The 106,743-nt window shown below is 32.9% G+C and overlaps 11 protein-coding genes and 1 long non-coding RNA gene across 30 annotated transcripts; 5 read left to right on the top strand and 7 right to left on the bottom strand.

Moving 5' to 3' along the window:
• The first annotated feature begins 1,508 nt into the window (after positions 1-1,508).
• On the top strand, positions 1,509-33,345 carry LOC105193714 (guanine nucleotide exchange factor for Rab-3A). 3 transcript variants are annotated; one of them, XM_026134236.2, is made up of 9 exons: positions 1,509-1,740; positions 27,241-27,613; positions 28,005-28,299; positions 28,506-28,754; positions 29,366-29,604; positions 29,890-30,273; positions 30,802-30,904; positions 31,021-31,087; positions 31,360-33,345. In XM_026134236.2, exons 2-9 carry the CDS (start codon positions 27,279-27,281, stop codon positions 31,437-31,439), a joined length of 1,752 nt encoding a protein of 583 aa, XP_025990021.2. In that variant the 5' UTR covers positions 1,509-1,740; positions 27,241-27,278; the 3' UTR covers positions 31,440-33,345. The 3 variants fall into 3 exon arrangements, with proteins under 3 accessions (XP_025990021.2, XP_025990020.2, XP_039308279.1); XM_026134235.2 differs by lacking the exon at positions 1,509-1,740 and adding an exon at positions 18,490-18,701; XM_039452345.1 differs by lacking the exon at positions 1,509-1,740 and adding an exon at positions 25,873-26,531.
• A 32-nt stretch (positions 33,346-33,377) lies between these two features.
• LOC105193715 (methyl farnesoate epoxidase) lies at positions 33,378-37,003 on the bottom strand. The gene is made up of 8 exons (XM_011158275.3): positions 36,863-37,003; positions 36,165-36,462; positions 35,356-35,544; positions 35,097-35,277; positions 34,918-35,029; positions 34,120-34,300; positions 33,769-34,028; positions 33,378-33,700 (listed from the first exon to the last, which is right to left on the bottom strand). The coding sequence occupies exons 1-8, from the start codon at positions 36,945-36,947 to the stop codon at positions 33,519-33,521; spliced, it is 1,488 nt and encodes a 495-aa protein (XP_011156577.1). The 5' UTR covers positions 36,948-37,003; the 3' UTR covers positions 33,378-33,518.
• Positions 37,004-43,485: 6,482 nt separating this feature from the next.
• Positions 43,486-47,376, top strand: LOC105193723 (mucin-4). Its single transcript, XM_026134237.2, has one exon. It carries the CDS (start codon positions 43,579-43,581, stop codon positions 47,065-47,067), a length of 3,489 nt encoding a protein of 1,162 aa, XP_025990022.2. The 5' UTR covers positions 43,486-43,578; the 3' UTR covers positions 47,068-47,376.
• LOC105193716 lies at positions 47,268-48,657 on the bottom strand. Its single transcript, XM_011158276.3, has one exon. The coding sequence runs from the start codon at positions 48,618-48,620 to the stop codon at positions 48,048-48,050; it is 573 nt and encodes a 190-aa protein (XP_011156578.1). The 5' UTR covers positions 48,621-48,657; the 3' UTR covers positions 47,268-48,047.
• A 1,483-nt stretch (positions 48,658-50,140) lies between these two features.
• Positions 50,141-62,054, top strand: LOC105193724. The gene is made up of 8 exons (XM_039452473.1): positions 50,141-50,553; positions 58,451-59,219; positions 59,289-59,749; positions 59,824-59,898; positions 59,984-60,271; positions 60,457-60,684; positions 60,767-61,219; positions 61,589-62,054. The coding sequence occupies exons 1-8, from the start codon at positions 50,539-50,541 to the stop codon at positions 61,607-61,609; spliced, it is 2,310 nt and encodes a 769-aa protein (XP_039308407.1). The 5' UTR covers positions 50,141-50,538; the 3' UTR covers positions 61,610-62,054.
• Positions 62,055-62,294: 240 nt separating this feature from the next.
• Positions 62,295-68,994, bottom strand: LOC105193725. Of its 7 annotated transcripts, none has more exons than XM_039452461.1 (12): positions 68,472-68,994; positions 67,934-68,392; positions 67,528-67,798; positions 67,157-67,320; positions 66,446-66,599; positions 65,960-66,151; positions 65,765-65,872; positions 65,474-65,663; positions 64,529-64,854; positions 64,235-64,426; positions 63,941-64,104; positions 62,295-62,562 (listed from the first exon to the last, which is right to left on the bottom strand). In XM_039452461.1, exons 2-11 carry the CDS (start codon positions 68,000-68,002, stop codon positions 63,956-63,958), a joined length of 1,815 nt encoding a protein of 604 aa, XP_039308395.1. In that variant the 5' UTR covers positions 68,003-68,392; positions 68,472-68,994; the 3' UTR covers positions 62,295-62,562; positions 63,941-63,955. The 7 variants fall into 7 exon arrangements, 6 of the variants coding, with proteins under 6 accessions (XP_039308395.1, XP_039308397.1, XP_039308396.1 ...); XM_039452463.1 differs by having other exon boundaries at positions 62,298-62,449; XR_005575332.1 differs by lacking the exon at positions 62,295-62,562 and adding an exon at positions 63,269-63,644 and having other exon boundaries at positions 63,900-64,104; positions 68,472-68,993.
• Positions 68,995-69,464: 470 nt separating this feature from the next.
• LOC120358378 (monocarboxylate transporter 9-like) lies at positions 69,465-77,052 on the bottom strand. Of its 8 annotated transcripts, none has more exons than XM_039452465.1 (8): positions 76,063-77,051; positions 75,054-75,319; positions 73,857-74,127; positions 72,334-72,581; positions 71,905-72,178; positions 71,582-71,809; positions 70,512-70,706; positions 69,465-70,378 (listed from the first exon to the last, which is right to left on the bottom strand). In XM_039452465.1, exons 2-8 carry the CDS (start codon positions 75,117-75,119, stop codon positions 70,197-70,199), a joined length of 1,464 nt encoding a protein of 487 aa, XP_039308399.1. In that variant the 5' UTR covers positions 75,120-75,319; positions 76,063-77,051; the 3' UTR covers positions 69,465-70,196. The 8 variants fall into 8 exon arrangements, with proteins under 8 accessions (XP_039308399.1, XP_039308398.1, XP_039308402.1 ...); XM_039452464.1 differs by having other exon boundaries at positions 76,085-77,051; XM_039452468.1 differs by having other exon boundaries at positions 75,054-75,217; positions 76,085-77,051.
• A 222-nt stretch (positions 77,053-77,274) lies between these two features.
• LOC105193717 (monocarboxylate transporter 1) lies at positions 77,275-82,029 on the bottom strand. The gene is made up of 10 exons (XM_011158277.3): positions 81,809-82,029; positions 80,898-81,291; positions 80,216-80,342; positions 79,973-80,116; positions 79,744-79,871; positions 79,542-79,682; positions 79,134-79,419; positions 78,704-78,859; positions 78,241-78,432; positions 77,275-78,142 (listed from the first exon to the last, which is right to left on the bottom strand). The coding sequence occupies exons 2-10, from the start codon at positions 80,985-80,987 to the stop codon at positions 77,982-77,984; spliced, it is 1,425 nt and encodes a 474-aa protein (XP_011156579.1). The 5' UTR covers positions 80,988-81,291; positions 81,809-82,029; the 3' UTR covers positions 77,275-77,981.
• Positions 82,030-83,790: 1,761 nt separating this feature from the next.
• Positions 83,791-89,273, top strand: LOC105193726 (monocarboxylate transporter 9). 4 transcript variants are annotated; one of them, XM_011158285.3, is made up of 10 exons: positions 83,791-83,931; positions 84,482-84,705; positions 84,896-85,022; positions 86,318-86,532; positions 86,618-86,708; positions 86,773-87,044; positions 87,167-87,597; positions 87,850-88,148; positions 88,237-88,431; positions 88,496-89,273. In XM_011158285.3, the coding sequence occupies exons 2-10, from the start codon at positions 84,517-84,519 to the stop codon at positions 88,672-88,674; spliced, it is 1,998 nt and encodes a 665-aa protein (XP_011156587.2). In that variant the 5' UTR covers positions 83,791-83,931; positions 84,482-84,516; the 3' UTR covers positions 88,675-89,273. The 4 variants fall into 4 exon arrangements, with proteins under 4 accessions (XP_011156587.2, XP_039308526.1, XP_039308524.1 ...); XM_039452592.1 differs by having other exon boundaries at positions 83,829-83,931; positions 84,516-84,705; positions 88,496-88,674; XM_039452590.1 differs by having other exon boundaries at positions 83,829-83,931; positions 84,463-84,705; positions 88,496-88,674.
• A 1,110-nt stretch (positions 89,274-90,383) lies between these two features.
• Positions 90,384-95,265, bottom strand: LOC105193720 (cytochrome P450 4g15). The gene is made up of 8 exons (XM_011158278.3): positions 94,921-95,265; positions 94,571-94,790; positions 94,117-94,413; positions 93,605-94,028; positions 93,071-93,139; positions 92,108-92,276; positions 90,986-91,160; positions 90,384-90,779 (listed from the first exon to the last, which is right to left on the bottom strand). Exons 1-8 carry the CDS (start codon positions 95,057-95,059, stop codon positions 90,593-90,595), a joined length of 1,680 nt encoding a protein of 559 aa, XP_011156580.1. The 5' UTR covers positions 95,060-95,265; the 3' UTR covers positions 90,384-90,592.
• On the top strand, positions 92,481-93,141 carry LOC105193719 (cytochrome c). Its single transcript, XM_026134246.2, has 2 exons — positions 92,481-92,607; positions 92,787-93,141. The coding sequence occupies exons 1-2, from the start codon at positions 92,481-92,483 to the stop codon at positions 92,969-92,971; spliced, it is 312 nt and encodes a 103-aa protein (XP_025990031.1). The 3' UTR covers positions 92,972-93,141.
• Positions 95,266-99,624: 4,359 nt separating the features above from the next.
• Positions 99,625-100,660, bottom strand: LOC113006139. The gene is made up of 4 exons (XR_003269684.2): positions 100,567-100,660; positions 100,288-100,454; positions 100,029-100,216; positions 99,625-99,919 (listed from the first exon to the last, which is right to left on the bottom strand). It is a non-coding gene; the product is annotated as an uncharacterized LOC113006139 (long non-coding RNA).
• Positions 100,661-106,743: the final 6,083 nt, after the last annotated feature.

Here is a 106,743-nt window from a genome sequence, read left to right as displayed (position 1 = left end):
CTTCGGAACTTCGCAACGCTGTTGATAAAGTCGTCTATGATGAGTTCTATTGAAGTAAGTCTTAAAACACTGATATTGTTATGAAAATGACTGCTAAAATGTAGATAATTATTGTTCAGATACTTACGTCGGCGGTTTAAAATTTTGCATCGCTAGTTGACAATATTAATATCTTTAATAAATTATCTCCGGGATTTTATTGATACCCTAATCTTAAGCCTGAAGAAACGGCTTTTCCCGTGTACAGTGACGTCCTCTCTACGAATATGAGGCAAGTAAGAAGCTATGAGCCAAACATGAATGATAACAACTAAAAGATGATTGTGTAAAAATATATGACATACCGTAGAAAAAAATGTGTATAAATGGCTAGAAAATAAGAAGATTAATTACAAATTTATTTAAACATTGAATGGTTGATAATTTCGTCAATTTTAAGTCGAACTTGGACGAACGTTGTTGATCATTGAAGAATCTATGTGAGCACCGACGGATGATATAGAGACCGCTAATTTTACGAGAGTTGCATAACTTTGAAAAATATCGCGATAAAAGCAGAATAAAAGTGAGCATTTCAATTTAAGTGTTGATACGATTTTGAGTTTATGAAAAAAAAATTTCAAGATTTTTATAAATATTAAGACTTGCTTTGGAATTCCTGTTTTATCCTGATTGGAAATTATATTCACAATTCAATAATTTCAGTTACATCATCCTAAAGATATCTGATATCTTTAAGGATTTTTGCATAATTTGAGTTACATTAAATAAATAACTTAAAAATAAAAAATGCGAATATCTTCTTATTCTGTAATCAGAATATGCAAAAATTTATTATAACATAAGCAATAATAACTACTTTCGTTTATTTTATAATGTTGTTCTTTGGTAATAATAATTTTTTCAATATCTCGTAAATATATTCCGATAGATATTGAAATAAAAAGTTTCTTTTAAAGAAATAAATTATATAAAAATCAAATATTTTTATTTGAAAAATCGTGTGTTAGATCATTTACTCAAAATCTCTTTTTTAAAGCTTTTTGTCGAGAGAAGACGTTATCTTCTTTTCCTGTTATTCTTTTATATTCTTTGTTTGAAAAAATATTTTGAACACTCTGTATCAATCAAAAGATTTTTATTTTAAAATATCTAGACAAATGAAATAAATAACATTTAACAATAAACAACGTAAAGAAAAAAAAGATATATTTTCTAAATGCTCGTAAATTTCTCTCGACATAAGAAGCGAATAGTTTGCTACAAACATCGTTGTTTGAGCACAAATAACAGTTTAGTTCGCGATCTTAGAAAATAAACAAGAATTCCCAATATACTTTGAACGTTTCATGAATTATTGAACTGAATGAAAACGTGCAATCTCGAAGACCTGCAGTTACAGAAGAATCGAATGCCCGTCGTCGGGCTCTGCAACCGCGCCCGAGTCCCTTTAGTTGAGGACATTTCCAACAGGTGGATCACGAAGCTACGACGCCGACCCTTGCGTCCCGAGAGGCTTCAGTAGCGGTCTATGCCGCGGCGTGCGAATGTTTAGATTGGGTAGATTCGCGTCGCCCTGTATACCGTCGGTGTGACAGTCGCGAGTGCACCGAGGAACGAGGACCGGAAGCGCACCCGCAGTCGCCTCGCGTCGCTTCGCGGGGTCTCCCGATTTTTCGTTTCTTCCCTCCTTTCTCTTCACGTGCGAATGGCAGAGAGGTGCGAGCGGCTAACACGCGGGTAAGTACTACGTCTGGTCGCTCCCATTATTAGAATCGGACCGTGCTCCGGATCGATACTGATTCTCTCTGTCGTCTCTCTTGGCGACGGATACCGCGCGCGACGGATGCTGCGGCGAGAGATGATTTTCCGTCTAACGTGCGGAGAGAGATCGCGGAATAATTTTGCATCTCGATGCAAATGACGCGTCGCGTCGGCTCGTGTTCTTGGCAGCATTAAATCCCGATGGAGACGCGCTCTTTCGATGAGCGTGTGGATTCGGATGAAGCGGAGAAGTAAGAAATGGCACTTGTCATTTATCACTTGCAAATTATTTTCGTGATATTGCATAATATTGCTCCTTTACATTTATAAACTCGGAAGAGATCGAATACGAAAATAACTTAATGTTGAACTTTTTGGAATTATCGTGAATTAAAATACAAATCTCAATTTATTGGCAAATCAGAGAATCTTTTCTTTTTTTTTTATTAATTTGCTAAATAAATGAGTAATGGAAAAAAAATTTTAAGATATTAACAATTTTTAATATATTTTCAAAAATTTAAACATTAAATATCTTTAATAAATATTTTTAATAAATATAATATGAATTACTTTACAAGAAAGGAAGTTATAAAAAAAAAAGACAAGAAACCAGTCACGCATTAAAGTTTTTCTCGTTTTTTAAAAATTTGAGATTTTGGCACTGTATGAAGTTCTTCAAACTTCAATAAATTATTCATTTTATATTTCCGACAAGGATTAAAATGAAATGCAACGTAGGCTACCTGGAAATGTGTTAAAATTTATGTATCTACGTGTTGCGGGTAAACGACAGGAATTATTTATCTGGAAAGTCTCGGAAACGGAGGAGATGCAATATCCTCTTTCTGTCCGTGGCGACCAGCGAGTTCACGTGTGAAACCAGCAATTTAATCGTCCGGTTCCGCGTCGCGTCTCGCGCGCGAAGTTGAATTTCGGGTTTTGCGAAGCGTTTCGCAAAGATATATGTGGGAGAGAAAATATCACGTGTGGCCATTGAAAAAGTAGGCCTTCGCCGAGCGATGGTATGCCGCCTTGAGTAATGCACTGTCCCGCGAATTTCAATGAGGATTCAGCGTGTTTTTTTTTTCGCTTTCCTCAGCACCTTACATAAGACTCAATATGCCGTTTTTCCCGTTGCATCCGGTCCCGCGTCTATCGTCGCGGTGCAACGCGTGCAAAATTATGCTAATGTACGCGCGGGCTATCGGTTATTGGCAATCGCGAAATCGCCTGCGATTGGTGGGTCCCGGTATGAAGAAATTTATTACTAACCGATAAGAGCACTCGTTTGCGGGCTCATCGTATTGATTCGAGTTAACTCGCAACTACTACTGAATTTATTTAATTATATATTAAGAAAAATTATGTACGAGCCATGTTCCCCTTAATTATTAATTTCTTAGCAATTAGAGTCATCTTAACACGACTTTAATTTGAATATCTTTCTTTATTTAACTTAACTTTATTTATCGGGCAATATATTTTAATGGCGCTCTTTAAATTTATTTGAAATCATTAAAACGTACTGAAACAAATATAGGCCTCTTGAACGAGCATATAAATTTAAATCGACTAAGCGGTGGTATCTATGAAACTTTCCTTCGATATTTGCGATCGAGGGGAAATAAAAGAGGGAAAGGGAATAATAAGGAAAAGCTTACATTACTCTACGGTTTCGTGTAACGTAGAAATGTTATGCATCCCTGGTCACCGTAGCAGCAAATTAACGTCTGCCGTGGATTTCTCACGTGTCACTGGAGTATCCTACTTTCTAAATGGCAAGAAAGAAGCGGGAAATTACGTGCCGAATACCCGTTTATGCGTGTGCGTTGTGCTCGAGGAGTCCGGACGGTAATCACTGTCAGCGTGATTCGCGTAACAAACGCGCAGCCAGCTAATCGTAAAATCCCTACGCGTATTTTTTAAATAAAAAAAAAAGTACTTTTACGATATTCATCAGCGTGGAATAAAATTGCGATTTATCGTGCGTAGGCGTGACTAGAGGCGTGTAGATCGTGGAAAAATGGATACACACGGCGGAGCCTGTTAGGTTCGCCGAGGCAGGGTCCTTGCACCGATGCGCAACACGCTTGTGCTTACGCACGATTTTTCTGAATATCTTTTTCGCAGGCGAGAAACCTTTAAATGTAACACCGTTCGCGCAAGCATCGCGCAAGTTTCTCTGCGCTTTCTAATTGCGCGAAAAAAAAGCAATAGTATTTTGCATCATTTAAATTTACCTTTCTATATGTGAGGTGTTATCGCGTCTGGCACGAAGGAGAGCTAATAATTGAATTGGCGTACAACGGTTTTAATATCGTCCGTCCGATAATTTTAGGAGCGTTAATATTTACATCGCGTGTGCATTAGCACACAAAATTGTCGATTTGTTTCCACAAAATATATTCCTGTCACGATGTCGTGCGTACAACCGCATTGTTTCCAGTTATGCTTTTCATTGTTTATCAACGACGCATGCGGAAAGTCATATAGACGATTGATGGAATATTTTTATAAAAGTATAATCGAGATGTGGAAATGTTAATATTATAGTTTTACAAGTTCTCCCGGCTTATCGGAGGATAATCTGAGTGGAATTTTACGAGCGTTCGATTTCTCCGGCGTATGTTTCGTGAATCGTATCGACGTTCTTTGATGTCGAGCAAGAATAACGAGTGCGGTTCATCGAACTTTAAATGTAATCTGATGAAGTACACGCATCCGTGGTTCCCAATGCTGCGGCATCAATATGCGACGACGTGTATTTACGCGGGCGACACGAGAACCGCATGAACTCGCATATGCATTGATCGCATACATATTTTGTGCACGACACGAATGTTTCCTACATTTTTCACGTAAAATATGCGCGATCTTTGTGGATTCAATTTTAAATGTATTTCTATATAAAATAAATAAAAGTCAGTAATATTCTGCAATTTAACTGGATAACTTGTAGAGCGGAATGAATTTCTTAAACCAGAAAACCATTAGTAAAGAAACGTATTTATTTGTCACTTTATTTCCGTCTTCGGGCAAATTGAAAGCAAATTTAATTGCGCGTTTACGGATGACGGTAGCCGCGAGTGTGTCTGAAGGTGTCGCGAAGAGATTCTTCGCGCGGGAGTTCCGGTTTTTCTATTTAGCCAGGGAACAAGAGAGAAAGTGCGATGTTCGGCGCATGAGAAATGAAATCTGGCAGGCTAATAGTATCAATTATAAGGAACCTCACCGGGAAATAATTGGCAATTCTTGGCAATAATTTAACATCATTGGTGACATTTTAATTACATCGAACGAATGTTGGATCATGAGAGCACCATTTGATTGATGGCACCTACGAAAGAACTCGGAAATGCGCTTTTTGCGAAACGAACCGTTGCATGATGGCATATGACATTTAAAGTGGTCCGTTATTGATGGCACCAACCGGGAAGCTGATGATTTTACATAAAAAAAGAGTGAAATAAAATTTTTCTACACAATTTCTACGAAAATAAAGAGAGAAATTTAATAAAGATACGGTGGACTGACCAGTCTTTACTTTTGTCCAGGTATCGAAAGAACGGATTTCTTAACACAAAAACGTTTTCGTAATTATGATTAGCATAAACTGCCTGCTTTTTGCTATTACGTAATAACCAAATCGGAGAGAACTGGATGAGATCAGTCGTTTTAATTTTATTTGCGAGCTACGTTTAGTGTGTTTTGTATGTGTGAATAAGACCCGTCACACCTGCGCTATCAAATGTTCAATATATTAACCCTTTTAACGATCACGCTTCAGTAAAGCTTCACAACGGTCACATGAGGTCAAAACGACCTCAACGACTTTGAATGATTGTCGTGCCAAAACAATTGATTGATTAACAAAAAAAAAAAAAAAATTATTAAAAAAGTTACTAAACATTCTTCAAATAATGTAAAATACGAATCACGTGTTAATTCCAACATAGCAAAAAAAAAATTATTGAACCAAAAGAAATGACGTAGAGAAAATTCAGCCCGAAACGTACAGTGCGTCGCATTGATGCCTGGGATATCGATTTTAGGAACCACGTTTTTTTCTTGATTATTTTTATGTTCATGACTGAATGCTGCAGTGATCGTTGACCGCAGCATTTGGTCATGAACGTAAAAATAACTAAGAACGAAACGTGGTCCTTAAAATCGGTACCCCAGGCATCAATGCAACGCACTGTACATCCCACAGTGACTGTTAAGGGTTAATATTTTTTTGTCACGCGAAGGGGCGATCATCTGCGCTTGAAATTTTACGCGAAGCGAAACAAAGGCAGGGCCCAAGTTCGACATAAAGCGCGATCTCGTTATATCTGTAGATTTCTCTCTTTTAACGCGAAAGCATTCGCTCTACTCGAGGTGAAAGTTGACTTATTGTGCAGCGAGCGTGCAAAGTGTCTCGATCGCAAGTATTTGGCGTGGCGTGTATCTGTCTTATCGCTGAAAATTGTTGGCTGCTCTCTACCCAGTATGTCATTAATCACCCTTGCCGGATAAGCTGCAGAACAGATGTTTAGCAAGAAACAGTTGCGATGTGAAAATCGAGACTCGAAGAAAAACATTGTAGTAAGAAATCTCGATAAGAAATCAAGTTAACGCCGAATTCCAAAACATTATTGGAATGCAATGCGTATCTTTTGGATCTCCATCTTGATATGGAATGCCTACCGGAGCATGCAACTGGAAACAAGTAGATTAACGAATAACACGTAAAGCGAACTAATACGGTTCTCGCAGCGAGTTTAATTACATTCCGCTCAATCTTTCTAAGTAAGGAATCTTTTAATTGTCAAGAAGAAAGTATATTTACAATGCTGCTTAATGGTTTAAAAATTATTCTTGAACTATGTGCACATTTTACAAATATTGATAATCAAATTGTAATAATCTAGAAATTCCGAAAATGCCAAAGATTGATAAGCTAATTGGACAGTTGTGGAAGTCGGCGCTGCAATAAGTCTGCAATTCAAATTAATTTGAGAAATATGATCCTTGATGATATTTATATGTGATTCATAATTCATATTGTAGGCAATTATGAATTAAAGGATCATATTTCTCAAATTAATTTGAATTGAGCATTTATTACAAAGTTCCTCAACTGCCTATTTATTTTCTCAAATTTATTTACATATTAAATATATTACTATATTTTTTACAATACTTTTCACGGAGGAGGAATGTAAATTTGATAGGATAAATAACAGTTTATTTTAAATTAAAATGAGACGGTGTTCGTCGTAAATCAGTTTGTGTCGCACGGTGCAATGTTATTGGAACATTTTTTAAAATTTAATTAAAATATTATTAAATTTAATTAAAATCCAAAATCTCTCATTAACTATTTGTTTCTTACTTAACTGTTGTTTTGAAACAGTGTCAGCGCTTAGGTAAGCTAATACGTAAGAAGCAATTAATATCCGTGTAATGTCATCGAAGAAATACAAAGGTCTGTTCGCAGAAGTCATTGCACTCGTTTGTCTTTAATAGGCGACATAATTGCTGTAATTTCGCGAGTAATGGTCACTACAAATTAATACCTCCGAGGCATTTATTATCGTACGTGCGACGCACAATAAAGATGCGTAATAGCTGATGAGCAGGTGCTCAAAAAAAGAAAAAAAATTCGAAGAAAATGAGATCGTTTATTTGTAATTTGAAATACATCTTTGTTATAAGCGGTTATCGTAGCGAGGCGAAATGTGATTGTGAGTTGAATCGCAATTACCGTGAAAGCCCAAAGGAATCTGTTTTATTGCGTCGGAAGCAGAACAAATAAGATTTTGTTCCTTTGTTTATTTATTATCGCACGTATTCATCTAAGAAAATGTTACATGCGCGAGGCGTTTATAATCAAATAAAAATGTCGCAAGTTCATCTCTTTCGCACGCGTGACTTTCATACCTGCTGAAAATGATATCGTCCGCTTAGCCAATTAGAGCTGATTTAATTCAATGCCGCTGTAATATAAACCGCGAAAGCGCTGAAACGATTGCGAAGGCAGCTCGCAAGGAATATGCCGCGATTCAAACGCGGCAATGGAAAATTACGAAAGACGGGCGCTTCTTCTTTTCCTCCGTCGTCGGATGCGGCAATCTCATTTGGCGGAAGGGCAGCCAGCTCTATGATTGCGCTCGTCGCGACGTTGCTCGCCCGAATGAAAAAGATAACGCAGGTGCTTCCAACCGCGGAGGATCATTTTTTTTTTTTTATCAATGTGTACGGCCCTGAATTCCCGGATGCCGTTATTCGAGCAGGCCGTTCTACTTGCCCTCGCGCCGAGCGAGACTTTGTCAGCCTTTCTAAAGCGCCGCTCGAGAGTCCCGGGTGAAATATTCTCGAGGCATCCGCAAATCATCTTGGCAGTATACGATAGAGTCTGCCTCTAAGGCCATTGGACTACGAAACATCTTTGATTATCAATTCTCTTTGAAAGCGCATCTGAATTAAACTTGCGTTATAAATTGTGTTTAATATAATTGCGCTTCAATGTTGTTTACCAAATATTATTATATAATTGTATCAGCAAATACAATTATTTTATTATTTAGTTAATATTATTATATTTTTCAATTAGATTATTGTATTATATTCTTTAGTTATTTAGTTACGTCTAGTCGGTTTGAAGAGCGCAAATTCTGAAGAATTCATTGATCGAAACGTTACAACCGCTATGCATTTTGCAATGTAAATTATTTTTTTTTACTTTTTATCACTTTTGCAAAGAACATGTCTATAAATATGAAGAAACTGAAAAAATAAATAACAAAAATTTTTGAGACGAGAGACTTGAGAAACTTGATAAAACTTCGCTTCGTCTACGTGATGACGAGAGAAATCACAGGGAAAATCACGGCATGCGGATGCGTTAATTCTTCTAAAATGTCACGGATCTTTCGTATCGCGATGCAGGAGGAGAATAGAAGAGTCAGGTGATTGTTGTAATCACAAAATGTGGCACATATTAGTGGCTGCATAATGGATAAAAAGCGGGATAAGAATACAATGGAGAAGCGCGTGCACACAGCGATGCCCAATTAACTTGCAATGTACACTTATTCCGGAAAAGAGAGAGAGGGGGTGGGGTGGGGGACAGACAGAGAAGGCTAATTGCATCTCGTGCCGACACTTGCGGTAATTAAGCAATTACAGTTATCAATCCGTGCTCCAAAGTTTGCACGAACGTAGATCGAGCGATTCGCTAACGCAGAGTTTTGCCAGCGATTTGGGGAAAAATCCCCCAAATTTGAATTTTGTTATTTGTTATTATCACAAGGGATTTTTCGAAAGATTATGGATTAAAAATATTATGGATTTTTAGTTTCTTTTCCTAAAAATTTTCCTAAATTTTTTATTCATCCAAAAAATTCCGCGTTATAATAACAAAACCTACATTTGGGGTTGGGGGGGGGGAGAGGAAATTTCAACAGCTGGCAACTCTACCGGGGCGTTGCGGATTTCTCGCGGGCTTCCTCCGGACGCGCTGTTCATTCACTTTTCATCGAGGGCAAAAAAGTGATTACGATTCGCGATTGTGTTGTGTTCCGTCAACCGGTTTCGCATGCACGTCGCTATTTTCAATAACCGGTCGTGTGAGAAAACCGGTCTCGCGCGGGGCTCTCCCGCCGTGGATTGTTGACGATAACGGAATCGCATCGACGACGGAATCGATGATGAAGTACATACACGTAATTATCATACGTATCATACGTTGCCGCGTAACGAAGACTCGGTCCTCTGTCCCTGTGCTCGAGATTCTTTGCTTCAATAAGGCCAGCGTGCACTTACGAAACGATCGGACGGGACGCGCCCGCCAATTTATTGGGACGACGATTATAATGTTGTGCTATGTACGCAGCGTCCCTGCTTTTCGAAGGCACGAACGAGGCTCGTGACGTGACGGGAATTTCTGCAATGCGCGTGCATTCCTTTACCGCAGTTAATTATATACGTGTATAACTTTTTTAATATACCCCGCCGTGTACAATACGTGCAATGCGCTTTAATTAGAAATATCCGAATGCATCATCCGAACGCAAGCCGGTCATTAGTCAGATAAGCGGAACTAATCGCTTTTTCCACCGCGTTGTATTATAGATATGTTTTATTCTACTTCCACGTGACTTGTAACCCCGTTATGAGCTTTTCCTTGACATTACTGCGCTCTGTATCGACGCATCTTCTTCATCACATTTTTTTTTGCTTTAAAAGAAGAGTAACCGTGATTGGTTTATTGGCGCAATAACAAACGCGTGAATTTATATGATTCAGCTTCGGAGATCAGCTTCTTGCATTAAAATTAATTGATCAATCTTCGCTTATGATTAATATTAGAACGCTTTCTTTATTAACATATTTTAATTGGTTAAAATGAACAGATAAGGCTATAATCCCCATCACGCGTTGTTTTATATTTATTAAATCAATTAGATCAATTTTAACTTGTGCTATTATTTCTAGCTTCCGTTTATGACTTCGTTTCAAGACCGACTGTGTTCGGCGCGCAGTCCATAACACTGCGATTGTATTTAAGATTTACATATAAAAGTTTATTAGGCACTAAACTATCCAGCCTCGACGGTAATTGGCGCTTATTTTTACTCATTCGTAGAGATTGTTACTAACGTATGAGCCACATTGTCGAACTTTTGACCGACATTTCGATAACGCTCCCACAATTCTGTTGCACGGCACTAATTACGAGGCTTCTCTCGCATTCACGCAAATTTTTTATGTTGCACTTTGTTCATATTTTATTCATCAATTAAAAAAAAAAAAAAAAAAAAAGAAAGAAAGAATATCCTACTTCCTACATTCACGCGGAGGGAAAGTTCATAACCTGTTCATAACGTAGCAGCACGGATCCCATGGGTTAATAAGCGAGATCGCTTCGGATGAAGTAGCCAGGCTGAGTGAAGAACCACGCACGTGCACATGCACTCACGCACGTGTACTCGCGTTAGCGCACTCGACGAGAAGCGCCCACGATTGCCGTAGAGAATTTTTACGAGCGAGTACACAAGAGGGAGAGAGGGAGAGAGAGAAAGCTATTTCGTTTATGAGTTAGAAGTACGGGAAGTCGTGCACCACGCTCCGGGTACCCGTCGACCGTGGAACCCGTCGTACCGGTTTCCTTCGGATTCCGGTTCGACGGCACCGGGAAGATGTGGACGGGGGCTATCTCTGCCCTCGAGGCAGCCCTGAAGCACCCGTCCGCCAATTTCACGTCGGTGCACCGTCATTTGTTTAACCGGGTCGCGTACGTATAAATTTAGATAATCTTACACTTGGACCTGAACATTCTCTGTTGATCAACATGTTCGAAAAGCTGAAAATCTTTGAATGCAGTATGTTATTTCCTTTCACTAAAAGAAAAATGATCAGAAAAGGAAATTGGTAAACAGGAATGTGTTTCTGATTAACTTGAAATTTATTTTTTTTGAACGAAATTTGATTAGATATTATTTTTTAGATATTACCACATTGCTAATATTATTTTTAACAATTTTTTAATTTTGCGCAGCAGAGGAAAAACAGGAAAACCGTTAAAATTTGCTAGTCAATTTAAATATCGCAGGATGATTACTGGTCATTAGTATTCACTGCGTTTTTGTAAAAGCTGAATTTCAGTTTTGCAGGTAGCAGAGATTTTTTATAGATGTATGAACTTTATGTAATTTTGAGAATATGCTTGATATTAATTTTTTAACTTTAGTCCAGCTTGAATGTGACTACGTGGCAAATAATGTGAATTTAATTTGTGCCATAATGTCCGTAATGAATTCGGCATATCAAGTTATATCATGTAGTGAGAAAGGTCGCGAGATGGTCGTGAGCTATTTGCATTACGAGCATGAGATCGCTTTTGAAACTTTACAACCTTGTAGCGGACGTTGCATAATGTTTACTAGCAGCAAAAAATTTATTTTAAAGTTATTTTTATAAGCAGGAAAGAAATCATTAAAAAAAAAATTTTTTTTCAAATAAAATGTATTTTATTAAATGTTCATAAAACTTGCTATCTCACAACCTCGTTTTTTTTCCTCTCTTCAGTAAATTGTAAATTACGTTCGTTTTATATATGAACTTCTACCTATAAAGTGCCTGGTAGAATTCTGTGGCTAACAAACTGGTATTGATAAGAATTGTGTCGCGTTAATATTTACCAAGTTATTTAAAAAAAAGGAAACAAAATGATATTCCACTATCTCCTTCCTTTCTCTAATCAATTTATTATACGACGGAGTATATTACAGAAATTCTTGTAGAGAAATTTGATTTTAAATTAACCAACAAATTGCATTTTAGAATACTGCTGTGTGTTAAAACTAAAAAACTTGAGTAATACGAAATCAAAGTGTCGTAAATACAATATATAAAAATCTTTTTTGAAAGAAAAAAAGCCTTGCGATGGATACGTCTGATGACACTTTTCATTCCGAAGCATCTTACGTTGCTTTTATTATGCTATAGTTTACGGTCTTCATCGTCATTAGATTGCTACGGTTGTAGATTCCATTTCAATTTCAGTATGGCTTTACGGGATTCCTTTGCAAGGTGCACGATAGCAGCATCCTTATCCCGTTTGAGATAAAGTGAATGCCTGCTACACATACATGTGCAACATCATGCGTTTACGTCGTGTAACCGGCGGAGATAACTAAAAACCGCGACTGCAACATTGGAGGATGCAGGGATGTTGTTGGCTGCATAAATCTCGTAGGTTTTATCGCATTCAGCCGGAAGCGACGAGTGTTCGTAATATATCTCTGAATCTTTTAGATATTTGTCTAGTTACCACTATAAATCGCGAAACATTGTGTCGCTGAAACGAAGCTATACCATATATTGTGAGTTAATAAATCGATTCTTGACATTTAGTGCCATTGTTGTTCTATCGACATTTTCTTCGATCATTGTAAAGTATTATTTAACAGAAGAACAAAATTTGTGTATAATAAGAAAAATACTTTCTCATTTTCATATATTTCGAAAAATATCAAACACTGCGGAACCGTAATTATTCATTCAATCCAACGTTTGACAACTTTGCGTTTGATAATATCAAAATTTAAGCTATTATCAAACATATATATTAAAAATTATGTAATCCAAAAATTTTTGTAATTTATTTGTCTACGCGAGATAATATTACGACGAGTTAATAAAGAATAATTAATTATTGCAATTATGATATATGTAAATGTTATTATTTAAACTATATAATTAAAAGTATAGTCTATGTTTTATTCTACTTCTTCTAATAGTTATGTTCAGTTAAAGTCTTACAGACAGTTCCGGTTAATACTGCATAAATCAAAGGCAATTACGCGATTTCAAGAACTATCTTACGAGGACGTGTTACGATCCCACGGTTGCGCGTGTGGAATCTCGTGCGCCGTATGGCGTTTACGCTCTTTGAAGCGGAATAGATTCGCTTGAGTGCACTTTCTCAGAGGAATTTATTCCAAGCGATCTATATGATCTTTAAACCAGTATATCATATGTGCAGTGTAATGCACAGTACTTGAGTCGATACGTCTCAACGAGATTTTCTGCTATTTTTCATAACTTTACGTTGTGTGTACGTCGAAATCGGATGTGTGTACAGAATTAGTCTTTTTTTCTTCCCAAAAAAACTCAGGGTTTCCAAGTTATTGGAAATAAAATAAGTTTTTACGAATTATATTAAAAAAACACAGAGAAATGATGATATATTATTCTGGTTTACACAATTTGAAATGTAATTTAATGAAATTGTTATAAAGATTAGTTTCTGAAATATTGAAATTTAAGGGGGTGCGAATACTGGAGGGGTATTTTGTCTCCCGAGAGCAGTCCCAATAAAAGTTTATTTTAATATGTTAAAACTAATTAAAATAATATTTTTTATACATTAATAGTCAATTAAACATTAATACATTTTTTAAACATTAATAATCAATTAATTGTGCTTTTTGTAGACATCAAATTTATGATTAAAAAAAAAGAATTCCCAAAAATTGATAATTTTTTCAGTACCATATCAAGAAGATATGTAGTCCGTTTAAAGAATCATGATCAAAATATAAAATGGTCTTTCACAATAAATAAATAGTCTTTCCATAATACAGGTATTTCTGAGAAAAATTTAACAATCTGCAACAAATAACTTATTTCCCGTCAATTTTATATAATATCCCGTAATTTTATCTGTCATTTTTAATTTTCTTTGGCGTTACAAACTACAACACAAATTGTAACTGTGTAATAATTTGTAATTTGATCAAAGAGTCGATTATATGTTTCTCTCAATAAGAGTTCCACATTTTTTTCCTCTTAAAACGTGTTGCGTGCGCGAAGTCGTTAATTGAATCGCGTACGATACTTTTGCGGGCCGTTGTATACAGGTTGTATGAGGTGCGTGAGTTCGTTGACGCCGATAGACGCGACGTCGCTATAATAAAATAACGAACCCATTATAACGCCGGACCATTGTCTGGGCAGTTGCTCTTTGTGACCCATCTAACACGACCCTGCGTCACACGTGCATCGTGCTTCTACGTGGGGCCCTTTGCACGATGGAATTCACCATGGCTCGTGCGCAGTCGGGTCACGGCTCGAGGGGGAACGTGAGAGCACGTATCTACACATGATCTGCGCGATACTGTCGCGGGAGTATAGGCATATAGGTATGCCTATATGCGACGTATGTAATATCGTGTATGCGTATGGGATTCCTGCGCCGGCACTAGCAGGCCTAGGTGCATCGACTGTGCACGTTTAAAAATAAACTTGGGAAATTGCACGAGAGAGGGATCGTACTCCGTCCTGTTTCCTTTCAGGCCCCTTGTTTACGCGTAATTATGCCGGCTCGTAAGCTGCAACAAAGTGGAAGTTGGGGAAAAATTGGGGTTAAAAACGTTCACGAGATCGATAACAGCTCGATTTGCTGATTTAATACAGATAATTAAAAAAAATTGTAAAATTATTATTTCCCTTCAGCAACATTACGTGACATTTACAAGAATTCGATGATATAATTAATTTTTGTTTTGTGTTGCAGAATAAATCAAATTCTAGCAACATGATATTTTTCAATGAAATCTCTCCATATTACATTTAACTCGAAAATTTCATTGAAAACTCGCTTGTTTATAAAGGAAACTTTTATCTGACACGGAAAATGAGATAATCAATCGACACAGGAAGCTCTCGTAAAACGTTAGTCTGTTATCATCATTTACCTAATAATCATTCATTCGTAACGTTCTGTCACGCAAGAGAAATTCAAATATTTCTTTTTACGTAACTTATGCGCGGCGTTTTTCAATTGATAACATTGATACGCGTAAAATATAGAGATGTATAAAAAACATTTATTCATACATCTGTAAACGCTTGAAAGTAGACTCTTGCAATTTTTATTATTTGGAAGTTTTTTACAACGTTTCTATTTCCATTTAGAATATATAAAACTATTTGCTTCGAAGCAAATGGAAGATACAAAGTTTATTGAACTATTTTATTGTTACGAGTATTGATTTTAAACTTATTAAAAAAAAAAGAAGAGACGCGACGAACAAAACTTTATTAAAATTGTATTTTCCTTCGTCTAGAATTCTGACGTTCTGACACAGCGTAGTGAATATTGAAAGATGTAATTTAATAGGTGGCAGCCGCAGTTGAAATATTAATGGTAACTCAGACGCCGCGTAGTTTACCTCAAAATATGAATTTTTCAAGCTTTATTGCGAGCGCTCGTCGCGCTGGAAATATCCCCTAGAGCTTTAGGAAATTTGAAAACGTCTCGTCCATAAGAATTTTATTTGCGAATTCCATCACGTTGCAATCTATAAGCCATCATCTATTTCTCGCATATGCGTCGACATGTTCGCATGTTCGTTTGACGAGGTGAAATCGGCGCCGAAAGTGACGAAATCACACGCAAATAGCCGAGGATAACGTCTCGCGCGCGCGCAATACATTCATGCGTGGCGTATACACGTGTGTATGCATCGCAAAGAATAGAGACTTTCACGGTTCCTTCGAATTTCTCGTACGTCTCGAAGAATTTCTCGACATTAGCTCTTGTTTGCGGTAACTGACATTTAAAAGGCGAACCTCGAAAACCTTGGATTGTTTTGCAACAAATTGCGATGTGAAAAGAATTTTCTTCCTGCGCGAGCTTCCGCTGTTTCCTCTGTAAAAACATTTTATTTAATTCTTTGAAAGCATACTTTCGCATAAGTAACTCGTTAAGAGACACAGCGTTGAATGCTCCTTGCTTTCTTGTTCGTCTGAAATTATAATTCTTAAAAACTTTCCACAAGTGTTTAGCGATTTTATCTTCAAATATTAATAGCAAAATTTCTCTCTTGAAAAAAATTTACTAAATTCTATGCACAAAAAATAGAAACAAATGTTTTTACAATTTTTGTCCCAACCGACACCTTTTTTCCAGAATTATTCCGTATATTTTTGCACGAGTTTTCACGTAGCAACAAACAAGTTGAGCTATTTTTGTAAACCGCGGTTTGTAAACAACAAATTAAAAACGCTACGATGGATTTTAATTTAGGGGGAAGGGGGAGTAAAGTTTTATTTATCGGCCTCGGCAGGATGCAACTGAGATTTCACGAAGCTAAAGTTTGTTCTGCAGCGGGATTGCAGTGCAAGGCGACGTAGCGAACAATGCATCGCAATTGCGCTGTAAGAAGAATTTTCAGGTGTATTCACGTTGCGAGCGGAAGGTACGAAAGAAGCTTTTAGCGTTGCTTCCAGCGCTAATTGAGCTGCAAAGTAAAGGAATAAGTATTGTGCCCGTTCCGCACAGAAATAAGAGATCTAATAAAATCCTTCTATTATTTACAAGTGTCAACGAAGCCAATTGCCCTGGCGGGGGATGATTGATTACGACATAGATTTATAAGAGGAATAACTATTTTTGTTCCTCCTGGAAAAAGAGGAAATTACGTTGGACTTTAATAGCCGACATACGCGTAGGAAGAAACCAGTGGATGGTTAACGTTAATGTTCCCAGCCGCGGTACGTAGGGGCCGCCGCGCATCAAGGGTCACACTTATCTCATTGAGCCCTATCAAACTCAATTACGGACGCTATAATTAACGTTCCAGCTAGCTGGCCTACTCGAGCACCAATAGATACCCAGGAGAGGGATGTTATTATCGAAAACTGCGCGTGGGAGGGAGAGCTATCAGGCGTGCGAGTGGCAGGGGTGAAGTGGGATCCCTGCAAGGAGAATCAAGTTAAATTAAATGCAAATGTACAGGCAAAAATGTGTAGCTAACTGACGACCAGACAACTGACCATCAGACAAAAATCCGACCAGTCAATGGCGCGTTTGTCGCCCCGCTGGTAGAAGCAGACGGCTGGCGGAGTCTCTCTCGACCAAGTAGAAAAAGAGCTATGACGATTCATGGTGTAAATTGTACTAGTATTGTCTAAATGTGGTTCTTCATTCCTGTCGCATTGAGGATTTATTTTAACGTATACGCATGAAAGTGCAACAACACTTTCTCAATCTTTTCTCTAACTTTTTGTGTAGGCATTATAATGCCTTACTTTTTGAGTATCCGCATACATATATAAAAAATAATGTCAAATGAACAATTTATTGTTTCATATACAAGCATAAGTATATAAAATCTTCTTGAAGAAATTTTCTTTATGTAAGCAAATTGTGTCTAAGATTATGTTTAAGATTTTTACAAGATTTTATATTCTTGTTTATATATGAAACAATAAATTGCTGATTTGATACTAATTTTTTTTCTGTGTACACAGTAAAAAATAAAATGCTAGTTTAACACTTGTATGTCCCAAAAAGTCCACTCTAAATTTTAAGTTAAAATAACTCAAAAGCTAAGTTAAAAAGCACTCTTATTTTAATTTAATAATTTAAAATAAGAGTTAAACTTGAAGAGTTTAACTCAACGAGTTAATTTAACTTAAAATTTAGAGTGAACTTTCTGGGACATTTTATTTTTTTACTGATGTACACATACTTTTTACATTTCTGCATTGTATTGAATTGTAATTTCTAAAATATACAATATATTAAACTTAATAGAAATAGAAACAAATAGCCGTGAGTAATTTCCTTCGATACTTTTTTTTAATACTTTGTCTATGACGCAAACGATTTTTTTTCAGAAATACGAATAATCAGCGGTACGTGCCTGCGCAAATAGAGAAAGACACAGTTTCTTGTCAGTCGCGATAAATAAATTATTCTTTAAAAATCGCCTTTTTTTACTACATCTTTCTCTTGTGTAAAATAATCCAATCAAGCTTAAAGACTCAAAAAACTCAATGAGATAAATATATACCATTTTTAAGGCCCTGACGTCGTGTCTAAAATTGCAAATTGCGGACTTCCTCATTCTTGTGTTCGACTCTTCAACTCGCTCTACGATTCTATTTGAAACGCTCTATTATATACGACACCACCACCACTTGCGTCGCAGTTGCACAACGTAATTCCTCTCGGATCGCCACAGCAGGTTGATGATGTACGGCGAGGATGATGATGATGATGATGATGATGATGGTCGAGGCGATGTTAGGTCTCTTAGAGAGGGGGAGAGATCATTGGCAGACTCCGAGGAGAGAGAGAGAGAGAGAGAGAGAGAGAGAGAGAGAGAGAGAGAGAGAGAGAGAGAGAGAGAGAGAAAGAGAGAGAGAAAGAGAGTGGGAGAGTATAACAGGTTCAGTTCGCGCCGAACCGCTGCGAAGCGCGGATTCAGTGACTCACGACTCGACCAGTTCTGCCTTTGTCTATTGCAGTTTATCGTTGACTTTGCAGTCCCAACGTCCCGGTCGTGATCGATCGTTGTCCATTTTCTATCGCTCGAATCGACGTGACGAATGTCGCCGATTTCGGAGCGCGCCGAGAAGATTTCACCTGACAGGTAGGTCTCGCTGCCGGAAACCCGAATATCACCTCTATCTGCTTTTAGCTGGTATCGGTTTGACATTTACGAGATTTCGCGCGCCCGCGCGCCTGACATTTCTTTTTAGCATAAAATTGCTCGGGGACACGATTGTCATCCTGCACTTGTCGTACCTTTGCGACACAAGCCTCCCCGATTCTAGTTTTACGAGATAAATCAAGTGATGGTGCGAGCGTGGTACGCAAGGATAGAACCTCCCGTTGCATCGCGAATTGTTTGACCTTTGGGTCGATCGTGCATCAGTGCGGAGCGTAAATTGGATTTGCCGAGTGGATTGGATAGGCACAGCTGACATAAAGGCGACTGCAATGACAACAAGTTTGGCATTCAATCTAGGTCTTCAGGCTAGGTCGATCATATAATTTTATTTATCGCGATCAATGCGGAGGAGAGTCGGTGTAGGCATGTATATCTCTTGGCCGTACACGGTGCGCGCGTATTAATTTCATTATTCGCCTCTATTTTACGTTAAACGTCGATTCTGACGAAACCTCGACCTTCGACTCTCGATAGCAGTACGCTCCAAGATTGGCCGGGCGGTTTGATTGACGAAGCGTATCGTAGAAAATTATCCGAGCGCACTTTCCCGGAATATTTTTTTCCATTTGCTTTTGCCACGGATTGAAATTGCATCGAACAAGTGAGAAATACGCAACGCCAGCGTTCTCTCGTTTTGCCAGAAGATGATTTAGTAGAGTATTTGGAAAGTGTCGAGCGAAAGAGAGAGAGAGAGAGAGAGAGAGAGAGAGAGAGAGAGAGATGGAAAGAGAGACTGGGATGAGTCGTCGCGATACGTTTTTTTAAATGTACGCATGGCGCTACTGGACATTTTAATCGCTAGATACGATGCGTGATTTATTCAGTTCTCGTTTTACCAGTTCCTGGGCTCGTCCTATTTCGAGGTATATTCCTGTTTGGGATTGCATTGTGTTGATCGCAGATGCTTCGTTATCAAATGGAAACCAGAGATTGGTTGCGCGATAACGCACTTCCGATTTATCCCTCTCTCTCTCTCTCTCTCTTTCTCTCTCTCTTTCTCTCTCTCTCTCTCTCTGTCTCTGTCTCTCTCTCTCTCTCTCTCTCTCTCTCTCTCTCTCTCTCATCTGTTCAGTATGTAAGCCTGGGAATCGTTGAATAACCGATTGTGGTAAACGCCACCGTTGCGGCGAGCTAAATTGTGGGCGTTTTACTGTAAATAATTATTACTCGATCGAAACATACGTATGACAGTTACGGTACAGTTATGCTTTTGAACATATCAAATAAATATTTGTTCTGATAATATTAAAGCAGTAGGGTTGAAAAATGGCCAATAATGATCAAAGCGGATCTTAATACTCAAATAATAATTTCTCAGGTGATTTTCCATTTTCAAAATGAGGGAATTTATATAGATAGTTGTTAGTAGCAATATTATTAAATTAATTAACAATTTAATATTGTGATATTATTTTACTGGTTCAATCTAAAAGCTACGTTTTAAGACCGATGAATATGCAGCACACAGTTCAGGGAAATAAAAAATGTATATAAAATCAACTAGAAAATTATTATTTGAGCGCAAAGGTTTAATTTGACCAGTCGGTCATTTCTAGAATTAAATGCGTTATACATTTCATGGTCTTGTAGGTACGTTAATCATTGGTTAAAACAGCAGTTTCAACTGTTACTAAAATTAATAAATAATTTTTAATTATGTTTCTTATATAAAAGAAGTTGTTTGTGTTTAACTTAAATAAAATTGCGATTTAATGTAATAATATAAATAATGCAATAATACAAAAATCAAACGATACAAAGCGAAATAAATAAAATTAAAAAATGACTAAATTAGAAAGTTAAAAAAACCGAGTGTTATTTTGGATCGTTTTTTGTTACTTTAATTCGCGAGGAGTTCATATATCACAAATTAGCTCGTCTGATAAGGACTAATGCATTCGCAGATCTACAATTCGTATATCCAAATAGAACATTACGACCTTCGAGATGTTTTGCAGGTTCTAATACGAGGCATCGTTAATGTTGATTTAGTGGAGGATGCATTGTACCAGTCCTGACGTACGTGGGAAACAACTTCCACATTTCTTTTCATTCCCGTCTCCTCGTAATTCCCCTGCTATAGTTACGTTGTTAGTCGTATCATCATGGCCTTTATATATTGCACAAACATTCTGTCTTTTATTCTACCTTTGGTAGCCTCTTTTACAAAGGTCACGTGTCAGAAAAGTTATGCATGATTCTTTTACGTTGATACGAAACCCTTTCTTTTCTATCTCGAGTTTCAATAAAATATGCGATATATATCTTTTGTATCTATATTTAAAATTTTATACATATATATATATATATATATATATATATATATATGTATGTATATTGTTTTTAATCTGTAAATATGCTCTAAATTGTATAATGATAGAACTTTTATTAGAATACACTTTTATTTTATATTTTATATAGAAATTTACATCTCAGCAATTGTCTCGTATCATTCCCGTTATCTTTGCCGCTTTCGTTGAATTATGCATCATTGCTCATCTCGAGGGTATGAATGTCGTATGCATTACTCGGTGAAACGATATACGCTGTTAGCCAGCCGCATAGCTGGTAGGGTACGAAATGAAACACTGCTGGCTTAACCCGCGCCATTGTCTCTATCATTCATGACACGGGTCTCTATCATTCATGACACGGTGTGCCAATCCTACAATAGGAAACTACACAATAGTTCTATATTGCAGCTTCCGTGCGCTGCGGCGATCTATGTCTCGCGAAGTAACAAAAAGAATATACACACACGCGGCGCTGTGTGCGTATATTCTTTTGTGAAAACGCGTTTTGTCAGCTGTAACGTGCGAAAAAAGAAACGGCAAATTAATAGCATTGCGTACGGCGTGCGTCATGCGGTAAATGCTGCGCGAATTGTGCAGATCGGTCTCGAACTCCGTACGTGTTATCGATAAAGAAAGGTGCAGCTAAACACCGAGCGCCGAAGGTTACGCGTAATATCAGCGTGGAATCGTACGCTGTCTCTCGCAATCAATGGACGATAATTATTCGGCACGAAAGAAGGAAAACGTATGACGAGATTAAGACGCACCTGTCTCAGCTGTCAAATCGTGCAGCGGCGTGTAAAATGACACGCTTCGATTTCATCTCTAAATTTTTTTGCGCTCTTGCACACATACTACAACTGCAATCTTGGCGGCGTCATGTTATATCAGAGAGTGCCATCGCAACAAGCAAAATGCATTTATGTTCCACGTATTCTTACGCACACGCTTCTCTTTGCGAAGGAATTTTAATTATTTTTTTCTCGTGATGATAACAAAGATTTGAAATAATATCTCGTGCACTAAAAGAAAATGGTCTTGCAAGTACAGTCACAATTGTTTTGGCTGCAAAAAATTAATTAAGATACATAAATGATTAGCAAATCTTATGACATTGCATATGCTTGGTACTTGATCAATTTAAATAACAGAGATAGAATTTGTTTATAAAATTTAGAAAGAAAATTTGTTTGTAGCGCCTATTCAGTCATATTATATTTAATTATAAAATTTGACTATATAATTGACAATGAGACATAAATTTTCTAGAAGGTACACTGTAAAAAATAAAATATCGCAGAAAGTTTATTATAAATTTTAAGTTAAAGTAACTCAAAAGTTAAGTTAAAATAACTCTTAATTTAAGTTATTAAGTTAAAATAAGAGTTATTTTAACTTAACTCTTGAGTTATTTTAACTTAAAATTTACAGTGGACTTTCTGGAACATTTTAGTATTAAAAGTGTTAAATTAGCATTTTATTTCTTACTGTGTATTGTTAAATGTTACTGCTATACATTTTATATGTGACCAACAATTCTTTTTAGCAGTTGCAAAAAATAGCGAGATGTCTAGCTACATTAGTAAAATGTTTTTTTCTTTTTTTAAGTGTATCAGATTTTGCGTTCGCAAAGTTACATTATAATAGTAATTATTAAGGTAAAACAGTAATGGATGATAATTAGGTAAATAATCGTAAATTCGTACTGCGAAGTTTCGTTAATGGACTACTTAACTGCAGACGTGACTATACTGAGCGAGAAATTAAATTACGTCCCTCTCACTTACATGCATCTAGGTCACGTGAATTGAGGTCTATTCGCTACAATTCTCAAGGCAGAAGTGTCTTTGGTACTATACCATTACTCGAAACCTTGATTCATTGATTGACAAGCTTGCAAGATCGATTATTTAGCTATTAGTTTTTCGGATTACCGCTTCATCTTGCACTTTGTTGTACTGTGGAATTGAATTTTGCCGCACCTTGTTTTTCGATACACGCCACGTATATTTAGATCGCAGTCTGGTGTTCTGGCTAGTTTCAACAAAGAATCATAATTTATTCATGTAAAAATTATACCGTTTTCTTTTTTCTTTTCGTCGATTGTGGGGAGAGAAATGGAGCGACTGCACTTATTCAATGAATAGGATTTATCTTATGAATAAAATATTACTTGTTGGTAGAAGAACGGAAAGAAAAGTCTCGATAAGAATTTATCCGCGCTAGAAATCAGGTGAGAACGGACTGTGCGGCACGACGAGAATTTCAGTTTAATTATAGCCGGTACTTTTTTTTTTTGGTAACGCCAAGTTTATTTAAAATTTTTAAAGTTTGCTATTTCCGAGGATCTCTCGTATAAGCTTTTACAAAAATATATATCCCCAGAAAGTTTTTTAAGTGAAAAAGGGCTTTAAATCGTCGCGGATTTTATCGCGGGTAGAAATCTGAATTCAGCGAAGCTCCAACCCCCGCTTCACATTCTCATCTCCGGCTTTCGAAAGTGTCGATGATCTCACGTCAAAATAGAAGGTCTCCCCTCGCTCAGCACATTCGGCAGACGAATATGAAAGCGTGGTAGACACAGTTCCTATTTCCCGCTGTCGTCTGTCGTGGTGTCGAGCTGTTCGTAGAGCGTGTCTGCGACTGGTACGCGGTCGCACGCGGCTTACACGCGCTCGCACACGCACCCACACCAGTCGAGATGCCGTCAACTCAAAACCCAAGTGTATGTATGGTGTACGGTAACTAGCACACGTAAGATAGATAGATAGATAGAGATAGAGAGAGAGAGAGAGAGCGCAAAGCCAGGACTATATATTCAGGGAGTATCGTGACGTTCCGCGATGCTTCCTCTCTAAATGTTAATCGCACCCTCTAATTCCCTTCGCCGCGTTGACTGATAATTAACTGCGGGTTTACCAGCTTTTGCTAACGCGATACTAATCAGATGCTGGCTTCCGCACCTTTTTGTGTGCCCGCTGCTTCGTCATTAAATTATACGTACGTACAAACGTATGACGTTGATTCGCATGTATTCCCTTATAGTTTTGTAATTTTCGAATTGCTAACTTGTAGATGTAGAGAAAGGACGACGGTCGTGGAATATATCTGGGATGGCGGAATATCACGATGTCTCGTATAATTTGTATTGAATTTTAAGAGCAACCGTTAAAATTACTTCGCAGTTTATTTAGACATTGTAGGATAGTTACTGGTCGTTAGTGTTCGCTGTGTTTTTATAAAAGCTGAATTTTCAGTTTTCCACAAATACATCCTTTTTCCGTCTTTATTAAATTGTAAATTATAGGTTGATTAGTAGAATTTCTATGACTAACAAATTGGCGTTGAATAAATTAGAATTGTGTCACATTAATATTTACTGAATTATTGTAATAGAACGAAATGACATTCCACAACTCCCTCCTTTACACTATCTATGTATATGGATAATAAAAAGATTGATAAAATTGGCAAATTAAAGACGGAACGCAGCTCGAATAATTTCCATTTGAATATATCGGTACGTAATGCTTCTTCAATTTCAAGAATGTCAAGTGATTTGAAATCTCGTCGGTGGTAAAAATAAAAATATTACGTCTCTGATTCGTGCTTATCGTTTGGTTGTGACCTGCAACGATACACAATACATATATATATATATATATATATACATGGAAGAAGGAAAGAGAGAGAGAAAACGTAGCGTGTGCCCGGCTGTACCACTCGCCGCCTTCTCGCACGATCACGACTTAACCGTGACGCAATCCCCCGCGCGTCCCTTATATAGCCCCCAAGGAAATCATCTTCGTGAATCCCGCGGCACCGCCTGTTACATTGTTAACAGTCTGCCTCGTGAGAATACGTAGAAACAATTCTCGCGATATCCTCGAATGTCGAACAAGTCATTAGCGTCGTCGTTCCGCGACTTTGATCGCAGACATTATAATCTATCAGCGTTTATCGTTCTAGCCTTGGTGAACATTTTTCTCAGAATTTTTTATGTAATTTTTCAGAATTTTTTTTTAATTTCCGTACAATTTTATAACTTTTTTAGCTTTTTTATACGAATTGGTACACTTTTCAGAAATATTTGGAAAGTTTATATATTTTCTTTGAATTTTTCATATATGTTAATTAGAAATATCTTGAGATTTCTAAGATTCTTTTATAATTTCTGACAAAATGTTATATAATCTAAAAAAAGTTCGAAGTATTTTTTAGACGTTATGGATGAGAAATCTCAGAATATTTCAGAATTCACATGTATGAAAAATGTCAAGAGAAAATGTGGATTTTCCGAGTATTTCTGAAAAATGTTTCAATTCGTATAAAAATTATGAGAAAAATTTTTCCCAGGGAGTGGCGTAGAAAACAAGCAAGCGAGATACAATGGGATCATATACGATACTTTACTGGGCGTTTCCTGAAGACTTTTAGCAAAAGACATTGCAATAAATTAATTATCCGAATCTCACCATTTCGTTGATTTCAATGAATAATTTCAAAACTTCCAGACTCGGAAAGTAATGAACTTCTAGCAACAGTGCAATTGAATGAGTGTATGCAAATTGAATTGTAACGCGTTCTTCCGCATACTTTACACCCCAATTAGCGCGATTCCACGGAATTAAGCCGGAAATTTACTCATATTCCGACTTAACGGGTGAAAAATACGGTTACCTTTTAAAACTGGGTGTATTATAAATTATTAATATAGTTTCAACTGTAACATTGTATTCATCAGAAATTCAATAATAGAAATAATAATATATTCGAGTGTAATTAAAACGATATTATCGCGTTTTCAGTGTCATCTGAGACAAGTAGTGTTAACGATCTGTAGCGCGGGAACAAAAACTCGTTGAGTTCTTAATTGTTCTTGATTTACAGGAGAATGTGTGAGTAAATATATTCCCCTTCAAAGCATCACGTGCACGATACGGCAGGATGACGTAAGGATATGCGTGCTACACGATAGCGCGCGTGTTTATTCCTTTTCATTATCTCAAGTTGTATTGTATCTGCAAGCATTGGAGTGGTTGGAATTAGAGTAGTCAGGAAGGTATTAGAGTAGTTAGACGAAATTGTGTCAAAAGTGATAATTTGGTAGAAACAGGATTTTATACGCCAGCCTCGTGTCCGAATGCGTAACGCGCAGTACTCGTAGTCAGTATTTATTTAATTTAGTCTAAAAATGTAATTGAAGCAATCTGCATGGCAATCTTTAATACAGAGCGACACGCCAAATTCGGCGGCCGTGGCCAGTTAAATTTTCACACGTAAGTTTCGCACGGTGATTGCGTAACGATCGTGACGGGTAATAGGCTTATTTGACGTGGCCAAAGTGTTAATAAGCTTAAATTTCCCGTTGTTTGCATAATAAGAAGAGGCATGAGTGCGTGCAACACGCATGTCTATGTCGATGTTCACATGCGAGGAACGCTTGGAATGCGAGTTATTTATAAAACAAAGATTTTTGTGGGGTTCCTCTAGTATGAGAAAGATCTCCGCCAATTTTTCATCAATATCGCACAATCACAGTATATACAGAATTTAATAAACACCACTTTCCAAATATAATAAATTGTATATTAAATAAAAATATAATTATGACGCACTGAGAAAAATATTTGGTGAGAACAAACGTTTCGTTAAACAGTGATGTAATGAACTTTGTGATACCCAAAACTTAGTTACATTTAACGAACTATTTGGTTGTAAGTTGTTTAAAAACAATTGTTTGATTAAGGTTTAATTACAGATTGTTTGATTAAAACAATTATATACTTAGTAATTGTAATTATAAAATACATTTGATCATTACTTAACTGAACGTTTGATCTATCTTATGTTAGTAAATATTTCCCTGAGTGTGAAAGAAAATTACTTAGCTGTATACTTTTACAATTTCACTTTTATTAATTTGGAGTTAGTTTCTTTATAATTATTTATCTCAGTGGAATTTTTTAATTTCTTAACTTTAGATTACAAAATTGATTATATTTACCGTTTAAGATTGACTTATAACACTAATAATTGTAAACTTTTATTGGATTATCCCTAAAAGAGATGTATAAAAAAGAAATAGCGCATTCTATGATAAAACAAAGTTTAAAAACTTCTACGTATCACTCCTGGAGTAACCGAGACATCAAACATTACAGCAAACTTGAAGACTACGTCCGACTACAGTGAGGCGACCATGAAGGAAGTCCAGGAGCAGCAGCAGCCCGAGTCAATGGAATCCAACGAGTCGGTTTCCGGCTCGAACGAATACGCCTACCGACCGCTCACGACGAAACACAGAAGGGCTGGTAGTACCGGAACAACCGGTGATGAGGAATACACCACGGACGAGGATGAGCTCTACACGGATGAAGCTGATTGCGGCACGTTACATCCACCGCATCCTATTCTCAAATCGGACCTCGCGAGAGCAGCTACGGATCTCTTTGGATATGCCACGAAGCGCGAGGACGAGGAGGATGAGCCCACTAGTCTATTCGACGAGGATGACAACAAGTTCCTAGATGATAGGTGAGTCCAAGTATTGATATTTTCTACTTTTCTGTCGAAATCGCTTACGAAGTAGATGAACATGATTTAATTGATTTAATTTTATTTTTAATTTGAAAGAATTACTTAACGAAAATTTTCTACTTTTAAATAAAATAAGTATTACTATATAATATTCAGTATTAATTACAAAATTTAGTCTTTTTTCGTTTTCTTAATTTTTATTTTTTTAATTAAATATATAGCAATAGCAACGACTTTTTGCAAAATTACAAAATTCTTTTTGTTTGCATACACTAGGGCTTATTTCAAATTCTTCGTCGATGCTTGAAACTGAAGGATAGTAACTGCACTATTGTTGTAAAAATATTTGTATGTTATTGATGATAATAAGGAAATTTGCATATTTTAGTTCCAACTCAACCAAAACCACTTCACTATTCGCGTACAACGAAAAACTACAAGGTGTCCTGTCGCGACATCGAAATTCATCGGAAGAGAAGAATTCCGTGATGCCCTGCGAAAAGCTGAAATCTCACGAACTGGAAGTCTCGGAATCTCAAGCTCAGCATACGAAACCTTTGGATTTTCGATTGAACAAAACTGAGTCTGCGGGAGAAGCTAGCGATGAGAAAGCCAATGCGAATTTGAAAAAAGACAATTCTCTCGAATCATCCAAGGGACTCCCTCTTCCTAAAGATACGCAGGTAATTTCAGTCTTCGCCTTATCAGACTTCGATAGTCAATTTCTCACAGAAATAAGAAATTAATATAAAAATAATAACTAAAAACATATATGTATATTAAATAAATATATATTAATAATAATAAATATAATAATAAATGCAATATTTGCTACATTAGAAGTAAATACTTATTAATATTTATGTAATGTTTATGAAAATCACTTTAGTCGGAAGAATCATCGAAGCAAGAATTACTGTGCGATCCTAAAAAGTCCAATGGCCCGCCATCGCCTACCACTCTTCAATGGGAAAGAGCAGTGGCTGAAGTAAAGGAGCACGCGGTGGCGAAGTTGCAGGAAGAGCTTAAAAGGGCTCATGAAGAATTGAAATTGAAGGACGAGGAGGTGGCTAGACTTTCGCGGATTAGGCAGGATGTAGAGACTGAACTCGAGGAACTCACTGCCAGTCTTTTTCAAGTTAGTCATCAATTTCGTATTTGATAGAGAATTTAACAATACATATATTTAAAAAAAAAGTAAAAAAATTAAATTACAAAATTAAGAATAAATAAATGTAAATTTTATAGCGCGATTGTAGCAATGACAAACATGCGTGAGAGAAAGGTAAAAAACGAGCAATATAAATGTTTTTAATGTTAACAAAATTAATAATTTATTTAATAAATTTAGTGGAACATTTCGACTATAGACTTATTGTTAGTCATTTTCAGCCTTGTAATAGTTTATCGTTGTTTGAAAGAAAGAATAAAATTTGTTACATTTAAAAGAATAAAAATAATAGTAATATGTAACAAGCCAACATACATACAATTTACAAATTAATTTTACAATAATTAAAATGTAAAAAAACAAAACTATATATTGCCAAATTATTGTATATATTGTGTACGTAAAACTTTGTGTTACCAAAGGTTTAACAAAGAAAAATATAATTATTTTTGGTGTCTCGGATATTTAAATTAATTCTTTAATAATTCTTTAAAGAAATTAAAATTTTCGAAATATTTTAAGAAATATTTTTATTTTGTAAAGAATATAGATCACATTTTGACAAAATGTATGCTTAGGAGGCACATAATATGGTTCGGGAAGCTAACGTACGTCAGGCGACGGCGGAGCGACTCCTGGAAGAGAGCCGTATGAAAGCGGAAGTACTCGCGGCCGAAGTAGCAGCTTTAAAAACTTTGGTGCTTACGTCTACACCGTCAAGGCCCAATCCACATTTGCATCCTCAAATCGACACCAAGGGACGCATTAGTAACGGGGAAGAGGGTCAGCAGGGACTCTTTACAAAGAAACATCGAAGGTAATAGTTTTCTTTTATATTTAAAGGTTTTTTACAACTATTGAACGCTTTGAGCTTTGCATATGGAAATAAATTTATTATACTTGTGTTTTATTTGTTGATAATGTTGAAAAAGTACTCTTAAAAAGTTTCGATTTTAAAATTAAATATATTCTAAAATACAAAGTAAGACTAGAAATAATTATAAATTATAAGAGATATAAAAAAAAATTCATTAATTTTTTTGTATTTATTTTTCCAAGTAAAATTTATAATACGTTTAAAAGTAATATAATTTTGGTACAGGTCGCCGTCGCATTTCAATTTAAAGTATGGACGAGAGAATTCGCCGCCTGAGTCTCCTGTAAAGGAACAAAAACCGCCTTTGCCGACCGACAAGGAGACCCTCGAGAGGGATTGGAAACGTGATCGTGAGAAGGATAAGGAAAGAGAATGCAAGGACTTTGGTCTGGAAGTCGATCCGAGAGTTCATACGGAATTTTTGAGGTGGAAGGCGAATCCTTGCGTCGACAAGAGCGATCCCTTCGTTGCGAGGGTATTCAGGGAGGATATCGATCTCTGCTTGGACTTTCCGAATAAAGAATTGGGAGCCAAGGTCAGGCAAGCCGTTTTGGATGGCATCATATTTATCGAGGCGGTTAGCGACAAAACGAAACTCGCTTTTCCCAAGTATGTGTTATTAAGTTTCTCATTATTATTAAAAATATTCATTATTCTTTATATTATAAAAGAAAAAAACCTGTAAGATTTTATCTGTTATTTAGTGAACAATGAAATATTATATTTCATAATTAATAAATAATAAATAATAATGTAACAAAGCCAAGTTTTTAATATACTTAAAATTTTCAAAATTTAATCCAAGACAAATAGAAAGAAAGGAACAAAGTTAAGTTACAGTTACTGAAAAAGAGTAACTCTAGCTGTACATTCGTTACAAGTAATGCTACAATACAATTCCAACTCTATTATTATTATTATATTTTTGTAATATTGTTGATGCGTTAACATTGTTACAATATTTCTGAAATTTTGTAATTTTATGTTTCTGTAATGTATACTGTATTGTAAGATCGCGAAGTTGCTGCAACAATAGTTAGAAAATTACGTAAATAATATTTATGATTAGGTTATTATTTATGAAGCGTAAGACACTGTTATAAAATGTTTGTATATGAAATATGTATTTGATTTCAGAAAATGTGCGTTGTTGGAGGCACCACGACAGTGTCACTATCGTATGCGACTTGGTGATCAAGAAAACCAGTGGCATTGCATTTCTCAGATCTGTCGCAATCGAGTAAGTTTTATATATAATCACTATTTGTTTTAATGTACTACTTATTTCATAATTTAAAAGGTTTCTCTGAAAACCTTAAAAAATTTTGTTTTCTAAGAAATTAATTATCTTTGCAGATTATAGCAGTGTGCGACTTTCTTAATTATCTGAGATACGTCGAGCGTGGTCTTGTCAAAAGTTCAGGTACGTCTTTCGAGCTCAAATAATAAATATATGTTATTACAACATATAATAAAGTATAATTTAATAATTTGTTAAAACAATTTATATATTTTTTAAATATTCACTTTTTATATTTATAATGTATATAAAAATTTTCAAAAAAATTTTTTTGTTAAATATGATATACGTTTTTGGTTAAATGTTGAAAATTATAAGGATATTATTATTATTATTAGAAAGTAAAGGTAATTTTTATTTTTTTTTTATACCAATATGGATTTATTAATCTGCAGTTCACGATGTTTACTGGGAGATCACGCGGCTGAGGAAAGAAATGGTTTTCGCACGATTGGGTCTGGCATTGTCGTCCTGAGGGTCGCGTAGACGGGATGTCATCTAGTCTCGAATCAATTCGAGCCAAGAGTTTATTATCCGGAAATAGTATCAGTCCGTGAAAAATCGTGCAGAATAATTTAGCGACGCCATTGTCGTTTATCGGCCTTTTGTGCAGCGAAGGGGAGAGTGCAATGTTGCAATATATATCTTTGAGATATATATTTAAAGTCTCTCTAATTCTGTAAAGTAATTCTGATGATAATACAACGATGTTTCTAAGAAATTTACGTGCCATTTAGAAAATTGTATTATATGACGTAAAAAGTAGGTGTAATTTATCGACGGACCTTCCTCTTTTGATTATAATATTTCATAGCGTGATTAATAAAATTAATTTACATATAATTCAATTTATTACTATAAAATATTTTTATTTTTTTGATTAAAAAGAATTAAGTGTATTATTAATTTTGCAATAAAACGTTAATTTTTCGCACGTAAATTTTTTCGAAACATTGCTGAATTAGTGCCGCCTATGGCAGGTTCTAGATTTAATTATTTACGAACAAGCTGTAAGCCGGCAATGAAGCTGATTACGAGGCTGTGAATGATCTTGACATGCGGATCAGACATTGTCGATGGCTCTCCTAAACGAAAAATGTAAATAATAAGAAAGATTTTTGAGATATTGTGTCATGTTTTTGTGAAAGTTTAACGTCGACGGACTTGTTAGACTTCATGCGAATTATGGCGGTTCCAGTTCTGTAGCTGTTGATTCCATGAAATAGTTAACGGTTAACAATCATACTATATATCACTTGACGTCGTGGTTTGGTATTAACATCGAAGAGAGGAAAAATTATACTTAACTAATTCCTTATATTTGTGTTTTTCTTACGGTTCAGTTCTTTTTTTTATTTGCCGTCGCGTGTCAGGTCGTAGTGATTTTGTTATTTTATTGTGTTAATTTATCAATGTTATATGTTGTGTTAATTGTTAATCTGACTAATGGCTTCCGTTAAATACATGTCTGCCAGTGATCGTATAAATTTATTAAAATTTTTAAGTAACTGTACCATGCCATCGAGAAAAATTGTCATCTAAACTTCCGATTAGTTGATACTTATTGTTGAATTACAATGATTATATATATTTTCAACATTATTACTCATAGAGAAGAGCTGTATCTATGTGGACCATTTGAATCTTCAAATTCTTAGTGTAAATATTATAGAACTTGATGGAACTTCTCTCATGTCACACATAATGTCTATACGTCTATATCATAATGCGTCCGGTTATACGGAAAATATTTGTTTCTACTCTATAAATATTAGTCTGACATATTGCAAGATTGCAAGTGTACATTCTTTCATAGAGATTACGTTAATACATCAATCAAAACTGACATTTGTCAGTATCTCCTGATTGTATATACAAATATATGTATAATATATATTTTGTTTACTGCGAAAAAAATATTCACAACTCTAAATTTAATAATATGATAATTAAATTTTTCGAGATAAATTATCTGTGCAATAATTTTCAGGTTAATTTGCTCGATAACTCGAAGCATCGAAACTGTTAAGAGTGATCAATATACATAGATAGATAATTATTTTGACAGCGCAAAGATTTTTATTTCCTCTGTTGTCTTCCATTATTTATCGTGTTCGATATGAAACGTGCGAAAAGAAGCGATTATGTGATGATTGGTCGTCATTTCGAATTATGCCAAACGTACATGTGGCCAACGAAAACGGACAACGTTCTCTCAAATGTTATGGAACGTAGTAAAAAGACTTCTTGTAAGCATTTCTCTTGTGAATAGAAAATTATGTCAACTGTATATCAAATGTAAATAGAGTCTTCTAACATTACTCGAAATAGAAACTTGTATTTAAAAACGAAATAAAAATAATCGCTATTGTAAAAAAAAATATCGCAAATTAATTATCGCAATCCTTTCAAAAAGTAATTAAGTTTATTGTTCTTGCTTTCATAGGCAATTGTTATAGTATTACAATTATTCGTTTGCCAAAAAAATGTTGTTTTGTACATTTTATATCATCTCCCAGGCGTTTACGTGCCGCGCACGTTAATAATTAAGCAATCATTTTCTTTTGATTGCAACAATACTTAGATGAGGTGGTGCGATTGTAAAGCCGTCGACACCGTCTAAAATGGGATTGGAATGTTTCGGCGGTAAGATAAACTGAAATTTTTGCAGCAGACACGCGGTAAAGAGGAATACACTCTTCTTCGCCAAGGTCTCGCCCAAGCACTTTCTATGACCTGTTAAATTGTTGACATTATAATTTTCAGCTTTACGTATTACAATGGGTTTATATTTTTCGATATACCTAAACCGAACGGTATTAACCAGGGATCCTCGACGTATTCTCCCTTGTCATTAATAAATCTCTCGGGCCGAAACTCCTTCGGATCGCCCCAATGCTGCTCGTCCATGTGTACGCTTCGCAAATTAGCCAGTAAGGTGTAATTCTTTTTTATCTTGTAACCCAGTAGGACGGAGTCAGCCATTGCCCGATGAGGGATCGAAGTAGGACCGACGTTAGCCAGTCTCGTTACTTCCGCTATCGTAGCGTTTAAATATGGCAATCTGAAAATTTTTGGTCGTTCACTTGCGCAATAGTTTGTGAACAAAATAAAAATATTAATAGCAAGTCGAGCAAAATATTTGTTGTGTGTACCGATTTTTATATATTATGTGAGGTAGGATTTCGTTGCCGAGCACTCTGTCGATTTCTTCGTGCACTTTTCTTTGCACATCCTGCCTCACCACGAGATACGTTATTATGAAGCCGATAGTGTTATTCGTCGTTTCCACACCGGCGGTGAAGAGGTCTTTCACAATGCTGATTAATTGTGCTTCTGAAAACGAGAAATAGTCTGCATTATCCATCGTGTGTCAAAAGTTATTTGTGCATTTATTTTTATTATTTTTTAAAATTATTTGTGTATTACTTTTAGTATTAAATATACAATAAAGTATATGGATTTATTACAGTTTTAATAATCCTGGAATGCTATTGAACGTGAATTTTCATCCAAGTACTAATTCAAATTTAATACCATTTTTGTTATTAAAGTTTTAATAGCTTAAAACATTTTATACAATTTTTTTACTCTAAAATAGTATTATTTTAATTATTCCAACATCTTGTAAAAAAGATGACATAAAAGAGATAGACATAAAAAAATAAAAAAATTTTTTTAAATTAAATAGATGAATTTTTCTTATTGTTAGAGTAGTGTTAATGTAAAAACAAAATATGAGTAGCATTCTAGGATTAAAATAAAATATTCTTATAATAATGTTTTTTTCGTTTTTTTTTTCCTAATATGCTATTTCTTGTTTTTCCAAATTATGTTGTAGAAATCCAGTAACAATTAATAGAAAATGTAGTATATTTAAACTTGCGTTACCATCACGCTTTAAAAAAAATTTCTCATTTATGTAATTATGTACATTGTGAAGCATTGTGTACCGTCAAAAGACGATACGGTTGATTGCTTGGTATCCATTTCCGCTAGGTAAACATCGATAAAGTCTCTGAACTCGCCGTGCGTTCTAGTTTGCTTGTGCCTTGCTATTTCGGTCTGAAAAAGGATATCTTTTCTACCTATAGATAGAAATTACATCGCTAATGGAAGAATATTGCATTACCTCGATGAAGTGCCACATTTGCGTCTGTCTCTGATTTAGTGCGGTAAATCCGGTTAACCCTGGGATAATATATCTCAAAAATGGTAAGTGGGTCAATATGCCACCGGTGACATTGGTATTTCTAATAATTCCGTTTACCACCGATAAAACCTCTATTAATTTTGGATTGTCCAACTCAAATCTACGGTAATATATTTTGATACGTAATTTATTTTCGGATACGTAATTGCGTGTAATTGATATTAACTTTACAGCATACCGTGATCCAGCGACTAATGTCCATAAACTATTGAGAACAGCTACGGAGGTAATATCGTAGAAGTTGGTAATGGGTCCCAATTTAGCGAGCGATTCTATTGTAGTCGTTAAGGAAACCGCATTGTTTAATATCAAGTCCTCCATTGTAACATTTCCAAATCCAAATTCCTTCAACGTTCTCAGTACAAATCTAAATAATTTGTAATTAGTCGTAATCTCTTTTCTTTTTTTTTTTAGTGAAGAAAATAGTAACGCAACAGCAACAGAGATTTAATTTTAAAGAATTTTTTTGAAAATATTAAAAAATTATTAAATAAAAATTAAATAAGAGAGAGACAAAGAGAGAATTCTGTAACTTATGAAAAAATGTAACAATTATAAAAAAAAATTGCTTTTAATATAAATTTATGTTTTTCTGTTAATTTATATTTATATCAAAACATTTCGCCTTTTGGATAAATCCTGGAATGTTACTCATACTTTTTTTTTAACAGTCTGAATAAAAACCTATATAATTAAAAACTTTTTTGTACTAATTACTTTATAGATTGCACGGTTAGATACCTACCATTATAAATATTAATAAACTAACATTATTTAAAAAAAAACTATAAAAAAGTTTTATATATTAAATTAAACTATTATTTTAAACTATTAAAATTTTAATAACACAAACTGTACTAAATTTGAATTAACACTTGAACAAAAATGCACTCACTGTAGCATTCCAGGATTAAATCGAAAGATTTCTTTTCTTCGAAAAGCGTTAGAACTAATAATTGTATATAAATTTTGAAGTAAAATAAATACCTCCTTTGATCTCGCCACATATCACCATCGGTGAACATTACACCCCTTCGTTCACCTCCCGTTCGAAGTTTGTGTACAAATCCATTAGGCCTGCCATCAAACTGATGTTGACTCATCATTTCGATTACCGCATCCTTACCGGAAACAATAATCATCGGTTCGGCTATGCCAAGTTTCAAGCCGACGATGGGTCCGTAAATGTCGGCTAATCGACACCAGGCATGAGAATAAAACTTCGTCTCGTCAACCAGACGTTTCACATCGAGTATGTTTCCCACGATCGGCAAGCCGCGAGGCCCTCGAATATTTCACGAGTATCTTATATATTCATATAAATTGCGATATATAATATAAAATATTGAGTTGTGCGCATCAAAGTGAAGTGAACATTCTTAAATAAGACAAACAAATTTTTTTATGTAAAAAAATTTTAAATAAAAGCATTTTTTTGTATTACATTTCTTGCAGAATAAATATCAATAAATTTATTTACTTTGATAAGAAGAAATTTGTTTTACTTTGTTCGTACAATTATTGTTTTTCTTAAACTTGTCACGCGTGTCGGATCTCAATTAATAAAAGATGTAAATGTAACAAGAGAAGCAACATAAAAATAAAAATATTTTTTGAATTAGCGAACAAATAGTTTTCCTATAAATGTGACTTGTTGAAAACAATTGCAGTGAAATATAATTTACCTGGGGGAAATGTTGATGGTCGTCGCCAACTGTGCAGAATCATTATTGTGAATATTATCGTCAGGCAAATAATTATAAACCACATTATTTGTTTTTTAATAGCAATAAAAATGTAATTGAATATTATAAGAAATTTGCTTTTTACCGTAAAAATGTTTTGTATTTTATATTTTACAAAAACCTTTTATATCTTCTAAAAAATTGAAAATATTGTCGCCACTCAACAAATTTTATATGCAATAAAATATAGTAATTGTCTATACTACGATATTTTATTGAATTTTTTAGGTAATTTATGAATCGACCGTATCTCGCATCAAATTGTCATTCGCAGCAGCGGTACTAATCGAAACTGCACGGGTCTCGTGGAAATTCTGTTATATGAGAGAAACAACTCCTTTCACTGGCATATTGGGCAAGACGATTTTGGCTCAAGGTTTAAGTGCGTACCTCTACATTCTGCTGCAGGTATGCACGCGACCTTCTATCCTATCCTTATATTAATTTTTATTTTGCTGCAAAATATCTTGCGACAGCTACATGATATAACGAAGCGTTTCCAATAATACGTTATGCAACATCCTTTGAACGAACACTTAAACGCTTTATTAGCTAACGTTTTTTTTGCGGTTTTGGCAAAAGTCTATTATGAATCACTTGTGTTTATTAAATATCTAAAAAGAAAGAGAAAGAGAGAAATAGAGAAAAGACGAAAAAGAAAAAGAAAAAGAAGAAGAAAGAAGCTGTAAAGTGATTTTTATGTCTCAATTATTCCGTAGTGGTAGGAAATTGATTAGAGATATGAAGAAATGATTTAAGACGTTCCATAGAAGTAGGCACAGGAGTTTTCTCACAGGAGAACGAGAGTACTGCGAAATGCACCATTGGGTCATTACTAATATCGATGATTATAGCGGCGCAAGGTAATCGCAGGAATTATAAGTGGCAGATGTGGGAAGATCGTAAATTCACAATTCCAATTAATCGCGCGTACATCAAAGCACACGCTATCCTCGTTCTTCATTTCGGCATGCGTGGTCTGGCTAACACCTTGCGCAATAGCGTTTATCATTTCGCGCTCACACGCGATCCTACACACAATCCTTTCCTCTTCTATTCCCCGGGTCCACATCGACAACCGTCTTCCTCCGGCCTCTTCCGTTCAACACGCAACGGTCAAATCATAACGAGAACGATTGAGCAGGTTGCTCGGCGCGATAATAACGATCGCCGCGAACCACTTAAAATCATCGAATTAATCCGAACGCGATTATATCCGCTTGATTTGCCGAATCTTTTGTAGTACGCAGGTTATTGACACTGTTATAATTGTTAATAAATTATATCGTTATATGAGAATAACAGCTGTAGCAAAATGTTTGGTAACGTTCAACATTCAAATAGAAATAATTAAGTGTGAAAATATAAGGATTTAAACAATGTTTTAATTATTTTTGGAGTACTTTTATCTTTTATTTGTTTTTTTATTATACGATATTGCCACTGTGATATAGGAAAAGTTGAAAAAAGGATCTATTTTAAAAGTAAAACCAACATTTTTAAGTTATCTATCAAAATTAATGATTATTTTTTGTCCATTTGTTTATCTTACAAGTCTCGTTCCTGAATAGGTTTGAAAACATTTTTTAAATGTAATATAAAAAGTTTGAAAGATATGTTCATCAAGTTTATTATTATTTAGGTTCGAGTTTTGCGAAATATACTTTCACGAGTGAAATCAAGCCCAAATATAGAGATCTTGGTGAGGTATATCAAATCCAGATTTTTAATTAATTATTTGGGCTCTTTTCATCTACCGAATAAAAACAAAACATTGAAAAATTTAAAAAAAAAAAATAAAAAATTTTATAGAAATATAACTATAAATATATATTGTACATTTGTATATTTTTTTAAGAAATTACTTAATTTTTACGTCCAATGCATGAAAAAGGCTCAAGTTATTATTGGATTGGGCCTATCAAACCTGGCAAGCGTATTTCAAATTTAACATGTTTTATATACAACTTTAATTTTAATATATTAAAATTTGAATTAAAATTATTCAAATAATATAAATGATTTTTATATTAAAGTTAAATTTATAGCAAATTTGGTTATTATTTATGCCAAACGCAATTATTCTATAATATTTATTTATTTATTGAACAAAACTTATGTAATAATAATCATGTTCTGGTCCAAATTTTTAAAATGTGTTTACGTCACTTAGTCAAATTTGGATAACTAGATCAAGGTCAAATGTCAAATACGGCATGCCCAATTCGAAGATTTCTACTGGACATAATTTCTACCTGGGTTGTTTTTGACGCTTCTCTCGCAGTACAACTTCCGCTGTAAGGTGAAACGACGTTGTAAAGTTGGAAACGATTGCTATCAGCGATTCTGGAGACCAGAGATCACAGCATGCGCGCGCGATGGTCCGTAAATTATTGCATCTCGGCATGAGTAGCGATAAAATGATCTGCGAGAGACAAAGGAACATATAAAACGAGCCTTACTTTTCTCAGTACACAATTGATGAAGCTGCGTAACATATAAGTAACGAGTGATCGCGTCGTCAAAAGTTGACGACATCAAGGAGAGAAAAGAGAAGAAGAGAGAATAAAATGTCAAATAATAATATTCGAAGTTCTTAATTTTCCCATGCGCTTATTCACCGAAATATTTATGTTGTATTGGACAAGAGTCGATTTGATTCTTATTAAACATTTGAACATACTCTCCTCTCAACAAAAAGTTATAAACTTTTTTCCGGGGAACATCTGCTTAAGTGCAATTAATTATTATGCGATTGTTTTAATTATGAGAATTAGTTTTTGCAAGTACTTTAACATTATCAGTTGTAAAAGTTATGAAACATTATTTATATGATTAAAAGTCGACTAAAAAGATTTTGGTATGTTTATCATAAAAGTAACGTACATTCAAATTACCAAGTGCAATTATGAGATAAAAAAAAGCGGCTTTTTTTTGAACGGGCACCTGCATTATCATAATTCAAGGACGTATGGGGCAATTCATCAAACTTTTAAATGCAGCGAGCGAAATGTTCTTCTTGACACAGAGAATAAAGCCAAACAAAACTTTATCGTGCATAACGAACGAAGACATTCAAATTAAATGTTTTATGGTCAATTATTGATTGCCTACTAAATTGAAATGTATATAACCAAATGTAAAATTTTTCAATAAGGAATCCAATGTTTCGGAAATCAACGTCTTTCGTCAACTTATCAAAACGTTTTTTTAAAATAAACTTTCATAATAGTTGCATTTAAATACATATAAAAAAATGTAGTATAAGGAAAGAAATTCAAATATTTACTCAAGATACTATTGTACAGTCAATACGAGAAATAAAGTAGTAAATAACATTTTATTTTATTATTCTAGGCGTTAATTGTCCGACACTTATCAACAGATTGTACAAAGTGGATTAATTCAAATAAAACACTCAATTAAGATTTTTTGATGAAGTAATTATTTCGATGGCGGCAAATGATTTTTATTTAGGCTGTGCAGGCAAGTGAGGTGAATTTAATCGATTGATCAATTCATCATCGAGATGAAGAAAACGTCGATTAGGGAAATTAAAATACGGGACGTGGAGACGAGATGTTGCTGTTGCTACTGCTGATAACAAGGAAAATTGAGAGATGCTGAATTAGTCTTAAAAAGAAGCGGGGTTGAGGGGATTTGATAATAGGTGGGGGCGGTGACTCGCATTTATCGAAGGTGCTAGGTCCAGCCGAGTTGGCACCTTGATAAGAACAGACTTCGATTCAACATCAGGCGGGTGTTACTGTCGGCGTACCATCATCGGGACTTTACTCGTCGTGGTCAGTACCATACCAATGATAAACAGCGGCTTGATCTTTTATCGGAAACATGATTCAGTTGTTGGATGATCGCTTCTTAATTAGAAGTTAAATATTTGGCTAGATCTATTGGCATTATCAGGTAGATTAGTACACAAATAGTGAAGGATTAGGAATTTTATTGATAAAAACTAGGAGTTCTGATTTAGTGTTGGACATAGGCCGTATTTGCTGCCCCCGAAGCAAAGGAGAAGATCTGAAACAAACAAAGAAGTAATACTCTGGCGGTGATGCTGGTTCGGGTGCCTTACATTTTCCTTTTCATTTTTGTGGTAGGTTACTTTTTTATTTATTTAATTTCTATTTAATCGCGTTTAGAAGCTAATATAAATTATATTAAATACAATAAATAAGTTAGATATAATTAAGTTGTGTGGTGCTTAATAATATCTTTATATCAATTATTAATTACTTTTTAGTTTTACAAATTGTATGTTAGTATTATTATTATTGTCAGATTTAAAACGTAAGCATAAAGTAAAACCAGAAATAATATTTAAATTAATTTGACCGTAAAATTTAATAACGATGTTATTAAATAAGTATCTTAAAAAACTATAAAGAACTTATAGCAAAAAATTAAAATTAAGGTTTGAATCTTGACTGGAGTGATATTTTTCACAATAAGTTTTTTACAGTTTTTTAATATACTTATAGAATTATTAAATTTAAGAATTAAATTAATTTGAAATATTGTTTTTAGTTTTAGTTTATGATTGGGTTTTAGGTCCAACATATCGGCACGCAGTTTACAAAATAAAAAAAATTTAATATGAAAATATTATTGAGCATCATATAGTTCGACCGAAAGATAGATACTTTCTCTTATCTCTTAAAATATATTAAATTTAGAGCAGAATTTTTTTTACTTTATAAATAATGTTTACTTAATTTGAAAGAAGTGAATAGATTAAGTAAACAAATAATTATTATTAGAAAATATATAAAAAAATTGCATATAAAATCTTATATTCTTCTATGTAAAAGAAGAGATTATTAGAACAAAAAAGAAATAATAAGCATTATTAATGTAAAGAATAAAAAATATTTTTAATCAAGAATATTACATTTTAAGAATTGCTTTTTCATTTTGTTGAATTAATTAGATGTATTGCAGCCAGTTATATCTTTCTCACTTTGATGCCATAAATACATCAACGTTATACAAGTAAATTCTTTATTAGGCTGAGAGAAATATAGCCGTTCTTATCATGCCGTAACACATATTTTATTCTTTAACTATTTTCACTTTCGTGCCGACGCACTGTGCAGTCGTTTCGCTGGTTAATCTCGCGTGCCGAGATAATCACCGGGCTTGCATGGTTTGATCGGGGACCAATTGTGAAACCGACATTTTCTAAATTAAATCGTATACATGATCGCCACCAGGCGATATTGTAACTTCACAAAACTTTCTCATGTATATCTGGGAAATTATTTATTGGCTACAAATGTGTATTACTTTCAATTTCAATTATTTACCTATATTATTAACATTAAAATATTAAAATATTTAATTCAATAATATTAGCAATAATAATATTTATCGATGTAATATTACGTTTGTTTATTTAAAACAGGTTTGCTGTAGGTTCAGATACCATGCTTCGGTCCCACTTGCCTCTCATTCATCAAAACGAGTATGTAAATTAAATGCTTAATAAATTTTCTGGTGGTTATATTTTTTTATGATACATGGTTATACATATTATGTGATTACTTTTATTAAATACAAATTTAGCATATGATAAATTTGTTCTCGCTTTCTTTATGCCAGTATTTTCTCTTTAATTTCTCTTTGTTGTACTTTGACATTTTTTTAGACGTACTTTTTATATTTTTAAAAAATCTTTCTTATTGAATTATTTGGAATATTTTATGCTGTAAATCTTTCGCTAAGTTTTTTTTCTTTTCAGGTTAATTTTGAAGAATATCTTCAAGAGATTTTTACATTTTCATAATTAATTAATTTGTATTTATTTCTCATTTTTTTCATAATTTTATGGATAAACATATAAACTTGACGTATCGTTTATCATAATTACTATTTTCATAAAATAATGTTTCGAATGTTTCGTCATCAATCATGCTTCATGCAATTGCAACACTTTGATTTGGATTCATTTATTTGGCGTAAGTGAAGTTTGCAGACTGATTTTAACTTTTTCTTACTGTGGGGTACTGATATTAATAATTTTGTGCCTTAATAAACATTTATAATAAACACAAAAATTTGTATATATTCTCTTATACATTTGAATTACTTACTTTATTAAATCTGTTCAATCTTGTCGCAAGTTTTTGGCATCTGTCTAATTCTTTAGATGCACGATACATTCAGAGAGAGGAAAATAGATACCCAGAGTGAGTGGGATAAAACTTTGGATTTACGTTTGATGAGAAAGATAGAAGCATTGGATGGCACGCTCAACGAGAATGATGAAAGTGACGAAATTAAAAAGTAAAATATAATCAGTAAAACAAATCTATACAGTAAAGTACAAAATATATTATATTACATATATATATAATATATAGATATATATAATAATATAATTTGCAATAATACTGGAAATAACGAAAAATGACGACAAGTAAAATTTCCAAAGATACCTAATTAACTATTAACTTGAGATTGTTTATATTACAATATTTGCATTATCATGTTAACTAACTAATTAACTATTTAATTTTCTATTTCTTTTGCATAGCACAATAAGAAATGTAAATCAAAACTGGAATATAAATACGAACATTTTGGGCAAGCGTCATCGCATTAAGCATAATCGTGACGAGCGCCATAAGCAAAACATAATGGGAGACACGACGGCCACGGAACAGAAGACATTGGAAGAGATGGTCAAAAAAGAAGAATTGACGAATTGTGCGAGCAAGATCAAGAAGAATCAAAGATACACGAGTAGCTTCTTTGTGAATACAACGGACGCTAACCGCGAGCTAAGCGTGGAGAAAGAGTTTCACGATGTGGTTGGCAACAATTCCAAGGTAAAGAAATCGAGTAGCGTTCACGATGGTGAGGACATCACCTTGTGTTGGATTGAAACGACAACTATAAAGGAGGACAAATCCTTGCGACCGCCAAAGAGATTGGTTATTCGCGAGTACACGATCTCCTTTGAGAATTCGGCAACCATACCGGAAAGATATCTCGAATGCAAAAGGTTTGAGGGAGAATTAACGACTAACGATCCCGATGTCGGTAAAACGGTCCTGTTTGAAGTTATAGATGAAGACACGATGGTCAGTAGAATTGTCAATTTCACATCGGTTAAACATGTTGGTAATATTGTCATCTGGCAACACAAAAAAGTAAAATGCGGCGTCGGCCCAGTGGTCAGTAAAAATATTATAGAGTTGACTGACGACTCGAAGAACCCGAAGAAGAGGGTGGAGATTAAAGTTAGTCCCAAGATTAATCAATTGACGGCAATGACAACCGAGGAGGAACCCTGCACAGAAAGCACTACTGAACACACTACTGGATTATCTTGTGAAAATGGAGCTTGTAAAGTAACCACGACCTCTCCTAGTATTTCAATAAAAAGTGACGAAATAATCAGCAAGCAGCAGAGTACAACTGTAAGCGAGAGCAAAGAAGATCACAGTTTATCTTTAGTTACGAAGTCATCTAATGAAGAGGTATCCAGAAGATCAACAACGTCTCCTAAAATAACAACTATGATTGAAGAATCTCATGAAAAGGTAGACTGCGAGGAGAATTCGTCAGATCCAGTGTGCTTAACGCAAATACATGGTACGGTTTCCTCGGAAGAAATATTTTCTGGATCAATAGTTACAGAAGCATCCACGAAAACAACTGCATCAGCCGAAATATCATTAATTAGTGATACAGAAGTAACTTCAAAAGAAGAGATATCTTACTCTTCTATCAAGAAGAGTCTAGAGGAAATCACGCAGATAGACCAAGAAAAGGGAAAAGTTACTTCTGATTTAGAAACTAAAGAGACAACTCCGCTTGTGACAGCTATTTCCGTGACAGATAGTTCCGAAGACATAGAGTCGTCGGAAGAGTACGTTTTTCAATCAACGGATGAAACATCTGTTAAGGGCAGTAATACTACGCCTTTGGAAACAAAGATTACCAGCCATGCACCTAGAGATGTACAATATTCAAAGTCCGAAGAAGGCAGCAGTGAGTATAACTCTATTGAACTGACAAGCAAAGAATTAGGTGAAGTTGTTTCATCTTCGAGCACGTTTATAGAGACTTCGGAGGAAGTTGATACTGAGTCAGGTGTTACAACTGCGATTTCACCTATTGAATTCATTGAAACAAAGGAACCTGATAAACTTGATCAGATCTTGAATAAGTTAACTGAACCATCAGTTTCGACTGAAAGTGTAATTAAAACTGAAGAGTCTTCATTGACGTCTAAAGAAGTGTCCTCCATGGAAAGTGAAGAAAGTGTAACCAAAACTGTAATTAAAGAGTCTTCATCGACGTTGGGAGAAGTGTCCTCCACGGAAAGCGAAGAAAGTGCAACCGAAACTGTAATTGAAGAATCTTTATCGATGTCCGAAGAAGTGTCCTCCATGAAAAGCAAAGAAAGTGCAACCGAAATTGGAATTGAAGAGTCTTCATTAATGTCCGAAAAAGTGTCTTTCACGAAAAGCGAGGAAAGTCTAACACCTGCAATCAAAAAGACAACAATAGTTAGACAAAAGCCTAGTGGGGAAGAAGAATTCATTTCGACAATTAGAACAACGTCACCAACAGTGATCAAAACAACAACTTCTTCACCGGTGACAAGCAGCGAGATTGAGACTTCGTGCGAGAACTCTGTGGAGTGCATTAGTTTTGAAAATTGCGACGAATCCGGAAGTTGTGGCGAAACGACTGCTAAATGCGACTCAGAAATATGTTCCGAGGAAGAAGTCACAGAGTCTCAATCAAAATTTGACAATATTTCTTCGCCCAAATCAACGAAAATTCCGTTATCCGCAACTGATTTGCAATCATTAGAAGAATCAACAATGATAAAGAATCAGTATACGACTATTGCGACAAACATATTGACATCTGAAGAGAGTGAGAATTGGACGATTGTTAACGTTCCCAACACGACGGACACCCAAAGAAGTACAACGCCTCCGCACAAACTGACTTTGAGGGTCAAGGTTTTCCTGGAGCACATTAACGAGAATAATGAGAAACGCAATTTAGTCGAGGTGGAGAAAAATTTGTCGCTGGAAGAGAATCCAATACATCATGATAATCCCGATTTACTTGAGCAATTGAAATCCTTGAACAAATCTGTCAACATGGAGACCATAAACGCATTGCTGAATTGTACTAGTTTGGGAAATTTGACGAGAGATTCAAAACTCATCAGCAAAAAAGCAGATGATACTGTTGAGGACAGTGATGCAGAATTGGAATTTAAAAATTCCGAGCTCGAAGATTCAATGTCAGAGAAGTTCATTTCTGGCTTATCTGAATATCAAGACCATCTCGAATATCAAGATGAATCATCTCGAAGACGAAGACGAAGAAGTCTTAATGATGAGATTAAAGTTCTAAATAGACTTAAACGAAGTCCTTATGAATCCACTGATTCTACGGTTGATTCTGTAAATATTACACAATCTCTGCACACTGAATCGACGACCGATAATTCCTTTTCAACAACGGCAAATTATTCCGAAAAAGAAACAACTTACGTAGAAAATGAACAAAACGTAACTAAAGCAGAAAGAAATGAAAGCACGACGCCTACTACATTGATGAATACCATCGATAATATTGACCTTTCAAATGCTTCAGAATCACATGATGCTAATCTGACGACAGAAAACGTACAATTAATTATCGCGACGACAAATGAACCTGAAGAAGTAACAAATCATACTGTATTATTAAATGATGTAACAGAAAAGGAATATATAGAAGAAAATGTAACTAACGACAGAATTGAAAGCACGGCGTCTTCGATAAACAAAACTCTCAGCAATGAAACGAAAATGGACGCCCTACTAGAGACTTTACCGGGAATACAGGAAGATGTTATAGCTGGATTGCATCACATGATAACACAATTAAAAAGTAATCTTACCGCTATTCATACCAATATTAAAGAGGCAATGAAAACAAATTTGTTAAGTATTTTAGCGAATCCCAAAGATAAAAGAATTAATTTGAGAAGAAGAAGAGCGGCCACGGAAGAAGTCGGATACTGGTCAAACGAAAGGATCAAGGAGTCGCCGATGGGTGGCAATGTTAGAAGTGTCACTGAATTCACACTGTACAAAGTCCTTCGTTGAGTAGATGTAAGACAAATTTTATTTTGTTATTTTCTAATATTAAAAGATACTTTCAATCAAACTGAAACGAGAGATTAATTAGGGATTATTGTGTGTATAAATTTTATTATAATATAAATGTATATTACTAAAAAAAATTTTACAATATGTATTAAATTTTTATCTTTCAAAACACAGCTGATGATTAAAAACGTTGCAGATTATTAAAGATTGCTCTTTATTTATATAAATATAATTTGCCAATTTACAGAGGAATGTAATATGTATTTAAGATCACAAAAGAAATGTAATTGTTATAATGTATTATATTAATGTAAAATAAAAACTTATTGTTCTGTATATTGATATAATTTTTATTATTTTCACAATATTGAGTTAATATATCTGTCACGAGAAAAAGTTGACGTTAGTAGCATTTAATAATCTTTAAAGTTGTAAACGCGCCTGATTATTGTTCGAACAATTATAGTTTGCTCACGTTCATAACGTTCGCAAATAATTAATCGTGAACACTAGTTCGCATCAGCAATCACAATCGCATTGGCTGCGCCTATAATGGATCGTGCTAACGAGGAATTGTTACGCATTTTTATTGTTTCCATTAAGTTGAAAATAATATGTCGAGTAATAAACATGACCATTAAGCATGCGGTATTCAAAAGTCCCTCGGCTTATTATTTTTCAGCTTATAACTTTTGTCTTTCATGTCTCAGAAAAATTCATTTATAGTTTATAATTACAGGTAATTACGCACTCGCTTTTTTTTTCATTCTGTTCGCGTATCAAATATTATTAATTGATATAACTATATTTATATATTTGACCCATTTCTTGCCATCACCTTTGATCAATTATTTACTAATCAGTAAATACGTATTCGTTATAATCAAGGAAAATATCACTTTTTCGAAACAATACTTATTTCAATAAACAGTTATTTAAAGCATTTTTAGACTGTAAACTTGTTTAGTGACATTGTTTTATTCATCACTCTTTGGACATGTGTATGACTGGGGCGGTACACATTTTTCCAATCCCGGATTGAACACCAGTGTATTCGGACACGTGAGATTGTTCATTATATCATAGCGGTTGCCATTCCAATAACAGTAGTAGTATTTCTTACATTTCACGTCCGATATTGGAAATCTACCGTATTTATCGCAGACTGGTGCAGAGGTGGTCGATGGTGATGCAGAGGTGGTCAATAGTGATGCAGAGGTACTCGATGGTGATTCAGAGGTGAACGATGATGATGCAGAGATAGTCGATGATAGTGTTGTCGATATTGGCAGGTCCGTAGTCGTAGGCCTATTCTTAGGCACGCATCTACCCAGGATCTGATCGAATATGGCAGAACTGGCACACGATAATATTATCGAATTGAGCTTCTCACCATCGTCCTCGCAAGCGTAGTAATTCTTGCAAGTTCCATCGTAGATCAAGAAAGCACCAATTTCCGTGCAAGTAGGTTTGCATGTCTGACCGGCGATGATTTTGAAAGAAGAGTGAAGACACAAATAAAGAACGACGGACAAAAATAAGCGATTCATTGTCGCGAGCAGACAGAAGATTCCGTCGACGTGTTTTTGACTTATTTATAGTGAAGAGGTTTATGGCTTAATTACGTTAATCATTCACTCGTTTATCAGGGATTTAATAACTCGTTATCAGGATAAAGTAAGATCAAATGAAGACAGTTTTTTATGGCTTTACCTTTTATAAATTTGCTTATTTTCTTCCTCGAGGCAAGTGAGAGGAGTTTTTTGATCTTGATTCTATCTACAATAATACTCTGTTTATAAATTCGATTTTTCAACATTCTTCTTTTTAATAAAATAATAATTTATTAGCATTTCTAATTTGAAAAATTAATAAGCTATCTACGCTTTTATATTACGTAAATTATCGAAAGTTAACGCGACGCGATTAAAATATAACACCGCGTGTTTTTCTTTCAACGTTGTTTGAAGTCAATACGGCATCTGCGCATCCCCGACGATTCTTTCCAGGTGAAATGTCGGACGCAAATCTGAATGCGCGTTTTTTAACGTGGCGGCCTTACGACGAGGAAATCGAGGGTGAAGTCTACGGAATACAAAATCGCCAGAAAGCGACGAGAAAGTTGCAACTGGATTTAATGTCCGCACGTAATATTCTGCCCGTTCGTGCGTGCTGGCGTTATGTATCAATTACGCATGCACATCTTGTATCTATATTGCAAAGATTTTATTCTGCATGTCTCGCTCATATCGAACAGTTATTTTCTTATTATTAAAGATTTATTTTTTACCATGAGCAAATTATATTATTTATTTACGTATTTTTTATACATTGTACAAATGTTAGTAAACTTTGATGTACAATATTATTAATAATAATAATTTAATTTGCAAGATATAACATATATATATATATATATACACACTGTTAAAAATTGGCACTAAAATTCAATGTAATGTAACGGAAGCAAATTTCAAGCAGATTGATTAAAAACCTTTAAAATACATTTAATTTAAATTTAATGTCAGAAGTGTATTAAATTTTACGCACATAATTTTTAGTTATAGATACATTAAATTTGAAGCACATTAAAAATTACATTAAATTGCATAACATTTTTAACAGTGTATACAATATTACATTATATAGATTACATTATAAAAAATTACATTATATAAGATTACATTATATAGATTACATTATAAAAATATTACGCGAAAATAAACATTATATTGTTTACATACTTTTTGTACATTACACAAATTTTAATAAACTTTGTTGTATATCATTAATAATAATTTAATTATCAAGATATAAGATGCTACAATATTGTATTGAAAAATCTTACGAAGAAATGAAGATAGTCAGTTCACGTTCGTGAACCAAGGAGCATTATATCCATGCGTTATACCTGCTTTAGGAACATTCCTTTTTTCAGGTAACTTTTTCGAGTGTTCATCAGCAGGTAGGGATGGAGATTTTCTTGAATAGATAGGACAACCCTCTGCCTAAATCACTGCACTAAACTGCAGGATCAGAGAGATCGGCACGAAGGAATCTTTGTTCTGGAGCGAGGGAAACGTGCTACGGAAGGGAGAGAGAGGTGTCAGGAAGGAAGGAGAGAAAATGTATATAAGTGACTTCAAGTGAAGACGCTCCAATGGACTCTCTCTTTGACCCTGGTCAAGTGCGCATCTTTCCTCCCATTTTTTCTTTTCGTCCCACCTCCCTTCCCATGCATGATCGTGCCGTTTCGATCCTGCGTCCTTCCACTACAACCTTCACCTTCACGCGGCGAGGAAGAGAACCGGGTTCTCGCGCTCGTTCGATCGCATTACGCGCTGTGATGTTGGCACAAGGCTGAAAGCTAGCGGGAATTCAATTTGCTTTAGAAGAAACACAGAGTGTGATTTTAGTTTCGCGTGCATGTGATATGTTCCTGGTGAAAAGATCCTGATTATAGGAGAGATGGATACTCGAAGAGTGAGTAATACTAATGAAAGATCGTTTATTATCGAAACAAAACTATTGTAGCAATTGTAGAATTGTACTTGCCGTACAATTAAATAATTCCAGAGCTTTCCTACGCAAAATGTAAATGATAGATATTCGGTTATTGATTGTGTAGTATCAAATTGTTATCAAATTACGTGTTTAATTTGTATAAAACATTAAATAAAATTTAATAAAATTAAATAGAATTTTTATATTAAACATCTAATGAAAAGAATCTATTTTTGTTATAGATATATTAATTATATAAAATAATTATAAAATCATAATTTTTCATCATTTATATTTATGCGCAGTATAAATACTTTTGAAAAATATAATTCTATTATACTGTAAATATTAATTAATTAGATTTTACGTATTATATATATATATATATATATATATATATATATATATATATAACTGTCAGAGCAGCGATTTGCATTTTTTTCAGCCGGAAACTATTATACTAATTTTACAATTAATATAGTACAGGTTCATAATTAGTAAATAAGATTAATACAGAACGTTTGTTATCAAAAGGCAATTTTTCATTATCTTCATCGTCTGCAATAGTTTCCGGCTGAAAAATGTAAATCGCCGCGTTTACGTTATACTGTTCTTCTAGTGAATTTAATGATGAATCACTTTAATGCGCTATAATTCCGTATACGCGCGGTATTGATAACGAGGCAAATCGTGTGTGCTGCACAATTACGATGTACCGAGAAACGCTTTGACTACATAAATCATATATACGTACATCTCTCTCTTTTGAGTCTAATTTATATTACATACGGATGAAATAAATGCGCCAGAATTTTCCGCGTTTATATCAAACATTTCATCATAATTAAGATTTTTTTGTAAATATGCATTATTGTAGAAAAACGAGAAGAGACTAAATATTACTTTTCAATTATGGTTGCATTTCTAGTGCACAAATTATTTTGTTTTTAGAAATTTACGTGCGTATATGTAAATATAATAGTCTTTTTAAAATTATATTGCCGTATATTTTAATTAATTAAGACAATTTAGTTTAAATATGTATATTTTTTTAAATATACAAAATTTATACCTTTATATTCTCAAATATAATTTATTGGACATAGGAAGAAGTCTTTCTTATTATTAATAAAAATTTACGCTTAAATTTTAGTCTCAAAATTATAATTTCTTTGAAAAAGCTGTTTTGATTTTGTACAAATTGTCACACAGTCATGTTCTTTAATTAGCCAAGAGAGCGCCATCGGAGCAATATGTTAATGTACTGCCCGTGTTGTGTTTCGAGAGTCATAGTGATTTATGCACATCGTGAATTGACGATAGCGCGAGTCAGAACGAATAAGTGACGAAGACGTAAGCCGCTTTCGAAGTAAACGATCAAGCCGGCACATCGCCAGTCGAAGAGGGAAACTCTTTCGACCGACCTAAATCTATCGCTTTCCGTTTGCATGTGTCGCATCCAGTCCCGATTTCCAAAAAAATACACGCAGCAGTGTAGATATTTCCTAATTAATTCTTTTTTCACGTTACAATTAGAAGTATTTATTATACAGAATATTTTGGAATTAATGGAAAGAAAACATTGAACGCGTTATTTCTTGTGAAATTTCCTTGTGAAATTGACTTGTATTAATAAAAGCGTAGACATAAACACTAAAAAATAAATAGATAAAATAATAAAAGCTAATAACCTTTGAAATGTAACTTGTTTTGTTGAACTGCAAAACGCAATAATTATTTCTACGTGTAATAATCATTGCTTTAATTAGCAGCTTAATTAAAAGACATCAGAGGAATATTAAAAATTGATAAATATATTGTTAAAAATAATAATTTTTAACCCGCATCATGTGCTGCATATATGGCACAAACAAAAAAAAATTTTACTTCATATTTTAGCTCAATTTTTGTTGTATTTGCATTTTTATTTAACAATTTTTTGGACAAAAAAATTTATGCGGGAAAGAGTTAACATTATTTTTTTTTTCCAAAAGAAAAGCTGTATTTATTATTCACTACTTTCTTAAATTTAGAATATTTTGTATTATACAAATAATATATAATTTAAAATTAAAATCTAAAGTATATCAATATATTTTTCTTATATAGTGTTGGCATGCTTCATTGTTGATATTATTATTTTATTATATCAGTACTCATATAGTTGATTCTTATAAGTCTGAACTTAAAATGTTATTGTGAATGAATTTTCACTCAAATGTTATAATAATTCAAGTTTAGTGTTGTTCTTGCTAAAATTTTGAGAGCTTAAAATAATTTAACAAGACTTTTTACAATAAAGTAATGTTAATTTATTTATTATATTCTAACATTTTGCAATTTATAAAGTGGAAAAAAAATAAAAAATTCTTAATTGTATGGATAAATTTTTAACCAGAACAATAAGAATAAATGTAAGAAAAATATTATCATATCACGGTTAAGTATTAAGAAGTCATAAATTCCAGAATTGTATTAGCACTTTAGAATATTGTTTAACGATCTTGAAATAAAAATCAACTATCAATATTAGTCTAATCAATTTTAAATAATATCTCAGACAAGACGCATTCGTACGTTTAAAATCGGGACACAAGATGTCTTGAAGATGTCTTAAAGACATCTTGGGCATCATAAGACATCTTAAGCACATTTTTAAGATATCATGTCCCGATTTGGATATGCGTGCTATCTGGGTCATTTAAAATCTTTTTTGCAAATATGCATAATGCTGATAACAAATAAAGTGCGAGAAATCGTTTTAAAGGAGACAAAAAGAAAAGTTGCTTTCCATTTACACGCTTTATTGGTTCAGAAAAGTGTCAATACTAGATCTTAACGAGCGTGTTATATCCATACAAACATTAAGCTTTTCTACTCAAAGTGTGCGTCACATTAGTCTCGATACTTTAGCAGTATATTGTTTTGACGGATGCAAGGCTCTCATTAGTCTCTCTGACAATATTAGAATGAAAATAAATGGAGTAGTTTATATTGCAATTTATATTGTAACATTTATTCAATGATAATAATTTTAATAAATATGTGACAAGTAAAAGTTAGGTGTACTAGTTAAAAGGTTTGTTTGCATTGACAAAACAAAGGTGGAACCTCCTTCCGTTTGTTACAAGTTTATGAAGTTGTGTTGTTAATAATGACGTAGTACCAATGTAAATCGCGTTCCCGTTTTCTGCGAGACATTTCACAAATATGATTTTCGTACATATATTTTTGTATGTTTTTCTTCTCGCTTTACGTACTTTCGCTTAATATGAAGTGTATATGTGACCTTTAAATTGCGAGAAGAAGAATACTACTAAAGAAGAACTGATAATACCGTCCCGTTTTCTAAGCAAGATAATAATTTGCTCAATAAGTTTCGTCTGTGCTTCTCAATTAATCGCAGTAAAGCATCAAGCATTGCTATTTCTTGGAAAAGTTGATATGAGGGGTCACGACAAGCGCTTTACGTCGTATTTTTCTTACACACGTCGAACTGGAGCAGCCCGCGATGTAAATACGATAGTTAACTCTCTCTGTCTCGACGCTCCTGTAATTGTCTCTTGCGCCGCTGAAGCACCGTTAGGGCTCGTCTTCTCTTGAGAAGATCGCGATCTTCTGATTTTCACCCGGCTATTCCCACGGAAATTTAGAATCTTGGAAAGTGACAGGATAATACTATTACATTTTTCCACAATCTTGGGCAACGCACTAAATAAATTATCTTTTAAAACTTTTACGAAAAACTGATGCCTCTTAAAATGCATTTCGCGTACGTTAAAGAAAAAGAGTAAAAAATTTATTACATATTTCTTAACAAAATGATTTAATTACGAGCTCTTATTTCGTATTACCAAAGGGAGCAGCGGCCTTTACTGAATAATACCGAAAGTTTCCACTGTAATATCGATCTCGTTGATGTTCGATCTCGATTTCACGAAGACGAAGACGTCTCGCAGAATTTCTCGTACGCGATGATCGTTTCATTTCGGGCGACGTTATCCCGTAATGAGAGCGCAGCCTCATTATCGGCAGCGGTTCGTCTCGATTAGCGCTGACATTTATTTTCTGACACACGCGCGCCCATATGAGGCACGCACACACACGCACACACACACACACACACACACACACACACACACACACACACACACACACACACAGACACGCGTGCGCTCACGCATCGTCGAGATTACACGTGCACGACCCCGCGCATTACATCGTCTTCTTCTCTCGCAGATCCCAGCTCGTCGTAATACCCACAGCCCACTTACCTACATTACTCGTTTTATATGTGCGCGGGTGCTACATCTTCACATCTTCGGCGACGAGTTTGTATACGCGCGCGCGGGCGCAGTGGCGTAATCAATTTTAATAATCGGACGTTTTAATAATTAATTTTTGCGGCAGCGTGAGACGTTCTTAATGAAAAAACACGCGGGTGACTTCCGCGCGGATACATCGCCGCTTTCAGGCGCGAACGATTATTACAGTAGAATTTACGATACCCTTCCTGTGTTATTAGCAAACACGCCGTTGTTACGCGGCGATAATTTATGCTGCTGTAAGAAAACGCGCGCGTTCGTCGAAGACAAGCGGTTATTATTTGCATCGGTGATAAATTGTCTCTGAAAAAATCAAAATACAAATACCAGGATTTATGAGTTTATGTAGTTACCTCGTAGCTTCATACATTTATGCATTTTTATTTTGGTCTATGCATTTTATCGATTCTGTTTGCAGCAAATTGTTTGTTACTTTTTTATAAGCTTTACGATATTATTTAATATTAAATGATATTCTCGAAATATTATATAAGTATAGTATATGAGAGGTGAATAATATTATTTACTTCAACATTTTTAATTATCGGGAATATTATCACGTTTGAATGTAATAATTATAAATTTTATGAATATTTTAAGAATAAAATAATTCACATTAATTTTTTAACATAAATAATATTTGTAGAACATTTTCATAAAATACTACAAATATTTTATAAAGTGGACGTATAACATTAATACAATATTTTTATAATATTAAAATAATATTAAAAATATTGAATAACATTATTTAAATTTTTAATAATATTTGTATAATATTTTAGGAATATTGTAACGTTTATGGAGTTTTTGAGATTGAATTTATAACGAAGTGCATTTGCACAAGTCGATTTTCAATATTGTAGTTACGCTGGTGCATTCGTGCATTAGCGTCCTCTCACCTTGCACTTCTGGGTCGAGACCCCGCTGGGTTGTGGTCGAGGCCGGTATATTTGCCAAGCAAGACCGAATAGACCCATAATTTTCCGTCCAAACGTGACGGTTAGAACGGCCGGAGAAGAGTATCGATACGTATATAAGTCGGTATTACTCGATACGATCGTAAACGGTCGACCTGTGTGCGAAATGGATGCTCTCCAGATGTTCTGGACGATCTCTAACTGAGAAATCGAACCTATCCGTTTCTCAGCAGATTTCAGACCTGTTTTTCTATCCTTAATTCCATCCTTGACTTAAGAGCGCGGAGTCACTATTATTCTCGATCCATACTTGATTAATACCTGCTGGGTATTCGTAGCCTACTGACTTCTAATTAACGTCCGTCTTAGGAAACAGCGTTGTGCTACATCGTTTCACAAATGAAGATATAATGTCGTACCGAAAGAATCCGCGCTTAGGAACAAGTAGGTTTATTTGCGCGCGTTGAATTTAATTATTAAAATGTACACAAATGTGAAATCTCGTGGCTGATGAAATTCGCGCGTCTAGTATTACAGTTTCATTGGAGTAGACGTTAAATACGAAAGGAAATTTTCTAAGTGCCGCGTGAAGTATCTCCGTGGGATAAGCGTGACAATTTTGATTCGCGCGTTACAGTCGGTCATCAGCGCGAGAAACTACTCTGCGTCGAACATCTGCGCATCGTAAACGAAACCACGTCGCGTCGCATCGCGTCGCGAATTGCACGTATTGCGCGTAGAGTGCAACGTAAAGTGCGACCTGGTCGGAAGCAATTTGCATAACGCGCTCCTGCGTGCGCGTAAAATCGCTGTAACGCATTATTAGAAGCGCGTTTCTCGCGCGCAGCGTGTGCGCGAGCGCGAGCGCGAGCGCGCCTCCTCTTTTCTTCCGTTTCTTCACTTTCCTACGCGGCTTCCGGTTCGCGGGACAAACACGGTCACCCGCCGACTTACTCTCGTTCTCTCTCACGAGAGCGTGCGGCGGCGGCGGCGGCGGCGGCGCGCACGTACGCGAAGAACTGGCACGTGAAGAGCTCTTTCTCCCTCGCATTCAATCAACGTGGGAGAATCTCAACGCTGCCGCGGGTGATGCGAATCGCGACAATTCCCGGCCTTTCTTCGACATTTCCTTCGTTTTCCTCGCGATCTTCCATAGTAGAGGCTTCCTAGCCACTGATTTCCTGCCTTCGAGAGAATATTTCATCGCGAATTTCGTAGAGATTTAACAGTGAAAATGTAATTCTTTCATCCCTTGGAGCGTATATCGGTTAATAATTTAGCACAATACAAAAAAGTATTTTAGCAAAACTGTTTTGAGTAAAAACAAATTAAATTAAATTAAATTACAATATTATATTTGGTACAATTTTTAATATTGTTATCAATATATTCCTTATTTTACTAGATCTAATAATTATAATTTAATTGTCATTATACTTCAATATTTTATTTATGAGATCCGTTCAATTCGTAATGACTCGAATATTGGGTCGTAGAAATTGTACATAAATTATGTTGCAAATTGAGGAAGTAATTAATGTCAAAATTAAAATATATGTACAACATGTAAAATGTATGTTTGAAATTTTTGTATCTAAATAAATTAAATATTGATCTTACATAGAAATACTCGAGTAAGGTTGGAGCAATTCTACTGGAATTGAAGCCGTGACCTTCGTGGTACATTCTTCACTTTATGCATTGCATCCGTATATCTTATGACCTCTTACCTCGGTAATGATTGACTAATTCAGAATCTCTGCAGGAAGATGATGATTGCGGAGTTCTATGTCGGTAAAATAGGCCGAAGAGTCTCGAAACCTCCAACGACAATTGCGCTTTTCACTCGGTTCGAAAGCCAATTTCGGAATTACGGATACGTAAAGAGCGTCGTGCGAAATCTAATAACGCTCAGTTTAATAAATTATGTTAAACGAATGTGAAACCCGAGGATAACTAACGTGACGAGAACATATGATTTGTGGCAGTTGAAAACGCAGTGGCATACCAATTGTTAGCCGCCTCGCGACTGAGTGATTTTTACGGCGAGGGCAATATTGTTCGTTCCCGCTCGTGCGTAAATTGCAGCGGCGCACTAAAGCGGGGTAATCAGCTGAATTTGGGACTAAGGAGAGGAAAACCAAGTCCAACGAGGACTCTATTCTGGAATAATAAGGGAGAAGGCGTCTAGTTTCACGCACGGCATACATAATCCTCGGCGTCGTAGAATGATTCTCATGGTGCGACCCAGTTCGCTTCACCGCACGTTATTCTCCGTCACGTCATTGACTGTTGCGGAAAGTGTACATAATAATGTAATGCGCACGAGATTTCGTTAGACAAATGATACCTGGAATATTGAGAAAGAGAAAAACAATTGTTGCATCCAACAACTTTAATAAGCATTTGAATCTCTCTCTCTCTCTCTCTTTCTCTTATTTAAGATTATGAAGTGAAAACTTGAATCACTAGCGGTTACTTTATCAAATTCCATTTTTAAGTGGAGATTTCGCTTCCAGTATCACTCCTTCTTGATACTGTAAATAATTTGCAGATGAAATATAAGTATTTCTAGTTAGTAATATTAATATCCTTAAGTCTTCTCTCTAACGAAGCGGTTTCGTGTTTCAGATTTGTCTGTTGTTACACTTACTGCTGCTGATCTGCATAGTCAACGCGATTACCATCCAAAATGGTTGGAGCAAACCGAGTAACATTCGACGCGTTCGCAAAATTAGCGAGTATCTTGTTCCACCGCCACTGCCAAGGTTTCCACCGAACAGAATCCCAAGAGTGGCAAACTTTCATGCAACCGAGAAACCAGGCTACTTCATGCGCTTCATGAATTGGTTGAATCCCTTTAGTTCCGATTCTTCACAATCGCCGCCCCCGCTGCAGCAGGAACCCCTTTATCCACCGAAGGTCGTTCAAACTCCTTTGTCACCCGCGGCAACCTACAACGGTCCTCCCCCCGTGATTTATGAGAAACCACCTCTTCCCCCGTCCTTGAACGATCAATCGGCATATCCTACCTCAATCAAAGCTAGGAGTTGCAATTCTTGCAACAAAGTTCCCTGGATGCCGATGCAACATGCTGATTCGGGAGATCACGCTTCATACGTACCACCACCACAAGCGCTTGTATCGAATGACGGATACGTGTCTGAAACTCAACAAGTACCTTATGACGCTTATCATGCTGCCTCGCAAGAAATTAGAGTTCCGGACTACGCTTTCAATGCGCCATTGCCCTCTGATAAACCGGTGCCAAATCCGTTTCATTTATATCCTGGAGCGATGCCGCCACTTTTCGACGCAAGCAATTTTTCTGAACAATTCGTTCTCAATGAAAATTATAATAAATTGCCAACATCAGTTTCTGGGAATAGTGTTTCTACAGGTAATAGCTCTTTTCTAAATGTAAAGCTTACTTCCAATGGTGAACATAACGAACAATTTGTGTATCCAGGTCCTTCGGGTGGAGAAATATCTCAAAAACCATACACTCCTCCTATTTCGGATTATCCAGTTTCAGGGACATTGAATAACGAAGAACATTATGACGTAACGGGATCAAGTGGAAATTCCGATCTAAATTGGGAGTCAAACTATAACAATCATAAAAATAACTATCTGCCCACCACCACTAACGCCGCCGAGAACCCTCTTGAATCTGTGTCCAATTTAGACCTATCCATTGGACTGTTTAAAGATTCAAATTTTGAAATAGCACCGGTGATAGATTTCACGTCGAAGAATGAAAATTGGACACACACGTCTTCGGTACCGTCGAACTCTAATGCGTTTACGGACTCTAAGAGAGATGAGATCACGACAGAGCCTAGCGATAGGTATTTCAAGACACGTCCAAGCATCGCTTCAACGGAATCTTATCTCCCTACGAATTTCAAAACGACGACTGCTGCTGTGGTAAAGAAATCAATGATCAATAATAGTGTAACTCAGACTTTTCCAAAAGTAATCAAGAGTTTATGGTTTTTCAGAGGTATAATATTGCTCCCGACGAAGACGATGTATGGATAGATGATTATTCTCCAGAAAGAGAACCGAAGAAACAGGTGATACGGTCATGTTTCTAGAAAAATCTTCATAAAGATCTTCTTAAATTATCATAAACTTTATTTCTCTGATTGAAATTTTTAGGTACAGGTCATAATTCCCTACACATCTCAGCATACACCATTACCCTTCAAACCACAATCATTCCACGAGAGAAAGATTTCTAACACTAATGAATCCAATTATCGTGACGATTATGTCGGTGAAGCATCAAATGTCAGAACCGAAGTGGTTAGGCCTCCAAACTCGTCACACGTCCAATCTCAAACTACTGTGGCGATGTCCGAAAGTACCACCAATAAATCATTTAGAAAGGACAATGTCATAGATGGATTTAGATTGCAAAAGAATATCGACAATTGGACGATACAGGTACATCCTGTTTTTTTAAATATATTTGTAAACAAATTCTATAAAATAAATAGAATCTATAAAATTTGTAACAATAGAATGAATTATATAATTATTAACGTCAAAAATTTTAATCCTGCTTTTGATATGTTTACAGTAAATGTGATAATAAGAATAATGATGATATCATGTATTCAATTTCACAGGCATATTCACAGGCCACGACCGTTAGTACAGAGAGAGCATCGACTCCTTCTGCCTCGAATAAACCGTATCTTTCCGGTTCATCGAAACAGATACCTAACGAATACTTGACAACAACCGATGTAACTAATTCTCATAATTCTAAGACTTTTACTTTGGGCGGATTCAGCTTCATTGATCAAGAATATAAAGATTCGACCAGCAACCATAAGGAAGGACCACGAATAAAGGTAATTAATAAAAATTTCAAGGACATATCAATAACAAGAAGTATCTTATTTTTTTATTATATTTTTCTTTATTATATTTAAGGTAAAAGAAATTGAAAAGTCCTCGACTGAAAATCCAACCGGTGCTCCCATCGTGCCCACGGAGAACACGTGGCAAAAATTTCCCTTAGGAATTTCTTCGGTGAACAAAGAATTTGTCTACATAGTGACGCCTGAGCCAATTGTATCTACTCCTAGATCAAATACCGAATACAGAAAATTAAAAGCATTAAAAGATGCAGAAAGAAACAAGAAGGAATCAAAGGAAATTTCTCAAACGGATATAAAAAAAACGGAGAAGTCTGATACATTCGATTCGATCGAGAAAGCCTATCAAGTGCTGCCTCAGGCTGTGAACAATTTGGCTGTGGCTTCTACAGGCCCAGAAAGCGTTTCTTTGTGGAGCATTATGGAGCACGAGGAGTTTGCGTCGCCTGCCGATGAATACGATAACAACGACACTGAATCTCCTACGTTGTATTCTAAACTCTCAAAGGCACGTATCATTATTATAATTTAATTAAATCTATAATTAAACTCTTTATATCAATAATTCATGTTTTTATTTATTTTTTTTATTTTAAGAATTTCCATTTCTTTTTCAAAATTTGATGTTCTACTTTAATTAAAAATTTTTGAATATGCCTTTTTTCAATAACAAAACATATATAAAAAATTTTTTATTGATACCGATATTTAATTTAATGTTATTTCCCGAGATACATTGTTTTACATTATTAAAAAACATTTTTATCTTCTGAGGTTTCTTAATTGAAATTGTACAGATATAATTTTATTTTGATTTTGATTAATGTTGAAAACTTTTTACGTAATGTTTAATATTTTTTGTTTAATATTTTTACAGGAGTCACGTGCCAAACGATGACGCATCAAGTGTAGAAAATGCTCAAGACAATTTTTTATGCATGTGTAGACGATTTTGATAATGTGTTTTCGTGAACAAGATGAGCGATTGTGAACTGGTATATTAAACTAGTGTTCTTCGACCTCATTCCCAAATAAACTTTTTAACTTCATAATATTTAATACAAATAGGTGAACTCTTCTGAGTATTCTACGTATGTGCGTAAGTGATTATTGTGGCCAGTGCACCGGATAAATATATTTTGTAGTCCGGATGTATGTGTTTTTATAAGTTTTATCGTAAGTCTTTTTTATATATTTAATAAGTTTAAAAGTAAGATAGAAAACTATAAGAAACTAAAGATATGATGTATATTTGCATTATATTATCACATCACAATTTTCAAAGTTGACGATTATTCAAATTCTCGTAAATAAACATTTTAAGTTTAAAATTTGAATTTTTATGCGTACAAACTAAAAATTTGAATAATTTGTTTAAAAAAATTACGAAATTATTTTCAGTCATGCGTTTAAACAATTTGAAATAAAAAATGTTATTTTTATAATTATAAATGTGTATGTGTATTTTATATATAAAATGCACACATATAGAATTAATTTTTTAATAAAATTGTTAACAAATTTATTTTTTGAAGTAAAGACAATTTGCATAAAGCTTCTAAATTTGAAAAGATTTTAACAGAAAGGCTTACCGATTTGAAAAATAGGTATTTTAACGGAAGGAAGATTGATGATTGTTCACAGCAGACGTATATTGATCACTCAGGTCGATCCGCGTTACATGAATACTAAATTTTAAGCGAACACGTTGTCGTTTCCTGGAGCACTTTCGTCGATTCTGTAAGCCAAACCCAAATCAATTTAGAATCCATCTTCTCAGAATTTATCGTGCATGTTAAACGCTTTCCAAAGGAGAAGCTTTCCTCATTTCCAGTCACATTCTGTTTAACTCTAAAAGAATGAATTCTGTGACATGAAAAAGAACAATGAGGAATAATGAATAATAGAAAACGAATAGAGCAAATAATAAATAATGAATAATGGATGATTTAATATTTCACACATAAAAAATAGTTAATATAAGTTTATATTTCTTCAACAAAGTAAAAAAAAATTCTTCTGTCTCTTGCGAATTGTGTCATATTTTCCTTTGCAATATAATATTTTTAAAAATTAATATTAAATCTTACATCCACGTAATAAATTATTTGAAGTTCATCCGTTTTATTACCTCGATTTTAGAAAACTTTGGGTGTGGTTGTTTCGAAATCTCGTCGCGTTACACGTTACTTGAACTCGTCTTTTATGCATTTGCTAACCGCGTTCGATCACTTTCGCCGATTTCGTAAACCTGGATGTTCGCAAAAAGTGTCACGACTATTTGAGTATTGCTGCATCTAAATATACATTCGTACGTGATATGCTTATATGCATATCGCGCAAGCCAGTCGTTTCCAATTGTACGATGAAACGGGACTTTATGTTGCGAATTCCAAGCTTGTCCTTTCATTCACGTCAAGCAAAATCGTATAAAAAAAGTAATTCAAATTTAGTAATTCAATGCATTAAAAAAATATATATATTTTATTTAAAAAAATATATTGTTAAATTATTATTATACTAAAATATATTTCACAAAATATTTAATATAATTATAACTAATATATTTTTTACATTTAGGTTCGTCTTAATAAAACAGAAATTAATTACTTCCGTGCTTCAGTTGTAAACCGTCATTTCGCACAGGAAAATTAAGTGATATCGTGCGTATATTATAGTCATTTGATGTCACGAAAAAAGTGTTACACTTAATGAGCAAGAGCTTGATGCAAGAGAGGATAAATTAATAGCATTGAATAGATTAACTTGCTTGATGCAACAATATCTACAATTCATTGACCTTCGAACTTCCTTTTCAGGTCTCTTTAGTAGTATCACACGTTGCTCGTAGCAGCGAAACGTGAGAACTCCCCCGCCGGAAGATAGTGGGAAAAGTCGTACCATTGTCTACGAGGTCTACTGCCGTTGTTTGCCTGAAAGACAACCAGTCGTGTCTGGAGAGGACTAACGCTTTAATTAGATCCATTTCCATGGTAAATGGTATCGAACAAGGACACGACCTTAATTGCGATCGCGTTGACGATCTAACGTGCCGGTTAGAAGAAACGTGAGGAAGAATTTTTAATTCCCTTTCATGATTCGTGAAATCGAAAATTGCTGCACACGATCGTTCCTCTACGTTCGACGTACATATATTTAAACTGAATATTTACTAATCGCTCTTTTACCGTGTTCGAAACTTGTGTATTGTTGGAAATAATTTATTTACAGGAACAGTTTAGTATTAAGATGATCCAGATAATTGCATCTTTTGTCGGGCACGTTTTCTGCGCACAAGCATCTCAGTTGTCCAGATAAACAGTGTAATAGCGGTAACGCAGTTAAGCAAGATAATGCAGATCGTGTAATTTCCAGTATTATCTCGTATTACACCTGTAACAAATCGACTCTTTATTATTTAGGTTTTCCAATTCGACGTTTGATAAATTATAATCTAACAATAAGAACAATGTATTAAACAACATATTTAATCACTTTATGTATAATATTACTGTTTACGTACCAAGCATAGGACCAGCACACAAAAGAATCATTCCATTGGTCAACATTTGAATTCCCGAAGCGTTGGGTAACTTTTGAATGGGAACGTAACTGGGTACGACTAAGGCCATATACACCGATCGAATACCTTTTGATGCTCCCAAACCAATTGCGACGGCCAGCATTGTAGTGAAGTTATACGCAAATATTAGTACTGCGCCAACAAATAATCAATTGCTATATTAAAATTCTTGCTTTTTTTATCCTTTTTTCTTTCGTAAAAGTTTGTTAATGAAAGACAATCAATATACATTACAGCTTCTACTAATTATCAGAAGAAACAAGCTGAGCATGTACATCATCCTGGCTGACAGACGCAGGTACTCCCCCAGATAAGGTGCCGCACCTCTGCTAACGAGATCAACTATCGCTATGACGCTCATGATATTGGCAATCTTTGCCGTTGACAAGCCCATATCAGCGAGGATGAACGGCGTCAGCATGGAAAAATTCACCTCCGCGAAAATCGCGATTGACATCCCCATCATGATGTTCACGTAAATTGGATCGCGAAGAAGATCGAAGTCATAAAGGTCAGCCACTCGTCGTAGAATTCGGCAGAGAGTCGAATTTCTTTCGCCACTGAAACGTGATTGTTATATCATTTGTTATGTTCAAAACTGTCTCGTATATTATATCAATTTTCTATCTCTATAAGCATACAATATTAACAGAACGTTATACAAACATTATTAAATATTAAAATAATATTACTATCAATATTCCAATTATTATTCAATATTTTTTAATATTATGGAACTATTGTATTATTGTTATATGTCAGTTTTAATATTTGTGATATGTTATTACAATATACGTGGAATATTATAAAAATATATTATAAATATTATTGTAATAAAAATTTAATGTGAATTATTATGCACAAAACTATTATGCATAATTATTACATTTAAAAGGTATAATATTTCCTATAATTAAAAATATTGAAATAAATAATATTATTTACTTTTTCATACAATAATCATCATTTTTATTAATATTTCGGAAATATTATTTAGTATTAAATAATATTATAAGATTATAGAGAATTATCTATTTAATTTATTATTATAGTCACGTTGTAATCGCGCATTTTTTCTAATAATAATTTTACATCAATATTAATAAAATGAGAAAAAAAGATGTAATATTATTTTATCCTATTTAATACTGCATACTATATCTATACTCTCATATTTACCAATCGTTATTGTTTTCTTTGATAGAACAGTTATCTGCCTCTTTTTCCAATAGCGAATCTTTTTCCACGTTTTGAATTACATTATTATTTTTGTTTACACCATCGATAAACATCAGTTTTTTCGTTATTGGAACAGGTTCGTCGAAAATTTTTATGCTGCTACCAAGATGAATACTATCTATGCTTTTTGCTGTAAAAAATATATACATATTATTTTTATAATATCTAATTAAAAATCCGAATTTATCGCATCTATAAAAATTAGTTTAAACGATATGATGGCACAATTACATGAATTCCACCAAGGATATACCAGACCCTTGTGACCGTCGTATAAATTCGTCTTTGATGTCCCGTTCATCACCGACATTTCGGTGCCGTAATTTGAGTCGTATGATACTGAAATTTGAAATTTATGTATTTAGAGTCGCTTTATTTTAATTAATCATTAACTTTTAATTTACTTATTATTAATTAATAAGTTACAATTAGCTCGGTTCACACTTCCGTCTGTAGAAATCTGTCGAGGCAAAGGCGTATCGAATCCATAAATACTTCCAACCTCGATATCGTGATCGATACTAGATATTGTCGTTCTTCTTTTTCGCTGATAATTATTTAGCGCCTGCATCGATGACTGTATATTTGTTTCATCTTCCTCGTAATTATTCAATGTGTCTGTAAGTAATTCCATGTTTCTAAGAGTAACCATGCATATATGTACAACCTTGGCCAAAAACATTTTGGCATCTATATTTTTTTAAATATAAATAATATTTTTAACTGGAGAAAATTTTAATAGAAATTAAAATGTGAATTATTCTTTGTTTCAAGAACTATTTAAATTTATATATAATATAATATCGATAACTAATAAAAAACAATGCAGATAAAAGAATTTCAGATAAATCAGAAAAATATAGATGCTAATATTTTTGGTCAAAATTGTTTGTATTTTTAATTAGCAAATACCTTGTTTATCGTTAACATCAGTCAAAATTTTAGGATTTTCAGTGACTGTCTCTAAACAAAGGGGTGCATTTTTCATGTGCCATTTAACCGGTTGTAGCAGCATCGCAGCTATCATCGAGTGAGAACTGTAAGCCCCAAGTATCAAGACGGTACCCTGTTTAATATTAGATTTTTTTTACTACTCTCTAAAATTTTTGGAGTGAAATTTTATCTAAAAGAGTAGAATTTTACTCCAAAAAATTTAGAGAGTACATATGTATATTTAATAAGATTTACAATAATCTTAATAATTTATAATAGTTATAAATACAACTCTTCATAAGTAAATTAAGGTTAAATAATACGTTTCTATTAAAAGATGTTATAGATCGACAATGCGTAAAAAGAAAATAGCATTTAATGTTAGCTATAAATTGTACAAGTAGTTATAAAAAAATAAACAGACGTTCATCATCTGACCCATATCGATAAGCGCTTGTACAGTATTATACTTTACAATCGGCAACATTCGCGGTAGGAGATGCCTCTATCAAGATATTCACTTATGAATGTACAAACTATATTTTCTATCTGACAGACATTATCTCTGCACGTTCCAATATTTTCACTTGATATAATCATCTCGTGAAGAATATCAAAGAACTTTAAATCTTTTCGGTTTGCTTATTCTCTGTTTGCTACATTTTCATTTTTATCAAATGTAACTATTACCTGAACACCATAAATCGAAAGTAAGAAGGAGGCTATTTGAGGTATAAGGATTGGACCTATTCCTGTGAGGGTCATTGCCAAGCCTACGGCTCGTCCTCGTTTCGTAGTAAAATACGAATTGGTCGCTAGAGAGAATCCAGACATCGTCGTAGTAATGCCAATAGCTATGTAGACAAAATTTATAAATAATTTGTAACACAAATGTACACGTGCATTTAAAAAAATTGCAAAACTCGATGTTCAATGAAAAGAAATTTATTTCAATAATAATTGTTTTGTTTAATTAATTTGCATAATAATGAGTATTTGATGTTTATAACTGTAATATAACTGTAACTGGATAATTCAGTACAATATTCTGCTTTACTCACAGGTTAGCACTCCATAAGAAATTATAATAAGAGTAAAGCTATTGGCGAATGCCGTCAATGTTACACCAACAGTGAACATTATACTTCCCGCCATCGCTACTTTTCTGTAACCAAAAATCTTCAAGAGCGGCCCATTGATTAAGCCGAGTATCATGCCAAATGCCAAATTTACATTAATTATAACTGACGTATCGGTTGCATTCAGATTAAGTTTGGCGAAAGAATCTTTAAATATCAATCCGAATCCCTGTATAATTGGGATGGTAGACAGCTATAAAATTTTTATTCGGATTAGTCTCGGTTTTCGCAGGAAAATTACGGTATTTCGACAAATGTTGACATATTTTGACACATTTCGTATGCTTTGATATTTTTACATTCAGATAAGATGTTTATGATAACTTACGCCATTCAGTGCTGCAGCTACGACAATCACCCATCCCCATCCCCCATTCGGTGGCACCTTGTTAATCATTTTATGATTCAAAAGATCCAGTCATGTAAAAAATTCAATGTAGTATTAATTAATTGTTCGAAAATAATATAAATATCACGTGCAACACTAAAAATTCATTTTATTAAATAAATATTTGCACGGAACCACGTTATGCACGTCCGTTGTTGTTGAATAATTGTCTTGCACTTAACAATTCCTTGCAAACAGCGCACTTTATTCACTAAAATGTTAATGTCATTTCTTAATCATTTTATAATGATTAATCATTCTATAATAATAATGATTTTATGTAATAGTAGTGACTTGCAGCTTTCGATGATGTCAGTTGGTGATCAGTCTTATCTGCATTGATCGATACCGCGATTATTCGAATAGATACATTGATAATTCCAATCGCAAATGTATTATCTGCAATTTTAAATCGTTTCGATCATTTATTCGTAGTACGCACAACTTTGCAAACCTCTATTTACTAATATAATATTACCTTTGATAAAAATTTGCAATTATGTTTCTGATATACATTTATATATATTTAATAATATAAGAGATAAAAAAATTGTACTTTTTGTATCTCTCTTTTTCTCTCTTTCTCTTTCTCTATTACAAAATATTGCACAACATAATTATCACACGATTTATCAGTATTTCTTTTCGTTTTCTGTAAACTGACTCACAGATTTAAACGGACTAATTCTAATAATTTGATAATTACAATACACATAAGTAAGCAGCACAAAATTTAATATATTATTCTAGCCCAATCTAGCCTGATTATGTAGTGTTGTGCCTCGCGAAATGATAAAAGCTCTACTGACGTTGAACATTTTCATAAACGATAAGAAAGTATATAAGCTGACAGTTAATCTAATCTGATGACTTTAGTTTGTGGATGTTTAAAGCATTATCAGAGCACAATAAAATAAGATTGTCAAATTAAAACTAAATAGGAAATGTCTTTGCAGAAATGTCATTGCTGTAAAATGGATATATGCGTATACGCTGCATATTGCATTTTTTTAAATAATGTAATTAAGTTACAACTTAAATTGCATAAAATTTCTCTCGTTTTTTTCTGTACTTAAATACATATATAAAAATATATATGACGCAAAATTTTAAATTACACTTAGATACAATAAGTTCTCGTCGGATTGTTATAACAGCACAGCAAGATTTGTTCGAGGAAGAGATGGGGAGAGAAAAGAAAGTAATAGAATTTGATAATATTAAGTGATAGATTGGTTGATAATTGATGTATTTAAAGATGTGCAAATATATATTCAAATTTAAAGTTGAAAAGTAATGCTTTATTGCCGTTACTATTATCGTCATTTTTTTGGTAGGAATTGTTGCTTTTCTCTGTCTGCAGTAATAATGTTAACGTTGTTACATTTTCATGATAACATATAATTTTTATAAATTAAATTGTTACTTTATCATTAATAGATGTGCCAGATTAATAATTACGTGCAACAAATACAGTTATAAATTTTATTAACATTTTATATTTTAAATATATAAAAATATTTTAAACTTTATATTTTTAATTCAATTCAATACTCATTGCTATTATCAATAAGAAATTGGACACCGTTTGGGCAACTTTTGATTGTCTATGTTTAGTTTTCAGGATGCTTAAAATAAAATAAGGTAGAATCATCTATTACATTTTTTAGTAGCGTCTATTTTATTCTATCTTATGTAAGTAAAAGTAATCAAATAATAGTTTAAAATTATATATATGAGTGAAAACATTTAAAGTCAATTTTATAAAATTATTAGCTACATCAGAGACTTTAATAGAATGTTATATATTGAATATTAAATATATCTATTAATAATTTTATAAAATCAAAGTAATTAATGTCATATATTTATTTTTATGATTTGACGTAATATATGACATAAATGTATAAACTATGAGTTTTTACTTCTTCAATTATTTAAGAAAGTCACATCATTATCAGTATATTAATAAAATACAATATTTAATTTTTGAAGAATAAGGGGCTTTTGTTTAGAAGACCTAGTTTAGTGTTGGAGATTTTCTTCTGATAATTCTACATATTATCGCAGAATTATTTCATAGAATTATTTCATAGAATCATCACATTAAATTCTCAGTACAAAAGTATATATTTTACAACATATCGAAATATTCCATTTTTGCCGAAGTTTCAGTCATAACTTGGAAATATTTAACCGTAAATTAATCAATATTTTCACGAGTATTTTCTTGCTCTTCTGACGAATTTTGTTGATTCAATTTTAGAGTGTTTCTACCGGGAGTCCATAATCCACTTATCGACCACAGGAAGACGCAGGATAAGCTGAGAAAGGATGTGAAATAAAGTGCACCCACGTAACTATTTGTTGCATCGTGCACCAAACCTGAAAAAATATTCAATTTCGATAAAAATAGATGGTGTCGATAATGATGTCTCCTTGTCAAACGTTATGATTGAAATTAAACATTCGAAAAATCAGAAGCTGCTTTTATTGCACATTTAAAATTTCTCTTTACCGATAATTGGTCCCACGCTGATAGACAGGATGCCATTACAAACCATCAGAATGCCGGATGCAGCTGGCAACCTCCCCAATGGTACGTAATCGGGAATGATTAGAGCTTGGAAGACAGCTTTGGTTCCCTTTGCCAGTCCAACAATGAGAGCTACTCCAATCACGATGACATAGGTATCACCCCACGTCGATAGAACTGTCAAGAAGCTAACATGAGAATTGACTTTGTACAGAAGTTTACATGAGACATCGGGAATGCGAAGATCAATAAGAGTAGGTAAATGGATAAATACATCATAATACTGTTAATTAAATAATATTAAAAGTATGTCATATTATATTAAAATACATTGTAATATACAAATGTGTAGCGACAGTCACGAAATTAATTGTCCGGATACAGGAAATTTATTTTATACAAACTCAACAAACATAATTTTTTAGGAAAGACTCAATTAAAAGTGAAAACTTTTATCAATAATGTCTTACCATTAAAACATACTTATGTTCAAACTGAAAAAGTTCACTTCCCTGTTGTTAACGAAATAAGATAGTAAGATATTTAAATAAAATTGAAACAAAGTGCTGATTCTATTTTACTTTTTTTTTATATAAATCTGAAAATATGTATAAAAAAAGTATGGTAAAATTGTAGCCAAATAATATTAAATATATTGTATATGATTAAGATAATTTTATTATACGGCCACAAAACTAATGATCAGACATAAGATGTTTATTTTATGCTACAAATCAATGCATATTTTTGTTAAAAATGTAAGAAATTTCACTTCCAATCGAGTTTTCTCTAAAAAAAGATAATACTTAATAGAATTTGTAGTATAAAATAATCTTCTATATCTTGTATCCGGACAATTAGTTTCATGACTGCAAATAACATTCGGTTTAATAATTGTTATGGTGAATAATTGTTAAATATTACGATCGATGATTTGCGGATGGTACCGATTGTCATACGATACGCACTTAATCACAGCTAATCAACCCACCCCAAATATCATTTCTTGAAGCGATTCCTCGGGTTCGTATACTTTATGTTGCGGTACGTACTAGTCCTTCCGAGGATTGATCCTAACAGGGATATCACATAAAGATTTCTGCAGGTCCAGCCGGTTTTTTGCGCCAACAACGGCACGCAAAGACGTCCTGTAATGTCCGCAGCTGCTTGAATCGACATCACTGTAGCTACCGATGTTCTTTCAAGGTTCGCCAATTCGACCAGGACGAAAGGTATCGTTGCGTTGAAATTCGTTTCGGCCACCAACGATACACTCATACCTATTTTTGAGGCATGTATTATATATATATATATATATCTCTCAAGATTTTAATTCTATTTCGGCAAAACCTAGATTTAGATGTTCGTAATCTACCTAGTACTATCGCTACATAACGATTATCACGAAGAAGATCGAGATCCATGTTAGCAATAATTTTTCTAAGGTACGAAGTTTGTCTACTTTCTTTCACTATTGTTTCTTTATTCTCTGGACGATGATGGTTCAGTTGTCTTTCGTCTTCAGCGATTTCTTCACTTGATAACCGGCTTCGAACGGCATTATTTTCTACATTTGCTTCATTATCACGATTATCGGCACATGAATTTTCCTCTTTCGATATATCGGTAGTTTTGTCTACCAGAACAATCTGTTAAAAATGGGAGAAGAAAAAGAGCCTTCCAGATATAATCTACATTTCGCATATTATTGGTGTGACAATGGGGTGACTGAAATTTATAAAATGAAAAATGGAGAAAGGATCTAATATAAGATTACGCTTTTTCTCACGTACCTTTAACTCACCTCTTTCTCCTTTTCAAACGGTCTTAACAGAGATGCACCAACGAGAGAATGCAAGGCGATTCCAGCAAGAATCAGAAGAGTGCCTGTCGTGGCAAAATTCTCGAGAAGTACATCTATCAAAAGGGGCATTAAGATTGGGCCCAGACCGGTCAATGTAACTGAAAAACCCATAGCTACGTTGCGTTTCTTGCGGAAATATGTGTTTAGTGCTAATGTTGTCGCTGGATAAATAATTCCTTGTCCAATTCCTGTTAAACATACACGTTTAAAATTAATATTGTCATCTTCTTAAAATAATAAAGTAATACTCTTAATACAGACGTGTCACTTTGTTCTTAAATTATATTTTGTAAACAAAAATTAAAAATAACATTTTAAGACGTAAATACAAACTGGAAAGTGTCATCTATTAGATGATACAGTATAAATAAAATAAAATAAAATATAAATAAAGTGAATTATTTTTCCGAAATGTAAGAGGATGTCGCTTCAAGAGATCTGTGTCAGTATTGGCAATTTTCCTGTAATAGTGCAGTTAATATAGAAGCTGAGATCTCTCAATTATAAAGTAATCTAGGAGATCCAACAGACTACAATTACATTATTGCCTATTCTAGTAATTGAATTTACTAGAGCACGGATGAGAGCTATAACGTTGAGTGCCACTAAATGTCGAATAAAACTCAAAGTTGAAGAAAAATTGAATTATATTCAATAGAAATATTTATTTAAAAGCTGTACTTATACATAAAAAAATACTATTTAAAATAAGTATCTTTTGTGTAGTAAAAAAAACAAGTACTATTTAACATTTATATTATACATTTACTTGAAAGGTATTTGTTTTACATTTTGATACATCATGAATAAAAGTTTCTTCTATTTTTTAATGTTTATTTACTATTTCTTATTTCTTAAAAGTACAAAATAGAAAATAAAACTAAAAAAACAAAAACAGTTCAATTTCTATAAATGTATTTTAAATAAATTCACTTGTTATTAGTTATCTAGTTACCTCTGGTAACAAAATTAGGTTTTATCTATATGTGTATTCATGAAACATGTGCTTTTTTTATTTTGGTCTTATTTTGTATTGCTGTTTTAAGAAGTAGAAAATAATAAATAGATAGTAGAAGACATTTATTTATTCATAACTTATTGAAATGGAAAATAAAGATTATCTTATTTCAAGTAAATGTATTTGTTAAATATTATTTGCTTTTTATATCTATTATGTAAAGTACTTATTTCAATGTGTTTTTTTATAGATATATCCTTTAAATAAGTATTGCTATTGCTATTTTTTATTTTTCAATTATTTTTCCCAGTATGATAAAAATAACGTTGCAGCAATGCTCTGAAGGTGCCTCCACTTTGCGTGCGTATGCTATTATCGTCTTACTCTTTATGAGTCTATTTTAGTCTCTCTTAGTTCAGTGGCACTCAGTTCAATCAAGCGGCTCATTATGTTCACGACTTTCATTTATTTAGTATTCTGGTATTTTATAGTATGAATTATTTACCAATGATAACGCAATAAGTGATAATAAGCATCGGTAGAGACACGGCGAAAGCAGTGGCGCTGATTCCGAGGACAATTGTCAGACAGCCGAAATATGCGACTTGACGAAAGGCGAATCTCTTCATCATTGGACCACTTATCAGGCCGAGACTACATGTTATTGTCCCATTAAGATGGAGAATTAGACTCGTTTGCGTCGCGGTAATGCCGAGACTTGTGAAACGTTCCGTAAAGATAAGGCCAAAACACTGTTGGACGGGAAGCACGGCTAGCTGAAGAATATTGCAAATGATTACATGAAAATGTATCAGTCAAATTTTGCAAAATATTTGTTTTTCTGAGAATATTGTTGACACTTTTATAAAACTTTTCAGATGAGAAAAATTATAATTTTTTAATGAAATAAAAAAATGTGAATTTCATAAAAATGATAAAATATCTAATTTTTATTCATACAGGATTTTATGTCAGAAAATAAAACATTACAAAATTTATTATCAAGAATATTATACATTGACAACATATATTTAAAAATTTTCGATCTTGCAAGATTTGTTTCAGTTTTTAATCTATTATGCGTTAGAAAAAGTTTTAAATTGTTGAAAACGAATCTCAATTGACATTACAATCAGAGATTACAACACATTATAACAACAGGATTAATCAAAACAATAATAAAGGTCGAAAACAAGCCAGTGAGTGATGAAAAATCATAAAATATAATCTATAAAATATAATTTCAAATTTTACATTGTGAGAACAGATTTAAAAACACAGACGTTTCAGACTCGTTTGTTATTCCTCAGTGTAAAATAATAGTATTATCACGGCAAATCAACGATTAAACAAATCAATTATAATAAATGGGTTAAAATTTTGTAACAGATAAATAGACAATATAAAATGATGCTGACATACGGTATACATAATCGCTAAATTATCATCGAAAGTCCGATTTTTACTTTTATCCTTGCATCGTTCAAACAAGAAATGTTTCGTAAGAAAAACATTTGATTTCATTGGGAACTTTTTTTTTCTTCCTATAGTCAATGTTCTTTGACTGGCTTGTTTTTGATCTTGAATGCTGTTTCCATATCTGCGTTTGCAAAAGCGTTTAGTCGAGCTTGAAATTAAGTATTTTATTTAGGAATTAATCACGTTAAAGTTTTAAAGGTAATAATGATAAAGAAAGACTTACGTTGATAACAGTCACGCCGACGACAATTGCCCATGCCCAGCCTCGATCTATTGCACTACGTGCCATTCTGTCAATTGTATCAATTATTTTCTTTGCAATTGTTTCATCAGAATATACCTTCCTAGAGATTTTCAGTTGTATCCAGTGTTCGTATCATCGGCAGACTGTAAACGTAATCGTTCGGACGACATACAATCTCAAACTTAAATCGGACAAGTGATAAGATACGCGCAGTGGATAAAGCCCCTCTCATTTCGATTCAGCTCCTATGCATATTATATATTTGCATATTATTTATGTATATGTATGAATCACACATTTTCTTTTATTAGAAGCAGCTGCGTTTACACATTCACATCTACACTTTTTATCGTATGTAATAATTGCGACGTATGTGTCTGTCTTTCTCTTTCTTTCTTCAAACTATCTTGACTAATAAAATGGTAATGCTTAATAATAAAAACGACCTTCATCAATTGACTCTCCATTATCCTTAATTATATTTATAGTGAAAAATAGAAAATAGAATAATGACTTTGATAAGATATTAAAATTGTGAACGTTGTACTAATAACATTTTTTATTGATAAAACTTTTTTGGATAAGTCTTAACATTTTTTGAAAATTTATTCTACTTGGCAACAAGATTGATCTCATTTCGAATCGTTTGTGTCTCTTATGTCCATTTTCATCAATATAGATTAATTACAGATTAACTTACTTTTTATCTATTTTTAATTCTTAGAACTAAAAAAAAGAAGATAAAAAGTTAAACCGAAATCAAAGATAATTTACATTGATGGAATTAAAATTAAAGTCCCACTACAATAAATTATACATTTTTGTAAAATAATATCTGACATTGCTCGTTTCTGGCCCTTTAGAATTTATATTAGTTATTATTATATGAGCGAGAAACTTTGTTATTTTAAAGTTAAAGATTCTTAAAGATTAAAATAAAGTGGCAAAAACTAACGATAACTCAATCAGTTAGTTATTTAAGCAGTACAGGAATAGTTATTTGCAGTTACATGTTCTTCTGTTTACTCTTCACCAGCGCCTCAGCTTCTTTATCTGTATTAATGACTCACAATCAGTCGTTTTCCCTTCTTCTTGCGCGTGAACTGTTTATTTCGCAATTAAGCAAAGATGTTTAAATCAAGTCTCTGCGTTGTCAAGCAGTTATCGGAATACATTATTATATATTAAGTACGGAAAATTTTTCAATGCCGCAATATAATGTCACATTTCAATAATATCAACGTAACACTCACAGATATCAATTACGAAAAGTCATTTAACTGTCGAACAAAACTGTTTAAGAAATGCTCTGACATAAATGTTTGACATGTAAAGCCAGAGAAGATATGCTCTGACACCAACTGCGGACGATCCGAGACTGGCCGAAGAGGAGGAAGCGCAACAAAACCGGCTCCGTTACTTCGAGACCATATGCGATCTCTCGTAATGTTTTTATTCGAGGTTGAACAGACGCGCGTGTGCAGTGGCGGGGAATTAAATTCAGAGTCGCTTTTATGCATTTAATGCAATTTAATAAACGCGCCTCATTATCTCACGTAAGTGCAATGACACAAGTAATGACCTATGCTATCACATTTGTGCTAAATTAAATGCGATTCAGTCGCGTTTTAATGAAGCACCTTGTTTTAATGTGATATACGTGGAAGGAATAATTTTATTACAGCAAGTAAAAAGTTGTACGGTCCAATACAAATTTTTTACCAGATGCAGATTTGAAAATATTTGATTTGGACTATCACAATTATCTTATTTTATTTTTAGTTCTTTAATAAAATTATTGTGATCCAAATACATAGTATTGTTATATTCTGTCAACATAGTTTTGATGATTTATTAAAGTTATTTTAATACTTAAAAAAAAAAAGATTTTATCAATGCAATATATGTATATATTGCACAAACATGTAATATGTGTCTGTTTGTGTGTGCGTGCGTGTGCGTGTGCGTGCATGCGTGTGTGTGTGTGTGTGTGTGTGTGTGTGGGCACACGTGAATATAAATATAATACATAGGATACATACACAATACATATACATAATATATACATAACGTATCTTTGTAAATTTTCAAGTTAGGCAAATTTTTGTAATTTATACAAAAAAAACTATTCTACGCTTTTAAAATTATATTGATGAGTGAACGTAATTTTTTATCTTATTACAATATTAAGTATCAATAATTCATAAATAATAATTTATTTTATTCATATCACGCTTAAATGTATTGCTTGGAATATCATAACTTTTCGCAGCATTATCATTTTATTTGATAAATTTTTTTGTCATTATTATCAAAGGTGGTTCTTCCGTGTAAAAATAATTTTTTTTAGAAAAGCATAAATAAATAGAAAATTAAATATAGATTACAAAAATGTGAATAAAAAGCAATCATCAAACTTATTCAACCTCTTGATAATCTGTTCGCATAATTTCTTATAAGAAAACAGTGATCAGATTTTTTTTATCTGTGTACAAAATGATAATTGATTTGACAAGGAAGTTTAATGAGTAAACAGAAGAAAAATGAGTTTGTTGCACTTGTAAAAATACAAAATTGCATCTACAGTAGATAAGATATCAGTGCATTGGAAAGATTACAAATTACGAAATCATTGAGAATGTACTTTGAGACAATATACGAGGATTTTTTAAACAGGAAAACAATCATGTGACACCAATTTTTACGCGTGTCTGACGGTCGTTTTACAATTCTTAGTTCACTAATTACGAGAATATTACAAAATTTATTAATCAAAAAAAATTATTTTTTTAAAAGTGAATGATGTATTTGGTCAGTACTCGTACTATACTAAAATTGTAAAAAAATGACATGCTTGATAAAATACATTAGATTATTTTACGCGATTACTAAATTAAATTAAAAATATTATTCTACTACGTGTTTTTGTAATTTCTTAACTATGGCAAATTGTCTACACAAGATGGCATGTAAAAATTCAATGCTCCATATAAGAAATGTGACAAGCATCAAGGCGGTCATCACGTGAATACAAATCTTGTAACTATTGCTGACATCTCTGATATATCCTTTTTTAACAGAAAATAAATATCAAGATTTAATTTACATGTTATTATTTTTATAAATACATAAAAATATTATTATCTAATATTATATAAGAACATACCGATCAAAGGACTCATGATGACTACGCATAAACCCTTAAAAACCATAAATATTCCAAATGCACTTGGTAGCTTCTTCAAAGTACAACACTCGGATATGCAGAGATTTAAATTCACTAATGCGGCGCCACGCAAAAATCCAGCTACTACAAGTATGGCAATCAATAATGTCTTTTCTGATTGTTCCGCCAATACTATGTAAAAAAAATTAAAATTTTTTAAAAATTTATAACTTCTTATAAAATTGCATTTTGTATTAAAGTCTCCATTATTAAAACACTATAAATAGATATCTACTTTCAACTCGATCATTACAAAAAATTCTTATAAGAATTATGTACTCTAAAAATATCTAATTAAATATATAATTAAGTAAACAACTGTTTTAATAAATAAAATAGTAGCTTTAATAAATATAACTTCTTTTCAATGTATAGTAGTTCTTTTGAACTATGAGAGAATTACTGGAGCGTGTGATTCCAACGAGGAGACAAGAAATCCAAAAAATTATCCTCTTTTTCCATCCAAATTTGTCGAATAACGTCGGTAGCAATAGCCTAGCGAGGATGTCGGTAAATGCAGTCAAGGACAGACAAAAGGCCACCTGTGCTTTCGTCATGCCTGTCGATCGTCAAGTTCCTACGAGCAGTTTATGTAACTCACGAGCAGTGCCGTAGCGAGGATGTTTGCTGAGATCGATGTCATTCGATCATTGACGTCCTTATAATATTGCTCCAAACAGATTTGTACGTGGATGCGACGCGAATGACTTTCAATATTTCCATGTTTACAAAACACGGAAACTCTTCCAACAATGTGATAGACATCCTTTAGCTACGGTACTGATTGTGCTACGCATTTGAAAGTTCAAGTTATATATTTAAATTTTTCTCACCGATATCTGAGAGAAAGAAAGGATTCATCAATTTGAAGTTTGACTCAGCGACATAAAAGAAGCTGCATCCTAAAACGACATTTAAGTACGTGGGATTTTTAAAAAGATCCAAATCAAAAGTCGCTTTTATCTTTTGTAAGAACGATTCCTTCTTTTCAGATGGGATCGATCCGTTTTCCACATTTTGATTCTCAGTCCACATCGATCCATTTGACATCCTTCGTGCTTCAGTAGGATTCGGTTTCATTAATAAAGCTTCACTCTCTCGTTCTCCATTGGGCTTTTTCTAAGAAAATTGTATATCCTATTAGATTTTACTATTTTCTTTTCTTAGTGATTCAATATAAAAGTTTGAGGTACCAAAAATTCTGAACTACGTAACAATTCAATTCTTTGTAAATTAATTACTTTTACTGGCGGCGGTATCGATGGTGGCTGTTCTTTAAGGGGACGTAACAAACATGCTCCCACCACAGAATGTAGTGCCCATCCTCCGGCTATAAGCGTTGTACCGCGAAATCCGTATATGTCCAGCAACATATGTATCAACTATACAAATAATTTGTCAGTTGCAAAAGACAATTTTTCTTTTCGCAATTGTATCACTTACCAATGGTACGAGCATCATTCCTAATGCGGTTCCCGCCATGGAAAAGCCCACTGCTTGTCCGCGTTTTTTGTTGAAAAACGTATTTAGTGCGACGAAGCCGCAAGCCATGGCAAGGCCAGTACCTATACCTATGAAATAAATTACAGGTAGAAAACATTGTAAAGGAAAAACAATTCTTTATCAAGCAAAATTATACGATTTTATGTGTAACAATAGATTCTACGTATACCTCCTAATACACTGTAGCTGCAAATAATATATAGCATGCTATTCGCTTGCGACGTAATTATTAAACCACTGCAGCTCAGTAAGGAACCAAAAAGTGCGATTTGTCGGTAAGAAAACCTTTTTAGTAATGGACCGATTAAAAAACCTGTAAATTTGTATATAATTGCTTGGAATAAATAATCTCCTCATATTTAAAACTCTAGAATTACAAAATTTCTTTTGTATTGCAGAAATTGCCTTTTACCTGAGAAATTGACGATGGCATCTAAGACGCTCATTATAATCGATGCCCCTGTAGAGTCAACATTCAGATCCGTCAACAGATCTTTGAAAAGAAGGCCGAAGGATGGATCCAGGGATCGCAAAGAGAGCTACAATTTAAGTCATTATTAGAAATAATAAGTAAATCTTAATATTATTTATTTCGTACAGCGAAAATTCACTCGAAAAATTACACAGGTTTAATTTTCACTCCACAGGAATAAAATTTTCTCTTATTAAAGTGACGTTTTACTCTACTCAAGATTTAGAGAGTATAATTATTACTATTGCAAACGAGCAAAGGTGACCTTTCGTAAAACGCGATTTTGTCTTTACCATTTATATTTCTCAATATCAATAAATATACATGAAACTTTGAAAAACACTTAATAACTACTCTTAATTAGCAGACAATATTTTTTAAAATGTTTCTTAAATATTTATACTTTATTGTAACGTTTTTAAAATATTTTAAAAACATTTAACAAACATTGTCTGCTGATTGGATAATAAAGTATAAAAATAAAAATAATAATTTTGTGAAATACAATTCTTGAAAATAATCATTTTTACTGTTTCTCATATTGCTCTGTAATATATTTTTAATTATAAATGTTAATTTATAATTCAACTTTATATAGAATAATAACTCTGTTAACGTTTACCGTGATTAAACTGCTTCCAAGACACACAAACCAGCCATAGCCACCATCAGGAGCTTGTCCTTTAGTATCATTTTTCTTGTTTTCTGTCATTATTCACGAGAGCGATCAATGTGACTTATTGCAAACGATTACCGTTGAAAGTATTATCGAGAGTTAACCTGCCAGCGATCTTCACATTGTCACATGAGGGCTTTGTAACTGATACCAACACTGTTCACGAAACGCTTGTCCACTACTGTTTGGCTTTCTGTTTAAGACTAAGCGAATATCCGAATAGTGTGCTATTTACTTCTCTTTACCCACTTCTACCGTTGTGGAAAAATACGTAGGTCAAGCAGATAATTTAAAATGACGGTCACGTTCGTGTAGTCGATCAAATTAAATACTTAAAAGTCTACAAAGAATAAATAATATTGAACTGTATTACATAATATACATGTTATGCAACAATAGAATCAAATTATTTTGGCATTCAACAAGTGGAAAAAGTCACTTGACACGCAAGGCAATTCGGATTTGGTGATCGAGGAAAATCTATTGTACTGTGTCACATGTTTGATGGAAAAGTACACGTGACTTGTGCATTTGCTTTAGTATCGATAAGATATCTTTAGTTCCAAGTAAGATTACATATTACGTTCGCGCTCTTTATTTTTTAATACCATTTAGATTAAAAGATAATATTGCTTAGAGTAAAAGATATGTGAAAGATTATATATTATTTGTATCAACAATTGTGTATAAGATTTATTGAATGAACAATAATGTGACAATTATATCTAAATGAACATTATTTTATGTTATCGCTTAAGTACGTATTACAATGTCATAATTTTTTATATCTCTAGAAAACTATACTTTATAAATTATTATTTAATGCTTAATGTGTAAATACAATAAAAAAAACTTACCATTAATCGCAAAAAATTTATTTTTCTAGAAGTTACCTCGCAAGAATATCATTATTTTGTCTAGTTTCGTATGCACACACTTCTCACTTCTACATTACACAGCATCACGAATGCTTCTGCGGTCCGTCGGAATGAGTCATTGGAGACGGCTGATATAATTGGCGAATAATTGTTCACGTCAGTGTCCAACTGTCCACACGTAAATCGGTTGCCACACTGACCGACCTTCGTCGGTTGGACGTTTTATCTGTGTCTATATTATATATACATAGAGATAGCACTCATTGATAGGTATACGTTGATTTTACACCCGAAACGAAACGTTACCTTTCACTCAATAAAACTTCTTTAATAATTACAATAAAATTTTTATAACAGTTTTCACAATAATTTTTACACAGTAAATATATATATATATATATATATATAATTGTTTTTACATTGTAAACTTATTCAATAGAAACAATTATTATGATGCAATAAGAATTTATCTTCAGCATTTCTGACCCACTGTGCTAATATGTTGCAATTGATACTATATAAATAGAATAGATACATACGTTTACGTTTATGACAAATTCGTTGATCTAAATCAAGTTGCGCCTTAACTTATGCAACCTCAACATATTTGACGTAAGCAGGGTGAACGTTGTTCAGGTCTAATTTACTTATTAAGATAGTTTTCTGTATAGACATAATATTGTTTTATATTTTAAAATAAAGCTAGTTATATCTTTAAATTAAATGTTATGTTATATTATATTTTAAACTAGCAAGAAATGTAAAATAATTATACGTTTTAATAAGTTAGTTATAATTTATGAGATTTAACAAAAACTAAAATAGTAATGTATCACATTACAATGAAATTTATTAAGAACATACTATATATTGTATATCTATCTTATTTTATTTTTCCTAACATTATTAAAAAATTGTTTAAAAGATTTTATTTTGTGAACAAATAAAAAATAACGGCAAATACAAATCAAGTGCAAATAGCGGTGCGCAATTTATATTTAAATATAGTTACATACATTATATATTATTAATAAAGAAACGTACGTTTTAATTCTTCAGCTCATTAATATAAAGAAGACCGTCGGAGAAATCATTAGAAGGGAGCCGGAAGAAGTTGCGTTATACAGTGTCTCTATAATTAGTAATATAAATTTTTATCTTTTATTCATAGGTGAGAGTCAATGACCAAAGTTGTTTAAAATTGGAAATCAGCCGTCCGACTGTATGGTAAGGTTGCGTTGAGCTACAAAATAAATGTAACTGCAACTGATATTAATTCGACTTCTAATATAAAAAAGTTCTAACGTTTGTTGAATCTTTTTATGATGTTTCATTTCATCATCAGTTAAACGTAAAAAGAGAAATTAATCATGAGTAGTCAAAATAATTATTTTTGAGAATATTTTAGTCCGTCAATCATGTGACTAACAGTTTCTAATTTGTTAAAAAGCTAAAAAAATTGTAAATTAGATGCAAACTTTATTTCAATTTTTAGTGTCATGCTTATTATTCCGCGACGATTGATTAGATGTGTCTAACTATGCAGAATATCTATTTTTTATTAAATTTTTTAAAATTGATAATTAAGAATATTTCATTTTGACTACAGGATAAAAAAATTCTTAATTGTTAATTAAACATTATTACACATACACACACAATAGATTTATTCTAAATATATAAAAAATTTATATGGGCTTTATTGTCATGTTTAAAGATTAAATAGTATTAAGATACCCAGATATTTATTGGCTAATCAGATATAAAGAATGACGTCTCTTACTGTTGATTTCAATAATAGTTGATTAATTGGAGCATTTGTGTATTAGAGAGTGCATATGAGACATTTTTTGTTTACATTTTGTTTACATTTGCTTCTCTCTCCGTGCAATTCCGTAATTAAGGATTCTACAGTGCTTATATTTCACTCTAGCTTAAGAATGGGTGTTTAATGTGATGACACTTCATGCGTAGATAAGAGGCGCTTCGAAATTGTTTCTGGCATATCCCGCTTAGTCGGAAACTGTCTACCTTCGATTATTGTGGAAGTGTATTTGATTCGTGAAAGTTTGCTTTAAATTTATCTATCGTCATTCTGCTAGGTAAATACTTAAATCTTATCTTCAAATCCGGTGCAATGAAAATAGTAAAAATATTGTTTGATCTGATTAATCTGGTAAATGTTGAATGAAAGATCTGTTGTCATCAACAAATTACATATAAATGATGTTAACGAGGATGCAAATAACTGTATGTAAAAATATTTCCCGTGAAAAAATTATTATTTAATTATATTTTATGTCAATAAAACTTTCATTGCTCGGAAAATTTTTACTTCTATATTCATTTGTATGACTAGGAAAAAAATATATTCAATAAAATAAAATAAACTAATATTTTTAAAAATAATACTTTGTTTTCTATGAATAAATCACTTGTCTTTATTTAAAGTATTATTGTAACCAAATGAAAAATATCATTTTTTTGTTATTTTAATGTTTCCTATTTTTAACAATAATTAAAGTAAAATACATTTATTCATTGATATTGTTTTAGAATATTGACCATGTTGATGATACTTGATCTTTTGTCAAATACTTTTTTTTTAATTACATTTTCTTATATTGCGAAAGTTGTGATGTGCTCTTTAAGGCGCTGAAATAAATCAGGGACGCGATTATCGCAGTATGACGGTGACAGAAGTCAACGGCACGACAAATACATCTACTATCAAGAACGTAGATGAAAATAAAAAAAAGAGCGCAATTGTAAACGTAGAAGAATTGACAAATCAAGAGGATGAAATTACTTTGGAAGATTTGGCGCCAGATGGTGGCTGGGGATGGATGATTGCACTGGCAATGATATTAATTATAGTTAGTATAATAATAATGCACAATAAATATAATCAGTGTTCAATTATTGAAACATACATATATTTTATTTTTCATATACAAATAATATTTACCTAAACATTATTTAAACTTCTTTTCTCAATGTGACACAATTTTGCATATAGATACATAGATATAGATGTATTAACTTCCTTTTTCCACTATTCTTTAGTTTACTACAGTAGGTCCAGCATCGTCATTTATCATAATCTTTGGCGATTTTATCGAAAATTCTGGACAAGCGGGCATGGCAACGAGCCTTTTTAATTCCGTCTTTATGGTCAATTATTCTTTTGCCAGTAAGTGCACGTATTCAGTATAAATTCAAAATAAGATATATTGAATTATATTTGCAATTCAATTTTCAAAATACATTGAATTATATACTAATACATTGAATTATATTTGCATAATTAACTTTCATAAATTTAATAGTAACAATTTGTTAATAATCTTTGTGAGGATTGCGTGCTCTTTGTATTTTTTCCATGGAAAACTTTTCTTGGAAGAAGAAATCTGCATTTGTATCCATATGATAAAAAGATTAAGTGCCTCTTGGAATAAGCGTCATTTTTCTATTCTTATCAACGTTGTCAGTTAAGTCATTAATTTCTTGCAGCAAATTTGCAGCTTCTGCCGTCGACACTTTGATACAAAGGATTAAATCGAATCATGTATACTGAACTTTCGATTCGGCACACATTCATGACGTACGCAATTGTAATACGTATGTTACCGACACGTGGAAGTCTCACGCGATGATTCAAATCTAACTAGTCGAATTCTTGCTTACGAAAAAGCGAACACTATATTTTGTTATCGTATGGTCTTGGAACATATCGCAATTATCAGATTAGAGCATTAGTGTAGTGAAGAAATGCGTTTTTGCTGTTACTGGAAGTTTTTATATCGAGTGATGAGATAATAAATTTCGAGAGAAATCGAGTATTCAAGAATAATAAATTTTACAATGAGTTAAATAAAGAGATCCTCAAATAAGAAGTTACATGGAATTTTATATCTACCTTTTGTTATTGATAAACAATATATTCAATTTTATTTATGCTTTATACCTTAAACGTAAAATATTATAATAAAAATAACTAAAAGTAATATATTGTGTAAAATACAAATGTTTGTAAATTAATGTTAATTAACAGATAGTAAGATATAGTATAAATAATGGGCAATAAATTTTATTAAAAATTATTTAAACACTTAAAGCTTTTAACTACTTGAAAGTTTATTAATTTAACGGTTAAATAAGATTAAACTGATTCTAACAACTTTGTACAATTGTCGCGTCCAAATTATCGATTGTTTTAAATCAAAATTACTGAACATTATTCAAATAGTGTAAAAATGTAAATCAATTTCGTGTTATGTTAAATTTTAATTCGAAACACAGTAAAAAAATTACTGAACTAAAAATAATAACGTAGAGAAAACTTAGCCGAAATTGTCGTTGGGGTCATACAGACAATCCGCAATAACCGTTAAGAATTAAATAGTATTTTATTCTTATTAATAAAGTAATTTTCACCTTTTTTATTTATACATAGAAAAATTAAACATAGAGAAATATTTCTTGCAGGTTTGCTCACCAATACGTTGCTGAAGAGATATTCTTCAAGACAAGTGGGAATTGTGGGTGCACTGTTCTTCTCGTTGTCTAACATCGCCATAGCTTTTTCCAGAAACATATACGACATGGCTTTTATCTGTTTTGTTCAAGGTTTTGGAATGGGTTTGATTATTACAGTCACCAACACGGTTTTCAACTCGTACTTTGTGAAAAAAAGAGCAAAAGTAAAGCGATTACGGTTAATATTAAAATCTGCTTAAAATTGCTGAATATTTGAATTAAAAAAAAACTTTTTTTTCTTTTCTTTAGGTGATGTACGCGTCGCAAGTTATCATTGCATTGGGCGGAATTGTTTATCCTATGTTGTGCGAAAAGATGTTGCTATTGTATGGTTTTCGTGGTAAGTATCGCAAAACGATAGAATTTTAAAATTGATTACAACTTATTTTTTTTTTTTGTGTTAGGTACTGCGGCAATTATAGGCGCTGTAAGTCTCAATAGCGTCGCTGGAATGACAATGATGCATCCCGTAGCATGGCACGCCAAAAAGCCGGAAGATGTTCGCGCGGAAAGAGCACGCGAGAAGGAACAAAAGTTTTGTCGAGAATTCGCACTGTCGAATCGTCGTTCAACTTTCGATGTGATCCATTTATCATCCAAGACCAAATGGAGCAGTCTTCGTAGTCTTAAGGAAGGAAAAGATCCAGAAATGCCATTGTTGAGTGAAACTCTTAAGGTAACATAAAATTTAATGAACACTGAGATCCTTTTCTCCACTTTCCACTTCGTCAGTTAAGTTTTCACTTCTTGATGCAATTATATTTGTTCATTTGCGTTTATACTCATTTTGTCTGCCAGCCTTCTGCGCAAAGAGTCGCGTCAGCTTCAATAATCGATAGCGGAATCCGCGGAAGGGCAAAATCCGGATCTGTGTGGGAAAGTTTATCGAGGCGTACGTCGGCTATCTCGACTTCTAGCTTAGTTAATTTGGCAACTCGCACTACTTGCACGCTGAGCGACATACGGCAAATTCTGGAAAAGAGGAACAGTGAGAGGTATACAGATAAAGAAATTCAGGAGAATGAAGAGAAGCAAGATAAGGAAATTCAGGAGAAGGAAGAGAAGCAAGATAAAAAATTTCAGGAGGAAGAAGAGAAGCAAGATAAAAAAATTCAGGAGAAGGAAGAGAAGCAAGATAAAGAAATTCAGGAAAAGGAAGAGAAACAAGACAACGATATTCAGGAGAAAGAAGAGAAACAAGATGCTGAGAAAGAACAGAAGATGACAAAGTAAGTATATGGTTTACAGCTATTTATATAATTGAACTAATTAAGAGCTTATTAAATTATTATGAATTATATTTATTTAAGCTTTAAAGACTTTAGGATGACTCTAATAGCTTTGATATTAACTGGTGTTCCATCTTCCAACATGTATCTTTACATAATTCGACAATGTATAATAATTATATACACAATGATATTATAATATTTAATTTTAAATTTTTATAATTTACGGTTTGATTTTTGCCAATCTGAAAGGTTCAAAACCATTTTAAAAGAACTAGTGGACATATCGCTGGTGAAAAATATCTGTTTCATAAACTTGTGCTTTGGCGTGAGTTTTGTATGCACTTCCGATTATGGTTTCTCTTCTCTTCTTCCTCTTATGATGACTAATGTGGGATACCCGAAAGCCTATGCCGCATTGAGCGTCACTATCAGTGGAATAGCCGAGTTGGTGTCAAAAGTTTTACTATCAGTTTTTACATTGATTCTAAACGTAAAGTCAAAGTATATATTCTTTGCCGCCACAATTTTTATGGGATTTGCAAGAATAGGTGGGTGTTTTTAACTCTATAATTAAGTAAATAAGTATTAATATAAATTTTTACTTTCTAAAGTGGATCATAAAATCACGTTGTGCAGGTTTTCTGGTATACGAACGTACACTTGAAGGCGCATTGATTACAATAGCGATAATCGGCACCATTCGATCGTGGTTGCTGGTTCCGCAGCCACTAGTTATCATAGAAGATGTCAGTATAGAAAAATTTGCCTCAGCATATGGCCTTTACTCTGTTATCGGTTCAGTAGTTACGATAATTTTTGGTGCTCTCGTAGGTAAGTTGAGAAAGATTGTTATATAATTTTTAGATAACATAATTATACATATATATTGTTGTAGGAGTTATTAAGGATTGGACTGGTAGCTACGACATATACCAAATTTCTCTACTAGTGTTAAATAGTGCATTTCTTATACCTTGGGCTTTGCAATTCATCTTAGTAGACTACAGAAAATGGCGGAAGCAACGTGCACAGGAAACCAGCACGACGAAGTCTGTCGGCCATCAATGGGAGTGAAGAGATGTAAAACGTCTCGAGAATTTATTATTGCTCCTTCTTGAAACGTTTAGTATTTTTTATTTTGTATGTACATTAAGCATATTGATTTTTATGTATGTAGTTCTCTCTGTCATTTATTAAAATTCAATATTTTGTAATAAAAAATTTTTTTTTACGTACAAATAAATAGTTTTAGATAAATCCAATTTAAATTTTTATACGCGAAGTATACGAATCATAGACTAAGGTAGACAGAGTTTATACCGTTATACTGGACAGGAAGTGATGCTAAGATTAGCGATAAGGGGGGGGGAGACTACCAGCACATCGGTTTGATTCGGAATTGTTCGGAATCATTCGGCTCTTAGCGGTCACTTCAAACTGCGTACAACATCGTTGCATTTTGTGATTATTTAATTATACATTTTCGTGCTTTTTTAAATATTTTACAATGAATTATTTCATTGTCTGGGTGCAATGATCGAAGTAACTGCAAAAGAAAAAATTGGAAGTAGCAAAAAAAAGAAAAAGAAACAGGAAACTTTTCATTTTATTTGTAAGTAGAATATATCTATTGGTTAATTTTTTTAAGTTTGCATGAAATTTATTATTTAATAAGAAAATTATGTTTATACGTATTTAAATAATAATAATAATAATGTATTAAAATAATTTGTAATTTTTAGATCACCAAAAAAAAAACAGGAATCAAAAAAATAAACGGCTTGAAGTATTAAACTTAAAATATTGGTGTCGGTATAGTTCTGAATATAGTTCCGCGTAGTTACGTTTTTCTGGCATCCCAGCTTTATGTAAACCCAAATATAGTCGAAGTGCTAGTAGTCCACCCCTTACCCCTTACGTTAATCTCAGCTACCCCTCGTAAAAAGGCTCCGTCTACCTTACTCCATGATGCGAATAGTTTACAATCATTTTTTATAAAGAAAATTTCTGGGTATATATATGAGATAGAGGAGAAAAGGCATTATGACTATCGTGAAAATTACAGCTACTTTATTATCTTAATTATTAGATAATAAATTTTAAAAATTATTTATGAAATTATTTGGTTAGTAGCTTGGTAGTTATTAATAGCGCTAATATACCACTATAACAATAACTGACAAATGTTAAAGATATTTTTACTTTTAAGCATTTAAAAATTTTTTCAAGAAATATTTTAGCACTTACATACTTTTTTATTGTTTTTAAACTTAGACTGAGCGTATTATCACACAAATGTTGTACACTTGTCCTGTTGTCACATTTTTATAAATCACATCTTAAGTAATAAATATTTCATTACTTTGAGTCTACTAGAATCTATTAAATAACACTTTGATGAAAATAATTGTACAAGTTTTAATAAAATAAAATATTTATTATTGACAAAGTTATTCATTAAAATGAAAATAAATGTCCTATTATCCTCTTCTTCTCTATATGTATATTATCGAGTAACAAATAAGATGAAAGAACGATATAATTTTCATAGTGCTTTATTTGAATAAAATAGATTAATTTTATTTATTAATTATTAATTCTTAATAATTAACAAGAAATTTAAGAAAAATAATTCAGTTAGTAAATAAGTAGTGCAAACCTATGTTCTATAAGTAAATTTTAAAATATAGCGTGTTTGATGATATTTTATAATATTTTACACACGCACACACACATATATATATATATATATATATGTGTGTGTGTGTGTGTGTGTGTGTGTGTGTGTGTGTGTGTGTGTGTGTGTGTGTATGTGTATATAGATTTTTCCAATTGTGTCTTAATTATTATTTTAGAAAGATAAATATCAAAATGTTAGAGATATATATTTACTAGTAAGATTAATATAAACTAAACTTTTACTTAAGCATTAGTCTACATACATTTAGATTTTATTAGATTATCGCTTATTGTACTGAGACTACTAATTCCCTTATGAGCGAGTTGCTGGCTTGAGCGGTTCGAGTTTGATGTTAAATCCATCATGCCTTTTCAGAATAATGTCAGCGCGCAAATGAAAATCATCGTCCTTTATCTCAGAAATAACACGGTAGTTTCTCAGTATTGTCGACAACAAAACTTTCAATTTCAACATAGCGAATTTTCGTCCCACGCAGGACCTTTAAAAAATATGTTATTGTCAATTAATGTAACAATATTTGATTATACGCAACAAAATATTTTTTTTCAGATGTTTTAAGAACAAGTGCTAATTAAACACGTAATTTTTTAATTATGAAATAATCTCGTAGTTTAAGAAAAACCGAAGCAATAATAAGAAAAAAATCATTATTAAAAAATATATTAATATATAATCATCATTTACCTTGGTCCAGCACTGAAAGGAATGTATGCGTAATAATGTCTTTGCTGCATTTTTTCCGGTAAAAAGTTGTCTGGATTAAAAACTGTTGGATTCGGATAATATTTCTCTAAACGATGCACCCAAAATTGCATAATTATTACTGTGGCATTCTTTGGAATAATATAATTGCCTGTAACTATAAAACAGATTAATTATGTATCTTTCTTTATAATTTATAAATGTAGTTCTAAATTAAACTAATAAGTCTAATTTATAATAAACGATTAATTTTATTATCAGAAGAAAGACGGGGATCATGAGATACGTGGGATGATGTGATACCATGATGTCTCACATAATTTCGTTGAATTCTAAAAGCAACCATTAAAATTACTTCACTATAGTCTATTTAAACATTGTAAGATGATTATTAGTTATTAGCGTTCACTACGTTTTTGTAAAAGCTGAATTTCACTTTTATAGATAAAGCAGCGATTTTTACAAATGTATAAATTCTATGTAATTTTGAGAAGTATGTTAGATATTGATTTTTTAAATTTAATCTAGCTTAAAAGTCTTGAACGTGACTTTCAAATAATGTAATTGAATTAAATGTATCCGTAATGAATTTGGCATATCAAATTATATCATGTAATCAGAAAGGTCGTGAATGATTTGCATTACGAGCGTAAGACTTCTATTGTGACTTTACAACCGTACAGAAGTCGTATAGTATTTATTAGCAGCAATGAAATTACTTTTAAGCCAAAGAAATTATTAAAAAAAAATTTTTTTCAATAATATATATTTTATAAAATGTTCATAAATCCTTGTTATATGGCACTTTTTAATAACAAAGGATCAATAATTTATTTTTTTTAGAATTAAAAGTGTCTTATATGATATTAGTTGTTAATTCCACCCTCTTATCTCATTAACGCATTATTTTTTCCCCCTTTAGTAAAAAATTATGTTTGTTCTATATATCCGATGAATTTCTATCTATAGGTGATTGTTAGAACTCTATGGTTAACAAACTGATGATAATATGAATTGTCGTTATTACTTACTGTTAGTTAAAAAAAAAGAAAACAAAATGGTATTTCACCTCCCTCTTTTTTCATTTAATATATAATAACTTACCTAGTTTCACTTCCTTATTGACCTTTCTGGCAATCCACGGTACTGGTGGAAAAAGTCTCAGAGTTTCCAAAATAACTCTCTCGAGATATTTCATTTCCAAAGTGTCTTGGTAGGTACATTGTCTGTCGCTGTCACCAAAAATTGTATCCAATTCTTCATGCACGCGAGCCTACATGGTAAAAATCAAATTAAAGGAAAGGGGACAAAGGATAAATTGTCACGACAATCGAAACCGAATAATATATCGACTTTTTTCGGAAACGATAGAAACTGAAGTTCGCAAAATTTAATATATTATTGAATTACTATTTTAATCATATTTTAATTTAAAAATATATATTTAATTTGCGACAAGTAAATAAAATCTGTTAAGATGGGTGATGTAGTCAATGGTAAAAAATTATATATGAAGTTGTGCGCTTCATGTCATACCACGGAAAAAGGTGGAAAACATAAAATAGGTCCTAACCTGCATGGTATCATGGGTAAAATTTCTGGAAGTAAGTATATTAAATATTCCAAATATCTTATATCTTGAAAAAAATAATTTAATAATAAAATTTAGAAAAAAAAACTTTACTTATACAGTACTTAATAATATTTATGCGTAAATAAATACAATGTTTTTAAATAATAGTATAATTACTTTAATTATACATAATTGTTTAATTTTTTCTAGCTAATCCGGGATTTAATTTTTCGGAGACTATAAAAGAAAAAGCTATTATATGGGATGAGAAAACTTTGAATGACTATCTCGAATTTCCCAAAAAATTTATCCCGGGAACAACAATGGTATTCTATGGCGTCAAGAAGGCTGAAGATCGAAAAGATTTGATCGCTTTCTTAGCTAGTTTAAAGTAACGTTTTAATAAAACAGTACGTGCAGCAATTTTGCAGCACCAATCCTACATGCAAACCAAAAGGATATCAGTGTTATTGTTATTAAAAACAACAAAATACCTGAATATCTGGATGATTTCCTAAGACAGAAAGTGCAAAGCTTGAACCAGCTGCCGTAGTATCATGACCCTGTAATAAGTCAATATTCTCACAAAAAGGCTACTAAAATAAAATTAATTATTATCTGTATTTTTTGGACGCTGAATACAAATTTGGTTTTCAAATTACTTTATCATGTCACAATTTTGAAAAATTTGCAGTTAAGTTATATACTTTATCATATTCTATTGCAATTAAAATTAACTATATTGCTAAGACTTTCTACTTAATAAGATATTTATGATTACACATGGAGTCTATTACGGGAAAGCTGTAAATTAAATCATTGTAAGTATTTCTTAAAATTGTAACATGATGAATTAATTTAGAGACAAAAATCGTATAAAAAAGAAAAACTATAGAAAATTACTATATCTTGTTTATAGTACATGTATAGTGCAGTTAAGAAAAGACATTTATTTTTAGAAAATCATATATTTCAAAATTCACAAGATAAAATATACTCGTGAAAGAATGTTGCCAGTATTGTCATACCTCAAACATAATAGTGTTCACTTCCTCCCAAATCTCCTCGTCAGTCATTTGCCCATTCTTTTTCATTTCGAACATCATATCTAGGAAGGCTAGTCGCTTTTTCTCACCTATGTCGTTCTCGTCAATTTCATCGAGATCATCTCTTACGTAATGCATATTAAAAGTAGTATTGTTTTTGACAGTTTCCGTATTTTCGGTCGCATTCGATTTTTCACTTGGTTTACCGTTTTCCGCTTCTTTTACTTGCTCGCCTTTCGCACGTTTTTCTTCGACATCTATTGCTTTTTGTTTAATTACATGTTCTGTCAACGTATGAATGGTCTTCAACAGTTTTTTTTGGATATTGGCAAGCTTTGAAAATTGGAAGAATGTGTCAAGATATAATGACATATCGTAATGCCTTCGGGCTACGATATCGCTCATTCTGCAATATTTGGTTTATGGTAAGTACGCTTTCCAAATGATAAATATTTAATAACAAAGTATACTTTTAAAGAAACAACAATATATACTTCATCACGGCCATGGCGTAATCATATCCGGTTTTCGCCCTTTTTTCCCTTTTAATTCCCATCGCTGTTTCCGTTAAAATGTCAACTGTTACGGCAGATAGATAATCGTGGCAATCGAACTCCTTTCCAACCTCATCGCGAAGTCGATTTACAAGATCTATGCTATTCTCATAAAATAGAGGTACAAACGTTTTCAAGATATTCATATGAAATGAAGGTGCAATCGCTTTTCTGTGTTTGCGCCATTTGTTGCCTGATGTGATCAGCAAGCCGTCTCCAAGCCACGGTTTGAACATTCTACGATAAGGTAAAAAGTATCGTTTTAAGCAATAATAATCTTTTATTTAGTAATTAACAGAACATTCAGAATCAATCTTATATTTCTAGTTCTAACATGTAATATATAAATAAAGCACAATATAAATTTCAATTAATTGTTAATTTGATTTCTTACCGATATTCCGTGGCTTTGTCGAGATACATAGAACTACTTAAGATTAATTCAATATCTTCTGGATCCAACAACACGACTACTGATTTCGTACCAAAATGTGCACCTATTACACGAGAATTATTCAAAAAGTCATAATATTTAAGAGCCATTGTTAAAAATTTTTCGGGGGTCAATCCCATAGTTATTAATGAATGACCTATAATAGGCAATGATGGTGGATCTAAAAGGAAAAAAATTATTATAAAATAATATTATGAGAAAATCAATACTGACGAAGGTGATTATAAACGTAAAAGTATACTCAAGTTAGAAGTTAAATTACATTCTTTTTGTTATTAGTGTATACATACTTGGCATTTTTTTAATAAGACGAACACTTCGATTAGTTTCGACATAATAGTACAATGCAATTAACGTTGTGATAAACGTAGCCAACAGAGTATAAATTGTGACTGAGAAATAGGGTGTTGTTACTGGTTCTACATCCATTGTGATTTAAAAAAAGTATTGTCTCGTGATGGTGATGCTAGACTTCCTCACTAGATTCCTCACTTTTTTTCCTTTAAACTTACTGATTATAGCGTCGGCGATAAAAGATAGAAAAAGTGTTAACGATTATCACATTTTCACGACAGATGCGTTAATAACTCGCTCGCAACGTTGACAGATATTTAATACTGAGAGCTAGAATTTGTATACCGCTTTACTTGGCAAATTATACGATGACCTCTCCGCATTATCAGTTACATTATGTAAATAATCGCAGACCGGATGCTAAAACTGCGTCACAAGTTCATATGAAAATTTATTACTGTGGAAAAATTATCACAGAGAACAAGTGCGTTATATGCTATAAAAGAAGAAACAAATAGTAGTCAAATAACAAACAAAAACGTTCAAATTATATAAATTATAATTCAATCTTAAATTAAATATATTGTGTACAAGTACGAACACGATTCTTCTATACTTCAGCATGAGAATTAATTAGAAAAATTATGTATGAACATTTAACACGATGCGCGCAAATAAGAATTATATATATATATATAGTAAACGCGAATTATTTACATATTAGGCGAAACTGATGAAAAATCATGTCAAGCAAATTAAATTGAAATGTAAATTAAATTAACGAAATAAGTTTAACATGACTTCTTATCAGTTTCAAATAATATGTAAATAATTTACATTTTCGCGTCTGTTATTAAATGTTCATATGTAATTTTATTGATTGATTTACAATGCTGATGAAGACTAATACAATTACAGCCGAAACATGTTTGTGCTTGTACTTGGTTTATTTAATCAAATTAAAATTTACATAAATTAAACATCTTATGTACTTGTTATTTTGTTATTCATTTCTTCTTTTATTAAAAAATTAATTAAATTGCAATTGTATGTTAATTCTTTCGCGAATGATGGGGCATATAGTATAATTCAGTTTTTCAAAAATTTATATCTTCTATAGAAATAAAGATAGTGTATTCTATCTGGGCTTATTTTAAAGATAAAGGATAGAATTTTCACATAAAAAAATTAGTTCATGTGAGTTTCACTTTTTGATTCTCGTTAAATATTGATAAAATAGAGTAAAAGTGAAAAATACATACTTTCACATAAATTAATAATTACAACGAGTTTTTTCTAGATTCATTTTAAAAGTCGATGTAAGGGCTACATGAAAAGAAATTGCTACTTAATTAAGAAATGAATTAAATGGTGAACTAAAATGTTAAATATTGTTGTATTTACAAATTGGTATATGTATACACTGTTAGAAATTTCTGTAGGAATTTTCAGGTACGTGTGACTGAAGCTTTATGCAGTTACCGTTTCTCAAATTTACTATACGAAACTGAAAATTTTAGAAACAGCAACCGCATAAAACTTCAGTCACACGTACCTGAAATTTTTGTTACACTTTATTAATTTTCAGTAACAATGACTAAATTCAACTTCAGACATACATTACTAAAATTTTTTTAGTTTAGGAATTTTCAGTATCTGTAACTGAAAATTTCAATGGATAAAAAAATTTATATCGGTCTATTAATTTTAATATATATGTAGTTTATAATGATATATCTTATATTCTATATATCTATATATAGAATATAAGATATACACTACTCAAAAGAAAATAGGGAACACTTTCCAGACACCAAAAATTAGGCTATTTTCAAATGACTGTAACTCGGTGAAAAATCATCGTAGATAAAAAATAAAAAAAGCATTTTGAAGCTTGAAGATCCAACTTTAACGCTCTATCAGCAGATTTTCAAAATTCTTTTAACTTCCTTGTCTTATGCAGTAAAAAAGCACACCCTGTTTTGTTTCTTAAAATTTCGTATTTTTGACACTTTGCAGCTCGACCAACAAATTTTTTTCGAATAATTCAAGTAAAGCTTCATAAACTACAACATTTTGCCTACAAAATGCTTTTTTTAAAATTTCTCTACGATTTTTTTTGACCGAGTTACGCAACTTTGAAGCTAAACCTGCATTTTTTACAAATGATATCCGTACTTCGTGAAAAATCATCGTAGACAAAAAATCAAAAACTCATTTTAAAGCTCGAAGTTTCAGCTTTAACATGTTATTAATGCTTTTCAAAAATTTTTTCAATGTCTTAGTACTAAGCCTTAAAAAGGATACACTGTTTTTTCCTTGAAATTACGTAATTTTTAACAGCTCGTAGCTCAATAAAAAATTTTTTCTCGACAAATCCAATGCAAGTGCCATAAAGTATGACATTTTATCTACAAAATGCTTTTTATAAAATTTTTTCTACGATTTTTTTTGACCGAGTTACAAGACTTGGAAGAAACACATTTTTTACAGTATCTTTTTCTGAAAAATGACGTATACCGCCGACATTAGCATTACCCAATATGCACCACGTGGAGGTTGCCGGTCAGATATTTGCACATCGTGTGTGTGCGTGTCTGTCTGTGTGTGTGTTTCGCCACTTCTGCGGTATTTAATGACTCCAAACCCCCTCTGCTGTGTGTGTGTGTATGCGCGCGCGCGCATGAGTGTTCAATAGTGTGTATTTCCTCTTCTCTGATCAATTACTGCTTGCAAGCGTTCTCACATATTTATACATCTTGCAATAGGATCTTGCGGAATGTTGTGCCAAATTTTCGTTAAAATTTCTCCCAATTCTTCTAAACTTTGCGGCTGTTCTTCACGACGCCTTAATCGTCGTTCTATTTTATCCCAAATGTGCTTGATTGGATTTAAGTCTGGGCTATTGACGAGATGATTTAACAATCTAGTTGCGTGTCGTTCAAAAAAACGTCGCGTTATATTCGCCGTATGAGGTCGAGCGTTGTCCTGCATGAAAATAAAGTTCCGACAGGTTCGATTTAATTGCAAAACGTGTGGTCGTAGAATATCGTTGATATAACGAACACCTGTCATTGCCGGAGGTGGCAGGATCACTAGATCACTTTGTCTTGTAAGAGATATACACCCCCACACCATCACGGAACCGCCGTTGTAAGATCGTACTGGCATTACGCAACGTTGATCATAGCGTTTATTTCGTCGACGCCAAGAACGACGATTAAGGCGTCGCGAAGAACAGCCGCAAAATTTAGAAGAATTAGGAGAAATTTTAATGAAAATTTGGCACAACATTCCGCAAGATCGTATTGCAAGATGTATAAATATGCGAGAACGCTTGCAAGCAGTAATTGATCAGAGAAGAGGAAATACACACTATTGAACACTCATGCGCGCGCGCGCATACACACACACACAGCAGAGGGGGTTTGGAGTCATTAAATACCGCAGAAGTGGCGAACTGTGGGGTCCTTATCTATGCTGTGATACACACACACACACACACACACACACACACACACACACACATACACACACACACACACACGCACGCGCGCACACACACACACACACACACACACACGATGTGCAAATATCCGACCGGCAACCTCCACGTGGTGCATATTGGGTAATGCTAATGTCGGCGGTAGACGTCATTTTTCAGAAAAAGATACTGTAAAAAATGTGTTTCTTCCAAGTCTTGTAACTCGGTCAAAAAAAATCGTAGAAAAAATTTTATAAAAAGCATTTTGTAGATAAAATGTCATACTTTATGGCACTTGCATTGGATTTGTCGAGAAAAAATTTTTTATTGAGCTACAGGCTGTTAAAAATACGTAATTTCAAGGAAAAAACAGTGTATCTTTTTTGGGGCATAGTACTAAGAAATTGAAAAAATTTTTGAAAACCATTAATAACATGTTAAAGCTGAAACTTCGAACTTTAAAATGGTTTTTTGATTTTTTGTCTACGATGATTTTTCACGAAGTACGGATATCATTTGTAAAAAATGCAGGTTTAGCTTCAAAGTTGCGTAACTCGGTCAAAAAAAATCGTAGAGAAATTTTAAAAAAAGCATTTTGTAGGCAAAATGTTGTAGTTTATGAAGCTTTACTTGAATTATTCGAAAAAAATTTGTTGGTCGAGCTGCAAAGTGTCAAAAATACGAAATTTTAAGAAACAAAACAGGGTGTGCTTTTTTACTGCATAAGACAAGGAAGTTAAAAGAATTTTGAAAATCTGCTAATAGAGCGTTAAAGTTAGATCTTCAAGCTTCAAAATGCTTTTTTTATTTTTTATCTACGATGATTTTTCAGCGAGTTACAGTCATTTGAAAATAGCCTAATTTTTGGTGTCTGGAAAGTGTTCCCTATTTTCTTTTGAGTAGTGTATAATTATAAACTATAATATATATTAAAATTAATAAACCGATAAAAATGTTTTCTTATATATTTCTTATATTTCTTTATATATAATAAATCTTATATATCTAATATTATATATATTATATATCTTGGCACCTAAATAGTAAGATAATATGAACCAAGTATGTTATATGCCATGCAAGCCACTGAGTATACATACGTATCAAATGTATATCAAAAACTATTAATTATGAAAAGTTGTTTTTGAGTGTTTATTTAATGCAATGAGAATATTGGGTATAACATATACACACTTAGTTGTTTGTTTAAACATACTTCGTTTGTATTATATGTTTATTTATATGTCAATTATTTATATGTTAAATATTGTTATCGAAATAACAAAAATGGCAAAGGAGATGCGGCAAATACGAAATAAGTTGCTACACAATTGTTGGCAAAAAATAACAGCAATCTTATTGCATTTGGTTAGCTGCCCATACAGCACCGATCATTGCAGAAAGCTTTCTGAAAGGTTGAAATAATTTTGAAATTTTCATAAGTCGCCTTGAGTAGATTTGTTCAGAGTTTATCATACGTCTCGTACACTGGCAAATCCAGTTGACTGAAACTGCAATTAAAAAATACAATTTTAGTCTTGTAATTTTATATCAATTTAATTTTAACTTATACACACATATGACAAGGTATTAAAACAATTTCTTTTTTCATATATTTACCAAATATGTGCAAATGAAAGCCTATCTGTCAACTTGTCTTCTCTGTGAATTTGGAACTTTTGTATGCCATTCATGCCTTCTAACGCAGAAAACCTTGTAACGGCACTTTAGATGTACCAGTGATGAATTGTAAGAACTTCGAACAATCCGCTTGATTAAAACCTCGCAATGCACCAGAACCATTGAATCTATGAGTGGAAAAAAGATGGTATAATTCAAGTCTTTCAAACTTGAGCTAATACAAAATATCAAAACGTACCTATAAAAACGTAGCAGTGTATTTATGATAGTCAATATTTGCTTTAAGATCCTCCTTTAAGATATTTACAGTAGGCAAGCCACTGATCAATAGTTCAAGTTCTTGTTCATTAAATATGAAAATTGGTCGTTTAAGCATAATATCATAAAATCCTTCCAAGAATAGACCTGTAGTTAGAAAGATTTAAAATATAAAAATAACGTAGAACGTGAAAACGTAATTAAACAAATAATTAAAACAAACAATATCTTTCTACTTAATTTTGGAAAATTTACTTACTGCTTACAAATTGCTCCAGTCATTTTCATTTGACACATGAGCCTAATATATTTAAGTTTGGTCTTTTCCATAACAATAACTGTATTACGTTCATTTGGTATTAAATCTCGCACATTGTTGACGCCAAATTAATTCACCTAGAAACAACGCATGTATTAAGTTAGAAAAATATATATATATATATTTTTTTTTTTTCTAACTTAATACATGCGTTGTTTTTAGGTGAATTAATTTGGCGTCAACAATGTGCGAGATTTAATACCAAATGAACGTAATACAGTTATTGTTATGGAAAAGATTTATATATACATATATAAAACTAAAGATTACACTGAAATAATCATTTTTTAACTCCATGGAGAATGTAATATTTTCAATGCTGTCGCACAAGCAATGGGTGCAAACATAATTGGAATAAATAAATCACTTGTCATAAGTTTGGTAGTGCAACGAATATTTTATTCTCTATGTGACAGGATCTGGCTTCCCTTCTTCCAAAGACATTTTCGTGAGTAAGGTAGCTTTCCCTTCTTCTGATAAACCAGTCTTCATATCCTTTTAAGAAATAATGCAATAGATAAATATTATAATAAAATATAAAGAGCCGCATACTTTAAAATAATATTACCTTCAATAGTTCCAGCTTTTCTCAACTGGTGGTCTGTCTGGCCAAGAACTCGCCAATAAATCAAGAATTTGAATATCAAATTCATTCTTCATCACTTTACCATCCATCTGTTTCAAAATGTTGCGTGCTTGTTGCATCAATGGACCAGAATTAAAGTGATACCTATGCAAATAATAAATTGTATATTTATTACAAAATTTTTCTTACGTCTTACGTAATTAAACAAAAATCTTATTTACCTTTTTTCAGTATCATCCTTGTGTCTTCTACTCCTTCTAAAAATAAGAAAAAGTTAGCTTTAATTAATAAATAACACATATTCCGTATTGACTTTGGTCTAATTGAGCTTTATAAATTCGTTGTTACAACAACGATGATCTGAGATGCTTAGATGTAGTTAAATAAATTATAATTATAACTGTAACAAATATTTAAAATTTTCATTTTTTATATTTGTTGTAGTTATAATTTATTTAACTATATCTAAGCATCTCAGCTCATCGTTGCTGTAATAACGAATATATAAAGCTCAATTAGACCAAAACCGATCAAATACGGAAAATGTGCGAATATTTTTTTAAAAAATCTATTTGAAAAATATTTGCGAGTATACTTATCTTATATTTCCTCCAAGGTACCCAAATTTTATTTGCGACACCTTGTATACCAACGTTTGACATTTCGCGCTAACCTCCGCAACTACAGTCGTTCTCATCTCTTGTTATAGTTGCGCGTTCAGAAATGCATCCAAAAAAAAGTGTAGCAACTATAATGAAAACGACTGTACATATAAGATTCGATCTCGGTAATCGCAAGTCGCCGGTTCCGCGAAGAGATACACACACACACACACGCTCTCTCTCTCTCTCTCTCTCTCTCTCTCTCTCTCTCTCTCTCTCTCTCTCTCTCTCTCTCTCTCTCTCTCAAGACATACATCCCTCTGTAGTTCCTGTGGACAATCTAACCTATTAGCTGCTTTAATGAAACTCAGAAAAAATTACTACAAGAAGCGAACTTTACACTTACAATTTAAGCATTTCAAAGCTTTTCGCGGAAACAAAGTGATTATTGCATCACTAATATTCTAAAATTTTTGGAACTAAATACATCCAAACACACACACACACACGCGCGCGCGTTATGTCTCTTGATATGCGTAAAGATATACGGCGGTCTCACACAATTGAAAAGTTATAAAGACAAGGGTATGCTCACGCGCATACGACCAATGACAATTGTCAAAGTGTGACGTCAGAGGTAAACGGTAAATTTAAAACTACTGTTTCTCAATAGCTTATATTAATGGTATTGTGGTTAAATATATTAATTTGATTTCAAATTTCCAGAAAAGAAAAATTAGTTTTGAAGTAATATTTTATGTACTAAGAAATATCCTATAACGAAATATAATATAAATTAACACTACAAACGTAATAAAGATAGAAAAATTGTATACAAATTAGACATATATAAAAATATTAAACTTTTTCGTCTAAAAAATATTATATTATTCTCGAAGGACCAAAAGCTTTCACTTTGTAAGGATAGTTCAATAATTACAATAATTACAACATATATAAAGATAGTACAGAAAGTATTTATTATTTACTTCTCGTAAATTTTTTTAACTTTTTTTTCTTATTCCTAAGTTAGTATAAATGTGTGTGTGTGTGTGTGTGTGTGTGTGTGTGTGTGTGTATGTATGTATATATTTTTTCTGTTACTAGATTCAATAAGTACGATCCGTGAAGTGTCAAGGACATTCATACTAGTCCAACGTATACGGAGAAATCCACCATTCCAACGCATAGCTGTTGAGATTGGTATTTTATTGAATAAAGGTTTTGTATATTTAACATTTGTTTCTACTGTACATGAATTATAAAACAAATAGTTTTATATTTCATGTACTGTAGAAACGAACAAATATTAGAAGATCTATTAATTGAAGCATATAGCTATTTCAGTTTTGATTAGTATATTATTTTATTATAAAGATGGATAGAAAACACAAAAATTATTCTTTTCTTTCTAAACGGCATTTCCGAAGAATTATTGCCAATAACACTGCTTCAGATTTATTAAATCTTTCCAATAATAAACATCTTGAATTGAGAAACGAATTATTACAATCTGATACTAGTGAAGATTTAGAGCTATTAGAAAACGAATTTGTCAATAGAAATGATGAACTTGTAGACAATTTAAATGAAAGTGACACGGTTGACGATAATGAATCAAATAATGAAGAGGGAGAAATGCATAGAAATGATAGTAACAATAGTAGTGAAAGTGATACAAATGCAAGTGAATTAACTAAATCAGTAGTACATTATATAAATGTTGAGCCTGGCGATAAAACTGATAATCAAAATGATCAATTTATTAAGGATATAGCTTCTTGGGCAATTATGTTTAACATTTTCCACGTTGCTATCAGGGCACTTTTGATTATATTACGTAAATATACGCGACATTTGTTTCCAAAAGATCCTCGAACATTACTCTCAACTCCAAGGCACACAGCAATTATTGAAATGGCCGTTGGACAATATTGCCATTTCGGTTTACAAAATGCATTAAAAAAAATGTTAGATGAATATAATACAGTTTTAGGCCGAATACCTGCTAGTCTGGATATTTTTATAAACATTGATGGTTTACCGATTTCCAAATCAAGCAATGCGACTTTATGGCCCATTTTATGTTCAGATACAGTTTTAAAATCAGTTTTCATTGTGGGAGCATACTATGGTCAAAGAAAACCGCAGTGTAACAATGAGTTTTTAACACAATTTGTTGATGAAGCAATTTTATTAATTAATACAGGACTCTTTTATAATGAAATTCAAGTACAAATTAATTTTCATGGATTAATTTATGATGCTCCAGCAAAAGCTTTTATTTTATCAATAAAATATCATACCGGTTACAATAGTTGTTCGCGATGTACTATTACAGGTGAATTTTTAGATGGACGATTATGTTTTCCAGCGACAAAAATAATTGATGCTTTAAGAACTGATGAAGATTTTGCTAATAATAAATACGACGATTTTCAAATTGGTGAGACGATTTTAAAGCAAATTCCTAATTTTGGATTAGTTTCTAGCGTTGTAATTGATTACATGCACCTTATATGTTTAGGAATAATGAAAAAATTGATATTACTTTGGATTAATGGTCCGCGTACTGTAAAATTATCTCAACAGTTATTAAATCAGATTTCAGGAGCTTTATTAAATTTGCAAAGTTGTGTACCAAATGATTTTGTTCGACTTATCCATCCTTCTAGTCGGTCTGATATGTCCTTGTGTAATTTAGGTTCAACTGCCTTAGAAATCTTTGGATTGTCTCCCAGCAATTTCAAAATTTCTTCGGTTACACAATTTTCGTCGGGTGGCATATTCTCGACGTTTTCCCGATTTCTAAGATCTCCTCATGTTCTTAAAACAAAAAACCAAGGCAAGATATTTTTTCAAATATGATTTTTATAGAGAATTCGACATTAACTTAACCTCACTTGCCTCTTGTGCAAGTTTTTTCTTCCAGCCTGTCTTACCTCGAGTGTAAGCTCACTGGTCTTTAGGTTAAGATACATTATTTGTCTTATGTGCAAAATAATTTTTCCAGTTTGTCTTACCTCTAGTGTAAGCTCACTGGACTTTAGATTGAGATACATTAATCTGCCTTATGTGCGAAATTATACTTTCAGTCTGTCTTACCTCTCGTGTAAGCTCACTGGTGTTGAAGTTATCCTACTTTATTGATCTAATTACTTACCGAGATCTATTTGTTGATTATTTTTTTTTTTTTGTCCTAATTGCGGGTCAATCTGTTTTTCGGAAGATCTAACCTCCAATTCTACTTCCTGACGATTGCTCAATATCTTTTAATATTTTCGGATTTTTTTCTCCAATCTTTCCGTTGAATCCTTATCACTTGATTTTCTATGTCTCTTTGGCATTTTGTATTCTGAAATAACGCTAAACTATGTAAATATAATTAACTTTTACTGGAACGAAGTGACCCCTCGCGCACAAAGAAAAGCAATGACGAGACGGGGGCGCTCCCAGAGTGAGCGGGCTTTTTAAAAATCTGAACGTTGTGACTCCTAGCACCTTGAAGAGGTACTACATGTGGTAATCTTGAGAACGAGGCCTGAAATATAACTATTCTTATGTGTTTCAATAATAACATAAATATCATAATAGTATTGTGTTGTAATTTTAGATTTATTTTATGTTGTTAATATTAATTAAAGGTGAGTTAAATCGACTTGTTAACGTAATAAGTACACTGTTAAAAATTGGCAGCAGAATTTAATGTAATGTAAACATGTTTCCGTGTTCGTAAACACGGAAATAAATTTCAAGCAATTACATGTAAAAACATTTAAAGTTGTCAAACGTACGTGCAGTAAATTTTTTGCACATATTTTTCAGTTATAGATACATTAAACTTAATGTTTCTAACTTGAAAATATATTGTAATTTATGACATTTTTGAGCTTAGCAGTTATTTCGTGACACATAAGTGTAAAGAAATAGTAAAGGATGGAGTACAACAAAACATCGATATCATTATTTTCTGAGAAATACCCCATCCTTGTTATAGATTTGTTTAAAGTTTTTTTTAAAATATATATATGAAAATAAATGTTTTGTATTTTTAATTTTTTTCTTTTTTGTAGTAGTATACTATCTACGAATATACTCGTATGTATATAGAAGAGATCGTTTATGCGCTGACAAGCGTATGGCACGAAAAACAAGAGCAAATAGTATGATGTTTTATTAGTATAATAAATTCTTTTTAAATATAGTAAATAATACTTGATAAATTAAGTCAAAGCTGTCCAGGATTTATACTTTTGAGCTTGAAATTGAAATGTGTGTTTATATCTGTTGCCGTTTCAATTCCTCATTTCATGGCCAGTTTGTTATATCTGTAAGATCATAATTATTTATGTATTATATAAGTATGTATATAAGTAATATTACCTTACAAGTGATGCAAAAAATTACTGACATAGATCATAATTATTTATGTAATATGTATTAATATGTATATGAGAACAATGTTATACGAATATTTCACATGAAAAAAAAGTGCAATTGTTCAATGGAACTTGCATTTCGAAAAAATCATATAAAAAAGAAAACGCATTTATAATATTATCTCACAGGTGATGCAAAAAACTACTGACAAAGATCATAATTATTTATGTATTATGTATTAATATGTATATGAGCACAATGTTATACGAATATTTCACATTTAAAAAAAGTGCAAATGTTCAATGGAATTTGCATTTCGAAAAAATCATATAAAAAAAAACACATTTATAATATTATCTCACAGGTGATGCAAAAAACTACTGACAAAGATCATAATTATTTATGTATTATGTATTAATATGTATATGAGCACAATGTTATACGAATATTTCACATTTAAAAAAAGTGCGATTGTTCAACGGGATTTGCATTTCGGAAAAATCATATAAAAAAGAAAACGCATTTATAATATTATTTCACAGGTAATGC

Source organism: Solenopsis invicta, chromosome 8 (genome assembly GCF_016802725.1).
Source record: "Solenopsis invicta isolate M01_SB chromosome 8, UNIL_Sinv_3.0, whole genome shotgun sequence".
NCBI lineage: Eukaryota > Metazoa > Arthropoda > Insecta > Hymenoptera > Formicidae > Solenopsis > Solenopsis invicta.
This window is presented reverse-complemented; position numbering and strand designations above follow the sequence as displayed.

Bases quoted from the DNA above. Each gene is read 5' to 3' on its own strand.
- LOC105193724 (XM_039452473.1), top strand. The intron at 59,220-59,288 runs GTAATAGCTCTT...TTGTGTATCCAG, and splicing joins TGGGAATAGTGTTTCTACAG to GTCCTTCGGGTGGAGAAATA. The intron at 61,220-61,588 runs GCACGTATCATT...ATATTTTTACAG, and splicing joins TGTATTCTAAACTCTCAAAG to GAGTCACGTGCCAAACGATG.
- LOC120358378 (XM_039452465.1), bottom strand. From the start codon at position 75,119: ATGGCACGTAGTGCAATAGATCGAGGCTGGGCATGGGCAATTGTCGTC. The intron at 72,179-72,333 runs GTGAGTTAAAGG...CATTTTTAACAG, and splicing joins CGTTTGAAAAGGAGAAAGAG to ATTGTTCTGGTAGACAAAAC. The intron at 71,810-71,904 runs GTAGATTACGAA...CCTCAAAAATAG, and splicing joins TTATGTAGCGATAGTACTAG to GTATGAGTGTATCGTTGGTG.
- LOC105193723 (XM_026134237.2), top strand. From the start codon at position 43,579: ATGGGAGACACGACGGCCACGGAACAGAAGACATTGGAAGAGATGGTC.
- LOC105193717 (XM_011158277.3), bottom strand. From the start codon at position 80,987: ATGACAGAAAACAAGAAAAATGATACTAAAGGACAAGCTCCTGATGGT. The intron at 79,683-79,743 runs GTAAGTGATACA...TTATTTGTATAG, and splicing joins GAATGATGCTCGTACCATTG to TTGATACATATGTTGCTGGA. The intron at 79,420-79,541 runs GTAATTAATTTA...CAATTTTCTTAG, and splicing joins CGATACCGCCGCCAGTAAAA to AAAAAGCCCAATGGAGAACG.
- LOC105193720 (XM_011158278.3), bottom strand. From the start codon at position 95,059: ATGGATGTAGAACCAGTAACAACACCCTATTTCTCAGTCACAATTTAT. The intron at 94,414-94,570 runs GTAAGAAATCAA...ACCTTATCGTAG, and splicing joins GACAAAGCCACGGAATATCG to AATGTTCAAACCGTGGCTTG. The intron at 90,780-90,985 runs GTAAATGATGAT...TATTTTTTAAAG, and splicing joins CCTTTCAGTGCTGGACCAAG to GTCCTGCGTGGGACGAAAAT.
- LOC105193716 (XM_011158276.3), bottom strand. From the start codon at position 48,620: ATGAATCGCTTATTTTTGTCCGTCGTTCTTTATTTGTGTCTTCACTCT.
- LOC105193714 (XM_039452345.1), top strand. From the start codon at position 26,468: ATGAGTGCGTGCAACACGCATGTCTATGTCGATGTTCACATGCGAGGA. The intron at 28,755-29,365 runs GTTAGTCATCAA...ATGTATGCTTAG, and splicing joins TCACTGCCAGTCTTTTTCAA to GAGGCACATAATATGGTTCG. The intron at 30,905-31,020 runs GTAAGTTTTATA...TTATCTTTGCAG, and splicing joins CTCAGATCTGTCGCAATCGA to ATTATAGCAGTGTGCGACTT.
- LOC105193715 (XM_011158275.3), bottom strand. From the start codon at position 36,947: ATGTGGTTTATAATTATTTGCCTGACGATAATATTCACAATAATGATT. The intron at 36,463-36,862 runs GTAAATTATATT...GAAATATTCGAG, and splicing joins ACCATCAACATTTCCCCCAG to GGCCTCGCGGCTTGCCGATC. The intron at 35,278-35,355 runs GTATGCTGTAAA...ATATTACCGTAG, and splicing joins ACATTAGTCGCTGGATCACG to ATTTGAGTTGGACAATCCAA.
- LOC105193719 (XM_026134246.2), top strand. From the start codon at position 92,481: ATGGGTGATGTAGTCAATGGTAAAAAATTATATATGAAGTTGTGCGCT. The intron at 92,608-92,786 runs GTAAGTATATTA...AATTTTTTCTAG, and splicing joins CATGGGTAAAATTTCTGGAA to CTAATCCGGGATTTAATTTT.
- LOC105193726 (XM_011158285.3), top strand. From the start codon at position 84,517: ATGACGGTGACAGAAGTCAACGGCACGACAAATACATCTACTATCAAG. The intron at 84,706-84,895 runs GTTAGTATAATA...ACTATTCTTTAG, and splicing joins TGGCAATGATATTAATTATA to TTTACTACAGTAGGTCCAGC. The intron at 87,598-87,849 runs GTAAGTATATGG...CCAATCTGAAAG, and splicing joins AAAGAACAGAAGATGACAAA to GTTCAAAACCATTTTAAAAG.
- LOC105193725 (XM_039452461.1), bottom strand. From the start codon at position 68,002: ATGATTAACAAGGTGCCACCGAATGGGGGATGGGGATGGGTGATTGTC. The intron at 67,799-67,933 runs GTAAGTTATCAT...AAAATTTTATAG, and splicing joins TAGCTGCAGCACTGAATGGC to CTGTCTACCATCCCAATTAT. The intron at 65,873-65,959 runs GTAACTTATTAA...TTCAAATTTCAG, and splicing joins AAGTGTGAACCGAGCTAATT to TATCATACGACTCAAATTAC.